The sequence below is a fragment of the Pygocentrus nattereri genome, chromosome 1 (assembly GCF_015220715.1).
Source record: "Pygocentrus nattereri isolate fPygNat1 chromosome 1, fPygNat1.pri, whole genome shotgun sequence".
Classification (NCBI taxonomy): Eukaryota; Metazoa; Chordata; class Actinopteri; order Characiformes; family Serrasalmidae; genus Pygocentrus; species Pygocentrus nattereri.
In genome coordinates, this window is record NC_051211.1 from 21,415,738 (window position 1) to 21,525,325 (window position 109,588).

At 38.4% G+C, this 109,588-nt stretch overlaps 7 protein-coding genes across 23 annotated transcripts; 6 read left to right on the plus strand and 1 right to left on the minus strand.

The window, feature by feature from the left end:
* Nucleotides 1-206: 206 nt before the first annotated feature.
* Nucleotides 207-14,899, plus strand: LOC108444386 (fMet-Leu-Phe receptor-like). The gene is made up of 3 exons (XM_017725561.2): nt 207-279; nt 13,386-13,938; nt 14,103-14,899. Exons 2-3 carry the CDS (start codon nt 13,387-13,389, stop codon nt 14,607-14,609), a joined length of 1,059 nt encoding a protein of 352 aa, XP_017581050.1. The 5' UTR covers nt 207-279; nt 13,386; the 3' UTR covers nt 14,610-14,899.
* A 3,860-nt stretch (nt 14,900-18,759) lies between these two features.
* On the plus strand, nt 18,760-25,099 carry LOC108444406 (fMet-Leu-Phe receptor-like). 2 transcript variants are annotated; one of them, XM_017725588.2, is made up of 4 exons: nt 18,760-18,960; nt 22,204-22,287; nt 22,849-23,429; nt 23,533-25,099. In XM_017725588.2, exons 3-4 carry the CDS (start codon nt 22,878-22,880, stop codon nt 24,037-24,039), a joined length of 1,059 nt encoding a protein of 352 aa, XP_017581077.1. In that variant the 5' UTR covers nt 18,760-18,960; nt 22,204-22,287; nt 22,849-22,877; the 3' UTR covers nt 24,040-25,099. The 2 variants fall into 2 exon arrangements, with proteins under 2 accessions (XP_017581077.1, XP_017581076.1); XM_017725587.2 differs by lacking the exon at nt 22,204-22,287.
* A 5,971-nt stretch (nt 25,100-31,070) lies between these two features.
* Nucleotides 31,071-36,811, minus strand: lim2.4 (lens intrinsic membrane protein 2.4). The gene is made up of 4 exons (XM_017725571.2): nt 36,637-36,811; nt 35,660-35,809; nt 34,944-35,078; nt 31,071-31,419 (listed from the first exon to the last, which is right to left on the minus strand). The coding sequence occupies exons 1-4, from the start codon at nt 36,809-36,811 to the stop codon at nt 31,358-31,360; spliced, it is 522 nt and encodes a 173-aa protein (XP_017581060.1). The 3' UTR covers nt 31,071-31,357.
* Nucleotides 36,812-42,605: 5,794 nt separating this feature from the next.
* On the plus strand, nt 42,606-53,312 carry LOC108444396 (protein NLRC3-like). 4 transcript variants are annotated; one of them, XM_017725572.2, is made up of 13 exons: nt 42,606-42,760; nt 43,338-43,465; nt 43,566-43,646; nt 43,727-43,819; nt 43,993-44,097; nt 44,762-44,860; nt 45,337-45,435; nt 45,938-46,229; nt 47,666-47,882; nt 48,039-49,812; nt 50,449-50,622; nt 52,251-52,415; nt 52,930-53,312. In XM_017725572.2, exons 2-13 carry the CDS (start codon nt 43,359-43,361, stop codon nt 53,039-53,041), a joined length of 3,318 nt encoding a protein of 1,105 aa, XP_017581061.2. In that variant the 5' UTR covers nt 42,606-42,760; nt 43,338-43,358; the 3' UTR covers nt 53,042-53,312. The 4 variants fall into 4 exon arrangements, with proteins under 4 accessions (XP_017581061.2, XP_017581064.2, XP_017581062.2 ...); XM_017725573.2 differs by lacking the exon at nt 42,606-42,760 and adding an exon at nt 42,767-43,165; XM_017725575.2 differs by lacking the exon at nt 43,566-43,646.
* A 5,986-nt stretch (nt 53,313-59,298) lies between these two features.
* On the plus strand, nt 59,299-63,775 carry LOC108444397 (nuclear factor 7, ovary-like). Of its 4 annotated transcripts, XR_005129698.1 has the most exons (5): nt 59,299-59,835; nt 61,398-61,499; nt 62,196-62,297; nt 62,414-62,795; nt 63,647-63,775. XR_005129698.1 is itself a non-coding variant. In XM_017725576.2 (4 exons), exons 1-4 carry the CDS (start codon nt 59,717-59,719, stop codon nt 62,655-62,657), a joined length of 567 nt encoding a protein of 188 aa, XP_017581065.2. In that variant the 5' UTR covers nt 59,299-59,716; the 3' UTR covers nt 62,658-62,895. The 4 variants fall into 4 exon arrangements, 1 of the variants encoding a protein (XP_017581065.2); XR_005129700.1 differs by lacking the exon at nt 63,647-63,775 and having other exon boundaries at nt 59,299-59,867; nt 62,414-62,895; XM_017725576.2 differs by lacking the exon at nt 63,647-63,775 and having other exon boundaries at nt 62,414-62,895.
* Nucleotides 63,776-71,658: 7,883 nt separating this feature from the next.
* On the plus strand, nt 71,659-86,737 carry usf2 (upstream transcription factor 2, c-fos interacting). 2 transcript variants are annotated; one of them, XM_017725577.2, is made up of 11 exons: nt 71,659-72,124; nt 73,303-73,346; nt 74,046-74,167; nt 75,427-75,546; nt 77,722-77,884; nt 78,969-79,056; nt 80,362-80,406; nt 81,715-81,773; nt 82,132-82,226; nt 83,217-83,345; nt 84,320-86,737. In XM_017725577.2, exons 1-11 carry the CDS (start codon nt 72,087-72,089, stop codon nt 84,407-84,409), a joined length of 993 nt encoding a protein of 330 aa, XP_017581066.1. In that variant the 5' UTR covers nt 71,659-72,086; the 3' UTR covers nt 84,410-86,737. The 2 variants fall into 2 exon arrangements, with proteins under 2 accessions (XP_017581066.1, XP_037396910.1); XM_037541013.1 differs by lacking the exon at nt 80,362-80,406 and having other exon boundaries at nt 71,660-72,124.
* Nucleotides 86,738-90,458: 3,721 nt separating this feature from the next.
* si:dkey-211g8.8 (uncharacterized protein LOC108004533 homolog) lies at nt 90,459-109,109 on the plus strand. Of its 9 annotated transcripts, XM_037535719.1 has the most exons (7): nt 90,459-90,650; nt 97,962-98,032; nt 99,475-99,546; nt 99,886-104,852; nt 105,140-105,200; nt 107,047-107,098; nt 107,497-109,109. In XM_037535719.1, the coding sequence occupies exon 7, from the start codon at nt 107,671-107,673 to the stop codon at nt 108,397-108,399; it is 729 nt and encodes a 242-aa protein (XP_037391616.1). In that variant the 5' UTR covers nt 90,459-90,650; nt 97,962-98,032; nt 99,475-99,546; nt 99,886-104,852; nt 105,140-105,200; nt 107,047-107,098; nt 107,497-107,670; the 3' UTR covers nt 108,400-109,109. The 9 variants fall into 9 exon arrangements, with proteins under 9 accessions (XP_037391616.1, XP_037391518.1, XP_017581067.1 ...); XM_037535621.1 differs by having other exon boundaries at nt 99,475-104,852; XM_017725578.2 differs by having other exon boundaries at nt 99,475-104,852; nt 107,068-107,098.
* The last annotated feature ends 479 nt before the right edge of the window (nt 109,110-109,588 follow it).

Sequence of the window (109,588 nt, forward strand, 5' to 3'; positions counted from 1 at the left end):
CTATTACTGTAATACACATTTTTGCATGTACAGATCATTGAAATAAAATGCAGCAACCACAGCTGATTCCAATCCCAGTTGGAGACCAGCCAGGTGCTTTCAGTGACATGGACACATAAAAACAGGGCTTTGTTTAGACTGAGTTTGGTCAATGTGGGCACAGGAGCAGATAGAGTGACAGAGGAAAGAAAAATCCTGCCTGGACAAGGGAGAGGAGTAGTTGGGCCAGGACAAGGGAGAGGGAGAGGAGTAATAATGCGTGCTGGTGTTCAACAAAGGGTAAGAACTACTGTCACTGTTGAAATTAGAGCCACTATCTATCACTGAGAGTGGCTGGTGAAAGAGTGCAACCTAACCTCAGACAGTCAACTGTGGCTTCCATTATTCAGACTTTTAAACAAACAGGTAAACAATACATTTTACAAGTATATTCCTACCAATGGGGCGGCACGGTGGCGTGGTGGGTAGCGCTGTCCCCTCACACCGAGAAGGGCATGGGTTTGATTCCCCTGCCGGGTGACCGGGTCCTCTCTGTGTGGTGTTCGCATGTTCTCTGCGTGGGTTTCCTTTACTTCTCCGGTTTCCTCCAACAGTCAGTCAGGCCAACTGGACATGCTAAATTGCCCCTGTGTCTGTCTGTCCTGTGATGGACTGGTGACCTGTCCAGGGTGTATCCTGCCTTCCGCCCGATGACCGCTGGGATAGGCTCCAGCACCCCCCCCCCCCCCCCCCCCCCCCCCCCCCCGTGACCCTGACGGAGAAGCGGCTTGGATGGATGGATGGATTCCTACTGATGCTATATCTTATAGTAACTTGTAGGCCAGCAGTCCCACCACTATACATATGTTGTATTTTTGTTCCTTTACTGTAAAGGATGCAGCATCTGCCTCCCACTGGGGGAAGGGAAAAACTCCTGAGTGAAGACCAGGAGCATGCCATTGTAGACATGGTCATTGCTGACAATGGAATAAAACCAAGAAATTCAGACCAAAATAATAGAAAATAACCAGGTATTTCATAATGTGTAAAGCATTAGCCTGACAACCATTGCCCAGACTCTGACTAAATACAGAATTTGCATGAAACAGTTCTTTTAAAAAGAACAGTGAGAGGGTTAAGGAACTCTGGCACCAATATGTCCAGGTATGGTGTCTATCCTATATACCTGTTATATCTTGTAATATAGTGAGTTTTACATTATGCCATCCTGTATGGAAACATGAGTTACAGTATGTACAGTAGGACAGACTGAAAGTGTGTTTAAACACTGTCGGACCCCACATAAACCCATTTATGTGGATAAGGCAGGATTTAACCTGGCAAAAACTCATTGGCGGGGTAGAAAGATCATTGGGAAAAAAGCCACCATTAATGTACTGGGTCAGAGAGGAGCAAATATGACCATGTGTGCTGCAGTCTCAAGTGCCAAGTGCCAGTCAAATTCACAAATGCCAGATTGGTCCCTATAACAGTGACCTCCTTCTTTTGTTTTTGGATGAACTCTACCAACAACTGGTGTCAGAAGCAGAAAGGGAACAGGTGGGAGGAAACTTGAGGACATTTGTGTTTACATGGGACAATGTAGCATTCCACCATTCTCATGTCATCACAAACTGGTTTGCAGACCATCCAAGAATGATGTCCCTTTTCCTCCTGCCCCACTTGCCTTTCCTCAACCCCACTGAGGAATTTTTTTCAGCCTGGAGGTGGAAGGTCTACGATCATCGGCCACATGACCAAATGTCACTCCTGGATGCAATGGATGCCGGCTGCAGAGACATTTCAGCTGAAGACTGCCAGGGGTGGATGAGGCATGCCAGGTGTTTCTATCCCAGGTGTATAGCAAGAGACAATAACTGTTGTGATGTGGATGAAAACATGTGGCCAAATGCTGAAGACCATTCAGATTAACAAGACTGTTCAGTTTTGTGCTTTGTTTTTTCCCCCTTGTGCAGCTGATTTTGTATATGGGTATTTTTACACATATGGGACCCAGGCTAATTATGTTTGTAATTACGGTGATTCTTTTTTGAGTTAGGCTGCAATTTCATGTCCCTAATAAAATATAACCTTTACTGAAAGACTGTCACAGACTCCTTTTTTGTCTATTCTATATTCCATACAGTACGTTGCAGTAATGTCACTCATTATGTAGACAGTATGTTGCCGGAAATGCACACATTTGAGTAAAAAGTTACAGTAAAAATGACTTATACTGACTTATAAGAAAACAACAGATGTTATAATGTCTGTTGTTTGCTGGGAGAGAGTAAAATATTACATGCAATACTGTTTCTTTCATGCCATCAACTGTTAGTTTTTTGACAGAGGTTGTGCAGTGATTGACTTTATGTTCCTCTTGAATAGAAAATCTGCGCTAGTGTTTTGAAAGAATGACTGGATACTGAACCAGGTTTGCTGTGTTTTAATAGAGTTAGTGTATATAGCGAAAATTGTGTTTGCATTGTGAAATGCTGAGTTGGTATTTTGTTAAGAATATGTGCTTTTGAACAGGATATTAACTATTTGGCTATTTTTATGAGGTAGATGTGTTGCTGTGTTTAGAGTTTTGAAAAAGTATCTTAAGTATTGGTAAATGCTTGTTAGCAGTTGTAAAATCTGTAAAAGTCTAGTTGGACCACAGTTTTAACTACTTCAGTAGAACGGCCTACATTATGGCCAATAAATATACAACTTGGTGTTGCAGTCCTGTGTAATGTGTTGATTTTCTGTGTTGCACCACGGCCTGAAGAATGACATTTTATTCCAACATATATACAGTAAGTTCTATTGAGGAATACCAGTAAATACCACTTGACTTCACTTAGTGCACCTTGACATGAACAAAGATTTGTGAAAACAATTAGTCAAAATAAGAAATCCTTCTGCACTGTACATCTGTGTCACCCCTGCCCACGATTTTAGAAAAATCTGCTGCTGCACTTGCTGCAGTGATTGCAAAACTGGAGCCTCCGCCACAGAACTCAGTGTCCTTAAATAGATAAGGATACACCACCCTCACCACTGTGTTTACATAAGACTCTTCTATGCCTATGTTCATGAGGAGTTAAATAAATATTTACCTATCATCTGGTCCATTTCTGCAATTCTGTAATTTATCAGAAGTTGGCAGCAGCACAAAATAATTTGCTGACTGCTCCTACAACATCACTACAAATTGTTATTTTCTTTGAATTTTTATGAGTCCTTTATACCAAGATGTCTAGCCATGCACTCGTTATATATGATATCATTCACGGCATTTAATGTAATCTGAAGTTAAACTGAAGCTCATTAGACTTAGCAGACCAGCACGCAATTTGCATAGCACAGTCACTTATTGCAGTGTGGTTGACTGCAGTGCATGCTCACATGGGTTTGATGGGTTTTAAGAAAGATAGACTGTGGCTAACAGATGAATGGATGGGAGAGGTGTACAGCTGAATGGGTACTAGTATGTGGGGAGGAGTTAAGCAGTAATCTGTTTTCCTAAAACTTTTTTCATGCTGTTATTTTTTTCAGGAGCACAGAGCTGCACAGAGTATCACAGCTTGCCTAAGTGTGTTTTTTTGTGTGCGTATGTGTGCACACATGAGTGTGTGTCACCTCCCCTTTCCTTAATGTCACTGTTCTTTTTTCGGCTGTAGACACTTCAGTGACCAGACTGACTGAAAGAGTGGAGACATCAATGAGATGTCAACGCAGGTTTAAAAAAATCAGGTGACCAAAGAATAGACCTGAATAGATAGACATACAATACAATCAGTTACATACAATTAATTACACTTGAACTACATAGTGATGGTTTTCACTTAGATACAGACTGAGTGACAAAGTCATTTCATCATCTAAATCCAGGTAAGCATGTTATGTCTCATGAATATTGTATTCTGTTTTTTCACTGTTAAAACCTCTATTTGCTTACATGTATCACGCATGATCTTATATATGACAATGTCATAAGGTATGGCGCTATGATGTACAATGTATGTAAGATGTGTTATGCAATGTGATGTAAGAAGTCATATTGGTTTGTCTATTGTAGGGTCCTGTTTATAAGGCTATGTGACACATACATAAGCTTGTCATGAAAACCGATATAACCCAGCATAAATGCTTATTCTAATAGGTATCATCTGTCAAAGGTTGCCTCAGCTAACTTTGTAGCAAATAATGCCTATTGAAATGTGCATTTATAAACATTTATGTAGGGTCATGATAAGCTTACATAACTGTCATGTAGCCTTATGAACAGTACCCCACAGGGAAGTGTCAGCAGTTTCTTTTATGGTGTAACTTTATTCTGCATATATTTTTCTAACTATATATTGATAAGTACAGTGCTAAGAGAAATTCCTTCTGTGTAAATAACTTGTACTTAAACAAGTAACATAGAATATGTGATAAGGGTTGAAGGGAGAGACACGGAACATGGTAGTATCATGTTTAGACAAAGCTTTGCTGTTTAATAGTAAACATGTACATGTACACCTTTAAAGATTTGGTAGTGAAATGGAACAAAGATATGGACAATGGCAAAGCAATGAAAATAATGAAAACCCCTAACCTGCCTAACAGGAACTACCCTTCTAGTGTGTCTATACAAAGTGGTACTGCTGTGGGTATCAGATGTAAAGGTGCATCCAAACTGCCTGTCCACTCATCGCTCTAGGAAGAGAGATACAGAGCAAAAGCGAGTGAACACGAGAGAGAGAGAGAGAGAGAGAGAGAGAGAGAGAGAGAGAGAAACGCATTGAGGCCAAGGCAGAACTAAAATGAATGGGTATGTGCTGTGTGTTAATTTTGTGGAGTGTTAATTTTGTGTGGGTGTGTTGAGTGTATGTGTGTGTGTGGCAAGAGTGTGATGTGTTGAGTGTGTGTGGTATTTTGAGTGTGTGTGGTGTGAGCTGTGTTGAGTGTGCGTGGTTTGTTTATTGTATATGGTGTGGAGTGTGTTGAGTGTGTGTGGTGTGGGGTGTATTGAGTGTTTATTGTGTGGTGTGGGGTGTTTAGTGTGCTTTGTTTGTTTATTGTGTGTGGTGTGGACTGTGTGTGGTGTAGGATATTTAGTGTGAGTTGTGTGTTGAGTGTGTGTGGTGTGGCAGGTGGTGAGTGTGTGTTGTGGGGTGTGTTGAGTGTGTGCTATGTGTTTATTGTGTGTGGTGTGGTGTTGAGTCTGTGTGGTGTGGGTTGTTTAGCATGTGTTGAGTGTTTATTGTGTGGTATGGGGTGTTTAGTTTGTGTTGTGCGTGTGTGTTGTGGGGTGTGTTGAGTGTGTGGTGTGTATGTTGAGTGTGTGTATTGTGTTTACTGTGTGCGGTGTGGACTGTGTTGAGTCTGTGTGGTGTGGGTTGTTTAGTGTGTGTTGAGTGTGTGTGGTGTGGTGTGGGGTGTGTGTTGTGAGGTGTGTGATAGGTTGAGTGTGTGTGGTGTGTTTATTGTGTGTGGTGTGGACTGTGTTGAGTCTGTGTGGTGTGGGTTGTTTAGTGTGTGTTGTGTGTTGAGTGTGTGTGGTGTGGGGTGTGTTGAGTGTGTGGTGTGTGATAGGTTGAGTGTGTGTGGTGTGTTTGTGTGTGGTGTGGACTGTGTTATGTGTGTGATGTGTTTATTCTACAGTGTGGACTGTGTTGTGTGTTGTGGGGTGTGTTGAGTGTGTGTTGTGTGCTCATTGTGTGTGATGTGTTAAGTGGGTGTGGTGTCGTCTGTGTTGAGTGTGTGGTGTGTTTATTGGGTGTGGTGTGTTGAGTGTGTATTGTGTGTGGTTTGGGGTGTGTTGAGTGTGTGTGTGCAGGGGTCTGTTTAGTGTTGAGTGTGTATTGTGTGTGGTGTGGGGTGTGTAAATTATGTGCCACCTTAATTTAAGTGCAATGTTAATTGAAGTTCCTCCTTCAATTCTGTGACATCTTAATTTTAGTTTTACCTTAAAGAGAGTTCCACCTTAAGTTCTGTGGCATCTTAAATTTAGTCCTATATTAGTTGCAGTGCCACCTTGAAAGAAGTTCCACCTTAAATTCTGTGCCATCTTAATTTTAGTGCTACTTTAAAGAAAGTTCCACCTTAAATTCTGTGCCTCCTTAATATTGGTGCTTTATTAATTGAAGTTCCACCTTAAATTCAGTGTCAGTGTAAATTCAGTGCTACCTTAAAAGAAGTTCCACCTTAAAATGCAGTGCTACCTAAGTGCAATTCCACCTTAAAACCAGCTCCACCTTAACAAAATCATTATGTGTGCTGATACTGCTGAGCATTAGGCTGTGAGCATGTGAGACATTGTGCTCCGTGCATGAGTTTGTATGTGTGTGTGTGTGAGAGACAACACTCCGCCCATTCATTCCCTATGGGAAAAAATATCGACTTTGAACAATAATTCAACAACAAAAACCACACATCAGATCGCTTCGAACAGCACAAGCAACCTGTATAGGTACTACGATTCTGAAAGTTTTGTGGCTTTAGCTTGTAGAATTTAGTTTTTTGAGTATAGAATAATAAGAAGAAGAAGATTACGAAGAACAGTAAGTTGGCTTTTTCAAGCCAACTTAATAACAGCAATATATATATATATATATATATATATATATATATATATATATATATATATATACACACACACATACACACACACACACACACTATATTGCCAAAAGTATTCACTCACCCTTGACTACAAGTCCAGTTGTGAAATTTCTAAGCTACTAAATATTCAACTGTCAGTGGTATTATAACAAATCGGAAATGACAGAAACTCAGCCATGAACTGGTAGGCCACATAAAATGACAGAGCTGGGTCAGCGGTTTCTGAGGTGTATAGAGCGCAGAGGTCGCCAACTTCCTGCGGAGTCAATCGCTACAGAGCTACAGACCTCCATACTTCATGTGTCCTTTAGACTAGATCAAGAACTGCATAGAAAACTTCATGGAATGGGTTTCCATGGCTGAGCAGCTGCATCCAAGCCTTACATCACCAAGCGCAATGCAAAACGTCGAATGCAGTGGTGTAATGATGCGCCATCATTGAACATAAGCAGTGGAAATGTGTTCTCTGGAATGATGAATCATGCTTCTCTGTCTGGCAATCTGATGGACAAGTCTGGTTTTGGTGGTTGCCAAGAGAACGGTACTTGTCTGACTGCACTGTGCCAAGCGTAAACTTTGGTGGAGGGGGTTGTTTTTCAGGAGCTGGGCTCAGCTGCTTAGTTCCAGTGAAAGGAGCTCTTAATGCTTCAGCAGACCAAGAGATATGCTCCCAACTTTGTGGGGACAGCCCCTTTCAAAACTTCCCATCAACACACTCCTAAACCTTGTGGAAAGCCTTCCCAGAAGAGTTGAAGCTGTTAAAGCTGCAAAGGGTGGGCCAACATCATATTAATTCATATGAATTAAGAATGGGATGTCCCTCAAATTCATATGTCTGTGAAGGCAGATACTTTTGGTAATATAGTATATATACAACCCCAAATCAAATCCAATGCAATGAACAGCAAATCTAAAATTTCATAGCCCACATTTTATTCACAATACAACATAGAAAACATATCAGATGTTCAAAGAGACTGATTTTACCATTTCATGAAAAATATTCACTAATTTAGAACTTGATGGCAGCAATATATCTTAAAACTCTAAACAGTCCTGGGTATTCTTTGCTAGATTTGTTGTTTCATGATGCTGCAAATGTTTTCTATTGATGAAAGGTCTGGACTACAGGCAGGCCAGTTCAGCACCCAGATTCTTCTTCTGCAATTCTGTTGTGGTGTAATAGATGGTTTAGCATTGTCTTGCTGAAATATGCAAGCCCTTCCCTGATAGAGCTGTCTGAATGGGAGCATGTGTTGTTCTAAAACCTCTACATACTATTTAGCACTGATAGTGCCAGATGTGTAAGCTGCCCATGGCACAGGCATTAATGCAACCCCACACCATCAGAGATGCTGGCCTTTGAACTGTGTGCTGATAACAAGCTGGATGATCCCTCTCCTCTTGAATCCGCAGGACACGGTCTTCCTGGTTTCCAAAAAGAATGTCAAATTTTGGTTCATCTGACCACAGAACAGTTTTCCATTTTGCCTCAGTCAATTTTAAATGAGCTTTGGTCCAGAGAAGACGGTGACGTTTCAGGTTGAGGATTGTGAACTGTGTTGATAATCATGAAACTATTTCATTTTCATGAAATGGTAAAATGTCTCACTTCCAACATGTGACATGTGTTCTGTGTTCTATTGTGAATAAGCTGAGATTTGCAAATCATTGAAACTTTTTTGTTGTATTCTAATATATTGCATATAATACATAAACTATCAGTCATGGTATATTACATACTAAGGGGGGTAAGTCATGGGCTGGAGGTTAGGGAACCAGCTTCCTGACCGGAAGGTTGCCGGTTCGATCCCCAAAGCCAACAGCACATGACTGAGGTGTCCTTGAGCAAGGCACCTAACCCCCCAACTGCTCCCCAGGCGATGCAGATTGGGCTGCACACCGCTCTGGGCAAGTGTGCTCATTGCCCCCTATTGTGTATGTGGTGTTTCACTTCACAGATGGGTTAAACACAGAGGTGGAATTTCCCCGTTGTGGGACTAATAAGGGTCTCTTAATCTTAATACTTCTATAACTTAAGAATAGCTTAACCAGTTTACAATGTAGTCCCTGCTGGTACTAAATAATAAGCCTGGGATTTTAAGGGGTTAATCAATGATGCAAACTGCTAAATTAATAAGAGTGGTATTACTGCTTGTAAGGCTTATGATACTAAACTTCTGCTAAACGTTGGTAAAATCAGGAAAAGAAAAAGAAATCTGAGAGAAAATGCCCCACCTTCCTGTACACAACAGGAACAAATAGAAATTCCTAATCTCCCACATTTGTTCCTCTTTATTATGCTTTATCACTGATGTAGTCAGGAAAGCTGATGGTTGCCAGACAACAGACACTTTGTTTATCTTATTTTGTGGAGTAGGTAGAGGAAGCTTGGCAACCACTCTGTGTAAACACTTGCCCATCTGAATCATGACATGGCAAAACATTCTGTGGATTTTTTTCTTGTTTGTATTATTACTTATAGATAAGCTGATGTCAGTTCTATCTGCTAAATTTGAATTGATGCATGGATTAAGGCTATTAACTATAATCCATGTAAAGAAACAGTATGTAACATTTAAATACAGTTTTCAGCCAAAGTCAGGCATATATTCTGGGATACTGTATGTTCATAACTATACTGGAGACCATCTTATCAAAAGGATGCAACCTACTTTGGAAAAGAATGGACCTACTTCATTCTATGGTCATTCTGTGAGGTTACTCACATCAAGTCAAGTCTAGTCAAAGTTTATTTATATAGTGCTTTTTGCAACAGGTGTTGTTCACAAAGCAACTTTACAGAAAAATCAGGGTCCAAGCCCCAAATGAGCAAGCCATTGTGCCCAGAGTGCTCCAGAAGGCTGGTGAGCAGTGGGCACCCAATCAAGGCAGATGGAGCAGAGGATGGGTAGTTGTTCAGCTCAGCAAAAAGACAAAATCAAGTAAAGTCATTGAAAGCACAGCAGAGAGACACAAAAAGAGGGAGGAAAGGAAAAATGTTTACATTACACTTCTATTAGTATAGATTGTTCCAGTGTTATCATTACTCATTATTCTGCTTCTACATTACTTTGAACTAAATTATCTCACTATATTGGTAGACAATGATGTTTGTTTCATACAGTATGTTTTAAAACATGTAAAATGCATCAAAGTTAATTCATCTGATATTATTTTTACCTCAAAATGAAAAATTTTATATATTTCAAATCAGCTTAAGATGCAAAGATTATACTTGACAAGATGCTAGTGCAGTGCAATTTCTCAACTAATTTATAAACGCACATCCAAGGGGCCCCGTTCCCGTCTTAGGAATTCCTACCTAGAGCCCTAGAATAACTAAATCTTAAAACAGACAACCATGAAATGAGAAAAAAAAAACTTTCCTGGCCATGCACTGGACCTGAAAAATACTTTGTGTGGTGAAATGTTTTATTTTTAAGAAAAAAAGTGTTTGTTTTCACCAGGCACTGTGGTGTTTTTTTACTTGTATGCCAAATTATGCTGTCTAGTGACGCAAAAAAAAAAAACCCATATAATGATATAGGATACGATTTACATATCCTGTATCATTATATCCCTGCTTAGTGTTGACCTTCCTAGCTTGTTTTTGTCCAGCTTGATCTAAATTAATACCATGAGTGTTAATTCAACAACATGTGCAATATTTAGAATTTCCCCATTGTGGGACTAATAAAAGAACTACCTTATGTGCCATGCTGTCAACACAACACCAGCCAGCTTTGTTCCACTTCTGTGTTTTGCAGGGTAAAAGGATGAGATTTTTTTGTGTGTGTGTGCTTCTTTCCATTCTAGACATATTTAGAAAGAGACTCTGAGTAAGACACTGTGATTATGAACTTAATTTTGTGCCAAAAAATGTCATACTAATTAAAATACTAAAATCTACAAGCAAAATATTTAGAATCAAAATGTCCACAATATGCAGCAAATACAAATAAGGAGAATTAAATCAAACCTACTGCTAATTTTCTCTCATTTTGACCTAAATTCATTACTGATTTAAGTTTTTTGCTTTACATTTTGTCCATTTGCTGATGTTAACGATCCTCAGTTAAGTCTTGGAGATTAGGGGTCATGGATGGTGCCAACGGAAAGAAATAAATAAAACCAAGCTTAATCTACATAAACTTAACCTAAACAAAATAAGTTGTCTACTCGAACTGAAAACTAAACAAAACATAAATACATATGCGGCCTCACCTTATTATATAGTGTGTTTAAGAAAGGGATTCCTTTTATTTGATTTGGTTGAATGTAACATGAAAGAAAATTAAGTATCCATAAAGCATCTAAAGAGGACTTACCAAATTATTTCTGGAGTCTCTTTTATGTCTTACTTTTAGCTCTTTATAATAAAGGTGGGGGAGCTGTACTATCTTTCAGATTTGTAGATACTAGCCTAGCAGTGTCCTTAAAAGGGCAAATTAGATCATCTTTGCAGCTATTTAATAAGTGATTCTAAGTGCTGCCTCTGGTGACCTGCAGCTTCACATAGTTTTAAGTATTTCTCAACTAAAAGCACCTAAACCAGCTCATCAAATGATTATCAGTCCCTTCATTCACGGAATCAGGTGTGTTGGGTCAGAAAATTGTTGAATCTGCTTTGCTGTTGGTCAAGGGGAATAACATAGCACTTACATAAAATTGGTAAAGAGTGTAAAACACCACCAATTAAGTGATACTTTATTGATCCCACAAACGGGGAAATTCTACCTCTGCATTTAACCCATCCATAAAGTGAAACACTGTATACACACTAAGTGAATAGACACACACACTAGGGGCAGTGAGCACACTTGCCCGGTGCAGTGGGCAGCCCTATCCACAGCACCCAGGGAGCAATTAGGGGTTAGGTGTCTTGCTCAAGGACACCTCAGTCATGTGCTGTCAGCCCTAGGGATTGAAATGGCAACCTTCTGGTCACAGGGCCAGTTCCCTAACCTCCAGTCCACAACTGCCCCCATAATTTTTGCCAGCTGCGAGTTACTGCTGCTATGAGAGAGTTTATAGATGGTAATATTTAACCTCTTAAATGCCCATTGTTCACCAGCAAGCCCAAAGTTTTATTACACACTTCTGTAACTTAAGAATAACTCAGCTAGCTTGCAGTGAAGTCCCTATAATTACTGAATAATAAGCCTTAGCATGTAATAATCCTGGGATTTTAAGAATCTCTCTTTAATAGCCACTGAAACAGGCTCCTTATTTCATCATGCCAGGTCAATACAAGACATATGTCAGAAAAGGATATGACAAACATTCCATAAGCTAAAAATCAGCAAACTCAGCAAATATAAAAGCTTTTAAGAAAGTTACAAAAAAGTATTTGTTTTAAAGTTGGATTTGACTCTCATTATTTGTATTAGCAACATTTTTTGGATGTTCTTTTACTCTGTATTTTGCTTGGGAACTTAGTGTTTTATTTGAAATGTTTGGCACAAAATCTATTCCATACTGAGAGCTTCTGAGGAAGTGGACTCAGAAGCGGTTTTGTCATGTGAAAGAAAAGAAAAACACAAAGCTGATAAAGGCGGATTGGTGCTGGGTCAGCAGTGATGCGGGCTCTTTACCGGTCTGTTGTGGTAAAGAAAGAGCTGAGCCATAAGGCAAGGCTCTCGATTTACTGGTCGATCTACGTTCCCACCCTCACCTATGGTCATGAGCTTTGGGTAATGACCGAAAGAATAAGATCGCAAATACAAGAAATGAGTTTCCTCCGCAGGGTGTCTGGACTCTCCCTTAGAGATAGGGTGAGAAGTTCGGTCATCCGGGAGGGACTCGGAGTAGAGCCGCTGCTTCTCCATGTCGAGAGGAGCCAGTTGAGGTGGTTCGGGCATCTTGTTAGGATGCCTCCTGGACGACTCCCTTGGGAGGTGTCACAGGCAAGTCCACCAGGGAGGAGACCCCGGGGAAGACCCAGGACACGCTGGCGTGACTATATTGCCCAGCTGGCCTGGGAGCGCCTCGGAATCCCCCCCCAGGGAGCTAGTGGAAGTGGCTGGGGAAAGGGAGGTCTGGGCCTCATTGCTTAGGATGCTGCCCCCGCGACCCGAACCCCAGAGAAGCGGAAGATGGATGGATGGATGGATGGATGGATGGATGGATGGATGGATGGATGGATGGATGGATGGATGATAAAGACTGAGAGAATGGTTTTCTGGATGTGGCTGATGACATGATATCAGTATTTGTTAATGTTTGAGTTACAATATAAACTGAGCGACCATTTGCTTAGGAAACCCTGGGTTTAATTACATGTTGAAAATAAGTTCATACAAAATTTACAGGGAACCTCAATGTGGCATTATCTGCTGTGTTTTGTGCATTGTGCATTTTGTGATTTATTCGCTGAATTTAACATTTAACAAGTGACATGTGCGTTTCAGATCATTATTGTTTGAGAACTTTTCTTTCTCTGCAAGCTTATATCCAAAAATGTTTTGTGTTTTCATGATCTCATCACCAAATACAAGCTCACCAAGGCCACTGGAAGGAAGACAGTCTCAGACTTTCACTCTTCCTTTTCCCACCTCCTTACTGTCCTCTTAGTGCAGTCTAGCAGGTTCTTCTCTAGTCGTTCTGTACATTAATGGTCTCCCATCAATTTGATGTACTAAAACTGTTTTTCTCTTAAATGAGTATCATTTTGTTAAACACTCAACAAAGTAACATTTTTTAAGGTTCAGCAATGGTTAAAGTGTCTAAATACTTTTTGAGGCCATTGTAGTATGTAATCTACCCTAAAATAGTATCTCAATGCTTTTTTTTATGTTTTTGACCAGAATGACCCCCAACGGCACTTTCATCCTTGTCCCCCATGCCAACAACTTTGGCAATAATGGCAAAACAGCAGTGGACATTGATGCTATTATGGACAACATACTTATTGTTCTTTACACCATAACCATCCTACTGGGCACCACTGGGAACGCTGTGGTCATCTGGATGGCAGGGTTCTCTCTGAAGCCGAACGTCACCAACGTGTGGTTGGTCAACCTGGCTGTGGCTGACCTGATTTTCTGCCTGACACGTGTCACCTCTTTGATTAAGAAGCTCTTCTATGATTATTGGCCTTTCGGAATCTTCCTCTGCAAGTTCAATGGGTTCTTCAAGTATGGCAACATGTTCTGCAGTGTTTTCCTCCTAGCTGTTATCAGCATGGACCGGGCTCTTTGTGTGTGGCAGCCAGTGTTAGCTAGGCGGCGGCGGACTCTTGGTACAGCACGACTTGTCAGCTTAGGAGTTTGGATTGTGGCAGGGATCTTCAGTGCGCCATATTATGTGCACCGGCAAGTCTATCCTGGCAAGAACAACTTGAGCAAGTGCTCTGTGGAGGTAAGGCTTCCAGTATAGTCCTATAAAGTCCTTTATTTTTGCTTTTCTAAGAGTAGTTGTTAAGTATAAGGAATGATGTAGTTACAAATTATTGCATGCTTGCTGATTTAAATATAAATTCCAGTGCATTTCCCTTGACCTGCCTGTTTTGTTTAATTTCACAGGTCAAGGAGTCAACCGAAGGTGACAACACAACTAAACTGGCCTTGTACGGCATTCGCTTCACCTGCGGCTTTCTGCTGCCCTTCCTGGTCATCCTTACCTGCTATGCACTCGCTGGTTTAAGGATACGCCGAACACGTATTTCACGCAAATCACGACCCCTTCGAATTCTTGTTTCACTGGTCTGTGCCTTCTTCTTGTGCTGGGGGCCATATCACTGCCTGCTTTTGGTAAAGATGGTGAATAGCAAGAGCCAGGCAGTAAAAGTGGGTCTACCCATAGCAAAGGGTGTGGCCTACTTCAACAGCTGTGTGAATCCACTCCTTTACTTCTGTATGGGTCTGGACATTAGGCAACGCTTTAGCCAAAGCTTGTCTGGGGTTTACCGCAGAGCTCTAGCTGAGGATTGGAATGGCCAGATGTCACAGTCTCAGGAAGGGTCTGTAGATGAGAGTTCCAGTTGCATTACAAAAGTCAAAGCGACAGGAATGACTACAGCTGAAAAATAATATGGTTGAATCTAAATGTATTTTTCGTCTTTAACATTGCTTGGTCCCCATTCTAGTCGTTGCATTCACATGCCTTGCACACTTTGGTGTTTACCCTACTCTGAACACAGCTGATTCAGCTAATCGGCTAATGAACAAGCCTTTTCTGAGCTGACATTTGAGTTAGACCAGGAGAACATAACCATATGCAGAACTCTATAGGACGACAGCACAGCGTGATATTACATTCATCTGTAGGTGCAGTATATTGCTTGTCAGACACTTGTTCACGTTTGCCGCACAAATTAATATCGGACCAACCTTTTTATTTATTTAAAGGTTAAAAGGAAGATGCAGTATTAATAAACCATTCCAAAGAAATGGCCTGACTTACACTATATTATTATATTGCATGTAGTAAAATATCTCTAATAATGTTTGCAGAAACAAAGTGGTAAGTACAAATATGCTCACAGTAAACTTTTATGGTGTAAAAAAACTACAATTTTTAAAATATATTTATTTAACAAGTAAATGATTAAAAACTCAAAAAAGCCACTGTAAGAATAACATTTTCTTATTACAGTCTGAATTTAGTTTTATTTCTAGGTAATAAACAGTTACGTACTCATAGACTCTTTTTAATGCACAAACCCCATTTCCAATAAAGTTGGTTTTGTAAAATGCAATAAAACAAGAATCTACCATTTCTTAATTCTCTTGAACCTTCATTTATGAACACATAAACACACACACACACACACACACACACACACACACATACACACACATACAGTGGGTGCAAAACGGTGTCATTATTTGCATATTTAAACAAATTAACTGATATTAAGCCTCGCTAAAGAACAAGTCTCTCCATACCAGCAAGAGAGGGTTTAAGGCTGGAGAGCTTTGCTTTTTAAATTTCTAAAGCTCCTTCCCCCAGGCTAGGTCCAAAAAATTCCAGGGAAACTGCTACCTTTGACTCTCAGCTATCACAATATCAATTTTTGCCCCCTTCTGATTTTTTCCATTTTTACAAATTAGTCACACTTATTTTTTTCATATCTTTAAACAAAATTCAACAAAGACAACCTGCAAAACAAAATACAGTTTTTAAATGATCATTTTACATATTGATGAAAAATTTTTATACAACACCAGCTGGCTTTATGTGAATAAGTAATTGCCTCTTTTGTTATTCAGTGAACCGCTCAGCCAAATTTAGTTGGAGATTTGGGGTCAGTTAAAGTAGACATACCCTGGCTTGATTTCTGACAGTAGTTCACTCCTAGTTGGTAAGGTATTCTCCATACATCCCTATGGTGACTGTGGCCAAAGAAGTCAGTTTCTGTTTCAGCAGACTGCATAAATTGATTCTGAAATGCCTCTGGCATTAAGGTTTCCTTCTGATAACTCTTCACTATCATCCAATGCTTATGTCACAACACTGCACAGTGGACCAGTTCATCAGTATGTCTCTGCCAGCCAAATGATGTGCTGTTTACTGTGTCTAATGGCTGTTTTATTTATCATATTTATTTTATTGTTTCTTGTTTAATGTTTGCACACTTACGTCTGCACGTTTGCACTTTGTACTGTCAGTTTTGTTCCATGTTCCACTTGTTCCTGGAAGAACGTAATTTCGCTCCACTGTGTACGTGTACATAGATGGAATGTCAATAAAAGCCGCTTGACTTGACTTGAAATATTCCTGTACTGACCAGTCTACAAGCAGTTTTATCAGACCTTTTTCTTGGTCTTCCAAATTTGGTCTTGACATTAACCCATTAAAAACCCTGGCTTATTACATACTAAGGCTTATTTTTACATTTTACTACAGTTACTGTGTTGCAAAGTAGTTACTATATTACTATAAAGTAAAACCTTGGGCCTGCTGGTGGGCCCTGGCCATTTAATGGGTTAAACAGCACCTGTTTCGAGCAGGTAAATCTTTGCTTTTGTGTTTGAAGCTGTTAGCCTAATCTGCTTTTAATTCAACGAGACCTATTTATTGTCTCAAACTTGGACTTGGTGATATTTGTACTTGGATTGTCTCAGTGCCATCGGTCGATCATTCTCTGGTCTCCACAAAGCATGGTGATCTTAGTTGTTGCTACAGTATTAAAGCAGGCATGAAAAAAGCATTTATTAGTTTAAAATGTATGTTTGCTAGCTAACTTGTCAGGCAAAATATGTGATACTTTGAGCTTTTTGATTTGGATTTTTATAGTAAAATACTGAAAAGTGTTATCACTACTACAGCCTAAAGTTTCTTATTCCTGCACCTCATGAGCCTCTGCTCCACAATTTTATGTATTTCAACTATACTTTCACCCATAACACAAATCATAAAGTGCTTGATTATCAGTTAATTAATCAATTAAGATCAGCACAAAAATGTTGTTTCTATTGTTTAATCTACAATCTAAGGGCATCTAAGGACTTCTTTTTTCTTTCTTTTTTTGTGACTGAGCTGTTTATGTAGATCCAGCCTACATTACTTTAATCACCATCTTGTTGCCCCAATGTAGCACCATTTTGAAGCATGTGACAAGCTCACAGCACATGCCAGCTAGTTCTCAATGTGTATTCTGACCAGTCACTCACTTTTATAACTAGATCTGTCAACTAAATTGATTCAAATGAGTTCAAGACTCGTTTTGGACTTTTAACTAACATTAACACGCCACTGAAACTTACCAAATGTTTTTACAGTGACTGTTTAAATCGTAACAATTTTAGCTAATGTTGAGCATTTCTCAAAAACACTAGCTGGTATATGACTTGCAAAGACAGATTTGTTTGTTATATACATAGAAAATTGTAATATTTTTTATAAACCCCAAGCTTATTATATACTGCATCTTATTATTCAGCACCAAATCAAATTCTTAGGTTATATAAGTATGTAATAAAACCTTGGGCCTGCCGATGAGCCCTGGACTTTTAAGCGGTTGAAAAAATGCATATGGACTAAAACATTTTTTAGTGCCTATGGGCTAAAACAGTTTTTACATGTTGAAATGTGGGTGGGTGTTTGTTTGGGACAGCGACTTCCCAATAGAAAGGTTTGTTTTAGAAAGTATTTATTTAGCTTATAACTATCTCAATGAATGCCTTTGGTTTAAATAGATCATATTGTTATTCTTGTAAATATCTAAGGTCTAAATGCTTTTAAAGAAATAATAATATTTTCTTTTTAGTTTGAACTATAGTTCAATAATTCAACATAGTTTGATAGAATGGTCTATGTATCAGCTTGGTGATGCAGTCTTGTGTAATGTGCTACTTTTGTGTGTTGCACTATGGGGCTTGAAGAACGGCATTTCATTCCAAAGTATACAAGTTCTATTGAGGAATGCCAGTAAATACCACTTCACTGCACTTGGTGCACTTTGGCATGAACAAAGATGTGTCAACACAATAAGCTACAATAAGAGACCCTTCAGCACTGTACATCTGTGTCACCATGCCCATGATTTTAGAAGAATCTCCTGCTGCACTTGCTGTAGTGATTGCATAACTGGAACCTCATACACAGAACCTATTAAATAGGAGGTCAGGATACACAACCCTCACCACTGTGTTGACTTATGAGCCTTCTATGCTTATGTTCTTATTGACACTACATGATATATACTCAATAAACATTTACCTACTATCTTGGCCATTTCTGCAATTCTTTAATTTACCAGAAGTGGGCAGCAGCACAAAATAATTTGCTGACTGTTAATGCAATGTTGCTAATGCAGCATTCCTATGACATTACTAGTAAGAAGCACATTCATGTGTTTTAAGAGTGGCTAGGTTTTTCAGTTAGAACATTTTCATGTCATATATACCAAGAGTGTCTAGCCATACATTCATTGCATATGATATAATTCATGGCATGCAATGTAATCTGAAGTTAAAGTTCATCTGACAGAAAGATGAATGGATGAAAGAGGTGTACAGCTGAATGGGTACTAATATGTGGTCAGATATTAGCTAGAAGGGAGGAATGAAGCAGAAATCGTTTTCCTAAAACTTTTTTTCACTCTACTGTTTTTGGAGCAAAGAGCTGCACAGCTTGCCAAAGTGTATGTTTGTGTATATGTATGTGTGCACATCAGTGTGTGACACCTCCCCTTTCCTTACTCTCTGTGTTCTTTTTGCAGTGAAGACACTTCAGTCACCAGACTGATTGAGAGAGAGAGAGTGCAACAGTTAGAATAGAAGGCAGCCTTAAAAAAAGTCATATAGCTGAAGAAAGTGATAGTTATAAATGTGATACAATACAATACAATAACATACGATTACACTTGAAGTATACAGTGATTGTTTTCGCTTAGATACAGACTGAATGGAAGGATACTTCATCCTCTAAATCCAGGTAAGCATCTTTGGTCAATATTCTCAAGGATATAATCTGAATTTTCACTGTTAGTTAAAATCTCACATAAATGTATCACCCATGATCTTACATATCATGATGTCTTAAGACTGGGTGCTATAATGTATGACATATGTGAAATGTTTTATGAAATGTGATGTAAGATGCCATTCAGGTTTGCATGTGTTTATTTTATAGTGTGAATTTATGTGATTTTATTTTCTGACTAAATACTGATTTCTTCCTATGTATATCCACCTTATTTTTCACATGACCACTGTTTTGAGATTTTGACCGAAGTATCTGTTTAGGAATGGAATGGCCATTTGTTACCTTTTCATAGTGAAGTCAAAAAAGTGTCTCAATTGTTTTTCATCTGGGTTTTTCAGCTTATTAAACATTTCTGGGGTTTCTGGGACAAATCGTGGTTTGTGGCTGTAAGTATGTCAGAGTGAAGAAGAAATCCCACTTGATGATGAACTCTCGGTTAAATAACACTGTTTGCTTTTAACAGACTCACATTAACTGTTTTATCCAAACGATAAATATTGTTGATATTTTTATTTATTCCCACTTTTCTATCATGCTAGAATGTTAGAAACATTCCATGTATTGTTTATTTATGCTTTACCAGATGTTCTGTCCATATGTCGTTCAAGGCATCATGTGGCACAATGATGTGCATAGTATTTGGCTGATGTAACACAGTAGCTCCGCCCTCTTTTTGGCATTTCATAGCTGCAGTAAAGGTGATGAGACAAGCTCTGAGCTCAGTCAGATTTACAGCTTGCCTAGGATGGCAGGGGGGGTTGTTTTTTTATTATGTAAACAAATACTATGAATACTTGAAAGAAGCTACAATATTATTAAATGATGCATCACATACTAATAATATGACTAATATAATTATGACTAATGACTAATACAATTTATGTATCATTAATTATTTATATTTCTTTTCATCAATTTCATAAACTGATGAGTTAGTAATAGTGGTGTCACCGCATGTTAGACTTAGCAGCATTATGGTGTAGGAATGCTTTTCCTCAGCAGGGACCAGGCATTTTGCTAAAATTGAAGGTTGCATGGATGGTGCAAAATACAGGGACATATTGCACAGTCCAGATTTTGATCCAATTGATTGGAAAAAAAATGCCACCCACAAGCTTTGTCCGATCAACCCTAACAACCTGAAGCAAATCAGCCGGGAGAAATGGGTGAAAACTCCCAAACAGTGTGTAAAGTTGTGTAAAGAAACCTACCACAACAGACTTTAAGCTGTGAACGCACAAGGTTTTTCTACCTTTGTTTCAGTCTGAAGGGATTGAATACTTATGCAAGCAGCATTTTTCAGTTTTAAATGTTTTAATATTTGCTGACAAAATAATGAAATTTGGCTTTGAACATTTACTTTATTTGGTTTGCTATAAATCTGTGGTGTGGAACAATCTTTTATAGTATTTTAGAATCCAGTTGAATCTGGTGACTTTAAAATGAGTTATTATTTGTGATTGTAGTGATTCTTTTCAGTAATTTCAATGCCGGTTCATTGCACAATCATGGTTGCAATGAACTATTCCATATTGTTTCGTAATGACATCACTGCATATAGACACACAAGTATGAAAAAGCAGTTAAGCAGTATTCTACACCGTGGAGATGAGGTCCTTCATTTTGTGTGTGTTTAGATTAAAACCCAAATAAAGTTATGCAAGTACAGCAGGGAAATGCAAAACCATTTCCATTCACTTCAATTCCAAAACTTTTTTTTTCAGTCAGAACAGAGTACTGCATAGCCTCAGCCTAATGTTAGATTGTTCCAGTGTTGCGATTACTTTACTTCTATGTTACTTTTTTTAACTATATCGGCATATAATTTTGCTTGTATCAAGCACTATGTCTTAAAATAAAGTTAACAGGTATAGAAATAAATGTAATAATCTTATAATGTTCTTAACACAATCTCAACATTAGAAATATTACATATATCAACTAGACTTCAGATGATTTCAGATGTCAAAATGTAATTTCCTGCACTGTGGATGGCTGTGCCACTCAGGAGCCCAGGGCCTCAACTAATTTAAAAATATATATCCAAGGGGCCCCGTTCCTGTATTTTGGCTAGGGCCCCAGAATCACTATACCCAGCTCTTCCAATGTTAAACTTCCTTGGAACTGAACCCCCATGAAACTTTATGTATAATTTATTTTTTTTTGGTCTGAAGAAAAAAATGTTTGTGTTAATAATGTTTTCACCAGGCATTGTGGTGTTGTTGAGCCATCTGGGCTTTGGCCAAAACATCCAAGCAAAATGAATATTGGCATTTCTTTTCAACCTTTCCTTCTTTCTTTTTTTACTGTGTCAAACATTCATGATGCCAAAAACCCACAATAAATATCATGTTATAAATCATTACACCTCTACATAGTTTTGACCCTTCCAGTGTTTATTCGTGTCCAACTTGACTTAATAACACCATCAGTGTTAATTCAACAGCATGCACAGTGTGTGCCATGCTGTTAAAACAGCGCCAGTCTGCTTTTTCCACTTCTGTGTTTTGTAGGGTGAAAGGGTGAAACTTTTTTGTCCTTCTTTCTTTCCCAGCCATATTTAGAAAGAGACTCTGAGTAAGAGACTGGAAGCTTCTGAGGAAGTAAGCTCATTTGTGTCATGTGAAAGGAAAGAAAAACACGAAGTTGATCAAGGCAGAAATAATAGTTTGCTGCATGTAGCTAATGTTCCAACCTCAGTATATGTTAATGTTTGGGTTCACAGAGCTACCAGTTTATGAGGTATACCTATAGTTATAAATTATACCTACAGTTATAAGAGATTTTATTGGGTGCACCTATCATATTCAGTCATATGCAAATGTTTGAATACCCCAGTTTTGTTGATTTTCCAAGTGGAAATAAGTTAATGCATCCTTTACCAGGATCAAACATAACTATGTCATTTTCATGCCTAGATTTCTGTCACTGAGTTTAGCAAATTGAAAAAAAATATGCTATAACCTTTGCACAGGCCACAAATTCAACAAAGAGTAATTGTGTGTTAAAATATTGTCACTTAGAAAATCAACAAAATATTATGTGACCAGGAGTGTCCAAACTTTTACATATGACTGCAGCTGCATATTTTTGGCCGGGGTTTTTAACATTGTGTACACTTAATGTCTACTGTGATATTGGTGTACAGTTAGAGACTAAAGTTAATCTTTTCCCATGTTTCTCAATTTCTAGCCCTTCATCAGTGCTCACTTTCTGGTCAGAAGAAACACGTTTATCAGGTACACTATATTCAATGCCTGAGAGTTTAGATACAAGGTAGGTGTACCCAATAAACTGGCAACTAAACATATCTTTTCAAAACATTTGCTGACTGACTCAACAGGGACTGCTTTTGAGGAACTGAGCACACAATTGTGGTTTTGCCTATAAAAGGACAAATCTTTCTTTTTTGTTGAAAGTTTCTTGAGTTTATGAGGTTATGAGGTAATGAGTTTCAGCTCATTACCATTTCAGTAGATTGTTCTATGAGTTGGTATCCAAGGTTTGTTTGCTTTCTGAGTTCTTGAACCTGTCAATGAACACAAGCTCACCAACACCACTTTAAGAAAACCAGTTCCAGACTTTTAGACATTTCTACTGTGACAGAATGTTTAGTGGAGTCTGGTTGGAATTCTTCTTCAGGATTTCTCTGTACAAAGAGAAACCAAAGTGTTTTTCTCCTAAATGAGTATCATTTTGTTTAAAATTTCATTAAGTAACTAAATAACTTCATTGTGGTTTAGCAATGGTTAAATGGTTGAAATGTGAAAATGCTTTTTGAGGCCATTGTATTATGTAATCTACCCTTAAATAACGTAATATATAATATCTCAACAGGTTTTTTGAGCATTCTGTCTTTGAGCAGAATGACCTCCAACGGCACTCTCATCGTTGTCCCCCATGCCAACATTGTCGGAAAAAATGACAAAACAACAATAGACATTGATGCTATTATGGATAATGTCACTATTGTCCTTTACACCATAACTGTCCTACTGGGCACCACTGGGAATGCTGTGGTCATCTGGATGGCAGGGTTCTCTCTGAAGCCGAACGTCACCAACGTGTGGTTGGTCAACCTGGCTGTGGCTGACCTGATTTTCTGCCTGACACGTGTCACTTCTTTGATTAAGAAGCTCTTCTATGATTATTGGCCTTTCGGAATCTTCCTCTGCAAGTTCAATGGGTTCTTCAAGTATGGCAACATGTTCTGCAGTGTTTTCCTCCTAGCTGTTATCAGCATTGACCGGGCTCTTTGTGTGTGGCGGCCGGTGTTCACTAGGCGGCGGCGGACTCTACTTGCCGCTCGACTCATCAGCTTAGGAGTTTGGATTGTGGCAGTGATCTTCAGTGCGCCATATTATGTGTACCGGCAAGTCTATCTTGGCAAGAACAACTTGAGCAAGTGCTCCTTGGAGGTAAGGCTTAAAAGATTTATAGTTCCAAATGACCACATTTGGTAGTTTCAATATAAATTCCAATATGTTCCCCTTGACCGATGCATTTTTCTTGATTTCACAGGTCAAGGAGTCAACTGAAGGCGACAACACAACTAAACTGGCCTTGTACAGCATTCGCTTCACCTGCGGCTTTCTGCTGCCCTTCCTGGTCATCCTTACCTGCTATGCACTCGCTGGTTTAGGGATACGCCGAACACACATTTCACGCAAATCACGACCCCTTCGAATTCTTGTTTCACTGGTCTGTGCCTTCTTCTTGTGCTGGGGGCCATATCACTGCCTCCTTTTGGCAAAGATGGTGAATAGCAAGAGCCAGGCAGTAAAAGTGGGTCTACCCATAGCAAAGGGTGTGGCCTACTTCAACAGCTGTGTGAATCCACTCCTATACTTCTGTATGGGTCTGGACATTAGGCAACGCTTTAGCCAAAGCTTGTCTGGGGTTTACCGCAGAGCTCTAGCTGAGGAGTGGGATGGGCAGACATTACAGTCTCAGGAGCGTTCCGTAGATGAGAGTTCCAGTCACAATACACAAGTCAAAGTGACAGGAATGACTACAGCTGAAAAATAATAAGATTGAATTTGAATGTATCAGACCTCTCTGACAGTGGTTGTTTCCCAGTCTGGTGGTGACGTACACGTACCTGGCATTCTTTGGTGTTTTCCCTGCTCTAACGCACCTGATTCAGCTTCCCTTAGCTGATGTGTGTCACATAGAGCATAAATGCATTACCATATGGAGGACAGAGGCATTGCTTTACAAGATGACAGTAGTAACACTTTACAGTAAGTGTTTACTAAACCAATATTAAGCAGTGCATTTGTTAGCCTGACCAACACATGAGGTACAATGTTAACATTGGTTAGCTGATATAGCTACAAATAAGTAAGCTAACTGCATAAGCATTAGGTGCTGACTAACATTAACTATTATACTTATTAACATTAAAAACACTTGAAATATTATGTGAATAATGGTTAGGATGGGTTATATTTCATTCTTTCATTGACTCAGCTTATGGACTGTTTTACTGATGCTCACAACTCTCACTTGGGGGCTTTAGCATTTTATTTTAGACCAAAGGAATCATAAAAGAGAAGGATAGAAACATTCAAACATTAGTTCTTTTGCTGTTATGAGATGTTGGATGGCTTAAGAATCTCCACTGCCAGTACTATGTGTTCCTTAGTACTTAATATACTTGGTGTAATGTGAACACTAGTCATATCTTAATGCAATTGATATTTGTTTAATTAATATTAGCTAACAATCATTTTCATGTTATCATCATCATGTGTTTACTGTTACCAAACATTAGTTAATGTGTCCAGTCTTAATGAGAAGAATATTGCTTTTCAGTCAGTTGTTCACCTACGTCATGCAAATTAATTTGGACAGGCCTTTTATATGTACATAAAGGTGAAAAGGAAGATGCCAGGTCCATAAAATCTTTGCAAAATAATGGAATGACTTATGCTATATTGCTCTGAACCATGCTTTACATGTGACTGCCCTCAATATTTTACCCATTGTTATTATCTACCATAAAAGGTTTTAGCAATCCTTTATTTTACAGTCCCTTAGTAGGTATATGGTACATTCTTCAGTAAAGAAAGGAGTGGTAAATATATACATGTTTATGTAAAGTTTATATGGTGTAAAATAACTGCACAAAATACAAATATACATTTTTAAAGTAAATAGTGAAAAAAACAGTAAAACCACTGTAAGAATAACTGACTTTACAGTCCATATGAATTAACAGGTGCATGCTATGTAAGATTCTTTTCAAAGTGTGTACGTATAATCTTTTTATGTCATATCCGGTGGTAGATGACATGTTCTATTTATTTTCTTGGTAAAAATAAGTTAACACTTACCTACCTGTACCTATGCCTGTGCCCACTTTTTACCCAAAATTGGATTGCACTCTGAGGTTTGTACCGTGTAATTACTCAGCTTGATTGCTTTGGAACTTAACATAATTTTACCCCAAATAAGGATCTAGTACTTTTTCCTGGGTTTTATTGATAGCTTAAAATATATAGGCCTGTAAAAGAAAGTATTACCAAGATACACCTTTAATATCAGGCTGTCGAATGGCTCTTGGTAACCACAGTTCTTAGTTCCTTAATTCTTCCTTTTTAGCACTATCTTTGAATTAGCTTTGATGATACGTTCTGAGGGGCGCACGGTGGCGTGGTGGGTAGCGCTGTCACCTCATAGCAAGGAGGGCCTGGGTTCGATTCTGCAGCCGGGTGATCGGGGTCCTCTCTGTGTGGAGTCTGCATGTTCTCCCCGTGTCTGCGTGGATTTCCTCCAGGTTCTCCGGTTTCCTCCCACAGTCCAAAGACATGCAGTCAGGCCAGTTGGACGTGCGTGCGTGCGTGCGCGCGTGCGTGTGTGTGTGTGTGTGTGTGTGTGCGTGCGTGCGTGAGTGAGTGACCGTCTGTCTGCCCTCCGATGGGCTGGCGACCTGTCCAGGGTGTATCCTGCCTTCCGCCCGAAGACTGCTGGGATAGGCTCCAGCACCCCCCTGCGACCCTGACAGAGAAGCGGCTTAGAAAATGGATGGACGGATACATTCTGAAGTGCCAACCATCCACCAACAAAAACTGCCAAATCGCTTAACAAACAACATTCTCTTAATCTTGTTATGTATTGTAAAGTTAGAAAGTGAAATCTCCTTTCTCGTACAGGCTTTCTCTTATATACAATAAGATACTTATATACAATATCCCTGCTTATATACAATAATCATTTGCCCAGAGACAGCTGAATACATCTCTGAGAACAGTGACTAGGCATGCAGTACTGACTCAAAGAAGAAATGACCTAGAAGTGCAATGGTTATAAGACTATAATTATGTGTGGTTCTCATGATTTGTACTTTGTTGCAAAAGGAGGACAAGTACTCTTTTAAAAAAAGATGCTAAAAGTGTTTTTTGCATGGTGCCATACAAAAAAACAGTTAAGTTCTCTAAAGAACAAAGTTTGAAAATGAGATTTGTGAGCGTGAAATATATTTTAAAGTTAGACGGGACTTTCACATTATGTAACGGTTCTTCCTAGAAACTTTACCTTATTTAGAAGTTCTCAGCCTTCTACTGAAAGTTTCTTCGGGGAACCAAAAGAAGGGTTTTTCTGTGGTATCGTACAAGTAGCTCTTTCTGGCATCTTTATTTCTAAGAGTTGAGACATGTCTGCTCACCCAGGAACATTCTTTAGTTTTTAGTACAGATTAAACTTTCTGACTAAATAACTCATACAGCTTTAACTATTAACTTCAATCATTTACTCTATGCACCTTTAATGCAGCATATATAATAAACCAAAAATAAGCATTTGTGTCCTTTGTTCATTTTTAGTATAATTAAACTCTTGCGAATCTCCTCCTCCAAAGATATTCAAAGAACACTACACCAACATGGATAGGAACAAATAAGCAGAACTTCCTTTTATTTAGTTTTCTCCTTTTGAGATTTTTTGTGCGATACTGTCCTGCATATTCTGTCCTAATGTAATCTTTTAATAATCTCATTGCTTGAGGTCAAAATCTCAAGGCTCATAGGATAACCTTTACATCTTCCTGTGTTGCTTGAACAAAGCCAAAGGCCAGAGTTCAAACATGTGGAAGCCCTTTATCCATGCTTACTCATGCGCTTCCCTTATTACAGCCTTTAAAAGACTGGAGAAAATTTCAGCTCACAGTGTAATTTTGTTCTTGCCTGAAACTAATGTTGTTACTTCTGAGACTCAATAGCTTTCAGTACTCTTTTAAGGTAAATAGAATTGAAAGTCCAGTAGAAACATCATTCATAAAAGCATACTTCAGTCTGATCTCTATCAATCACATCTGCAGGTTGATTATCACAAGTAATAATTTTAATATGTTTCCCTGCACAGAAAAGAGCAGAAAATGCACTTGAAACACACTGATAGAAGCCACAGTAGCTGAACTCAGTCAAAGGTATTTGTACATTAAGATGTGTTTTCAAGAAGGAAGAAATTGTGGTGATAGGTTGTCAGGATAGTGATGTAGGCAGAGTTTGCATAGGCCTCTGTAGGATCATTCATGCATACCAAAATCCCCAATGGAAAGTGAAAGTATCCGTCCTATCAGATATTCACAAACAGTTTTAAATCAGAACAGCAGGTTAAAGGTCACATAGAATTTGAAATGTAGTGGATTGAAATATTAATTTCAGTTAATATAACACTTTCTGCCTCAATAATGGGAGCACATACAATAGATAAGTGCCCTAGTTCTGCAATTTAAAGGGGAATTCCACCCATTTTTTAAAAATGTACTGCATAAATCATTAAGATATAAACAAAGTTAGAGTGTTTTGGTGTGACATGCACTATTCCAGACAAAGTTAAGTAGTTAGAATTGTTCAACAATGGTGGTGAGAGAAATCAGACGTCTAAAGCATTTAATGGATCTAAAAGCTTCTTCACACAAAGTTATAACATAAAATGCTTATGAATACACTGCCTAATGTTTCACCTGTCTCAACAATTGACTAATGTAGCAATTCTGAAAAATAGGCGCAATTCCCCTTTAAGTTGACTTCACTTTTTTGCAGCGTTGCAACAGTCCTTGCAGACCTCCAACACTATGTGGTCAAAACTGACCCAGAAACAGCACTCTTGAATGGAGATGCTGTGTGGAGCTCCAGGTTTCACTCACAAGGTTGTGAGTGAAAGGCTGGATGGGGGTTGATATACTGTAGTATAGTTACTGTAATAAACTACAAGTAAACTGTCTAACTACCAACGCAGCTGCTTGAACACTGAACTAGGTGGCCGTCAAGCAACAATGCATAACTCCTACCCCATCATACCATCATCTCACTGTATGAGATATTAGAATCAACAGTGATACTGCAATATTTTCTTGGTTATATTCGAAGATACTGAACAACCACTGAAACACAACCTGGGCAGCTTAATTCTGTAGGCCTGTTGCTCAACATTCATTTCTTGTTTTCCTTTACGCAATACCCACTGTGAGCAGCTTATGCAAGGATAAACTGCACCAGTAGATGCACAAGGAAACTAGTAATTGTCTTCATTCAGACTTTGTGGGAAGGAGGTACCATATTTTATGCCCATATGTTCAGAGAATTAATCAATTGCCTTTCCAAGCTATTAGTTAGTCAAGTAGGACCTAAAAAGGAGAGTCCAGTCCCATGATTCAGAGATTTTCTTGTTTACATTCTTGCACAGGTCGCATTTTATGTTGTATTTTCTTATTTTCTAAAATCAGCATAAGTAATTGTGCCTTAAAAAGTGCAGAAGTGTGTTTTTGTAGAGGATATTTTAACTTATTTTCACTTAGAACATCAACAAAACATGTAATTTGACCAAGGGTGTGCAAACCCTTTTCATGTAAATGTATATAATCTTTTTTGGTACTATATAGAGCCATATAGAATTGTTTTTAGCCAAGAGTATATGAAGCCAGTCTATACTTCCTGAGTGTCCAGCTGGTACAACTATAGAAGAGAAATATATGGACACATATTTCCTCATATTAAAAAATTGTGTAATATATGTCATGTTCTAAAATATAGATGCTAAATATAGTTCATGTTGCCATTTTTGAATATCTTAATATATGCCAGTATATGCACATATATGTCAATATAATTAAATATATGCACACATATAGATGAAATACATGTAATGGTATATGCCAGTTTTTTTATATTTACATATATGTGAAACACATATGGAAAAAACTGATAACTCTTTACTGTATGTTAACTAAATAAGGCTACATGACAGTTATATAAGCCTTTCATGATAACAAAGATAAACCAAAAAAATTCAACGGGCATCAATTGTATTAAAGGCTTTTCTGTCAACTTAGACATCAAGTTGACAAAACACCTCTGCCAAGTGACACTTCCTGGAGTGAAACGACAGATGACTTTGTGACATTGTGTCCATTTCACAACTCACCTCCTGCTTCTCACGCTATTCTTAAAATACTATACTGGACATTTTAACAATTTTTGTTATAGCACCACTGCCAAGACAGAAATAAAAGATGTGACTCCATGAAGCAGGTATTTTGCCAGAATGATAAAAAAATCAAGAGCAAGAAGCAATTGCACAAACTGCTTATTGTGCTTAAGAGGCAAATAAAATAAAATTACCATTAGGATTCATAACATCTTATGAACAGCAAAATGAAACTTCCTTTACTTGAGGGTCAGAGAAAGTATACATAACTCTATCAGTATAGTGTTACAGCATTGCCACTGGGCCTCATAAAGATCTTATAAGCACAAATTTAATTTCTTACTTGTTCAAAAGAACAAATACATTGCTTTGTCATAATAGAGTATCAATATCAAAGTGTTCACAATATAAATACAACACAGTAGATTTTCATTTCAGTATTACTACAAAGTGTCAAAGCATCAAAGTAACCTCCTTTGTTTATTACTATTATGTGTTTGACATATCAAAAGTACTCTGAGCTACAAGGTCAGCCGTCATAACATGCTGTCATTTCACCGCAGAAAGTGTTATGATGGCCTAATGTTACCAGAAGCCTGTGTCACTTGACATTGGTGTTGTGTCCACTTGTCACTGAAGTTGGCAATAGCAACTTTTATGACAATTGCAGCTTATTGGAATCAGCCTTTATAAATATTTATGTAGTTTTATGTCAGTGGTCATGTAGATTTATGAAATTGTTACCAAAATATATTACAGTTGACACATTGTCACATATTGAAACATATAGGGAAGTATATTTCCTTTGTATATTTAGAGCACTAAGTCCCTGTGCAGTAAGGTTTCAGTATTGTCATCTGTTTGGACTCAAATGGTAATAACTCTTTATTACACTGTTTGAAATCCACCTTGGTTCATTTTCAAGCTGCTTCAAAAACAGCATACTTCCAAAACAGTGCACAAACTGTTGCACCTTGAGTAGATTAAAACACTGTATAAATATAAAGGTTACAAAGGTTACACTTCTTGCCTACGCATTGCAGGCCAATCTATATTTGACCAACTGGCTGCTTTGACTCAATATGAGGTAGGTCATATGTATACACAGTATTATCTGAAATGGCTGTCTGAAAGTTTCCACAAGAGCACTGTTAGAATCTTTGTGTGTAGGCTTGCATGTGAATCTAGTTCACACTCACTTGATTAAGAATAAAAATAGACAGAAAACCACCCTAGTGGGTCAGTAATTTTAGTTCTTGTGCTTTATCTCTGACTGTAGATGGGCTGTCACTAACAGAAATGCTTAAAAAGGCTGTGGATCTTGTTTATATGTGTATGTGTAGTTTTTTGCAAACTAAAGCCTATTTAGCTGCATGGTGAATGAGGCTGATGGATATCCATGCTACTAAAGCAGAAGTGAGATATTTCAAAGAAACTGGAATCAATAAGAGTCTCACATAAATAGAATGAAGAACCTGACCTTGCACAACACCACATCTGATTAAAAGAGCCCACCTAGCCCTTCAAACCCCACCATAAATAAAGCTGACCTGTTTGCCAGCCATGCAACACTAATATTTGCAGTCTCTGAGTTCTTTATTTTTAAAAAATTCTACATTCCAGTGGTATCAGTACACTCAGTTGCTGAGAAGCAGGTTTAATATTAAGCAATGTAAACAAAAGTAACCAGAAGGAAACTGTATCAATCTGCGCAAAAGCATGCAAGAATGTTGACACCTGTAAAATACAAAATGTGTTTTGTCAGTATGAATATGCAACTATTGAAATCTCTTTGTGTCCATGAACTGCAATGTCTCAAACAATTAAGTCAGGAGGAGCAAAGCTGTTCTGTTTTGATTCTGAGTTTCTGGGTGCAAAATGTCCTCTGTTTGCAAAGAAGAAGATTTGCTTCTGCTCAGCGAGGTCCAACCACTCTCCTCGACTCGTACATTCGGTGGGCGCACATATAGAATATCCCTGGAAAAGACAACACACAGCACTTTTTGATTTCTTGAATAATAGGAATGTAGGGAGTCCTATAATTGAGAAAATATAAATGTTTCAGAAAAATAAGTGGAGAAAAGGGAGAAGCTTTTGAGGGCCCAGGCACTAAGGAGGGTCAGGAGACCTAGTTGTGCTCAGAAACCTTGACTGTGAAAACCACTGCTGAAAAAGAAAACATTATTAATGTTGATCAAGACATATTTGAACTCTGTTGTATCAAGCATCTCAGCAGCAATCCATACTGGCAATTTGGCAATGGTCCCTTTAACTCATTTAGATCTGTCACCACGAAAGTAACAGCACATGCATGTCCATGTTGGCCAGAGTGACACATGTCAGCATTTAGAACTGGCACTTTCATGTGTGCTACTGTGCTTTTTATCATATTGTGAAATCTATTGTGAAATAAAAGATGCACAAGCCTTCCTTTACTATTGGATACACTGTGTTTTTCCCTGAGTCAGTGCCCAAGCTCATTCAAGTGTAAGTGAAATAGCTATGTGTTTGTGTTTGAGTACAAATACAATCAGAAGACAAAATGATGTGTGACTTATATTTCTATTCATGTATTTTGTTTGTCTTGTTTGACATCTTTTAGATTCCTTTTAAATTGACGTTGAAAGACTTACACTTATCATGAGTTCAATTTTTAAATAAAAAAACCCATGTTTTCATTTCAGTACCAAAAATAGGGATTTAGTCTATAGACAGAGCTTTATTTTAGCCACACGCCTGTATTTCTGAACAAGGAGTGAGAATGCATCCCTATCCCTCATGGCCACATGGTAAGCAATTATATTCCACTCTTTTGAAGTAAATTCTTCCCAAAGTCAGGGTGTAACATTACGAACTGTCACTACTGAAACACATATTTCCTCTAATGAAGGAATTTGGCTTTAATGAAAAATACTGTGATTTTTCTGTTTGTGTTTTAGTTGTTCAAAGCTGTGTTTCATAGTCATGTACTGGCTAGCACTTTTAAGTTATGCTCAAAATTAGCTAAAATTGTCACTACTTAAACAGTCACTACCAACACAATTGGTAAAGTTTTTGGAAGCATTACTATTGTATTGATAGTGAGAAATTATGAACCTAATTCCAAAGAAGCTGGGACGGTACATAAAATGTAAATATAAATAGAAAGCAACAATTTTTAACTCGATTGAAAAGTTTTTTGCCATAAGCAGTGTGCCACCAGGCTAGTGCACAAAATACACTCTTCTGGTGTTTTCCACATAGTACTGGTGTATAATGCAAACATTTAAAGCAGGTGTTACCAGTAAGAATGCATTTAAAGCCAAGAAAAAAGGAGCAGGCTACTTTGCATGTGTTCAAGCAACACTAAATCATATATCAGTAAACTATATGTACAACTCTATACAATGATCATAATATTAAATTTTATTATTATTACTATATTTTACTTCAAGAGCACTGTTAGGCTTTTTGTTGGGTTTGTTGGACACAAAATCTCAATCTGTATATTCGCGTTTTGGTTAAAGTAGAGGACTGGGGCTGTTTTAATAATAATTTTTCAGGGGCCCAGCCATACTGTGGGCCAGTCTTGCCCAAATGTATAGATGTAAGGAGTTTTTAAAACAACTAGAGTATCCAAAATTAAACTTAAATTTTCTTATCACTGCAAGAGACCTTGGTTCCTTTTTTACTATCTGTAACCATTAGTGAAAAAGGAAGTTATATAAGCATCACAGTGAAAAAAGTCATTTCAAATGTGTACACTATTTCTACATTTATTATGTCTACAACCTTGTTTCTAAAAAAGTTTGGACACCTTTTGTGCAAATTGTGAATAAATACAACGCAATCATGTGCAAACCAAATTTGCAAATTTAAACCCTGTATTATATTATTGTACAAAGACAACATAACAAAACTTGAAACTAGTTGAAACTAGAATTTTTTTAAAAAAAGATATAAACACTTAGAATTAGATGTAACATGTTTCAAAAAAGTTGGGATGGGGGGACATGCTTACCACCGTTACTCTGTGTTTGTGAACTCAAAAGACAAACTGCTGTAAATTTGAAAGTGAAATATTTTCCCATTTTGTTTGATATAGGATTTCAGCTTCTCAATAGTTCAAAGTCTCCTTTGTCAAATGTTTTCAGTGGGTGACAGGTCTGGACTGCAGGCAGGACAATTTAGCTCTCAGTGAACTATGGAGCAATGCTGTTGTAACACATGCAGAATGTGGTGTGGCTGAAATAAGCAAAGCCTTCCCTGAAAAGGATGTTGTCTGGATGGCAACACATGTTACTCCTGTATATATCATTCAGCATTAATGGTGCCTTCACAGATGTGTAAGTCACCCATGTCATGTGCACTAATGAACCCTTATACCATCACAGATGCTGGCTTTGAAAGTGTGTGCTGACAAGCCAGATGGCCCCTCTCCTCTTTAGCCCAGAGGGTGCCGCCTCTATGATTTCCAAAAAGAAGTTCAAATTTTGATTAATTGGACTACAGGACAATTTTCCACTTTGCCTCAGTCCATCTTATGAGCTCAAGTCCCAAAGAAGGCAGCAGCGTTTCTGAATCCTGTTTATCATGTTGCTAATTGATATATTTAGATGTGAGTTGTTCCACCTGGCATTTTTTAGCATTACAGAATTTTATCAGTCTTTTGTTGCCACAACTTCTTTGAAACATGTGGCTGGCATCAATTTAAAAATGGACGCATATTTAAAAAAAAAAAAAAAAATTTCCAGGTTTCAACATTTGATGTGTTGTGTTTGTACTATTTTCAATTAAATATTGTAATACAAAACTGTACTCCATCCATCCATCCATCCATTTTCTAAGCCGCTTCTCCGTCAGGGTCGCGGGGGCGGGGGGGGGGGGGGGGGGGGGGGGGGGGGCGTGGTTGCTGGAGCCTATCCCAGCAGTCTTCGGGCGGAAGGCAAAACATATTTTATTTATAAGGAAATGAGGCACACATTTGAATGCTTGAAATTCAAGCCACCAGTTTGTTCAGTGTACACAGGCCTTCTTGTTATATTCTGTTATGAGAATCAGTGAAATCAGACCCAATATGAAATATAACCTATGTTGTTTTGGTTTTAAAAGCATTTTCTTGCTCCTTTAATTCCAGAGAAATTCCTCAAGCTTCTTCAAGCTTACATCATACAGCAGTCTTTCCAAGCCCCTGTGTTGTAACACCATTCTCAGAGAGTAAATATGTAACACACATTCAATGCAAAACCCTTAAAAATCTGGTTCAGTGCTTAAAAGCTAGTGACCACCAGTAGTGTGACGTCACTTATATGTATACAGTAGCAGTAGAGTGCGGTGTAGTGGGTAAAACTGCTGCCCACCTAGGCAAAATATACCATACTATACCAATAAGAGTCCTTAAGCACTTCTCTTAACGCTACTGTTGCTTATTGCTGTAACATGATGAAATGCAAATGTATTATTTTAGGTCTGATTGTTCTATTTTCCTGTGGTATGAAGGGATTGGGATATTTTTTATTTACCTGCAAAGAAGGTCATTAGCATGGCCACCCAGCCCAGTATGTAGGACCAGGAGAAGCGCCAGTCACCAAAGCGCTTGCCCAAGAAGCTCAGGGTCACTCCAGTGTAGATGGCCATGGCTACTAGCACGAAGAAAGCTGGGGTGCATGCAAGAAACAAAAAAAGACAAAAAAAGAGGAAATGAGAAGTCAATAAAAAGTGCACACTGATAAAACACAGAAGGATACTCACAAAATCATTGCGATATGCTGGTTTCTGTGAGCCAAAGAGTTAATTTTCAGATTACAAGCAGAAAAGTTATTTGTGTATGTAATGAAACGCAGAGTTCAAGGACCTGTTTCTATTTTTGAGTAGCATATGCATGCCTGCGTGCTTATGCACGAGGTCATTGCTCTATCGCAGTTGCTACAAGATACAAATTTGAAATGTTGCAGCTTGTGTGTGTGTTAATACGTGATTGTTTTTGTACATTTTCAGGACAAATCTGTTCTGGCTTTGTGTAAAACCAAGAGCACCATAACAATAGGCTTTGATGTTTCTGGAAGACACATAATGTGTTTAAACAAATACGTTTTATGCTCATTTCCTTGTTGTTAGGAGACATATATGCATTCACATTTCAACACTGAGTGTTAGTCAGAGACAGATCAGTCAGTATTTATGTATTTATATATCAATGTTTTATATTTACATCAATAATTGTGCATGTGCCACTTACTAGAGATGAAGAACATGATGCCTGCAGCAAAAGAGCGGTTGAACCTCTCAAAGGCAGAGAACTGTGCAAAGGACAGAATGCCTGCCATGATACCTCCAAAGCATGCCATGCCTGAGAGGATCATGAATGCTCGTGTGGCATTCCAGTATGCTGGACATGGACAAAACAGTCATCATGATTATTCAGGACCTCAATTAAAATACTTATCCAGATTAGATTGTTGATTGTAGAGCAGTGTCACACCATGTTGATAAAAATAGTGAAAAAATCTCTTTAAATCCGTCTAAGGCCCTCTCAGCATGTCCCCACTATCCTCTGGTAAAACATATTGTTGCTGTCTGATAATGCTGACTGCCCATTACATTGTTTAAAATATCATGTTGAAGGGATCACTAGAAATGTGTCAAAATTGCTTGGGATTAAGTCTTGTGACCTTAACATACAATGAATTTAAGACCTTTTTTTACATTAAATATTTACTATTAACATTTTCTGCTAATTGTAGTGGATAAGTTATTCTTATTTGCTGAGTTTAACACCTTGAAAAGAAAAAAAAAACAAAATATAAAATGTGCCAAAACTTTTGAACAATCCACATTTTATGTTATAGCTTTTCCAATATATTAAAATCAGTAATTGTGTATTCAGATGTGCCCAAGTATGAGAGGATATTAAAAATATTCACTTAATAAAGCATCAAAATGTGCCATTCAATCAGGGATGCCCAAACTTTTGCATACCACTGTATATAAAGCCAAGAGTTTGAGGCGTTAAAGATCACCTTTACCAAATAAACATGGAACATATGTATGTGTGCAATCCTAGAGCATATGTACTGAAAGACACTTCACAAAAGAAAACATTCTACCTCCATCTGGAGGCACAACTGAGTCACTGCTGTTGCCAGAAAGAGCTTCATTTTTTAATGAAAAAAAAAAATAGAGCATGCAACAATTGAGTTGTTTCAAGCTTCTCACCAATGCTTGCAGTCTGCATGTAGCATTTGTTGGCCATGCAGTATCTCCAGAGGCCCTGATGTGCATAACTGCCCGACAGCCTGTACTGCATCCAGTAGTCCGTCGCCGTGGACACCACCAGCAGGACATTGGCCACAAAGGCACAGAATAGACCGCCACCCATAAAGCTGTACATCCTGACAGAAACTGCAAATAGCCAGCAGAGAGAGATACACACTGAATGAATGGAAAAATTGTTAGTAAGTTAGTAAAGATGCCCTTAATAAGGCCTTCACTCTTAGAAGTCTAGTTATTCCCTTGCTTTCCCATTTCCAATTACATGATATAGTTACTTGCACAATTATATGATCAATGACGTAGTAACTAATTACATGAATTACTTTGAATTACATTAGATGTGCATTCTGTGTAGACAGGCTCAACAAATGATAAGCATTTAGTTGCCACAAAACAAGCCTAAATGCCCAGCAAAAACTTTTCATCAAATTCAAATCATGACAAAAAATATCTCCTCTTATAATTACAAACACAAATGTGCCATTGATTGAAAGTGTAGAATTCATGCTTTCGACAGAGTTGTGCCACGTGTTCCAATGAGCTATCAGTGAGAATTAACATCAAATGAAACCTTGCTTTTGATATTGTTGTATGCAGTACAGTAAGATAAGCACTTACGTCACTCTGAAAAATGATGCACTCAAAAAAGTACTTGTATAAAATTAATTTGACTAAGCCACACATTTCCCTTCAATCAAACAGAGTAGTGTGAATATACAGACTTTGTTACCTCAACATAAAATTCAGTTGTTGATGGAGCAAAATTGAAACATTTCGGTGCAATTAGTTTGGGTTTCATTGAAATGGAATTCTCAGCATAAAGAGATGTCATTTATTATTATGTACTTTCACTCATTTTTGTCCATTTTACATAAAAAGCTACTTAAAGACAACAATAATGTACTTAATGTTATTTTGATGTCATTTTGACATTTTCCGTTTGTAAGTATGCTTTGAATTTAGGTAGGAGCTTAGACACTGAAAATGCTGTGACACTATTTTGAGTGGTCCTTTTTAGATGAAACAAACACTGAATGGACTCTCAGTAAAATGTGAAAAACATGTGACGTTAGGGTTTAGGTTTTCGGTTGAGGTTAAAGTTAGGGTTAGGATTAGGGCCAGGGTTAGTATTTGTATAGTGTAGTTTTGGGTAAGGTTGGTTTTGAATAATGTAAGTAACATATTAACAGTACATCTACTTGATGTAAGTAATATATCAACAGTATATCCACAAGATATTTACTTCAATGTATCCAGATGCTTCACTACTGGTATTTCACTGATATGTTGTTAATGTGTTACTCTGGTAGTCTATTAAGTCTATTAATCATCTAAAAGGGACCACTCAAAGTAAAGTGTTACCAAAAACGCCGTGGCAAAACTACTTATTTCAAAAGAGATCTGTGAGTTTTAAAAGCTTAAAGAATCTTCATATAATGAAGGTAAAGGCTCTTCATCAATTTGAACGGTTACATTATTAACTTATTTCAACTTTCAAACTTTTTTCATACTGACAGATCTCATTTCCAAAAACAATCTCTCAAGAACCAGCCGCTGAAAGGTTCTTTTAGGAACCAAAAGAGTTTTTTTTAATGGCATGGCGCAAATGAAATTTCATTTGCTTTTTGCCAAATGAAACAACAAATAACATTAATTCTGTTTACTTCAACCAGTCAGCTGAAAATATGCATCCACATCACACTCCAAAGATCAGAACCCACTACCTTCTAATATTTTATTTCTTACCGTGTCTTCTCTGAAGTAAATCCCTCTTTATTTATGCTTTAGGAGGAAAGAGGGAGTGAGAGAGTGAGATAAAGAGAGGCGTTCAGAGGCAGAGGAGAAATGGTCAGAGAGACTCCCTCGGCACAGTTCCAAAAAAGTTGCCCTCTGTTTCACGTTTCTGTCGATGGAGGCAAAATCTTTTAAACGCTATCCCTGCCCTTTAAACAAATGCACTTGAACGGACTAGTGTAGGGGCCCTGGGGTCTCTACTGTTTCAGTGTGTGGCGGTGGGTGAATATGGCACTGCAGGTTCATCTTTTGTTTGTCAAAGTGTGTCGTGCTCCATAGCTGTGCTTATTCAAAGGATTGCAGTGATGGAACGGTCAATGTAAAATGCTGAAGCACATGCTTTCATTGAATGAGGCCCAAACTTTAAAATGCCTCTTTTCTCTCTCACTCACTCTCTCTCTCTCTCTCTCTCTCTCTCTCTCTCACACACACACACACACACACACACACACACTGATATCTATCTGTCATGACTATAGTGACCCCAAAGTTCCAGGGACATTTATGTCCTTGAATAGCTTAGTTTTTTTGTGGCTAAAAAGACCCAATAATACACAAAAATACTGTACTAACTTTGTATTAAAATATACAATAATACACAATAATTAATGTGCCAGAGAATACTGAGAATATGGGAAAGCAAGTAAGACAGTGTTTTTTTTTTATTCAGATTAAAAGCACACTTATTCAAGATAGCAAATCGGTTTTTGGTCTTGTACATTTGTATTTTCAATGTTACTTAGTCATGTACAACACTTTCGGCACCCTTGGTCAAATTACATGTTTTTACAAAAGCGTAAAATGTGGCATGTGTAAAAGTTGTGGCACATTTTATATTTTATGTGCTTTTTTCCCCAATATGTTAGACATTGTGCAGTAACATTTGCAGGAAAATGACATATTAAAATGTGTCCCCTGTACAGTGTGTGTTAATTCATTATCTTCTAGAAAATCATCAAAATGTCATTTAACCGGTTCAAACTTTTGTACATAACTGTGTTTTTCCTCATAACTGTGTACCTCTACCAATAAAATGTGATAAAAAATGTAATGTGTTGTATAATAAACTATACGTATATGCACGCACACACACACACACACACACACACACACACTGGTCAGTTTTCTTGTGTCTGCTATTGAAACATGTTCAGATGACTATCAGGTGGATTTGGTCTACTTACCAGGGGCTTTTGCACAAATCTATAGAGTCTATTTTAGCGTGTAGAGTGTACACTTGTACACTGCCACTAAAGCAAAAGAGGGAGATACCAAATGCTGAGAAATACTGAAAATTCATGTAAACACTCAAAAGAAACTTTTCACTCTAATTGTTACGTTGATAATATCATGTGTAATGGAATATTTTGAACTAAATTAGACAGATATGCCAAATATAAGCTTTTTACCTGTAGTTTCAGACTTTTAACCCCCACTGTATGTGTGTATGTGTGTGTGTGTGTGTGTGTGTGTGTGTGTGTGTGTGTGTGTGTGTGTGTGTGTGTGTATGTAATGAAGCAGTGATTAACATCATTTTAGTCATTCAAGGCCAATTAAATATCTATTACGTCATAAAATATTTTATTGTTTCAACCTCACTGAAGGGGAAGTATTTGGCTCCATCTAGTGGTAAAGGTTTGCTGTTTCACTTCCAAATGAACGTCTTAACCTGCAAAGCTGTGGCTCAAAAAGAAAACTTAAACTCTGGGAACAAGTAAACCTCGTCTATTTACCAGTAAGGGAACTAGCAGATTAGATACGCTGCCTTTATTTGACAGTTAACTTCTCTGAGTGAGTGAATGGCTGTAGTCTGTGTGTTAGGTTTGAAGTCAACGAGAATCTACAGTCATTACATGATCAAAATTGATGGGAGAGGAAGGTGATGATACCATTAGTTAATAGTATTTTCATCTGCTCTCTGGGACACTGTAACATGCTCAAACATCTGAAAGTGTTATTACATTTTGAAGAGTGACTAGAGAAGAACAAGAATGTTGTCTTTTTCACGTTGTGTTATGATGAGTTGTGCTTAATATGAACAGGCACATGAACTAACAAGGTAAAAGTTTGATTTCAGCTTGACCCTATTTGCAGTTATGGCAGGTTTATCTTCTGTTTTCAGATCTTTTTGTCACAGAAAAGTGCTTCAACATCATCATAATCATCATCTTGAACCGCTTAGTCCAGATAGGCTCATGGCAGAAAAGTACTTTAAACAAAAAAATAATAATAATTGCTAAAGTAATAAAAGAGCTGCTGGGACAGAATTACAGTAGCAATATTCAATTCAATAAGAAGTTATAATGCATTAAACACTGTTCCATACCCTGACACAATTTGGTAAAGAGTTAGAACAAATCAGTTTAGAGTTTTCCACGGACGTTTCTCAGCTTTGTTTTTCTCCTTTTAATATAAGTAGTTCAATATGGGTTTATTTGCCTTTCATGAGGACTAGTGCAGTGACCAAATGATCAACTTTATAACGGTGTTTCCAAAGAAGTTGGGATGCCAAGCAAAATGTAAATAAACACAGGATGTGGTAAATGTTTTCAGTGGTGACAAGTCTAGACTGTGGGCAGGCCAGTTTAGCTCCTGTCCTCTTTTTACTACAGAATCAGGGTAATGACATTGTAATATGTGCAGAATGTGGTTTGTTATCATTTTGCTGAAATAAGCAAAGCCTTCTCTGAAAAAGACATCATCTGAATGGCAGCATACTTTGCTCCAAAACCTGTATATCGTTGCTGTTGGAAGAAAACCTTGTATCTCTATGTTTGTCGTTTTTCAGTTTTTGACATAATTTGAAAATGCCTGTAGCCCCTTACACTGTCTGTAAATTTCATGATGACTGCACTAAAAGAAACGGCCCAAAATGACTTGGAAAAAACTCTGGTTCCACTGACTTACATTAAAAGTGCAGTGGGTTTTTTCCTTCTCCTGTAAAGTTACCGTTTTCGAGAAACAGCAACATATCATTCTGCATTAATGTTGCCCTCACAGATGCACAAGTGACGTATGTGATGTACATCCATATGATCACAAATGCTGGCTTTTGAACTGTGCACTGATAACAAGCCGGATGGTCCTTCTCCTCTTTATGCCTGAGGATGCAGCCTGTATGATTTCCACAAAGTAGTTTAGAATTTGATTCGTTGCACCACTGACACTCTTCCCTTTTGTTAAATTAAATTTTTTAAATTAGCAATTTCAACATTTGATATGTTGTTTTTGCACTACTTCTAATTAAATATAGGGTTTAATTGATTTGCACATCATTGCATTTTTTTAAGCGCTGCATTTTCACTGCCTCACAAAAGTTTGGGGACACTTAGCGTTTCAAAATGACTTTAATGCAAGTGCACATATTTTTATGTCTTTATGTTTTATGTTAATGTAACATATTAAAGCTTAATATGGTTTATTTTGAGGAAGGCAGAGAAGGCAAAATGAAGGCAAAATGTACCGAAAGTATTACTGAACAGGCAAGTGTGCCAAACCTTTAATGCTTTATTTGTTCATTTTTCTGCTGTCTGCACAAAAACCCTGTAACTCCATTTTTCAGTTTTTCAGTTTTTCACATGATTTGAAAAATTTAATGATAAATACACCAAAAGAAAAGGCCCAAAGAACTATTTGGATGTGTGGTTCCACTGACTTACATTAAAAGTAACGTTTGTTTTGTCCTCCTCTAGTAAAGTTTTGGAGATACAAGGTTTTGTTCGCGATTTGTTTGTTTGTTTGTTTGTTTGTTTTGGACGCTTTCTCTGAGTTACTTTCCTCAAAAAAATACTGGAAAAAGTATTCCACAAAACTTCCCAGTGATGAAAGCTCCTAAAGAGAGGATGGACGGTTTCACCGCATTAGTGACAGAAAGAGCAAGGTGACGTCACAGCGGGGTTAAATGAGTTGTTATATTATAAAACGACACAGACTCTTAAGGGAGACGTGCAGTTTTAAAGTAGATGGTCCTTTCTAAGCGCTCAAGCCTCCAGTCGTTGTCAAATGTACTGTTCTGAAAACGAACATTAAAGGGCAGAAATCCTTCGATTGTTCGTCGTTTTTGTGATAAAAGACGTTAACGGGCACAATGTTTACATGCGCGGAGTTCAGGTGTCGCTCTGTCTTGTAAAGGAAGTGACGCAAGTGAAAGTGAAAGCACACAAGAGGGTGGCGGTAGATTTCGCGGAGCTGTTGTCTGTTTTGTCCTGCCAAAGGTTGTTAAAACTGAGATTCAGGCTCCGAGAAGAGAAGCCCATGAGCTAACCTTTACACGGTAAAGCGAGCTGTGTGGTCTGGGTCGTGTTATCAGCGAGTCCGAGCGGCGGCTCTGCCCGTTGAGTCCGAGCGCCGTTGTGTGGCGCAGTAACTATTTCCTATGTTCTGTAGTGCAGCGTCAGTTTCTGTACGGACTAAGCCGAAAAAGGACCGGCAGCGCTGTCAGCTCGTCGTGTTTTGGGCTTGTGTTAGCTTGAGGACATTCTTCATGAAGAGACTTGTTGTGTACGAATGAAGTGTTTGTGTTTACGGTTTGTCTGCGTGCTTTGTCCACTCCGATCGACAGAGGGCGCTGGCGCGCGTTCAGAGATGCATCCCAGTCCTGCAAATGGATTTAAATCAGACGGAGCTGTTATTTCTGGCCAAAATGGATAAAATAACTTAAGAAATAGAGTTTAAAAAGGTGCAGTGGGGAGCAGGAATTGGTTTGGGGTTTTTTTTTTGTTGCTTTGAATCACATTTTAATAACAGTTGAAAGCTAGCTATGAAGCCAGAGAATGCACTGATAAGTTTCTTTTTCATTCATGTCTTAAGATCTGAGGAATTCCTCTTTATGGCGTAGCTTTCTTCCTTAGGTTTTCACCTCGTCCAGACAGATGCAGAAGTCCGAGTCAGACCCATTTACCTCTCATCCAGTGAGTGATGGGGACCCAACAGTGAAACCAGCCCAGACTGATCAAGGAAGGCAGATGTGTGACAAAGGGTCAGATGTTGCCAAATCTTCTAATGCATGCTTATTTTTGAATGCTGTGTCACATCTGATGTACTGGAACACAAATTAATGAATGAACTGAACCTCACAGGGTCCGGCCAGGCTCATCCAGACTTAGGCAGAGCGATGATTCAGTCAATCAGCCCAAAAGCCTACAGTCTGGAAAAAAGAGGTATTGTTCCGTACCTTGTTTTTCCGAGTTAAAATGAGATGGAGGCATTCATAGTTGTTTTAATTTTTCTTTGCTTTCAGGGTTTGGATGGAGGAGAGTGACTCATCCTCACAGAAGAGTGACAGCTCAGTGATTCAGCCAGTCCATTTGAGTCATGGGCCTGCAGGCAAAAGGTTTGCTTCAGCTTGAAATATGTAACAAAAGAGAAGCCGTTTTTTTAGAATGATAGTCTTCCTGGAAGCACATTTATTAAAATTAATTGGGAACATTGGATTTTTTATTTTTAAAGTATGCTGAACATTCATGCAAATGTAGGTAACATTGATTTCTGTTGTTGTTGTTTCAGGAATCAGGCAGACTCATCAACACCAGATCATCTTTCAGTGAAGAGTGAAAGCTCAATGATTCAGCCAGTAGTTTTCAGTCAAGGAGAACAGTCTCAACAGTCAAGGTTGTGTAATAAGTTTTCACATATTTCTGAAGTACACTGTTAATATAATTTTAAAGCGAGTCCAGCTCCGTAGCGAATAACATAGTGAAGAAAATGTTTCTTTGAAATTTTGCGTTAATGAGTGAATCAGGACCCAAAATGTATTTTAGCATGATTTGGATGTCAAATTTCACTGTTCATTAACTAAATAACTAATTAGATCTGTAGACTTTTAGACAGATAGCTTAGTTACCCACCCTATAAGATGAAATCAGGGAATGCTCTTATTGGTATAAAACTATTTAGAATATCAGTTTTGGAAAAATTTTGTTGCACAAAAATAGTAGACTGTGGTGTTCATCAACGTACATCTGTTTGCCCAAATGCTTTAGACAGACCCCAGACTTATTCCATCTTAATCATAGAAAGAGTAACCCATCCATCCATCCATCCATTTTCTAAGCCGCTTCTCCGTCAGGGTCGCGGGGGGATGCTGGAGCCTATCCCAGCAGTCTTCGGGCGGAAGGCAGGATACACCCTGGACAGCTCGCTAGTCCATCGCAGGAGTAACCCAAAAACTTAAAATACATATCAGAAGAACTGAATTACTGCTGTACTCTGTGTGCTAGGTTCATGAAAAGGTAGATGATAATGCTGAAACATGGGCCATATATGTATTTTTCAGGGTTCAGATGGACTCATCAGTACCAGATCATCTTTCAATGAAGAGCGAAGGCTCAATGATTCAACCAATAGTTTTCCGTCAAGGAGAGCAGTCGAAAGAGTTAAGATCTTCTTTTAAATTTTTGGTACTTTTGGTAATCTCTTTGTTTTTATTATTGTCAATTTAACTCATTTAGGTGAATTCAATTTTTTTAAATTTTGCATTGTTGTGTGGATTCAAACAATGAATGTTTTTTTGGCAAGATTGGAAAGTTCACTTTCAAATTAGTTTGCTCACTTTAAAGTTTATTTGCTTTTATATAATTAATAAATGTCTAATTGGAGCAACCACTTACTGGACAAACAGTTCATTAATTCCCCACTCATATTTAAAATAAAAGTGTCTTAACAGGATACATACATATTGATCCAATTTTATAATGTTAGTCTTAAAAAATAGAAGTACATAAAATCTGAACATCTAAAAGTACTTATTCCAAAAATATTGAATTGCTTCTGAACTATTCATTTTGTACGTGAGTTCATGAGAATGTAGATTATAATGTTGAAACAAATGGCCTTGTTTCTATTTTTCAGGGTTCAGATGGACTCATCAGTACCAGATCATCTTTCAATGAAGAGCGAAGGCTCAATGATTCAACCAATAGTTTTCCGTCAAGGAGAGCAGTCGAAACAGTTATGGTCCTTTTTTTGCATTTTTTTACATTTGTAAACGTACAGTTGCTGTTGTCCTTGTTTATTGTCATATGAAGTCATATAGTTATTACTTGAATTGTTTCAATTTTGTATTTTTGGGTGGATCAAATCAAGGAATGTACTTTAGTATGATTGGAATGTAACATCATTTTATTTAATGAATAATTGGATCAGTAGAATTCCTGACATAAAGCTCATTTGGCTACCCTATAATATGAAAGTAAGATTGTCTTATTGGTATCTATGGTACACAAAAATAATAGACTTAAAGCAGAGTTCATTGATATGTTTACATCTGTTTGCCTACATGCAGTAGGCAGACACTGAGGCTCAGTCAGTGTTGTATGTATGAAGAGTAGCTCAAAATGTTTTAAATCCTTAGTCCAGAAACACTGTATTACTGCTGTACTCTGTATTATGTGCTAAGATCTTGAAATGTAGATGATAAGGTTGAAACAAGGGCCTTGTTTCTGTGTTTCAGGGTTCATATGGACTCATTAACACCAGACCATCTTTCAATGAAGAGCGAAGGCTCAATGATTCAGCCAATAGTTTTCAGTCAAGGAGAACAGTCTAAAGATACAGTGTACCAACCAGAGCACAATAGACCTTGCTCTAGTGCTGCTGGAATTACGGAGCCTGGTCACATGGAGCTAAGTCTCTGCCAAAAACATAACAGAGATCTGGCTATGTTGTGCATAAGTGATAAGAATCCTATTTGCAAGGAGTGTGCAGTGAAGGATCACAGAGATCATGAAAAACAGTACTTAAAGGTAAATGTTATACAAGTTCTTATATTACTTCTTGATTCTAATAAAAGTTAATTTAGCATTAGTAGGGCTGGGCAATAAAACAATAACGATAATTATCACAGTATAACAACTTATTCGATAGAAATATAAGAAATGGTCAGTATTATAGACCATTCTTACTCTAAATGAGTGAAATGAGTCACCAAATATACTTTAGCAACGTCTGATATATATGTTTTATATTCCCTGTTTGAGTGGAGCGATTGGTTATCTGTTCTCCTGTGGCCAAGTGTGACAAGTAGCGCAACTAGACAGTAACTGTACTGTCTTAGAGTGAACTCACCTCTTTACTTACATCCTAACGAGCTTTAGCAGCGTTAAATCATGTCTGCTCCACACAACTACAGCGCTGTGTTACAATATTTTCATATTTTAGTATTAGTGCATTCCCAAGCAACACAAGTGAAAGAATGAAGTGGGTTCATGCAAGTTACAGCCGTGATTTTAACGAAAGTAAACCGAAGATGCTGTATGTGAGGCATTGGAGAGTGGGAGAACGCTAGTTTTCCAGGCTAGCTGTTTTTCTGGCTAACTTGAAGCAGCACTGTCACTTGCACAGCATGGTGAATTGATGATACTGTAGATCAAACGAGACAAAAACGGTAATTTTAGTTTAAATGTACCTAAAAGGAGGACTCTGTTTGTCTAGTGTGAGAGATTTGGCAAGTGTTTGTGATGTTCCAACCATAAAGGATAGTTTAAAACAACCACTCAGGAGCTCAGGAGCAAAAATCAGCCTTCAAACTTGAAATGAATTAAAAATTTGACATTTGTTGCAATATGTATCAATATCAATATCACCTTTTGAACGGGTGGGGAGGAAAGACGCTGGGGGCAGGGGTGAAGGCAGAGAGCAGATTTATTCTTTTAAACCCAACTTAAATGGCTTTTAGGCCTGTCACATTAACGTCTCGCGGACTCGTTCAGTTTGGCTCCCTTTCGCGCCTTTGCCAGGTTCTCCTTCTCTCTCGAAGCTCTGCCGCCTACTGAAGGGAGAGATGACTATAAGTAGGCTGGCAGAAACAAGGCACAGGTGAGCATCGTCAGCTACTTAACCCGCTGGTTCAACCGGACCGGCCTCTCCGTCCCGCATTCAATGCTCGGCCATGCCCCCTTCTCCACAATCAACTAATATAACTGAATATCATAATATAACTGAATTTTTTTTTTACCGTGATAACATTTTTGGTCATATTGTCCAGCTCTTAGTATTAGTAATGCATGTAATTTCATAGCTAATAGTTCCAGTGGATAGATTCCGTTTATCTTACAAAATAGTGCAATAGATGAAAATAAATGTACTAATTTAATTCTGTAAATAGGCAAGTTGTGAAAACATATCTAATAAAACCTAGATAATTTAATGGTTAAGTATAATGCTTCTCTACTTGTTTCAGATTCCAGCTGTACCAGACACTTTAACCACTCTGCAGAACATGCTGGGCAGCATGAGTACCTCTGAGTTTCGAGAGTTCAAAAGAAATTTATCTCATGAATACCCAGAATGTTTTGAGACACTGGACGTTAATTCTAGTGCTCAACGTGTTGCTGAAAGGATGATTAGGAGCTTCTCTGAAGATCAGGTTTTGAAAGTCAGCATTCAGTTGGCATCAGGTATGTGCTTTTCGATTGTTACAACACACCCAAAGTATTTTATTAGAATGTTAATAATAATAAGTGTTTATTTACACATATTAATTTTCAGGTTGTGAGTATTCCAGTGGATTATATAATTTCTCTTGATGTTCAAAGCTTTTTATATTTTCACAGTCAAAAAAATACTCAAGTGTCAAGAAAAGATCAAGGAAAAGCTAAGAATGAAATTTGGACACATTCGTGAAGGACTTGCACTACAGAAGACACATGTTGTGTTACATGACATCTACACAGAACTCTATATCACTGAGGGTGGTAGTGATGCAGTCCAAAGTGAACATGAAGTGAGACTAATTGAGAAAGCTGCTAAGAATTTCAGCAAACAGGAAACTCCAGTTAAGTTAACAGACCTTTTTAAATCACCATCTGAATCGGAAGACTACATTAGAATGGTTTTAACCAAAGGAATTGCTGGTATTGGAAAAACAGTGTCTGTTCAAAAGTTCATCCTTGACTGGGCAGAAAATAAAGCAAATCAAGACATTGACCTCATACTCCCTCTCTTCTTCCGTGATCTGAACCTTGAGAAGAAAGACTGCAGTCTGATGGAGCTTCTGCGGGGATATTTTTTTGAGCTCAAAGACATTGAAACTATTGAGAACGGCATTAAAGTTTTGCTTGTTTTGGACGGACTGGATGAATGTCGGCTCTCCTTAGACTTTGAAAGCACTAGGAACTGTTTTGATATAATGGAGCCAGCATCAGTGGAGGTGCTTCTGACAAACCTAATAAGGGGAAATCTACTACCCCGTGCACTTCTCTGGATTACTTCTCGTCCTGCTGCAACCAATCAGATTCCCTCTTATTGTGTACAACGAGTGACCGAAGTCAGAGGGTTCAATGACCTACAGAAAGAAGAGTACTTTCACAAGAAATGCACCAACTCTGATTTGGCCAACACAATGATAAAGCATGTGAAATCGTCTCGGACCTTACACATGATGTGCCACATACCAATTTTCTGCTGGATTACAGCAACAGTCCTGGACATAATGCTAAAATACACAGAGTTTGGTGAAATTCCAGAAAATCAGACTCAGCTGTACACACATTACCTACTCATTCAGACTGGCTTGAAAAATAGAAGGTATCAGAAAGCCATACATGAAGATTTGCGCAAGTTGTCAGAAAGTGACAGAAAGATGATCTTGAATTTGGCAAAGTTAGCTTTCCAAGAGCTGGAGAAAGGTAATTTGATATTCTATGAAGATGACCTGAAGGAATGTGGCATCGGCATAAATGATGCATCAGATTTTTCCTCTATGTGTACACAGCTCTTCAGAGAAGAGTTTGGACTGTACAGAGAACGAGTCTTCTGTTTCCTACACCTGAGTGTCCAGGAGCATTTGGCTGCTGTTCATGTTCTGTGCACATATCTGAATGAGGGCATTAATGTTCTTGAGTCAGACGGCCATACAAGCACAACACTGCAGGCAACACTGACCAGTGTTCTTAAGACTGCAGTAGAGAAGACCTTGGAAAATGAGAATGGACACTTTGACCAGTTTCTGCGCTTCCTTTTGGGCCTTTCTGTTGAGTCCAATCAGAAGCTCCTCCGGGGTCTTCTACATCATCATCATCAGGAACACCTCGAGAAGAGTGATGAGATTGTCAGCTTCATCAAGAGGAAAATCAGTGAGGAAACCATAACAGAGACAGCAGCCATTAACCTTTTTCACTGCTTGAATGAAATAAATCAAAATGACTTGGTGAAGGATATCCAAAAGCATTCGGAGAAAGAACTGAAGCCGGAGGAGTGTTCAGCTCTGGCCTTTGTGTTGCTGATGTCAGAGGATGTGATGGAAGTGTTTGATCTTAAACAATACAAAACAGAGCCATCAAATCGCCAAAGACTTCTGCCTGTCATCAGAGCGTCAAGAAAGGCCATGTAAGTAGTGCTTTTTTGATATTTGGAGTGAAGAAAAAGCCAGTGTAAGTAGTCCTTTTTAATATGTAGAAGTTATTAGCAACATGGCAGTTATATCTAACATAAATAAAAAAACGAGCAGCTATTGTAAATAACCAAATAACAAAACATAATTTGTAAAGATATCATTCATTAACGTCACTATTTTTTAGCATATTTTAACACAACTTCCCAGCTTAAGAATTGAACCATCCATAATTTGACCCTGAAAGCCCAGCTGGTTGTGTGCTACTGTTATGATCTAGCAACTGTAGCCTTTTGCTCAAATACAGTTTTTAAATGGCAAGTTCCATTGATTGCTCTCTTGAAAGTTATTTCTAGCTACTGCCATAGTGAATTTGTTCATCACTACAAGAGATAAAGTCACTACATCGTCACTGATATGGAAATATCAGTACTATAAGTAACATTACCTTTGCCAGACTACACATAACAGTGCTTGCAAGAGAACCATACATGTACAGACTGTGAGAAAATTAACAAACGGCATAACACAATGCACTCTCATTGCTTGTCTTACATATAAAAAATTTTGAATGTTATATTAAAATGCAAATACTCTTTTCCTGCTTTCTGTGTTTTCTCTTGTTGCTGCAGACTTTCCGGCTGTGAACTCTCAGAAAAAGCATGTGAAACTGTGGCCTCAGCGCTTCGCATAGGAAATTCTCCTGTAAGAGAGCTGGATCTGAGTAACTGCAACATAGGAGATTCAGGAGTGAGACACATCTGCAGTGGGCTGAAGAGCCCACACTGCCGACTTGAGATATTGAGGTAAATGCTACCACCTCACCCCATTCATGGTTTCAAACTAGAGTGGGTATAAGTGGTGAAAAAGGCTTCAGTGTCTGTGATCCAGATACAGAAATATGCAGCCCTATGTGCATTTCAGATGCTTTATTGAACTCTAGGAATAACTACATGGTGTGACTATAGTTTGTTTCCATGCATCTCAATTTAGGAGGGATTATCTATATTAGTCCTCAGTGGAGACTTTGTTATTATTTAAAGCAGCTGTGGCATCGATCATATTCTGATGCACTGTGACGTAATGCTTTGTGATATGAGATTTGAATGTGCAAAGGTTTGTCTGCAAATATAACATTGTGAATGCAGACAGGTGTCTTCACGTGACTTGATGAAATAAATGAAGCAACATTCTCAGAATACTTAAGATACAACAGTGCTTGTTCATCAGCAATCAAACATTTGTAGTGCTCTTTTACATTACATTACATTACATTACAATTTAGCAGACGCTTTTATCCAAAGCGACTTACAAATAATGTGGTACATAGAACAAACTTAGTCAGGCCTTAAAGGAGGCCAAGGGGTAAAAGCGGGGTAGAGAAGGGAAGGAGGGCAAGAAGGAGATGAGGTTGGTAGTGGCTAGATTTGCAAGAGGCGATTAGAGCAAGTGCTCCCTGAAGAGCTCTGTCTTCAGGAGTTTCTTAAAAATAGCGAGGGACGCCCCTGCTCTGACAGCGGAAGGTAGCTTTTTCCACCATTGGGGAAGCAAGTATGAGAACAGTCTCGATTGCTTTGTGTGAATGTTTGGCAAAGCTAAGCGACGTTCATTGGAGGATCACAGCGGCCGGGCGGTAAAGCCTTTAGGAGCGAGTGCAGGTAGGAAGGAGCCTGCTCTGTTAACACCTTGTAGGCAATTGTAAGAGTTTTAAATTTGATACGAGCAGCAACCAGTAACCAGTGGAGCTCAATGAGCAGTGGGGTGACATGCGCCCGTTTTGGTTGGTTAAAGACCAGACGCGCTGCAGGGTTCTGAACCATCTTCAGTGGTTTTACAACACAGGCCGGGAGGCCCGTCAGTATGGCATTGCAGTAGTCGAGGCATGAGATGACCACTGCTTGTACCAAGAGTTGGGTGGCTTGTTGTGTTAGAAACGGCCGTATCTGTCTGATGTTGTACAGCGCAAAGCGGCAGGACCGAGCCACCGAGGCAACATGGTGCGTAAAGGAGAGTTGGTCATCTACCATAACCCCCAGGTTCCTAGCAACCTTTGTCGGGGAGAGTGAGAGTGAGTCGATGGTTATGGTGAAGTTGTGTTGAATGGATTGTTTAGCTGGCATAACCAGAAGTTCAGACTTGGACAGGTTTAGTTGAAGGTGGTGTTCCTTCATCCATGCGGATATGTCCGAGAGGCACTGCGATATCCGCACAGAGATCGACGGGTCATCAGGCGGGAATGACAGATAGAGCTGGGTGTCGTCAGCATAGCAATGGTACGAGAAGCCATGTGAGCGGATAACCCGGCCTAGAGAGGTGGTGTAAATAGAAAAGCAATGATGTGTAACTAACCTGGTCAAATTGTCACTTTTACCCAGTTCATGGATTCCTAGCATGATTTCATTGTCTCATTTACTATGGCCTCCTCCTTAAACAGGCTTGCAGACTGCAAAATCACAGCCGAGTCATGTGAAAGTTTGGCCTCCACACTCCAGTCTAACCTTCTAGAGTTAGACCTCTCATTCAACAAGCTGACAGATTCAGGAGTGAAGGTGCTTGAGCCTTGGCTGAGAAGTGAGCAATGTAAAGTGCAAAGAATGGGGTAAGTTGTTAGAAGCTGACAAAAACTATGCGTGAAATTATCAATGACGGTCATTGTCATGCCATTTTGAATATGGTGTATGAGTATCCAAATTTGTATGATGAACAGTTGGTGCCGAAATATGGAACTGTGAGCTATTTTACTGTATTCCATACTGTCAGAAAAAAACTGTGCCTTTCAAACACTGTCACCTTGGTGATGCCCTCAGGGGTATATCTGCAGTACCTTTAGTTAGGGAACACAGTTGTACCATATTCATTGTAGTTATGTGTTTTAAGTTGCACTGACTCAAATCACCGTCTTTCCTCCAGGCTTTTTAACTTTTTTTAGATTACATTCACGTTGTACCATGGGTAACTAAAAGTTAACTGGTTTGACTGGACAGGTTTTTTTTGTTTGTTTTTTTCTGACAAAACTATGATCATTAGCAAATTAAAAAAATATGATAAACAGTTGAAACAAACATTAAACATTTAAATAACCTACTTGTTGCATGGTATTTTTCTCCTCACAGGTTGAGGCAGTGTCACCTAACAAAGGATTACTGCAGGAGCCTAAATGAAGTGCTGAGTTCATGCCAGACAAAGCAAATGGATCTGGATCTGGGCGGAAATGACCAGAATTAGAAATGAGCCTTTTTCCACCCATGATTTCTGCTTGTTTTTGCCTTCTCTGCATATTTTAAAATTGCATGTTTAGAACAGTAGAGAGTAAATGGATACATTCATCCCCATAAATTAGCAGTCTACAAGTTATCTTTTTCAAGTTACCTTCTATTGACTCACAAACTTTGAAAAGAGACTCTCAGAAAAAAAAATGTGGCTTGTGCAAATATTATGACATATTTTATATTTTATATATTAAAATTAAAATATCAAGTCACAGGTATCAAGCAAATATTTCCTAACCATTTGTGTAACATTTGTGTCAGACGATCTTATTCAGAGAGATGTACAATGTGATCATTTTACACACTTAGTCTTGCCCAAGGACTCTCTCTTATTAGTATAGTGTAGAGTCCTTGCCCAGGTGGGGGATTGAACCTACAGCAGGGCTGTACAGCTACAGTATACCAAACAGCACTAGCTAGTACTTGTGGGAAGACTTCTGGTTTGACTCTGGCTAGACGGCTGTGGCACTGCACACACACTTTGATTCAGGGTCAGTGCTGCGTACCAACAACTACAGCATCACCCTAGCAAGGGAGATATATATATATATATATATATATATATATATATATATATATATATATATATATATATATATAAGAAAGCAGTTTCTGCGCTTCCTTGTCCAGTCAAAAGCTCTTCTAAGGTCTTCTACATCGCCCTCAGAAACAGAAACACTTCCAGAAGAGTAGTGAAATTGCCCGCCAAAGACTTCTGCCTATCATCAGACCATCAAAGAAGGTCATGTAAGTAGTGCTTTTCTGATATGTGGAGCATTAACTCTTAAATGTACATGTACATACCTCTGGTTGTTAGCGACGTTGCCGTTACATCTAACAGAAATAGAGCCACAAATGGTCATGTGAATCTGTGGAAACATTTTATTGCCAATAACAAAAACAATAAAAAAATATCTATTTTGACAGTCTTTTCACCAATTACCTGGAAAAATGGACAAGATTTGGGTGGATGGGTGAGAACAAGGGTTAAAAAAAATATTGAGATGTAAAGTGGTGCTTCCCTGTGGCCCATCTCACGTGTAAAGATTTTGCTGTAGCGCTGACCGATATGTGCACCAGAATGTAAACTGAAATAAGCAGTATAAAGTATAAAGCTGTATAAGCAGCTTTAGTTAAGATGTTACTTTTAAAATTATTTACAAAATTAATTTACAAAGAATAAGGCAGAAAGAAAAGAAAAACAAGTATATTGGACTGTGAGTGGAAAATGAGCAATGAAAAACAGTTACACTGGTTGCCTTTTTCATTGATTTTAAGATTTGTTTATTACTTATTAAAGCTCTTGAAATTCATCATACATTTCAGAATGACAAAAAATGTTCTAGGTGGGGTCTTAAGATCACCAAGTGCTACTCTCAGAATTAAGTATAAAAAGACTGGTGAAGCAGCCTTCTGTTAACATGCACTAAAGATCTCTTTACCTATCAGTATTAGCCAGGAACTGTTACTAATTTAAAGCAGAAAATATAGCCTCATTATTATCGTTGCTATTATTCAGTACTTATCCTGGATATATCCTGAAAATTAGCTAACCAACTAACTCTTTCACTAAATCTATATAATCTACAAATCTACAAAATCTGCAAAAAAGCAATATACTAATACACCACAAGCAAGAAATGACTTATATAGACCTGAACTATTTTGAACAATTTATTGTATTTAGTGAAGCAATACATCAATTTAAGCCCATGCTAAAGACATTTGTGACATTTGTCATTTTGAGACCCATTCTTGTCGACTTGTTTTGTTTCCAATATGGAAATGAAGACTTTGATTCCAAAATGCTGTGTATCAGTTTGTGACAGTTTTGGATAACAGCTGACATATAATGGAAGCCACATTTTTATTTTCTCTAACAAAGGTTGCATTAATCATAGTATGCAACAGGACATTTTTCTACTTGGCGCACTTTTCCACTTTGCATGAGTCAATTTTAAATGACCTTGGGCCCAAAGAAGGCGGCAGCATTTCTGGATTCTGTTCTTCTTTGAGTGGTAGAGTTTTAGACAGTGTTCCTGAGTCCATGCAGTGGCTTCCACTACAGAATTGTGTCTGTTTTTAATGCAGTGCTGCCTGAGGGCCCCAAGATCATGGCCAGGGAACATTGGTTTTCATGCTAAGCACATTTGTGTGATAAGAGGAGACAGATATTTGTCGCTTCTGAATGTTGTTCCTAATATGGAAATTAAGGCTTTCATTGCAAAATGCTATGTATCAATTTGTGACAGTTTTGGATTTTTTTTTTTAACAGCTGTCATTTAATGGAAACTATTTTTATTTCTTTAATATGTAATATGCTGTATTTATCCTAATAAAGCAACGACTTCTTATATGTATACTCCCAACAATGTATATCATGAATAAAAGAAAAATTTCAAAAGTGACCTCATGATCATGATCAAGCGCTTATAGAACTACTACGCTTAGGTCTTTGTGCTTTACATAGCTTGTGAACTGCTAAAATATTTTGCAACACTTTTAATAAAGTAATTTACCAAAGCATACTTATCTGTCATGACAAAGCCTATTTAGACCCTTTCAAATATCCTATACATGATCTGTTACATATTCTTTATTAAAGAATCATCCTACAGTTCTTATTTGTATTTGAAGTGACCACAAATCAGGTTTTTAATGAGTTTTTACATTCTAAAGAATGTAAGAACTTTTTCCTATTCGTTCATTTCTTTCTTTCTTTATTTATTTATTATAAAAGTAAAAAGTCCACTGAAAAATTAAAACCACTTCGAAAGTCTAGAGATGCTGATCACCCAAACTACAGTGTTAGTCCTGGTGCATCTGTTTATATGCGATAGATTATGTTAATGTCTCAGTAGACAGCAGTCTCTAGTGGTAGAGCGCGCTAATGCAATATGAGCTATTCTATACAATACCTAATTAAAACCTTCACAAATATAAACAACATTAAATGAGTAGCAACTGCTGCTGTATTTGCTTTATAAAAACCTCTGCAGTGAATTATTAGTAGAACAGTAGGAAATTTTAGTATAACAGTTAAGCACTTGATTAAGGTGATTGCGGAGCTTCTGAATGTTTCCTAAAGCCACTGCTGTTAGCCCTGTGTTTTAAACCAAGGGCCAAATAACAGTTAGAATATTTATCGAGGCATTAAAGTGTGCATTAATGGACACTTCTTGTGGTTCACTGTAAAGCTGGTTTTATCTTTGTATCCTGAAGGTGTTTTTTAAATGAATTTATTTATCGGTTTATTTTAGAAAAGACAGACCACTTTCACTGTATTACCAGATAACATGAAAGACATGAAAAGTTTGCAGTCCTCCTTATAACTCAAAGTAAATGAAAAGTAGTCTGAGTCAACACTCTGCAAATAAAGCTATAATGGTTTATTTAAATCAGTATACTTTTACAGGTAAGGTATGCTCAATACTACTAGGACAAGCATTGGCAAGTCCATTTTACAGGTGAATTCAAAGTCCTTTTCCTACATTTAAATGGTGTGAGTTTCTAACCATAATTTAGAGCGAATAACACAAGCAGATGTGTTTACACAGTGTTCATGGAGCTGTTGGTGTTTTGTTGTCTGACGCTGTCTTTTGATTGCATGAACAATAAAGTATGCATGGATGTGGGTGTGGTCTAGAAGTTCATGCTTTTTCTTTCGATTGAAAAACGTGTTTCAGTTCTGTGGCATTAACACAAAAGAGTGGTACGTTAAATGTGGCCCAAACTGCAAGGCAAAGGGTGTGCATCACTCTCTGTGCTCTCGCTCATGAATATGTAAATAAGTCTTTACTCATGAAATGTTACTGGTGCCAAAAAGACGAATATGGAAAACAAAGCTAACTTTACCCCGGGAATACAGGTTATGCTCAGCAGTAGTGATTGCAAAATAAAGCTTTCTGGAGCAGTGAAGACTTCATTACTCTAAACTTTTGCTTTCCTACCATATTTATATGCATTAAAATATATACATTTTCTTAATTGTGCAAATACGATGAGAAAGCAACATTCAAAAGATACCAACAATAGAAGAAAACAAACAAACAAAAAATAGCTTTTTCAAAAGATCTACATAATTTCAATGTTTTATTGTTGGAACCCGTCATTGTTTTCAGGTATTGCTTAGCTTCATTAACAAAATGTAACATTAACAATTAAAATTGATATTATATATAATACAGGCACCTTGGTGGGGGCGGGCGAGTCATTTGAATAACTCAGGAACCTTCTGTTTGTTGTCATATCAGGGAAACCATATCAGGGGAAAGTTTGAAAACAAAGCTTTTTGAAAAACAACAGTAAGCACTTAAGGCTTTACAGTCAGTGGTGTTTGATGTACTGCAACAGTTACCACATAGTCTACTGTTGCAACACTTTACAGTGCAAAAACGAAAGTACCAAGTTGGCTGTTCTTTTGTTTCTGTTGAAGGAAGGCAGCTCACAGATACTTATGCCTATTTTAATGATTATGAACGATTTTATTAGTAGCAACGAATGTGTGAAGTAATAATGTACTTTGACTGTAATAATGGTAATTCTAAACTTTAAGTCATGTATTTTCTGTAGTTCACTGCTCATACAGCAGGGCCAAAGTCCAGCACAATTTGTTGACCTCTTGCTCAAACATTAACTAAAGCCTGATAATTAACTGCTGAGTTAAATGGCGTGTTTGAGCGGGAAAATGACCAAACAGCACAGGACAACGCAGTTTGTATCTGTCTAAGGCTTTTCATACCCTCACCTGTTTTACTGTATATGATTGTGCTGTGCATGTTCATCATTGTTGGTGTTTCTTCATATTGTTAACTTTTATGCTTCCGCAATTACACAGCTTTATTAGCACCACATGGTCAAAAAACCTTGAGGACAAAATGCGAAGATAGCTAGGACATGGGGGTAAGATACAAAAACGGGGTCAGATACAGTTTGGCAAATAAAAGTATTATAGTCCACTGGTTAGTACACTAAAGGATTTTAATTTCAGGTGCATTTTTGTGTGAACATGCTCCGACTGATGGTTTTGTACATCGTGAGACTGACGGCTGAATGGTGACTTTTTTTTTCTTTTACACTTGTCTTTCAGTCTTAGTATTCTTTGTGCCCAAAAGTAGGACATTCATTGCTAAAATAAATTCAGAGTTGAATATTTTCTTTGCTCTGTGGGGCAAAAACCACCGCCCTGCACATGCAGTTTAGTTATTCCCTGCTTTGACACACCCAAACCAGCTCACTTGACCTACTTGATTCAATTCAAGATGGTTACACTTAAGAACTCAGAACCATCAGCCAACTGTGTTTGCATACTGTGGAATTAGACCTCCGCATTTCACCAATCCATGCAGTGAAACACGCACAGACATGCACACTAGTGAACACACACTAGGGGGCAGTCAGCATACCTGCCTGAAGCAGTAGGCAGCCCTATCCACAGTGCCTTGGGAGCAATTGGGGGCTAGGTGCCTTGCTCAAACTGGCAACCTTCTGATCTCAGGGCAGGTTCCCTAACCTCCAGCCCACGACTGCCCACACATCTGCCTGTTGACATTTTATTTCAAATTTGACCATTTTAAATCTGCTCTAGCCTGAACTAATTTTGGGCCTAATGGTCCAAATCCATCCCTCATACAGCAATACATATAATTAGTAAACATGTTTTTAAATGTGTTGCATAATACAGAATTGCGTTATCATTAAGTCTACTTTATGAATAGAAAAGAACAAGGATAAAAGAATAACCTCCTGACTAATCACACCCACAGACTTATTCACATTTAATCTAGCCCTAGTCTTTTTTCCATTCTTTCATTTGCAGGATGTGGGATTTATATTTTATATATAAAATTAAGACATTGCTTGGGATTGTGCCCTGCGATGGACTGGCGACCGGTCCAGGGTGTATCCTGCCTTCCGCCTGAAGACTGCTGGGATAGGCTCCAGCACCATGCATTCTTTAGTTTGGTTACAGTGTGTGAGGTAACCCAGCAAGCCTTCTTTCAGGTTGTAAAGATTGAGTCTTAGCCATGATGCATTACTAAATACTTATGTGTACTGAAAGTGCTTTTAGAAAAAGCTGTAGCACATTTTATCTATTTAGATGCCAAACTACAGAGCTGGCTCACAAAACCTAGCTTATTCTGTGTTAGGGTTAGGGTTAGGGGTTAGGGTTAGGGTTAGGGGTTAGGGTTAGAATACTTGTGTATTCTAACAAGTGTGAAAATCCTTCCGTAACAGAATTATGTTGAGGTAATTTACACAAAATGCCCACAGGTCTTTACATTTTAGTGGGAATAGTTTTTTACTTAAGAGTGATTACTCCTGACTACCAACCTCCCAAAACATAGCTTTCTCATTGCCGTTATCACGCCTGTGTTTGTGTGTGTGTTAGGAAGGGTTTGTTAAATGAACATTTCAAAGGTTTATACTTCCCTATATATTGTGGATTGTATTAATATTAATTCAAGGGTAAAGGATAAACGTTAATCTTATTCAAGGATGAAGACGGTTTCATCATACATGATGCATCATGGTTTTTTGCCTGCAGATGAGGCCCCATATTTTTTTTGCCCCTGCCCTTCAAACAGCCCTGGTTTGCCACTGATCCTGAATGATGCATAAAACTTCTTAAATGACAGTCTTTCATTCACAGGACACGGATGGAGAGACCAGACTCGCCTTTACCCAGCCAGGTATCTATGAACAGAGACAGTTCAAAGATACAACCACTTCGCCTCAGTCAAACAGGAGGTATGGTCAACAACACTGCTTACTCTACAAATGTAAGATTTCCACATGAAACACGACACAATTTCTTACTTTTAAAGCCTCAAAAGGAAATCAATGCTGCTTTTTTTACAGCCATGAACAAGAAGCTTTAAATCTTAGAAGACACTCCTTAGCACTTCAACAACAGATGCTTTTGAAGTAGCAAATAATGCTACAATGCATACAGCTAGTCGGTTGTGTAGTGCACTGATGCAAATACATTAAACAATGTACCAAATATTTTTGGCATGAACTCGTTCAGAAGGAAAAAATGTTTTTACTATTGCTGCTCAGTATATTGCAAAGGCTATATTTCCAGTTTCTTTAGCCTGAATAGGTTTATGATCAGCTTCTGTGTAGGAGCAAGACCAGAAGAGGCTGGGGGTATGCCAATGAGTCCTCAATAAAAAGGGTTAAATGGAGCTAAATGGCTAAACTTGCTAATTAAATGCTTTTCTAGTCCTTTTATAAAGTAGATATTACATGAAATATATTACATGAAAAATCTAAGACAACCTGGCAGTATCTTTCTACAGTTATTTTCTACAGAAAAGTTTTAGCAGGGGAGCAGTAGAACACTTGCATTACTGTTACTGAGCCCTGATTGATTGGCAAGCTGATCAGCTCATTGGCTGAATAAAGCACTTTTCATTTACTCACATCATGAATGTGCATAGGGCACTGTTAGTCAGTCCTAGAACTGGAGTTGAAAAGGTTTAAAGTATGACAGGAGTGTTGAAACCTGTGACAGCATCCTTCCAGTGGGATATTATCACCCACTGGCTTGTGTTGTCTTGAAGAGGGGTGGACCATATTAGATACAGGATACTGTTGAGTTTGAAAAACCAGCCGTAACTTGTTAACTCAAGTTAGTGTGAAGTGGTAGATACTGGCACACTTCCTTGAATTATACACTTCTGAACCTTAACATCCTTTACTTTGTCTTCTCCCTATTGTCACACCTACATACGTTCACTGCCCAATGCTCCAAAATCACTTTGAATAAAATTCCAAAATACATTAACTTACATTGAAGGTAAAGAAGGTTTTTGTCCTCTCTGGTAAAGTTACCTTATTGAATATACTTGTTTTTCTTTGGACACTGACAATATGTAAAGTTAAATCAAGTGGTCTTTGTCATTCCTCACTGTAACTTGTATACATTGGAATGAAATGTCATTCTTCAGACTGTGAAAAGCACTGAAAAACAAGTGCAGAATATACAGTAAATACATCAGACAATCAACATGCACACAAAATAAATACACAGAACAACAAATACACAGAACTTGTCTGGACAACAAAACAACCTCCTCCATGGATATGTGAACGTGGTTGTTGCTGATAACACTCAGCACTGTAGTATTATCAGTAAGCCTGATGATGTCATTTGAGCTGGCGCAGTCATGAGTCAGCAATGTGAAACACGTATAACATGCATTCATCCTTCTTTAAACTTCCAGGTGCAGTTTACATTTTCTGTAAGGCATTTTAAATTATTAATGCAGTAGCCAGACCTATATTTTAATGTCTTTATTTCACAGCACTCAGACGGAGGGACCAGACTCACCTTCACTCAGCCATGCATCTATGAGGAGTGACAGCTCAATGATACAACCTCTTCGTTTCAGTCAGACAGACAAAAGGTATGGCCTAGAGCATTGCTTATGTTACAAATGTAAGATTTCCACAAAAACAAGACATCTTTTTAGTCTCAAATGGGGCAAGATGGTTTAAAATCGCACAGGACACATTTTAGCATATCAACAGCAGATGAATGTCACAATACCAAGAAATATTTCTGGGCAACTTCTGTTGAAGCTGTGTTGCTGCTCAATATACTGCAAAGACCATGTTTGCAGTTATTTTAAATTCAAACTCAGTGGATTATGATCAGTTTCTGTGTAGAGGCAGGGCTGCCTAGTTCAATGCCATGCGCATAGTAGGCAGTAATGGCCCTATAGTAGCTGTTTTGAGTTGAGAATGAGTAAAACTTTGAAGGTTGAAGCTTTCTTTGCTCCCAATCACATTGCACTAATTTTCCAGATGAAGCGATTTTTAGGACTCAAAACCTTAATTTAAATTAAGTTCTGTAAAATGAGATGGTCAGCAATGTAATTAAATGTGATTCAATAAGAGAGCAAGGAGAGAGAGAAAAAAGGGTGAAGAGAGGTGTTTGTGCACTCGAATATCATAGTTTGTTTTGAGCCTTAAAATCCTATATATATATATATTATATGTTAAATTTTTTAGTGTTAATTAAATCTGGATCCTACTACTAAACAATAGTAGGATGCACATTTTAATTACTTTAATTTACTTTAAATTAATTTATTTTGCAGGACTCAGATGGACAGACCAGACTTACCTTCACCCAGCCAAGTATCTATGAAGAGCAACAGCTCAATGATTCAGCCACTCCAAATCAGTGAAACAGGCACAAGGTATGGACATTTGCGTAATCCTCACACCTAGCATAATTATATTTTGCATGCAAGAACAGAACGCTGACTGTGCCTTCATGTTTCCTTGTGTCTCTCAATATGGTGATGGCCTCCAGCTTGCTGTCTCCAGATATTTTTAGATGTTCAGTGTGCTCTGAAGTACTGCGGGACCCTGTCTCTAATACCTGTGGGCACAATTACTGCAAGGACTGCATCACAGAATACTGGGCTCAGTCTGAACATGGGGGTGAAAGATGCCCAAAGTGTAGAAAGACATCAATATTACAGCATGTGGCTCACACAAACAAGGCCCTTGCTGAAGTGATAGCAGAGATTAGGTTTACAGAAACTGCAGCATGAGAAGCCAGAGACATAAATAAGGGAGTATGTCAGTACCATGGAAGAGTTCTGGATATGTTCTGTAGGACTCATCAGATTCGTATCTGCAAGAGCTGTGCTATACAGGAGCACAGAGACCATAAAAAGCACTACACAAAGGTAAGTACAGCGGAGGATGCTTGATTGAAGACATGTACACGTTTAAGTACACGTCACGTCATGAATCTGTTTTTCTTGGGTTGTTTCTCAAGAACAAATTGCTTGCTTTACAGCATGCTTTACAGTAGTCTGCGAGTGACCCTGTCACTGGTCATTATATATGTGCCTTGAATATCAGGATTATATCTGGATAAGGCCAAGCCACATAAAAATGCAAGTGTAAACACACTCGACGCATTTAAAACAGATATAATCTGAAACAGATCCGATCACTTAAACCACTTCAGAATGTGGTCTTCAGAACGTGGGTTCATTTGAGCCACACGTTTTAGCAGCGTAAACGCATTCGTCTCTCCAGGAAACATTTGACAACCAAAACTTCACCCTGTGCAGTACATCACTGGGTATGTAATCTGTGTCTGCAAGGAGGATAATCATGGAGGACACACACGGTTGGGGTGAAGCACTTAATAGCAATATGGACAGACACTACTGTGCATAACGAATTGCAAAGAGACTGAACAGATAAACATTTGGTAATTGTTTGCCGCATAACCAGAGACACATTTGACTTCCAAATGTAAACGCATGTGGCTAAAACCTCATCAGGATACAATCCAGATACTAGTCACATGAAGTGATGAGGTGTAAACAGTGTCAGTAGGTCCACAAAGGCATCACTGATTCTGCAAAAAGCTTCTGAATCATTCCTATCTCACATAATATTGTTGTATGTCTATAAAGATGTAGTTAGAAAAAACGTTCTACACCAATACAGTGGAGGAAGATCTTTTTAAACTAACATTTCTGAGCCTCGCATACTTGTATAAAACAAATCTTTGTTTCAACAGGTTACACCAAACACTTTGTCTACTCTGCAAAATATGTTGAGTAGCATGAGATTCATCTGTTTAACCTGCTTATTTTTTTTTTTTTTTTGTACAAAGATAAATGCAATAAAATTGACGTTTTTTGAAAAGAAAAAACTCCTATGATGGTGCATTACAGCATTTGGCAGCCACTCTTATTTCAAACAGCTTTCAATGTAATCATGTTACAGAGGTAAGCTGATGTAGCATTAGGAGTTTTTCTCAGGGCTGCTTGTTGGTACAGCATGATGTGTTTGTCTGGGCAGAGAATCAAACCCCAGCCTGCGGGTTGGTGGGCAGAGACCAGAGTACTAAGAACCAGAAGTTTGTTTTTGATTGGGCAGAAGGTCAGTCCAATCAAGACCTCCACCTCATTCTTCCGCTTTCTTTTTGTGATCTGAACCTTGAGAGGGAACATGTCTACAGCCTGATGGGCCTTCTCCATCACTATTTTCCAGAACTTAAAGAGAGAGAAAATCTTGAGAGTGAGAACATTGAACATAATTCTGGATGGCCTGGATGAGTGCAGACTGTCTCTGGAATTCCAGAACAGCCAAAAATGGTCTGATGTAACAAAGCCAACCACACTGAGTGTGCTTCTTGTAAATCTAATTCAGGGCAACCTACTCCCCTCTGCTTATCTCTGGATCACTTCCCATCCAGCAGCAGCTAACCAGATTCCCAAAGGATTTGTTCAATGGGTTACTGAAGTTAGAGGATTTCAGGAGAAACAGAAGGAGGAGTATTTCAAGAAGAAATTCAAAGAAAAACATATTGCAGACAAAATCATTGAACATGTCAGGTCTTCAAGGAGCCTTCACATTATGTTTCATATTCCAGTCTTCTGCTGGATTTTGGCAACTGTTCTTGAAACCTTTCTAAAGTCACCAGGTAGTAGTGAAATTCCTAAAGACCAAACACAGTTGTACACACAGTTTCTCCAGATTCAGACAAGCATGAAGAACATAAAATACCAAGGAGTGAAAATTGAAGATCCACGGAAATTTCCAGAAACAGACAAAGAGATGATCTTGAAGCTTGGACGTCTGGCTTTTGAAGAAATACAAAAGGAAAATCTGATATTCTATGAAGAGGAATTGAAAAAATATGGTATTGACATTGGTGAGGGTTCACAGTTCTACACTTTGTGCACTGACATCTTCAAAGAAGAGGCCGGCTTCTATAGTAAAAAGCTCTTCTGCTTTGTGCATCTGAGTGTTCAGGAGTTTCTTGCTGTCCTTTATGTGTTGTGTTCAAACATAAGTGAGGGTGGGAATGTTCTTAGTCCAGAACCCAGACAAAAAGAAAAAGTGAAATTATCAGATTTTCTGAAGAGTTCAGTGACCAAAGCCATGCAATGTAAGAACAGAGAACTTGACCTGTTCCTCCACAATCAAAGACTCCTGAAAGGTCTTCTGGCTCAAAAAGCAGGTAGCCCTCAAAGTATTAAGGAGACTGTCAAATTTGTTGAAGAAAAATCAAGACACAAAACACAACAGAGAGGACCATCAATCTGTTCCATTGCTTGAATGAGCTTAATGACAACTCTCTGGTGAAGGAAATGAAGATGATTTTGCAAAAAAAAAAAAAAACTCTGAAAAAAAAGTTCTGAAGCCAGACCAATGTTCAGCTCTGGCATTTGTGCTACTGATTTCAGAGGACCTCATGGAACAATTTGATCTCAGGGCATTTATCACACAACAGGTAGTCCGCCAAAGACTTTTACCTGTTGTGAAGACAGCAAAGAAAGCCATGTGAGTACTGCAGTTGAATATGCAAAAAATCATGCATTTTTACAAATGATAAAGATATAATAAAGAGAAAGTAATAAAGAGATAATCTTCCGTGGTCTTTTTTGGTTTACTTTAATAGCCTTTCAGGGTGTAAGATTACACCTGAGTCTTGTGAAACTATGGCTTCTGCACTCAAGATAGCAAACTCACCGGTTAGGGAGCTGGAGCTGAGCTACAACGGCATTAGAGATAAAGGAGTTGAACAGCTCCTTGCTGGACTAGCAAGTCCACATAGTTGGTTAGAGAAACTGAAGTAAGCAAACCTGGCATTTCTATTCATTAGCAATATATGAATGAACAGACTTGTGTTATGCAACACAAGTGTTGTGTTATGCAAGGTGCTTTCGTCTCTATTAGAAACAGAAGGTTCCCACATTACATATTTGGACTTATTATAAAGATTCAGGAGTGAAGTTACTTCAGTCTGGCCTACAAAGTCTACGCTGCAACCTACAAAAATGGAGATATGTTTAATACAAAGATATAAATAAGTTTACTTGTGTATGTTTGTCTTTTAGCTATTGAGTAAGCAGTTTTTTATGCTTCTTCCTTCTCGTGTGATATTTGCAACCAGAGACTTCCTGCTCAGTTCCACAGTGAAAGGGTTCATTGTACTCACAATTTCAGTATAATCAGAAAGTGAGCAATTCGAGCTAATTAGCATTTCTGTTTAACACAAGAATTAAGGCAGAAATGCAAAACTTGTTGTGCTATTCGGGTTATTCCATGTTAACTCACGTGAGCCCTGTCTGGTAACATAATAGATTTTCATGTAAAAATTAAATTTAAACAGCCACAAAAAAAATCAAAACTACACTCTGTTTTTTAAAAAATGTAGAATTTAGGTCAGAATGAATTTGAACGTTTTCATTACAGAATGCTTTACACTGTGATTCTTAGTGAAATACCTTATTTTTAAGAAACTACTAGAGCATGAAAAAGTTAGTTTTCTTTATTGAGAAATAAAATGAACAAAGTATAATTAGTGCCTTTTTAGAAACTACAGGATCAAAAAAAGCCTGCACTATGTAAGATTTGGGGGTTTAGAGACCTCTCTGGTGGAAAAATGTAATCGCACACAACAGGTGGAGGAACATTTTGTAATGTTGGTTTTGGTTTTGGACCCCTTCCCCAAGCGGATGAATCTGATGATTGTGAGCGTGTTGAATGAGTATGCAAAGAGAAATCAGCCAAAACTTGGTGAAGGACATGTTGTCTGAGGATGTAAGTGAATGTTCTATATGATTATCTACAATTACCTACAGCAGAGGTGCTCAGTCACTGCTCATGTGTCTCTAATATTCAGTTGCTCCTGAAGGCCTTCATTATCTAGATCAGGTGTGTTAGATGAGACTTGAGCTAAACTTCAGCTAAAGGGTGGTAGATGTTCAGAACCAGGATTGAGCACCTCTGCTCTGTAGTGAATCAGTAAATTTTGCATTTGTGTCCTAAACATTGAGCTGGATTTTCTTTTTGGGCCTGTGCTTGTGATGTTTATAGGTAAAAATGTATAACGTGGTCTGAAAAACTCCTGCAAAATCCGACCCAGTGCCTCTGAGTTTTAAATGATTGTTTCAGGTTTTACAGGGTGACACACATTTCTGATTCTTTCAGTTTAAATAAATTGTATCACACAGAACAGCTTCGACTAAATTGAAGTTTTTGGAAGTCCTCGAGCAGGTATGCCAGGTAAATTGACGTGGAATGGCCCGTGTTGTTTTCCTGTTTAGCTATGTGCACAAATGAATGAAGTGTTAACATTTCACATTGTTTAGACAGATTTAGTTTAGATCTCTATACATGATCTGTTAACAATTAAAGAAATGTCGTAATGCCGTATGTTAATGCACAAGAAATGTTAATGCCGTATAACAATAGAGTGTTGTGAGTGCCTTGTTCTGAAAGCTGGGGCAACATAAGTCTCTCTGAGGACAACAGACAAGTGTCTTGGGTTGAAGAGAAGCAGGAATATCCAGAGCATCCTGGACAATTTAATCATGTTTCTCAAATTCCCTGCAAAGAAGGCCTTTCTGAGGAACGCTTTTACTGGGAGGTCAGTTGGACTGGCAATGGGAATTACATTGGTGTGACACACAGCAAAGACTCTTGATGAAGGATGGAACACTGTTTGAACTAAATGATAAATCGTGGGGGCTCAAGTGCAAAGACAATGAGTATATCATCTGTCACAATAAAAGCAAAACTTCCATACCATCCCTCTCGCAAGTCTCTCTTTCTACAGTGTAACATCTGGCAACCTGACTCTCCTGCATACAACACATCAGACATTCACTGAGCCGCTTTATGCAGGGTTTGGATTTAAGTCCCGGCACTCTACAGTGTTTTTGTGTGAAATGGACAAGAAATAAACTGGTAGGTGCAGATGGGTCTCAATGTACTTTACTATTTGGGATACCTTTTGTTACATCACATATTACAGTTTTAATTTTATTTAAAAAAATTTTTTTAATTAGTTTCTTAGTTTTTAATAAAGAATTAGTTTTTAATTTGAATTATAATGAAAATATATGTAAGCTTTGTTAAAACTACATACAATTGAAAAAAAAAAATATATATATATATATATATTTAAATAAGGGAATTTCAAAGATATATTTAACAAAAACATCTAACCTATGTATTTGATAAATACATTTGGAAAAATACATTTAAAAATGCATAAAAGTACATTTTTTGGACATTTTCATACATTTTTACAAATATATTTCATAAATACATTTGGTACATAAAGTGAGGCTGTTGAAGATGATGAAGAGTGGCAGGACATGGGTCTGGTCAGAGAGTGGATGCCTCCAGTTTGGCTTGTAATGTTGTCAGACTTGTTTTCAAATTATGCCACAGTTGTCTTCTGTAGTAAAGACAAGATGTTAGGGAATGAAGACATTCTGATTTCCCTTAGAAAACAAATTCACTTTAAAGTTGTATCACAGTGTTGACCTTTGAGATTAAGTGAGTCTCAGCCAGCTTCACAACATTAATGAGAACATTACAATTTATTTACATTTAAATATAAAGTTCAGTTTTAGTAGTTTTGCAGAACGGGCAGAAACACTACGTTTTTAACACTGTGTTGAATAAAGCTTTCTAAACTACTTTTGGATATTTGTTGTAAATAAAGGGACATTTCATTATATGTTAAAAGTCCAGATTTTTAAAAGTAATATATTGTGTTTTTTTTTTAGTATTTTAAAATAAAAGCTTGGTATTTTAGTATTTTTTTGTTTTTTTAATTTTAGATCAAAGCGAAATTAAAACCCACCATGTTGTTCTACACATCAAGCTAACACGCTTAGCATTAGTACACTGTTGTATATGTACATGCACATATTGTATACATGTTTTTTTATGTTTGTGATACTTTTTTTAAAGAATTTTATCACTCATGAATATGCCGACTACTGTGTAAGTTAGATCATACGTAATAAGAGCTTATTAATGCTCCTGACCCTAATTTATAAAGTATTCTCTATTGGAAACACACATTAGAATTAAGCTCTTGAGTTTTTCTCAAAGTAGAGCTCCACCATTTTCCAAAAAGTCAGCTTTATTCCGTCATTGAGATGTAAACAGTAATTCAGAGTGGTTTGCCTTGAAGTGGTGTGCAGCAGAGAAATTGACTTGGTTATGTTGTAACAGTAAAGGTAATAAGATCCAGGTGTTGTGATTTCAACAACACAAATACAGCTTTTTAATTTATTATCCAAACCCACCAGTTGGCCTACACATGTCTTCTGGGTTTTCATATGTTGATAAGGTAGAATAGTGGTAAATCTGGAAGATTTATTACAGTGTCTTGCATGTACCTCTCCACCATAAATGGCTTTTTAAAAGTCCCATTGTAGAAGTGTCTCAGGCATCAAGCAGCATGTTCTTAACGGTTTGTGTAAGCTTGTAGAAGCATATAACACTTCAAACATCTAGCTCCTTTTACCACCGCTGTGAACTCAGTAAGTACATCTAGAATTGAGCATTTCATATCAGAAAACTCTGAATGTTTACATTATAAAGATTGTTACACAGACCCTCATAAACCTTGTTAATACCACAATTACAGGAAAACCTAAAGGTACACAGTAATACGTCTGGAGAGAAGCAGTCCGGAGAGAAACAATTTGGGGCAGGTGAGGATGATAACACTTTGGATGGGAAATGGAAGAAAATGGTGACCCGTGGGTGATCTCTGTGCTAAGACGTATTTAAGAAGCTGTTAAGTGATACTTCTTTAATCCCACAAATGGGGAAATTCCACCTCCGCATTTAACCCATCCGTGAAGTGACACTAGTGAATACACACACACTAGGGGGCAGTTCCCTAACCTCCAGCCCGTGACTGCCCCAGACTCACTGTTCTGTAAGTGTGTCACCGTTGACGCTCTCCATCATCACATATAAGATCAAGACCCTCACAGTTCCTGTCTACCAGAATGTCTCTGAGGCGAAAAGGTGGAAGGGCTCAGCTTGGCACACTGCTTCCATCTCTCGACCCTTTAACCTCCTTCTTGACCTTACGGTCTCTCTGTGGTAATTATTCTGACCTTCTTCTGCTTCCACTTGCCTGCTAGCATCACATGTGGGCTGTATTCTTTGCCTTGTACCCTGTTGTACAAGGTTAAATAGTCAGTAATTCTCCCTAATCTCTTGAGCAAGGTCACTAAAGAGAAAAGTTCAAGAACGATGGAGTTATAATACTCTTAAGCAATGTGATCGACTGTTTAGAGGTTTTTAGAGGCGGTCACAAAGACATCCATCTCTAGGCCTTCAAGGTGGAAGCCAGCTCCTCTTGCTTTTTGGATTTCATGGTTTCCCTGCGTCTTTCAGTCTTTTATTTAAAGACCACCTTTTCTTACATGGAAAAATGCTACATCATAAAGTAACGTAGACTCAAATTCATTTACAAAGGACTAGGGCCTGTGAAATATAACCATTTCATTTACTGTCCAAAATGGCCTGTGAGCCTGCGAGATATTTAAGCAGCCCAGAGAGACGAGCACGGATAAAGCGATATCTACCACTTAAAAACATAAATATTAAAACAGGTTCAGATATTTAGTTTATATTGGGCAACCAAATAATACTTAAACCTTTTGTATAAAGCACTATAAAGTGTTATAGATTTGAACACTATACGCCGTGTGTTCCACTGTTCTCTGTTGTCTCAGGCACGCGATTCTGAAAAAGTATGTTTTTAGACACTTTGCCTTACAAAACCCTGCCATAAAATAATGCACAGGGCTTCAAGCTGCTTATTCATACCCATCCAAGTTTCTCTAGAAAGAAACATTTCACACTAAACTTCTCTGAATGACTGTTTACATCTCAACAACTGACGTACAGAGAATTTATAGGTAACGTTAATTCCCCTTTAAACGCAGGTTATGGTGCGCCTCCCTGTTAATGCTCAACACGTTAGCCTACATATACCTCCCTGCACCCCGTGCTCGGCTGGCTGCCTCGGTCCGAATCGACTCGAAGCTATTCGCCGTTACCGAGTTCGCGTTTAAACTCCTCTGTATCTGCCTTTCTTAACCGGCTGCGCGCATGTGCCCCTCTCTGAATCAGCGAAGGCCATTTCCACTTTTCCATCAAAACCCATAGGCCACGTAGCTGATGTTTTTTGTGACACTGGCGACAAACGACGCTTAAATCCTCAGTTTATTACGAGTCGACTCTTCGATTAAACTCGCACAACACCCAACAACAGGACCCTCAACGCACCGCTGTAAGTCAACCAGTCATGTCCGTGTCATGTGGTCTGACCGAAAACCCGGATTGGATCTTTCTGGTCACCTGAGGAAAGAACTAGCTCATCATTGTTCGTAATCCCCTCAGCTATGTGTAGGTGCGCTCTGAAATCCTGCATTATTTCTGTCCTCCAGATGACACTGAACCTACTGAGCACATTTCGCACTACATTACACTTAATTTGGACTCAGTAACCCAAACCACCCTTTTCATATCTCACACAGTCCGTGTTTAGCTATAAACGACCAGCAAAACGATCACACCGAAGGGGGAAAAAGACACATTCGCCAGTCATGAATCTATTCCAGCACATTTTAATGCAGCTGCACTGTGAACCGTGACACTGCACCACAAACACGATAAGGGTATAAAGCTAATCCACTCCGTGTCTTATTAGCGGCTGTGTGAATAGGCTGCTTGTTTCAGGCTTGCGGATGGATACATCCAACGAAAAACACGGCGTCGAAATAAACCAAGAAACGAAGGCTGGAAAGTCAACGAGCGCTTCGACGGCTGACCCCCAGCGCTGCAGTAGATACCCATACAGCGTACACGAGTAACGACGGCGTTAAAAGGCGTCAGAAAACCGCGTTTAGGAGCTCGACAGCAGTCCTGGTCGGGAGGAGTAGTTCGGCAGCAGCGCCGCGCTCGCCTATAGAGCAGGAAAGCAGAGCGCGGAGGAGAGGAGAGAGGAGCGCGCCACCTCCGACTCTTCAGCGGTCTCCATTTTAACTGCTCGCCCAGCCTGCGCCTCACGTGTCCTGGACTGTCTCTCTCACATGACCCGCGTGTTTGTCCCCGTGATCAGCACTTCCATCTCCGTATTTCAGTGTCGCTGAATATCACGTTTTAAATCGCTTACCTTCATGGATATGCTCGAACAGAGCCTGGACGCGCCGACGAGGTGAGAGCTGCTCTCTCTCCCCCGTTAATGGCTCCCGGGCCTGGACACCATCTTCTGTAGCCGAGCACTCAGCGGCGGTTCACACACACAACTACAACTTTATTCTCCACACTGTTAGAAAGTTTGAGGCACACCGCGGTTACCGTGATTAACTGTTGTAGTTGTGGGCTCGGTCAAGCGTGCGCGGTTTTCCGTGAAAGACCGTGTTTTAGCTCGCCTGGTTAGCAGAAACGCTCTTTACTGCTAGCTAAGCTACATTTTCCGGTCGGTATTGTTCGTGTTTTGTGCTTTCCCTTTAGCGTTTGTTTCTGTTTATATATCTGCGGGACAGGTCAGGACCAGTCGTGAGCGTAGTTTAAGCACCACTTGAAGTCTTTTTTTCCACTGATGCTCAAGGTCAAACCTGGACTTTGCCGTTAAATAAGCGAAGTTGGCGAACGTTAACCGCCAGTTTAGGAGGGAGCGGGATGAAGTCCCTTCGCGAGCCCGGGTGCTAAGCTGGCTAGCGTTTTATTGTTTTTAGCTCTCAGTCTTGGGGCTGGTTCTCCGTGAAGCTATTTTGGCTGCAGTTTCACGTTTATGTAGCTAGTGGCTTAAAATGTGACTGTTGTTCGTGCTGCCCGGTTCCTAGTTCGTCGTTTGGCTCTACGCGGGTCGATACTTTGTGTCCGGGGGGCGTTCACTGCTCAACAAAGCTCGGGCTGAGAAAACACCTCCCTAACCACATCAGTTATTCGCCATCAGAGCAAGCTGTGTGAAACACCATAGATACACTAATATCCCCGTTTTATGCTGAGCTTAGTGTAGAGCTTAGTGAACCTGCGAGGACTGTGGAAACTAATGTTTTGTAGTTGTAGTAACTCTTCGGGCCGAAACACTGACTAGCAGTCGGACACGTTTAGATGTTAAACTGTTTCTGGGACATGCTGTGTGTTCATTTTCACTCCTCTCTGCTTGCTCCTGTTTGTGTTTTTGGTCTGAGGCCTGTTTAATAAGACAGGAATAGATCATCATCAGCATGGGTTTTTATGCTGTATCACATTATCCTGGCATGTAACACCATAATCCTGAAATCTGATTGTGTAAAGACGGAGTATGCTGTCATATTCCTCGGCTCTGATGGCAGTTTTCCTTTGCTGACATTGGTGTAATATTTCTTTTTGCTTCTTCTGTTTCAGTCACGAGAAACAGGAAACTGAGGAGGTCGTTCAGCTTCAGGAAGGTAGGCTTTAGTTTGACAAGCCCTGATGTCTCAGTACAGGGATAATGCAGTTGGCGACATTTTACTAGTGTATATATACGAGGAAATGAAGGCTTTCTGAACGTGAAGAGTATTGATGTATGGAAAAGCCACTCAGATGTAGGCACGGCAACATTGACCTGAGACACACAATAAACAGACACGCAAATGGATAGATGGATAGACAGATGTGCTCATAAATGGGTGCAACAGCAGCTGAAGATCCTGTAACATAATCTACACTATAAAGATACTTTGTTGTACATTTCTGCATATGCAGCGCACAACAAGACAAAGTGTAGATGATGTCAGCTGGAACATTCCCATTCAGTGTTGTGTGGGATACAAGGCGTGGTAGTTATAGTGAAGCAACATTTATAGTAGTTATAGTGAAGTTAACATTTGCTAAATATCAGTTGGTATGTGAATTATTTGTATGGAAAAACTGTCCTAATGTTCATTCTGATAGACTGGGGATGTGTGTAGAGTATGAACTATTACTTGCTGAAATACCAATCCTGTCTCATGCACAGTTCACTTGCATCTTTTCTATGGTTATATTTAGGTAATGCTTAACAAACTAGCTTTGTGTGTTCTTCTGGATATGACACTGTGTGTGTGTGTGTGTGTGTGTGTGTGTGTGTGTGTGTGCGCGCACATGCACGCACTCTTGTCCCTCAGGAGAGGGAGTGGGCGCGGAGGAGCCGACGGCGGTTACCATAGCGAGTGCACAGCAAGCTGCAGTATTCGCTGCTGACCACAATGTCCAGTACCAGTTCCGCACAGAAAACAGCGGAGGCCAGGTCAGCCCAGCTTTTAACTTTAGGAGGAGGGGCAAGGTTTGCAGGGGTCAGGAAGGGGTCATCCTAAATCATTGTCTCTGGAAACCTTTAAAAGCCTTTGATGTATTTCAGGGGACCTAAAGGCCCTTTCAGGACACTCTGGGAGTAGGTTCTGTTTATAGTACTTGTACCATATTTGTGGCAAATACTGTCTTTGATTTGCTCGGTTCCTGTGTTCTGTGCTTCTGTTGCTGCATGTGGAACCGAATTGTTTGACTGTGAGCAGTTTGTCCATAATTCGGTTCAACAACATTGTGCTCTTAAGCTAGGGGTGATCCTTAGACTGCTTTTTCCCCTTTTTTGTTGGCTGACAGAACATATGCTCATTTTATCATCAATTTACTGGATGTACATTTATTTCTTTTGATCTAGCTTGGTATATTATTGACAAGTTGCATATCTGCAGGAAGTGCTTGTTTAAAGCGTTTGCAGAAGTACCGTGAAACGAACCCTCGGTAATCTAAAATACGCTTTTGCCGCTTTCAGGTGAGATTCTGACTTTGCAGTGGATAGGCAATGGCCTGTATTGTAGCAGTATGCAGAGAAATATCATACTTTGGTCTTTAAGCTTTGAGTCCTACAATAACCTTTTGGGTCTCATATGATCCTTTTACAATCCGTACGTATATTTAGTGATTGTGAATTTCAGAGGACGAAAGAAATCCACTGTCCAGTTTAGCATGTGTTCCACAACCAAAAATTGATTTGCTGGAAGATGAGTTACGTTCACAGCACGCAATGCCTTAAAAAGTAGTCCTTGCCATGTGATGTTCAGGGAGCAACAGAAATATTTGACTTTACAAAATCAATTTGGTTCGTCTCCACATTTGTTTTTATCTGTTAAGAAGAATCTCCGCCCCACTGAACAATTATTTTACTAAGTATTTTTACCACTTTTACCACTTATGGCTGGTCACATATATAGGCCAGAAAAGATCATCATTCACTGTTACATGATTTCGAGTTAGGACAAATTAAATAAGAATTTCCATAAAAATACATCTTTGAGGGAAAACAGGTTTTATTTAGATTGTCTGGCAATTTGTGTAGCTTCCTTTAAGGTTCTGTGTTTAGGGATGTACAGTATTTCATTAACACTGCAGCAGTCTTACCATTCTACAGCAAGTAGTAGGTTGTTGATAATTTCTGTTCAAATGTTTGCATATTGACTTTCTTCTTTTTGTTCATTGGGTTTTTTTGTTTTTTTTTTAAATCTGCAGGTGACATATCGTGTCGTCCAGGTGACAGAAGACCAGTTGGAGGCAGCTGGAGATGGAGGAGCTGCGGTCAGTGTGGTGTCCACAACCACCTTTGCTGGTGCTCAGCAGGCTGTCGCACAGGTAAGTGTCTTTATAGGTATATTTGTTAAGTATATAAATATATCTGCATTTTTAAATAAAAAAAAAGTTATACAGAGTTTCGCCAAGAGAATAAGATTTATACTGCAGTAAACTCCTAGTTTCTGATTCAGTGGCTATGTTTGCATGCAAGGATTTCTGCCAATCCGATTGACTACATTCTGATTACGGATTCAGACTGAGGTGTTTATATGCACATGAGTTTCTAGTTGGCGCGATTGTGTTTTTAATTGCTTTAAAATGATGTCAGACTCAGAAAAACATACTTCACATGTACTTATTAATGTACTTACACTTTCCGATTGGAATATAATTGGATTCAGGTATTTACATGGCTATTATTCTTCTATTAAATGGATTATTTACAGGATTACCCACCTCGTTCATTCGGATAGAAATTGTATTCCGAATGGCCTCAGTTGGACTAGACTATTCCGATTGAGGTGTTTACATGGACCTTTTCTATTCCGATTGAGCTGTTAGTCGAATTATTAACGGATTATTAGGTTGCATGTAAACGTGGCTAATGTTACATTGAAATTCTCCAAGAGGCCCTCAGCATTAATTATTAAGCTAGCACAAAAGCTCACAGTGATTCTCAGCCTGGTGGTCGCAACTGATGAGCAAAAAAGATACACTGGTCTATTCTGATGTATCTTTGAGAAGGACTTTTGCATAAAATTCCCACACTGGAGATATCCTGCTGCCGTTATAAGCTAGAGAGAATGGATGAGCTGAAAGCAAGAGGACTCCAACTATAGTGAATGTACTGATGCAGGTTGTTGCATCAGCTGTGGAGCAGCTTTGCCGTCCAGCGTCACCACTTTATAAATGTAATGGGATTATTAGTTCGCTGCACTACAGAGCATGCACATTCAGAGTGTTGGCCACCTGAAACAGATCTTTCAGTACCTCACACGAGAACAAAGTAGCATTTTTTGGTTTATAAAGTAACTTGTCATCTCATTCAGAGTGACTGCGTGGCTAAAAACCTGTTTGCACACGTTACCAGAGTGTCTAAAACCCCATACTGTTCTAATGAAACCTTTATGATGTTTATGCTGAGCAGTGGCATAGTCTTCCCTCCATTTCATAGTCATCATTTGTGATCATGTTAGTACCTAACTGAACTGGAACATACAAGAAGCCACAGCAGAGTGTCTCAAACATGTTTCGGTTTGTGTTTTTTTTTTTTTTTTTTTTTTTTTTTAAGACGAATGTCCCTGGGTAGTAAAGGATTATGTAATATGTGGCAGACGTGGAATACAACTACAAAAATCGAGTACTTGAAAGTAGGATACCTTTAGACAATATGCATAATCAGCTTACAGTTACTTTGTTGTGGATTGCTGTTTTTACTTGTTACATTTTTAATTAGGCGGTATCAATAAGTTAGTCTATTAGTTCTTAATTTATGTGCTCGTAAAAGGGCATAATAGCAGTGACTGATAACAGTAGTGACTTGTGGTTCAAACATACAAGATTGATCACTGTCAGGTTAATAAATCATTTGAAACGACTTCACTTTTAGCACAGGCCACAAGGAAGAAATATAAGCTAAAAAATTACCATCAAAAAACAAATTACATTTGATTTTATTTATTTATTTGTGATCTAAAAGCTTGCTGATTCCATATTTAGTCATGTAATTTGCCGAACTGTTATCTGGTAATCTGGATTCCACTGTACAGTATATCCAGTAGCCTTTTCTCTCTGAGCATAGTGCTTAGATGCTTCATGCTTGTCTGGCAGATCGGATAGCCATTTGATCCTCCATGTCAAAAATGCAGCTAGGACACATCAGAGAGAAATTGCAGTCCTACCGCTCAAACCACCTTAGCAACTACGTCAGGAAGTTGTTAGAGAGACATTAGAGGTACAGCTGAGCCCAGTTTAAATGGTTCTCTTTCGTCAAGCTGTGTATGTAATGTTTACACTTGTAAGCGTAAAACTGCTCTTGGTTTTTCAGTTACCTGCACAGAACAGAATGAGTGGCACAGTATGGTCGAGGGATTTTGTACGGATTCTTGTCCGAAAGCCAGATGTATATGAAGTCAGGTTAAAAACAAAATGTAGAAGAACTTTATCTGGACGTCATCTGCATTTGGAACATATAAAATTCGAAGTGTAAATACTGTCTGTCTTCCCCTTTTTTAGGCTGTTATCCAGAACCCTTTTAGTAATGGAGGCAGTCCTGCAGGAGAGACAGTGGGTGGAGAGACACGCTTTGCTTATTTTCCTGCAGCTACTGTCAGTGATGGTACGGCAACTGCTGTTTCAGTTCAGGCAGCCACCGATTCTGCTCTCACGCCGGCCGGAGGTCAGTCACACATTTGCTCATACATCAGTGCTCTTTTTGATTTATTAAAAAATAAAAAGAATCATTTTGCCTCCTGACATGGTCATGTGTCAGTTTTTACTTTTGCGATCTTCCCCAGAATATCTTGACCAGTTAGAAAAATTGTGAAGTGGCAGGGTTTTCTGTTTGACACTCAACACAAAAAAAAAAAGTCTTGTCAGTGCCCACTCCGTGATCTTAATTCGTACCCCCAGTCAAATTACATGTTTTGTTGATTTTCTGAGTGGAAAAAAAAACACATTTTCTACAGAAATTTTTTTAAAATATAGCGTTTTAATGCTAAATTTAATGTACTTTCTGTTTATTTGCTAGTGTGACGTATTGGGGGGGATGAAATAAAAGTAAAAATAACCTTTGTGCATGCCACATTTTGTTTAGTTTTTCCCCAATATGTTAAGTTAAGCAGTTTGTTTTTGTAATTGTAATTTTGTGTAGAATCCCAAATATTTGCATATGACTGTACATAACCTGTCATTTTGTTTTTACTCACATAAGCAAGGAAATCTGCATGATGTTTTCCAAGATTTGTCTTTATAGATTGTGCAGTGGATGTCTTGTTGTAATTACAATTTCACCACCAGTAATTTTGATTCATATTTTTTATTTTTCTGACTGAAATATTTGCAAAACTCCACATTGACTCTTAGTAATTAAATCACAAATCAATCTTAATTGTAAGCTGAGAGTATTGCTGTTGCCCTAATTTTTATTGAAGGTAGTTGCCGTTACTAACAGTGTAATTCACTGTTCCTTATTTATTCATCTAAAAGGGGTGAGCACAGTGACATGTTGTTCTTCCAAAAGCAATTTGAAAAACTCTGTGGCTATGTGGGAGTTTTTGAAATGCCTTTTGGTTGAATGGTTCCTTTTAGAGAATATGTTTTGCATGTTTTTTCAACATTGCACTAAAAAGCTGTTCTTGGATAAAATAGCAGACACATTAATGAGCCACTCATGTTTGAAAAGTCAGTGAACTCACTGTAATATGCAGTTTCTAATTGCAGCAGATTGATCTTCAGATATTTCTCTTTCTGTTGGCTTCTAGGTCAGTTTTACGTGATGATGAGTCCTCCAGATGTTTTACAAACTGGCACACCACGGACTATTGCCCCCCGCACGCACACTTATTCCACGTGAGTACAGGCCATATATTAAAGTACACTCTCTCTCCCACAGGCTGGATGACTCAGTCCACCCTTTGCATCTCCCTGCTGATATACAACCCCAATTCCAATGAAGTTGGGACGTTGTGTAAAACAGAAATAAAAACAGAATACGATGATTTGCAAATCCTTTTCAACTTATATTCAGTTGAATACACTACAAAGACAAGATATTTAATGACACAACGTCCATGATTTCCAAAAATAATTTGAAATGTGGACTCGTTAGACCACAGGACACTTGTCCACTTTGCGTCAGTCCATCTCAGATGATCTCAGGCCCAGAGAAGTCGGCGTTTCTGGTTGTTGTTGATATATGGCTTTCGCTTTGCATGGAGTTTTAACTTGCACTTGTAGATGGAGCGACAAACTGTGTTCACTGACAGTGGTTTTCTGAAGTGTTCCTGAGCCCATGTGGGAATATCCATTACAGAATGATGCCGGTTTTTAATGCAGCGCCGCTTGAGGGATTGAAGGTCACAGGCATTCAGTGTTGGTTTTCTGCCTTGCCACTTACTTGCAGAGATTTCTCCAGATTCTCTGAATCTTTTGATGATATTATGGATTGTAGATGATGAAATCCCTAAATTCCTTGCAACTGCACATTGAGAAACATTGTTTTTAAACTGTTGGACTATTTGCTCACGCAGTTGTTCACAAAGTGGTGAACCTCGCCCCATCCTTACTTGTGAACGACTGAGCCTTTCAGGGATGCTCCCTTTATACCCAATCATGACACTCACCTGTTTCCAATTAACCTGTTCACCTGTGGAATGTTCCAAATAGGTGTTTTTTAAGCATTCCTCAACTTTCCCAGTCTTTTTTTGCCCCTCTCCCAACTTCTTTGGAACGTGTTTCAGGCATCAAATTCAAAATGAGTGAATATTTGCAAAAAACAATAAAGTTTATCCGTTTGAACATTAAATATCTTGTCTTTGTAGTGTATTCAGTTGAACATAGGTTGAAAAGGATTTGCAAATCATCGTATTCTGTTTTTCTTTGTTTTACACAACGTCCCAACTTCATTGGAATTGAGGTTGTAAATAAATAGTTTAATCAATTTGCTCATCTCCAGAGTGATTGGATTTCTTAGATCTGCATAAAATGTGTAAGTGTGTGCTTTTTGAAATGTATTATAACATTTAGAATAATGAAAATGAAACTAATTTAGATTTATAGCATTTTTATTTATTTTTTTTACATTTTGCCTACTTGAATTGAGTGCTAGGAAACAGAAAAAAACAAAAATGTATCCCACTTACCTACCGTCCCCAGAGACTTTGGCGAAAACGAGATGCTTCAACATGGCAGTTCAAACTGGTGAGGAATACCTTCTGCACCCCTCCTACCTCATTCCCGATCCCCCACCCGCCCTCCAAAAAAAACAAAACAAAACAAATAAACAATAGCTGGTACCCCCTACCTTCTCTAGCCTCTATGCTAGCCTGCTAGCCTCCAGTCAGATGCTAGCTGCTAGAGGCCCTTCAACTGTAGCCTGTGTTTTATGTTGGTGTGTGTATGTCTGGGTGTGTGTGTGTGTTTTGTAATGCATTTATTAAAAAAAAAATGAAATGTAAAAAGTGAACGTTAATCTGGATTTGACCTGTATGCTGAAATGGGAATTGTACAGGGTGGGCCATTTATATGGATACAACCAAATAAAAGGGGAGTGGTTGTTGGCGGCCGTTTAGAAGTCGGCCGTTTTGGATCCAACTTTAGTTTTTTCAATGGGAAGAGGGTCGTGTGACACATCACACTTATTGAGAATTTCACAAGAAAAACAGTGGTGTTATTGTAACTTTATTCTTTCATGAGTTATTTGCAAGTTTCTGACCACTTATAAAATGTGTTCAGAGTGCTGCCCATTGTGTTGGATTGTCAATGCAACCCTCTTCTCCCGCTCTTCACACACTGATAGCAACACCGCAGAAGAAATGCTAGCACAGGCTTCCAGTATCCATAGTTTCAAGTGCTGCACATCTCGTATCTTCACAGCATAGACAACTGGCTTCGGATGACCCCAAAGATAAAAATCTAAGGGGGTCAGATCGGGAGACCTTGGGGGTCATTCAACTGGCCCATGACAACCAATCCACTTTCCAGGAAACTGTTTGTCCAGGAATGCTTGGACCTGACACCCATAATGTGGTGGCGCACCATCTTGCTGGAAAAACTCAGGGCACGTGCCAGCTTCCAAAGTGGATTGGTCGTCGTGGGCCAGTTGAATGCTTCCCATTGTTTCTCTTGTGAAATTCTCAATAAGTTTGGTGTGTCACATGACGCTCTTCCCATTGAAAAAACTAAAGTTGGATCCAAAATGACCGCCATGGTCACCACCCATCTTGAAAAGTTTTCCCCCTCCCATATACTAATGTGCCACAAACAGGAAGTTAATATCATCAACCATTCCCATTTTATTTGGGTGTATCCATATAAATGGCCCCACCCTGGCCCACCCATTGCCTGCATATTTTGCAGAAAGAGTGTTTTACTGAGTTTGAAATTGTACTAAAATAATTTTTATTTGATGGGAAAATTTAGCATACAAGTTTTTGTGTTTATGGTAATTCAGTGGTATAGCTAAACATCACCTGCTTTTCATTTTCCCATCTCTCTTTATTAAAACAGGAAGGTAGATGGCCCAAGAGCACCGCGTGATGAAAGGAGGAGAGCGCAACACAATGAAGGTAAAATGAAATGAAAGTACATTAAAGTGTCCCGGCTAACTTTGTGCACATTTATGCTTTTAATGGAAATACAGACAATTGACATTTTCAAGTGAGTAGTCTGCAAAATTTTGGTGTCTCTGAACAAAAAAGGTATAATGCTATCCTAAAGACTACAGTTAGTTATGTCTGTAGTTTCTGCAGATAAGGACTATGCAGTGTTGCCACTTGAAAGCAGTATTATGTACCTAAAATGACACACAATGCATCTCCACTCAGTCCCTCCAGTCACACACATTTAGGATCTAGATTCAGTTTGATTGATTCATTATGAATTTTCTATATAGAGTTTAGAACAGGACTTTCTTTTTTTATGCAGTGGAAAGAAGGAGAAGAGACAAGATCAATAACTGGATAGTCACACTGTCCAAGATCATCCCAGACTGCAACATGGACAACACCAAAACGGGTGCGGTATGTACACATAAATGCCTGTTCTGCAGAAGAAAGGGAAACGACAAACTCTACCTTTTCACAATTGCCTTTTGTTAGAACACTTTGTACCCCATTGTCACAACTGCAGTTGTGCTCAGCAGTAAGACAGAGTTGGAGGCCCCTCTTTGCAGCTATAATGACTTCCACTCCTCAGGGAAACTTTCTCCAAGATTTTGGAGTGTGTCTGTGGGAATTCTCATCCATTAATCCTGAAGAGCATTTGTGAGGTTAGACGCAGATGTTTGACTTTAAGGCCTGGCTCACAATCTTTGGTCTAGTTTATCCCAAAGGTGTTTGATGGAGTTGAGGTCAGGGCTCTGTGCAGGCCAGGCAAGTTCTTCCACACTAAACTCATCCAGCCATGCCTTTATGGACCTTGCTTTTCCCACGAACGTGCAAGCATACAGTTGTTCTAAATGTCTTGTTATGCTGCAGTGTTAAGATTTCCCTTCACTGGAACAAGAGGTCCTAGGCCAACCTCTGAAAAACAACCCCATAACATTATCTCCACCAAAATGTTTACAGCTGGTGCAATTCAGTCACAGTTGATCATGGAATATCTAGGAGGGAAGAACTCTGATGAACTGATGTGCAAAAGTGGCATCCTATTACAGAACCACACTCGGATTAATGTGTTGTTCTGTAAGTGAGCTTTTTAGAAGGACCCATTCTGTCGTAAATGTTTATAAAGACAGACTGCATGGCTGGGTGCTTGATTTTATACACCTGTGGCAATGAGACTGAATAAAACACCTGAATTCAATGATTAAGAGGACTGTCCCAGCACTTTTGTTGATATAGTGTACTTCATCTGAATCTGGGTTACAGAGAGTTCTAACACAAAGAACAATGTGGAAGGGTACAGGCCTGTGAGTTAGTTGTTTCTCTGCCTTCTGTCCATTATAATTATTCTAGATCACAAACCTTGGTGGTCTGTGTTATAAAATCTTCAACCTTTCTCTGCAACAGAGTAAAGGGGGCATCCTGTCTAAAGCATGTGACTACATTAGAGAACTCAGGCAGACTAACCAGAGGCTGCAGGAGAGTTTCAAGGAGGTGGAGAGAATACAGGTGGACAACGAGCTCCTTAGACAACAGGTACCTCTCTCCCTCTTTAATTTGAGGCAACACAGAGAAAGCCTTAGCTGAATTACAGCACAGCTATATGCTGTATTGGGTGGTGGGGTCTTGGACATCTATTGACCTAAAGAGTTTAGTTTCAACACCCATAGCTCTAATATTCAGATGTTCCTGACCTCACCAGGCCAGGGGATCACCAGTATTGGACTTGGGCACCCCTGCCTAAGCTGAATTATTGCAGTAAAATAGCAATAATAAATGTATCAATAATGCAACAAAAAAAAGCTAAAAAATGCCTTAATCCTTGTAATACTGCTGTATGCATAAGTTTAGGTGCCCCTGGTTGAATAATATTGTTTTGTTGATTTTCTAAATGAAATGTTCGCTCATCCTCTACAGAGAACACACTTCTGCACATTGTAATACATTTAATGCAAAAAAAATCTATTTGCTAAGATTGATACATGGGAAGAGAATAAAATGCCAATTGTGGCCTGTGATGGCAAACTTTAAATTTTATTGTATTTTATTTTTTCCGATATGTTAGAGCTAGCAAATAAATTTAAATTGTGCACTGAAAGGGGCAGAAAGGTCATATTTATGGATATTCTCAACAGAGGATGTATTAGCTTATTTTCTTTTAGAAAATCAGCAAACCATGTAATGTGACCCCGGGGTGTTCAACCCTTTTCCATATGACTGTATGGTAATTCAGGCCAAACAATAAAAATTAACTGAAGGATGCATAGCTATTCATACATAGTTCAGCCTTTTTAAAGAAAAGATTCCACAAAATTATGGTGTAGAAAAATAATCAAGCAAGCCATGAAGACTATACATTTTTGTTTTTTTTTTTTTTTTTTTTTTTTTTTTTTTTTTTAAACAAGTAATTGTTTATTTCTATAATTAAGTATATGCCTTAGCTGCATTAAAGTATATCACTGGCAGTAACTGTGATAATGAAGTACAACTTGCGTGTCACTGTGCTGCAGATCGAAGACCTGAAGAATGACAATGCACTGCTCAGAGCTCAACTACAGCAACACGGCCTTGAAATCAGTGGAGATACGACTTCGCAGTGACGAATGGACGCACATGCACAATGGAACAGTGTGATGAAAGAACCCCTCAGTGAAACACATGCTCACGCCCCATCACGGACTCGAGATGTTTGAAAACCTGGTAGAATAAGAGTGCTTAACGTACATTATTGAAGAGAGACTATTGGACAATAGTTTAAAAAATAATCACTGTTTAAAGAAGGAAAAAAAAACAACTCTTTCTTTATCTTCTCTTCCTCCTAAAAGACTTTGACTTCCCTGGACTCAGCAACGCACGGAGTCTCTTCCCTCAACCTGAAGTAAACATGCTTGCAAAGGACTTGTAATTTGGTTTTCAAATTATGAACCATTCAAATACTCTCAACCATGCCTCGTGATCTTTTGTTAGAAGCTATGTGTTTTTTTTTTTTTGTTTTTTTTTTGGTTTTGTTTTTCTTCCTCATGACATTTCCTTGTAATTGTAACTACTGTTTCCAGCATGATGAGGATTTATTTTTTCTTTGGGTCTGAATTATTTATTAGCTTACAGAGAAATGAACATGCATACCAGGGATGTAAAACATTAGTTGTGAAGCTTGAATTTCATCAGAAATGCTTTAAAATGAATTGGAGCACATTTTTTTAAGCCCATTTGAAAATACTAACAATCTGTCAGACTGTATATGAGAGATCACGCTTGTGGTGCCAGTGAAATGCTACGTCAGGGCAAATAAGTTTGCAGAATGACTGGTTATAATGTAACCGAAATACATCTTTAGTTCTCTGCTTGCGTAGGATATAGATGGCGCAAACAGAACATAGAAAGCTGCAGGTGTGAAGATGACTGGGGCCTACGTAATATAGGATCAGCATATAATGAAGGAATTATATAAATAAATAAATGAATAGCTCAGGGTTGAGGTAGGCAGGGAAGTAATGTATTGCCCCATGTTTTTGATACATACAACTTACATGCTGCAGTTAAAACATGGCAAATCTCAATAATGTATATTTTCATTAAATCATCATTTGCCTGTCTTTTTTTTTCTGAAAACCAGAAAACATCCCCCACCCCCCCAGCCCTTTGGAGACTTGTTTCAGTTCATGTATATAGGAGGTGAATCCGACCTGTGCTTCATCTTTGATTCATACTTTGACATCTGTCTCTAACATTTCTCACAAATTCTTACCAAGTGTAGAATGTTTTTTTTTCTTTAGGTACGAGTGTGTTCTGTTGTTAACTGCCACTTTTTACAGATAAGTCTTCCTTCGTGTGTCTGTACACCAAGTCGCTAAAACATGCAGAGTCCGGGCTTTGGAGTGGAAAGGGACGTGATGTGAAAAGACTTGTGAATTCAGTCTGGGCCAGTGAAATTTCACACACCTCCAGGCTGGTTGTGCTACTTACAGAAGAACGGGAATGATGGCTACAAGTCGGCAAATACCCAAGACTGCATAGAAATGCTTCCTAAGAACCTCCTGCCTGTACCTGCCTTAAAAATGACTGCGAAATGACTTTGGCATGGTAAAATCATAGAAATGAATAATTTTAGTGGAAACTTTAGGTTATTCTGAGACTTAAGTAAATAATCTTTCATTTACCTGAAATCTCGTATTTCAAACAGTATTTGGGTCTTGTTTTGTGTTCAGTGAACGGATACTTTATTTTGGTCTCTGTTGTAAGATCTCATTGATTTCTTGCCCTGTAATTCACATCTTTTCCCTCCTACTCATGTATAGATTGTCAGGCGAACGTTGACTTTAACTCCCCCAACCGGCCACTCAAAGGTGTCTGATATTAAATTTAGAGATGTGAGATGTTCTTTTCAGGCCCTCTCAGATGAAGGAATTCACCTCAAAGCAAGCTTCATCACTTAATCCATATAAACAACTCACAAAATAAAATGGAACAATGTGACATAAAACAAAATTACTGGCCTTTATGGTTTTATTCTTTAAGAGCAGTTAATGATGGTGCAATTCCTTGTTAGACAGTCTTCATTATAGTAAGCCAGTGGCTTTGACCACGCTGAATTTGACCTCTTTGATAGAAGAGATGAATCAACTTGGAAGTCCAAGAACAGTGATTTGAAGCTTTGCAATTAGAGGACAGAATGTTTTCCAAAACCAGCCTATGTGTTCTGTTTTGTGCTGTTTAACATACCCGCAAATGGTTTCATTATTTCAGAACTACTGAAGAATTAAACAAGCTTTTACGTCTAAGCAACTACTTAAATTTCTTGCGGACAGCAGGTCCAAGACTGGAATTTGCAAAATTGTTTTAACACCCGAGAAACTACATCAAATTCATTCGTCCCAGAACTGAGAGCCAGGATCACATCATCTTCTTAATAAACTTACTTGAAATGACTTGGTTTTCCTGCTGGATTAGTTTGAAACTCTACAGTAATGTTCTCTGTGGAAAGGTTTGTTCACCTTTAGTGTCACGCAGAGAAGATGAAAAGTGGAGGTGTTTTGTAATACTAGTGCAATCTCCCAATACACTTTTACCATTCAGATAAGGAGATGTCTGCATGGCACTGGCATGGTTTCTACCAGTTATACAATAAAAAGCTATATTTATACTGTTGCAGGCTCTGCCAGAGTTTTGTTTTTTTCTCAAGTGGTGGTCAACAAGAAATATAAACACAGCATTTGTGAATTATTAAGAATAAATGCGCACAATGGGGCAGTCATGGGTTGGAGGTTGGGGAGCCAGCCTTGTGGCCGGAAGGTAACCAGTCTAATTCCCTGAGCTAACAGGATGTGACTGAAGTGCCCTTGAGCAAGGCACCTAACCCCCAGTTGCTCCCTGGGCACTGTGGATAGGGCTGCCCACTGCTCTGGGCAAGTGTGCTCGCTGCCCCCTAGTGTGTGTATGTGGTGTGTCACTGCAGCGATGGGTTAAATGCAGAGGTGAAATAAGGGTCAATGAACTAACTTAACAAGTAGATGACAACTGAATGCTTACTGCTGGTTTTGTACAAAAAGAAAAGTATGTGAAAAGCTAACGAAAAAACAAAAAGCAGTTGCTTGTAAAGCCACTTTGACCCGTATTTAAATGAAAACACTATAAGAATATGGATTTCAATGTTTTGTTAGTTTTTTTGTTTTTTTATGGGTTGTTTACGCATTCATCCTAAATTCCGAAAAACACAAGTTTTTGGATAAGTATTTGGATTTGTTCACTTTTTTAAACTAATATACGGTGGTGTTTTTGAGCAGACTGGTTAAAATATCTACATTTATTCATTTGTGTAAACCTACAGAAATACATGATATATGGTATACACTCACTGGCCACTTTATTAGGTACATCTTGCTAGTAAAAGGTTGGACCCCCTTTTGCCTTCAGCACTGCCTTAATTCTTCGTGGCAGACCTTCAACTTCTTTTCAAGATATTGGTTGGTTATTTGAGTTACTGTTGCCTTTCTATCATCTGGAACCAGTCTGCCCATTCTCCTCTGACCTCTCACATCAACAAGGCATTTTCGTCCACACAACTGACCGCTCACTGGATGTTTCCTCTTTTTCGGACCGTTCTCTGTAAACCCTAGAGATGGTTGTGTGTGAAAATCCCAGTAGATCAGGAGTTTCTGAAACACTCAGACCAGCCTGTCTGGCACCAACAACCACGCCACGTTCAAAGTCCCTTAAATCCCCTTTCTTCCCCATTCTAATGCTCGGTCTGCACTTCAGCAAGTGGTCTTGACCACCTCTACAGGCCTAAATGCATTGAGCTGCGGCCATGTGATTGGCTGATTAGCTATTTGTGTTAACAAGCAACTGAACAGGTACATTATATTATACCTAATAAAATGGCCGGTGAGTGTAGTTCTCTGTAGCTCTAATCCGGGTGGATAAAGTTGCAGTTTCTACATTTCATAAATTTTTATGTATTGATATTCAAAATATCAGCGCTGGCACACAGGTGCACTGCAGCTTTGTTTCTTAAACAGTGACAGTTTCATTGGATTCATTCATTCATTTATGTATTTCCATTATTTTTGACCTTCTCTTTGTTTGAGTCATGTCAACTTACCTCTCTTGTCTTTTGCATAAGTGGTACAGGTGCATTAGAAAAGGCCTGATTTTTCTCAGTAACAGTAGTTAAAGTCGCATTTCTGGGAGTTTTGCTGTAGCAGCATAGCCACGTTTACAATGTGGACACAGAAAAGTGAAGATAAATGGTTTATGTGCCAGCAAGTCAGCTCACATGACATGCAAGTGATTCGACTGGCTCCACTAAACTGCACTCTTAAAAATGATGGTTCTTCAAAGGTTCTTTAATAAAGAAAGTGGTTCTATACAGAACCATGAACACTCAAAGAACCCTTTGCATGATAAATGGCACCTTTTGTGAATTGTTCTATATAGCATCAAAAAGTGTCACAATAATAGCAGAACCTTTTTTGATGCTGTGTAGAACCTTTTCAAAAAGGTTCTATACCAAACCATCTTCAGCACTCTGCAGTCTTTTATGATGCAAAGAACCATTTAATCATGCAAAGGGTTCTTTGGGTGTTCATGGTTCTGTATAGAACTATTTCTTTACTCAAGAACCCTTGAGTAATTTAAATAGATGTAAATTCAGTTGACATGGCAGTTTCTAAGAACTGTCACTTCTTTTCCTGCTAAGGCTTTAATACATAATCATGAATTCTGATTAGGTGCATTGCAAGAAGAGGTTCTAAACACACTAATGAAGAAAAATAGTGAGATAAATAATGAAAAATAAACAAGAAATTGCATTTTATAAATACATTTCAAATACATTGCAGTTCAGGCAATATTGTTATCTGAATCCATTTTAATGTGTGTGTGTGTATATATCACATTTGACCGACAGCTGATTTGGTCAGACTCTGAAGATGAGAGTACATTAAATTCCCAAACTGTCAGCTGGTCTGTGAGGAGCTGGAGAACGAACTGCCGGCTGAGCAGCGAGTCAGTGGAGCTTGTTACTCTGATGTAGCAACAGGCTGCTAGTTAAATTGCTAACATTAAATCATATTAAATGCCGCGTTCATGGCCAAAATTATTTATTTCTTACTTTATTTATTTAACTGTTGTACAAAAGCAATAGAACGTTAACGCTCGAGGCCTGCGACCAAAACACAGCCATGATGTTATTTCGCGATAACACTCTTGTGTTCTATTGCTTACATAATGTTTCCAAAAGTATTCACTCACCCCTCCAAATCATTGAATTCAGGTGTTCCAATCACTTCCATGGCCACAGGTGTATAAAACCAAGCCCCTAGGCCTGCAGACTGCTTCTACAGACATTAGTGAAAGAATGAGTCGCTCTCAGGAGCTCAGTGAATTCCAGCGTGGTACCGTGATCGGACGCCAGCTGTGCATCAAGTCCAGTCGTGAAATTTCCTCGATACTAAATATTCCACAGTCAACTGTCAGTGGTATTATAACAAAGTGGAAGCGACTGGGAACGACAGCAACTCAGCCACGAAGTGGTCGGCCACGTAAAATGACAGAGCGACAAGTGTAAAGTTTGGTGGAGGGGGGATTATGGTGTGGGGTTGCTTTTCATGAGTTGGGCTCTTAGTGAAAGGAACTCTTAATGCTTCAGCACTGTTCCAACATGACTGCGCACCAGTGCACAAAGCAGGTCCAATTAAAGACACGGATGAGTGAATTTGGTGTGGAAGAACTTGACTGGCCTGCACAGAGTCCTGACCTCAACCCGATAGAACACCTTTGGGATGAATTAGAGTGGACCTTCTTGTCCAACATCAGTGTCTGACCTCACAAATGCGCTTCTGGAAGAACGGTCAAAAATTCCCATAAACACACTCCTAACCCTTGAGGAAAGCCTTCCCAGAAGAGTTTAAGCTGTTATAGCTGCAAAGGGTGGGCCGACATGATATTAAACCCTATGGATTAAGAATGGGATGTCACTCAAGTTCATAGGCGTGTGAAGTCAGTTGAGTGAACACTTTTGGAAATGTAATGCATAATAAATAGTTCCAGAGCCAATTTGCATGACCACGCCCCCTACGCGGTGCTTGGCGCACAGCTCCATAAGTCACATGAATGTTGAGAATAAGGAGAGGAGGGTCCTGCTCCCAGCACAGAAATCCCAGCAGCAGCAGCAGCAGCAGTTCTCCGTCTTTCACTCAGCCGATCTACAACCAACTTTTAGTCGTATGTTGTTTTTGAGTTCTGCATAGTTTTCGTGAAGATATCTGAATCAAGCATTTTTCCTCGGTTTTCCTCGGTTTTCCTCATCGCCAGATTCTACAGCAGCAAACTGATCTGGACGTAAGATCTGTATTTATGATACTCTTTATCGTCGCCTCATAAAATCTAGCGTTTGACTGGCTGACTGGAACTTTTGATAGATGTTAAGTCTGAACTGAGCTAACATGAACTATGCGGTGTGCGGTGTGGGCGGAGTTTCCTGAGCGGGTAGTTTCGTTTCCTCGTAAGTGAATCTTCAGTTCATTCCCAGTGATAAAGTGTGTGAATGATTTATTATTTGTAACTTGGACGGTCAGCTCACACTTAATGCTCCTGTGAAATGAACAGCCTTTCAACTTATAAGCTCGTCGATTTCTGTGCTCTCCGGTGACCGCTGAGAGTTCAGGGAGCGTCTACAAACGGCAGCATAGCCGAAGAGCGTAAACGATGTCAAGTACAAACGAATATCAAGCATACTGGCTGTGTACGAAACTGAGAGCAGCTGTCTCTCAGTTTCGGGTACCTTTTATCACAACTCTGCCTTCAGAGGCGCTATAAAAGGTACCCGCCAGAGCCGGTTTATGAGGAGCCTGGCCACTTCCTATGCCCCCCGTTTTATCCAAAAAGAAACCAGTGTTAAAATGTTTCATGCTGTTCTGTGTTCAGGAAATGATTGTATTCCTTTACACAAAACGTTTATAAAGAATGTGTTAAAAAAGCATTTATAAACTATGATTTTACTCTAAGGCTCCATATCATCCCATTCAGTTTGGACTCACTCAGGAGCGCCCTATAGAGTTTGAGAAAACCGGAAGACATTGCAGAGCGGGGAGTTCTCCTCTTTACTAGTTCTCTGGTACCTGCAGCCAAAGTCCTTATAGGGAAAAGTGTTCACTTATAGGCAGTTATATCCTGAGGCAGTTATATCCTGAGGCAGTTATATCCTGAGGCAGTTATATCCTGCCAGGCTCCTCTCTTTGGATGATGAGAGACCAAAATACTCGAACCTGAAGTTTTCGTATTAGAAACACATTTGAAATCACTGATAAAATCTGACAAAAATAGTAAATACATAGTATAAACAGTCTGTAGTCTTTGGCTCAAATAACCCACAAAAAAACAAGTTTTATCTGGTTGTTCTGGATACTGTGCTTGCACAGATCAACACAGCGAGTGGGGCTTAACCAGCAAGCTGATCGGCCCTTTTCCTTGAGCCATGTTGAGTGTTATGAGCATCATTATTCAGCCAGTGACCAGTGTCCTCCTTTATATCATCTTTACTGAACCACGTTTAGGATGCATTTCAAAGGCAGCGATACATTACGTTGAGGCCAAGATATGACAGCTCACCGTTAGCTGTTAACATTAGATGTTAGATGGGAACTTTTCCCCTGGAGGACAATATTTTAAGAAGGCTAGCTTGCTGAACTTTTCATAACTAAATATCTGGCCTTCTAGATCCAGGCAGAAGCTGCCCAGAACTCCAGCCCAAGTTCTCAGAGTTTTCCCGTCTCCCTCAATCCGTCTTTGCTCTTACTGCCACCACATGTTGAAGGCATGGTCTGAACTCACAAACCAGTATAAGTTAAGGGATACTATATTAATCCCACAAACAGGGAAATTCCACCTCTGCATTTAACACCACATACACACTAGTGAATACACAGTGAGCACACTTGCCCGGAGCGGTGCACGTTACTATCTCATGTTAAATAGTCATAAAACTTTTTAACTGGCTCTAAATAACCTCGCAACAAAACTGGCTCTGTAACACTTGGAGTCCAAGTACAAACAATAACGAATTGTTATGAGCCATTATGAACATTTTAGTGGACAAAACACAAATAATGACCAGCCAGAGTTTTTAGAATTATTGTTGATAAAGGGTCTCAAAAGACTTTTGTCTTTGGTATGACTTTTGCATACTCAAAGTACAAAATCACTCCACAGTGATCCCTTGTTTCCATGTGTTTAAGTCTTAGGGCCTTTAGGCGTAGTGTACAAAAATGTCCATATTCCCATTAAAATCAGTTTTATCCTTGGGAGCTGCGTCTTGGTTTCTGAACGTGTCATTTTCTTTTTTATTTGGTTACATGACATTAACAACACAAATAATGCAAAAAGTAACATTAAATAATCAGAAAACATTACTGTATTGTAATCCTTTGGATTATATTGCATACAAAATATATAATAAATATGTCTTGCAGCATGACTCTGTGATAACACATCCTTTTTAGCCTTAGTCCCAACACTGACCTCTTTAAAAACAATGATTTGTTATGAAATGTTTACTTCTGCATACAAAGTAACATAATATATTGATTCCATTACTTGAGCCAAAACATTATGACCATTATAAAGCCAATAACAATGATTATCTCAACAAAGATGCATGTCAAAGTTGGGGATATATTAGATGGGAACAGTCAGTGCTCGTAGTCAACGTGGGTGTGGGAGAAATGGGCAGGCGTGACAACCTCAGTGGCTGAAAAGGGACAAATCGTTATGTCCAGACGACTGGATCAGAGCATCGTTGAAACAGTAAGGCAGACCACTCTGCTGAGAAAAATCCTAGAGACTATTAAAAGTTTCTGGTGATCTCGGGGGGTGGTACATAATCGTCAGTAATGGTATTTAGTGTTTTCCTGATGGAAAGGGTTCTAAAGGTTGTGTGAATGTGTAAAATCATCAGGCTTTAATCCGAATGGTTCTAAGGGTCTTTATTCAGCAGAGCGATCAGGGTGCCCATGCTGTCCTGTGCCTACAATGGGCACGCATGCATCGAAGCTGGACCTTAGAGCAATGTCAGGCCTAGATTCTGCTAGAAAACCCTGAGTCTGGGCATTCAAGTGGACGTCACCTTGACACATGCAACACAAGAGTTCAAGATGTTGCCCAGGCCTCCACATTCCCCAGATCTCAATCCGGTCGAGCATCTGTGGGATGTGCTGGAACATGTCTGATCAGTGCAGCTCCACATCGTAATATAGAAAACTTAAAGGATTTGCTGCTTAAGTCTTGAGGCCAGATATCACAGAGCACCTTCAGAGAGCTTGTAGAGTTCATGCCTCAGGTGGTCGCAAGGACCAACAAAATAGGCATAATGTTTTGGTTCATTGATGTATAATATACAGTGTCTGGTATAGTAGACATTAAGAGAATAAAAAAGATAATATAATAAGAGACTATGGAGCCCCTATGATGACGTGGTGACTTGGCCAAAAATGAATACCCTGAAGTCATGAATGAAATGAATACATTCTTGTGGCCACAAATTAATATTTTGAGGTTACATGTTAAGTCTGCCATGGGCACAAATGAATATGCTGAGGCCACAAGTCTCCCATGGGCACAAATTAATATATTGAGACCACAGGTTAAGTCTCCCATGGACACAAATTAATATATTGAGGCCACAGTGGGCACAAATTAATATATTGAGGCCACAAGTTAAGTCTCGCATGGGCATGAATTAATATATTGAGGCCACAAGTTAAGTCTCCCATGGGCACAAATGAATATATTGAGGCCACAAGTTGAATCTCCCATGGGCACAATTTAATATATTGAGGCCACAAGTTAAGTCTCACATGGGCATGAATTAATATATTGAGGCCACAAGTTAAGTCTCCCATGGGCACAAATTAATATAATGAGGCCACAAGTTAAGTCTCCTATGGGCATGAATTATTATATTGAGGCCATGAGTTATTTCTCACAGCCACAAATTTAATATATCGAGGCCACAAGTTAAGTCTCCTATGGGCACGAAATAATATAGTGAGGCCACAAGTTAAGTCTCCTGTGGGCACAAATTAACATATTTTGGTCATGAGTTATTTCTCAAGGTCACAATTAATATATTAATGTATATTAACATATTAATTAATAATACATATTGATTATATCAATGTGTACTTTATATATATATATATATATTCTGAAGCTTCACTCGTGGCCTCAATATATTAATTTATCATCACATGTTCATGACTCTCCAAGAGGAAAGTTCAAGGTGGTTATTAAAAACAAAGCACTGCTGTCTAAAAGTGTTCAGAAACGTTTTTGGTCACTTTACATACAATAAATACAGGAAATGTTTAAGTTCTTTGTTTGGGTCTGTTACACTGTTGATAATAATGAAGTTCTTTTTTCAAAATCTTGCAGATTTCATGTGCATAAAAAACATCCAATATAATAGACAGTCAAATAAAATACGTATTCCACATAATCCACGTAAAAGTGAATGAGGTGATGCTTTAACAGAGCTGGAATACCTGAGGAAAAAACGCTCAGTACACAATGTCCAGTAACCACTTATAGGTCAATGCTGCTGTCACTTTTTGCTGACTGTAATGTTGTACATACTAAAATGTATTAATTTCATGAACTTAGCATTAAATCATGATTCACTTCTATCTTTAACTAGTTTCAGTTCTGTTTCTTCATTACTGACTATTTCTGCAGAAAGAGAAACTTAAGCCATGATATGGATCTGCAGAGCTTTGGCGAGGCTTTGTCTGGTGTAAATGTTTACAAGCAATACAGGAGACAAAGAAAGAGAGGAGAGAGAGAAAGAGAGAGAGAGAGAAAGAGAGAAAGAAAGAGAGAGAGGAGAGTGAACGAGAGAGAGAGAGAGAGAGAGAGAGAGAGAGGAGAGTGAACGAGAGAAAGAGAGGAGAGTGAGCAAGAGAGAGAGCGAGAGAGAGAGAGGGAGGAGAGTGAGCGAGTGAGAGAGAGAGAGAGAGAGAGAGAGAGAGAGAGACTATCACATGATCAAACTTGTATATAAGGTGACACACAGAAAATCACTTCCTTTCTCCAACGAATAGTCGGTGAGTGTCTAGTGTTTTATCTACTTATTAAATGAATAACTATATAGTATATTATCTGTGGTAGAGGAGCAAGTTATTTATGTGCACAAGACAGTCAGTTCAGAATGTAGTTTTGAGATTAATGCCACATTAAGCGGGAGTTACTTTAAGAAACAGAATTCCTTTACTGACACGCATGGATGAGCAGGTCTTGAGGTTAGAGCAATGAGTAGTTATGAATGTTCTATAGGAAAATGTCTTCAAGTTGTCATGATGCAAGAAAACTAAACTTTTGTAAAGTTTTTGTTCTTATTACCATTATTATTATTATTATTATTATTATTATTATTGTTGTTGTTGTTGTTGTTGTTAGCCGTAGTAGTAGTAATGGCACTATTAAAAATATTCATAATGTGTACTGAGGTTTACTCTTTTAGATCATCTGAGCATGATTAAATTTTAGATGGTTGTGCAACACCGAGGTGTGATTCAAGAAAGACACACATTCTTGAAAGTAAACTTAAGTGTGTGTGATGTATTTTAATACGCCTGTGATGGTTTTTAGATCGTTAAATTTGGTTGTAGTCATTCATTGTTACATTGTACAAATTCATGAATCAGTTCATACATGAAGATCCGTTTGGGCTCCGCCCTAGGTCTTCTCGAAACTTCTGCTTCAGCTCTAACGCCCCCTTCAGTGTCTGTATGAAAATAGTCCATATCAGAATCACGTCCCCTTTACAAAGTCTAACATGAGTTATTCGAAATTCAAAGCCATGTTTTCTTATTTCTGCACTCAAACATAAATGAACTTAGTTCAGTTATGTCACACATTTCTATTCAGTCCAGTAGAGTGGAGTGAATATACACAGACTTTGTGACCTCAACATAAAGTTCAACTGTTGATAGAACAAAACGGAGACATGAATGGAATGGAATGCTCTATGGAGCAGAATAAAAGGTGTTTATTTAAAGAAATGCACTTTTGTTTCTTTTTGTACGTTTTATGTCAACTAATAAAAACAACTTTGTTAATGTATTTAATCTTCACAGAATTTTTTTTATTATGCTGTTGATAATAAATATGCTCTTTTTTCAACATCTTGCAGATTTCATATGCCTACAAAACGTCAAGTGTACTAGACTGTAAAAGCCATTGAAATGACCCAAAAATCAATTTTATGGGGTCTATCATACTAATCAAAGCATAAGTAAACTTGATCTCAAAATCTGTGTGTGGACAAATACCTGTTTTTTCTACCTTTATCAAGAGGGACATTCTCAGAGCACATATGTACAAAAACATTCCTGAAATAAAAGCAGGATATTTTAGACACACTGGCCCTTACTCATGAAGCTTCTCATAGTAGGAGTGCTGTGTTTCTTCAGTGCTTGTTCTGTCTTGGAGGAGGCTGTCATGGTTGTTTTTGTTTATGACGATATTTAAAAGAAAACCTTCTAATAAATGACCAACCAATAGAAAGATTGTGTTCTTTAGAACGTGGTGGTGTCCCTGCTTCTACAGAGCTGGAATACCCGGGGAAAAGATTCCCAGTGCACGGTGTCGATTAACCACATATAGGTCAATGCAGCGATCGCTCCTTGTTGGCTGTAATGCTGTACAAAATAAAATGTGCTAATTACATGAACGCAGCATTTAAATCAGGATTCAGTTACATCTTTCACCAGTTTCACTTCTGTTCCCGCACTCCTGATTATCCATTTCTGCAGATCCAGAGTTTTGGCAAGGCTTTATCTGGTGTAAATGTTTACAAACAAGACAGTATCATTAATGATATTAGTATATTATACTTTTCTATACACAACAGTTTTAACCTTGACATACTTTCACTTTGTAGGTTCTTCAACCCTGTTGGTTCTTTTTTTTTTTGAGTGTACTTCTGGCTTGACTGTTTTCATTTCTGTACCCATGTTATCAGAAGTGTTGCTGAAGTCACTTTTTTCATTCTTTCACCTAACACCCTCAAAGGGAATTCTTCCCAATGTTTCCTAACACAGCAAAAGCAACTCAGGCTTTCCTGATGTTGAAAGTCCTCAGAAGCACCAGTTGCAAGTCACCCACTGAATCTTCACCTCAGCTCTTTCATACTGCAGTAATAACAGGCTCAGGCCCACAAAATGACCCACCCCAAACTCTGACTGTGTTTTCTCTGCTGTCTTGATACGATCACTTATTTTATTTATGAAGTTCACCATTACGTCCAGGTGAGGATTAATATGGACCATTAAGTTGCAAACTAATGTTGCAAACTTATAATGCTCCTCAAAAGTACTGTCCAGTCTGTGACATGTACTACATGACTCCATGACTGCATCCTCCTGAAATGACCATGTCACTTTGTGGACAGGGAAGCAGGCAGTGGGGGTGCTGAGGGGGGTGTAGCACCCACAGATTAAAGGTTAATTGCAGCTGCTAATAATATTCTAAAAATAATAATTAAAGCATAGTGCAGACCCACATCTCCTTGCTTTATGGTGGAGTTTGTATATTTATTTTGTGTTTTATTTATATATTTTCAAAACACAAAGTTTCTCCTACTTTTAATTACTGCAGGCCGAATCACTCTCCTTGCCAACGGTTGACTGCTTTGAGGACGTGTTGGTAGAACACAAGCAAGCAAAAGTGTAAGTGGCGTTGTAGGCTGTGTGTCTCATTGCACACTAGTATTATTTTTTAAGCTCAAAAGCTTCAACTAATGCAGCAATGCTCCCACATTCTGAATACATTATCCTTTTCAACAATTAGATCCCCTGCTTGGTCTGTGGTGGACAGAGTTGGGTGGTATCTACTTGGGATACTGATTTTTACTGTCCTGAGTATTTTCAGATCATATTTTTACTTCCACACAGATATATTAGAGAGTAAAGGAATCTACTTTTTACTCAGGTTTAGCCATTCATATTTAGCAATTAACTTTTTGCGTTTAATTTTTTTTTTTCTTGGTGACAACATCTGCACTAGTCACGTCTCTGACTTTGGAACTTGAGCAGTTTATTTTGGACCAAAAGAATCACAAGAAAAAAAGAATAGGGCTGTAATACTAGAGATGCTAGAAATGACTATGTTTTGGTACTTTTGTACTTCTATACACTTAAGAAAGATGGTTCTTCAAGGGTTCTTTTGTAAAGAAAACGCTTCTATATAGCAAAAAGGGTTCTGTTACTTTTACAATCTCAAGCTTGTAATAGGTTGAAAAAAAGAACCATCTGCAGCACATTGTCCATCAGTCTGAATCCCTTTAATCATGCAAAGGGTTCTTTAAGTGAACCGTCTTTTTTAAGTGTGAACTCAAGTTGTTTTTTGGGGAGATAATTTAGAGTCATTATTTCACCTAGCTCTCAATACTATATTATACTATATTATACTACTAGTACCATACTTATTCTGTGCTATTGTGGATTCAGTCTACTCTGGCCACCTTTGCCCGATCCTGTCCTGCACCACATATCAACAGTTGCTGCTAAGATCATTTTCATAAAGTTAATCTAGAATGAGAGAGAGAGAGCAAGGTGAGCAGTGTATACATCAGTGGTAACAGTTAAACATGTATATTGTCATCTCTCATCATTATAGCATGTTGTGACATGTTCTGGTTTAAATGATCCAAAAAGTAATGAATAAATAATTTTATTCATTGATTATGGGATGTAGCACATCATGAAAATAGCTTTGTCCACACACTGGAATTTTCTGTCATGCGTCATCTGTGTTTCTTTGGTGTACTGGAAATTCATGTTGGTAACATATGGCATACTGCTGCCTACTTTTGGACACAATCAGTATATGAGCAGTATGTACTTGGCTTCCTATAACCCACTCTGGCATCGAACAGCTTTTGTATTTACTTGTATTGTTTGTTCACTCTTTGTATTCTGTATTGTCATGAAAACAAATACAGAGGATTGTCCCAATAAATCCTGGACTGACAGTAATTTTCATCTTCCTTCTCCTGGACTGACATGCTTTTCAGACTTGATGAGCTTTTGCTAAGTGAGCCTAAAGTGTTTTTCAGCCACTTTACCTCCAGATGTATCCTCTTCTTATTGGTGACTCTACTGTTTGGTAGGATACCCAACTTAAGGGATGCCTGGAAATCGAAGATTGAGGAAGATAATCGTGACATGTGATACACCGAAAGGTAGAAGAAAAAACAACAGACAATAGTCTTCAGCATTACTGCAACATATTCTCAACATTAATGCAATATGGGCTAAGTGTTGGTGATTGGAATAATTTTCCAGTTGTTTCCACTAAACAGCAATAATCTTATCTGTATGATGTAATTTCAAGAAATCTTTATCACAAGGGTTACAACATGCACCCTCAAAGTAAACCTCTGTTAGAATTCCTTCAAACAATAAAGATAAACCTCATATAATCTCATTTAATGTGTGTACCTTGATAGCATCAAGTATTTGTTATCATTGATATTTTGTCAATCCTTAAAATGACAAATCTTAAAAATATCTTTTTTTAGTAGGTCAGATGCAAGCAAGAATGGAAAAGACGTGCCATCATACAGCACATCAAGGGCAACATCTAAGTATCTTGTCTACACAAGAGAAAATGGATGCCCAAAGCTCCAAAATGACGGGTTTGTTCTCACAGTTTCAATAACCTTTCTCCAATTACAGCAATGTTTTGCTTTCATTGCCAAGGAATGGCAGAAGACCTTTTCTACTTATCTTCTCTGTGTTCTCGGGTTGCATCAGAGAATATTTCGAGTCATAGATCATTTCATTCTAGTTTTGAGTCTCAGGACATGCCAAATCATGAAGAAAGCAGCGATTTTTGTTGAATTCCCCTTTTCTATGGGTGTATCCATATGCTTTGTGGTGGGACCGACAACTTTTCTAACATTTCAGGACAGCCATTTGAGGTTCTAAGACTTTATAGTATTCCGATGTCTAGAAATCACAAGCAAGCCAACCAGTGCAAGAGTCCTAACAAGACGTCCATATATGCTGCTACATGACATGGCCAAAAGTTTGTGGGCACCCTTTCTCCATATCTCCTTATATGAACATTGAGAGCAGAATGGGCCATACTAAAGAGCCACAACAACCTCTAGAAGCAACATCATCACAACAACTGTTGGACAGGAGTTTCATGGATTGACATTCCATGGCTGAACAGCCACACACAAGTCTATGATCACCCTGCGCAATGGCAAGTGCCCACTGGTATGGTATTTACAATGCCAACAAACTGGAATGCCAACTGTGAGCCAGGCATTATCGTCCAACTTCAGTGTAGGACTTCACTAATGCTCTGGAAGTTCCAGACTGCCTCTAGAAGAACATCAGCGTAACAACTGTCGTACAGGAGTTTCGTGGCTTGACATTCAATTGCTGAGCAGCCACACACAAGTCTGTCATCACCCTGCGCAATGTCAAATGTCCGCTGGAGTGGTGTATACAACGGCAACCCACTGAAACGCCAACTGTGAACCTGGTATTATCACCCAACTTCAGGGCAGAACCTCACTAATGCTCTGGAAGTTCCAGTCTGCCACTAAAAGCAACATCAGGGCAACAACCATTGGACAGGAGCTTCATGAATTGACATTCCATGGCTGAGCAGCCACACACAAGTCTGTCATCACCCTGCGCAATGGCAAATGTCCGCTGGGGTGGTGTATACAACGGCAACCCACTGAAACGCCAACTGTGAGCCTGGTATTATCACTTCAGTGCAGAACCCCACTAATGTTCTGAAAGTTCCAGACTGCCTAGAAGCAACATCAATAAAACAACTGTTGGACAGGAGTTTCATGGATTGAGATTCCATGGGTGAGCAGCCTCACACAAGTCTATGATCACCCTGCACAATGGCAAATGTCTGCCGGAATGGTGTATACATTGCCACCAAACAAACATCAACTGTGAGCCAGGCATTATCTGCCAACTTTAGTGCAGAACCTCACTAATGCTCTGGAAGTTTCATGCTGCCTCTAGAAGCAACATCAGCACAACAACTGTTGGACAGGAGTTTCATGGAGTTGAGATTCCATGGTTGACCAACCTTACACAAGTCTATCATCACCTTGTGCAATGGCAAATGCCTGCCGGAATGGTGTATATACAAACTGGAATGCCAACTGTGAGCCAAGCATTATCGGCCAACGTCTGTGCAGAACCTCACTAACGGACCAGAAGTTCCAGACTGCCTCTAGATGCAACATCAGCACAGCAACTGTTAAGACAGCAGCTTCAAGGATTGAGATTCCTTGGCCGAGCAGCCTCACACAAGCCTATGATCTCACTGTGCAATGGCAAATGTCCACTGTAAAGGTGTATACAATGCCAACAAACTGGAACGCCAACTATGAGCCAGGCAGAATGCCACCAATGCTCATGTCGCTGTTTGGAAATTCTAGTGTAAGGCCTTACCAGAAAGGTGGAGGCTATTATAGTAGCAAAAGGGAACCAGCTCCATGTTAATGCCAATGCGTTTGGAATGAAATGTTTAACATATACATGTGGATGTGATGCTTGGGTGTCCACCTACTTTTGGCCCTGTAGTGCATATTGCCTGATCTAGCCTCCTGTTCTTATCCCTTTGGAAAGTTAAGAACTATCAACTGTTGGGCCTAATTCATTGAACAGCAACTATAAAAGTAATAAAAAAAGATTGTGAAATGATGCTCATTATCCAAACAATCTCAACTTACAGTTGGATCGAGGAATCAAAAGAGGAGTGCCGCAAAGTCATCTCGGCGCAGGAAAAAAAATGCATCAGAGTGAGTTCCTCGCCTGTTCCTCAATGTGCACCAACTAATCTGTTCTTCAAAAACTCAAGGACTCTCTAAAATTACCTTCTGGATGTTTCTGCTACTCTGCTCATCTCTTTTCCACAATTGATTTATCCAAGCCAAAGCTTGTTAAAGTTGAAGAAGCAGAAGGTCATCATGGCACCTTTACATAAGGACACCATTTTGGGCATTAGAGATGAAATGTGGTATGGAATGGATGATTACCTCCGTCAGTGAAGATAATGGCTGGTGCAGATAGTCTCTCCCATGTTGATCAGGAAGAATCAGGCCTTAAATTCCACTGATGGTGTAGAAAGAATGGGATAAGCATGCAAGAAGCTGATTAGAAGAATAGTCCATCAATAAAACCACCTTGGTACATCTGAAACTTGTTGGCAGTGAAACTTGAAGATATAGTAAGATGTAACTTTATGGATTACATAAAAGTGATATGGCTGGCCTTTCTGGAATTATTAAGGCACTATGAAGACTTCTACTCATTACTGAACCTTGCCGTCAGGATCAGGTTAAAGGTGTTCTGGTTTCATCCCTAGAAGTCCTTGTAGGAAAAAAAGGATCATTTGACATGTATCAACCAAATGATACAAATAGAGCCTGTATAAATACCTGTGTTTGTGGAGGACTGGTGTAAAATGTACATGTAAGTATTTCCATTTCACAGGTATGAAAGTGGTAGGTATTCTAAGAGGTGTTGTATCTGTCTCAGAATCCAGCTTGTGAAACAGGAAAGGAAGAAGCTTTAAGGAGCAACTCAGTGGTTTGCTATGGCTGTAAAGGTGTTTCTGCCTGTGTTGATGGAAACGTACCATGTCTTTGTGGACTATTGAGACATAGGAGTAAGGACAGGTGAAGAGTTGAAGATTTTGGACTGTCTTTATTTTGTGATAAATCTCAGCCCAAGCAGAGTGATCTTCAAGGGTGCAACAGGTCATATGTGTTGAAGACGGATGAAGAGCAAGGCAATTCCTAAGATTAGGACATGAAGGAAGGATTATTACATTTAGGAAACAAAACAGCACATGTTCCTGTAAACAAAAATCCAAATTCTTGGATGATTTTGAGTTCCAACACATTTCCGATAGTGAGATGAAAGAACTCAGGAGATTGTATCAGCATGACCCTCTCCAGGAATAAAAGATTACTAGAACATTTTGGGATTGCTTTTTTGGTGCCAGGTTAAGGATTCTTCAGTCATGGATGAATAAAGGCCCTACCTTTGAGGGCCATATTTCTCGAGGCCTTACCTCAAGAAATGGTGTGCCAAACCAAGAGCAGTTAAATATCTGGATGCAGCTTAACTGGATCTATACATCAGACAAAGAAATACATTCCAACAAAGAGAGTCTTAAACTTGCATAAATGCCATAATGTTTTGTTGTGGATTGGCTTAGTACCCATCTCAGTATTTGTGGATCAGAGGAAGCCTAAGGAATTTGTTCTGTCTATGGACTTGCTACCTCTATAGTGTAGCATCCCTTAAGATAAAGAGTTAAAGAAGGATCGAGACCAAGACAAAGGAGGAAGTATGAGTATGAGCAGACCTTAAAGGTTCCAGCAAGAAGAAACTTGAGAAATTGGAAAAAGCTTGAGAAATCTTAAAGATAAAAAACTTTTCTTTGTAGAAAAAGTGATGACACCTCCTACAACCAAAGATATCTGCCTCGTTCTCTTGTAGGACTTTCGAGAACTTAGCTGCGCTTTGTTTCTTCAAATGTTTTCTACATAATGCATTTGAAAAATATTCTGAACTTGGTTCTTTGACCATGTTCATCATGTGGAATTTGGACAGCCTTCATTTGCATTTTCGTCACATTTTCTTGACCTGCTTCCTTTTCTGATTTCTGAATATGCTGGGTTGATTGCACATTTTCAGCCCAGTATATTTCAACAAGGATATTTCTTACCTTGTGGAATTTAGATAGTAGCTTCCAATTTCCATGTCCTGCTTCCTTTTCTGATCTTTGAATCAGCAGTTCACAGAATCTGAAGTAACTCATTAATATCTGGCTGGTGAATGAACACACTGGACTGACATTTTCTTAAAAATTCACCAGTACCAGTGGTGAAAAGGAGCTCCTGGTTCTTGCAGATGCCCCTGCAATCTCTGCATCATCTTCTTGTGGTCGAAGATTGAAAGTAAGTTCCACTCGCTACTTTCGCTAATATGTTTCCATACTGGAATCATCTAATTGCACAGAAGTATTCGTTAATGAAAGAAGGTAATGTCTTTTCATCTTTTTTCAGCACAGCTTAAAGCGTAGCAAAACATTCTTATCAGCAATAGTTAGAGAAACAATTTCTTTGAATTTTGAATTGTGTAGTACTATTAGTAGTAATGTTGAGCAGTACATAAAATAAAGCTACTGCCAGTAACTGCAATGAAATTAACGTTTCCTTAAAAAGGTTAAAAGTTTGGTATATTTATCATGTTGAGATAAATTAAGAGAGAAAGCATTTATTAGCCTAAACAAGTAGATTAGAAAATTGTAATGCCATCTATGCAAAGACTAATGCAGTTTTAACAATCATTGCCCTCCAATGGGACTCAAATTTACAGGAAAGTCCGGCTCCTATACAGAATGTGTATCCAAGAGATGACACCCTTTGTGGACCTTGCTTCAAGACTGGTCTTTCTGATGAGGAGCCCCGAAGGCCAAGTTGCACACGAGGTTGGTACAGTTACCTGTTTTATTAGACATATTAGATCAATTCATCTATTTTCATAGGGCCAGACGTGATCTCAGTATGAGAATACTCATCTGGGGACAACCTGTTAAACTTGATATCCTCTGTAAACAAGGCTACACCCCCTCTAAAAACCTACCCCCAATGCCCTAAATAAAATTTTTGCTTTGTACTTTTCAGTGTCAGTGTTCCTGTTTTCTAACGGATTTTGCTTCTCTGGTGTCAGAGTGAATAGGTTAATTACATTACATTCATTACCGTTTCTCTTTAGCAGCACATGGACGGAACCGCCACAAGAGGTTCAAGTCTTCCTCTGCTCAGGCACTTTCAGAGTGAGTTTACATCCTTTTTTTGTACTCATATGGACAGATGTATTGACATGATAATGACATTAGAAAACACAATAGTTTCTTATTAATTTAATAATAAATTAATTAACCTGAAGGAATGGCACAAATAAAAAATGTGTACTCTGATCACTTTTGTTCTGGAAATGCAATGAGAAGAGATCAGTACTGAAAAGTTAATTCTCACCTGATGTACCTGATATACATAAGAGGGAGAGAACCAGGTAAAAATCCTAACCTTAATTCCAAAAAAGTTACGACAGAATGTAAAATCTAATAAAACAGAATGCAGTGATTTAGTCAATTCTGTTTGGCCTGTATTAAATTGAACATGATACAGAACATGATATTTGATGTTTCAACAACTTGCTATTGCAAACATCGATGCTGTTGGAATACAAGCCAAAGTGGCTCAGGATTGTTATAATGAAAAAAAGTCCTTTTCTTCTTTGGCCCAGAGAACAAAAAATATGCACTGATTACTCATTTAAAAATTATTTTTAAAATCAAATTGTTTCACATAAAGTAATTTACTGTATTAGCTGTAAGAGCTAACGGGCTAATATTGATAACATTTTTGCAGGCCTAATAGAATTGTGCCATGGGCCTGACTTTTGGCCTTGTGATTGACACATGGGATTTAAGACAAGTTCCAGCCCAGAGAAGTCTTAACAGTGCAGTGATTTCACTATGTTCCTAGTCTTTATATATTTATATATAGAGATTAGGAACATAGTGAATATGTCTTTAAACTATATATGTAATAATGTATAATATATTTACACATCTAGCCTTTTATGTATTTAAAGTAAAAAAAAATAAACATATATAAAACAAATATTTTGTCTCTGTTCAGTGTTTGTCTCTGTTTTCTGTTTTTATTTGCATTTCACATACCGTCCTAATTTTTGTGAAACTGCTGGTATGGGAAAATATATATATATATATATATATATATATATATATATATATATATATATATATATATATATATATATATATATATATTTATTGTATACATATATATATATATATATATATATATATATGTGTGTATTTTTATATAAAATGTTTCACATCCATACTGAAATACATTCCAAACACTACATGTATTTCAGAATATATTGCCATATTGTCCCAATATCATTTAAAATCCATTTATTTTAAAGTGAATGGGGAAACATTACACATAGAAATAAACCATACCAAAACCACATGTAAATGTATTTATCAAGCACATTTGAAAATGTATGAAAATAGTCAGAATACTGCCTAATGCACTTTACTCTTGGGAATACTTTGTGAAATGGATTTGTATTCCAGTATTTCATTCTTAAATATTAGCAAAATAACCTTTAACATGGCAAAAGCAATTACTGTAGGTATTAACACACTGTGAAAATGCATTCATGATTGGATATCTTGTTTATTTGAAATACATGTTTTTGTGTGTGTCTTACTGCATACGTACATGGTTAATGCAAAGTTCAGTGGAGAACACAGTCAGTACCATTCATTCAGCTCGTGTATATTTATTTATATTTTGTTAAAACATGCATTTGGAAAAAATATAATAACAAATACAAATGAATGTATAATTTTTAGTATGGATAACATTTCATGTATTTCAAACCTGTATATAATGACAGGCCTCTCAACTGACAAATGAGGCACACTGAACCGATCGCTTATATTACTAATATTCATTAAAAAAAAAAAAGATTTATTTGTCATTGATTTTCTTTTAAATGCAGAGCATTACCTAGGCTGATTAGAATAATATGCTGTTATCAGCAACAATAAAGTTGCTTAAACTGATGAAATGTTTCAGCTTTGCCAATTCTGCTGACAGTGCCGATGAAGATCCTGTTTCGTCAGACAAGGTTAGAAAAAAGCAATCACTGCACACTCCTTAAAGAAAACTGAGCCCCTACGGTTTCTTTGTGTGATGAAAGAACCACCTATGGCTTCCCAAAGAACCATGTTTGACCAAGACATGTCTTATTTATAGAAACAGTTCTCTAAAGAACCATCCTTTGAAACGTTTTACAGGAACCAAAAGTGGCTCTTCCATGAGATCACGCAAAGAACCCTTGTTAGTGCCTTTATTTTTAAGAGGAAATAATAAATTTAACTAGACATAGTCCATGTAACAGAAACATCTAGTATCCATTTAAATACATAAATGACTTACAGTTTCTTGTGGTTTATAGCAACACTTACACATTCATCTTTTTCTCATGTTTTTATTTATTTATTTATTTTTTCCCCATTTACACAGACCAGTCCAGAGAAAAATGAAGGCAAGCAGCCATTGTATTTGTCACTCAACGCCTGTCAGCTGATTGAGGAGAAGTTCTGGCCTCCTAAGCTGGAAGATACTTTCACTCTTTCAGTGAAATCAAACAGACTCATTCATGTCTCTGATGCCAAACACAGCAGCAATACAACAAACATGTTCACACTGCCAGATGGAAATAAAGTGTGTATTTCATGGGACAAAGATCAAGCCATACAAGAAATCATGAGATTTGCTAACCTTGGACATGAGAGCACACAAGATGACATTATGGAAGTAATTACAGAAGCTGAGACTCTGAACATCTTTAAAAATGGTGGCTTTCAGCAGTATGCCAGAACTGTTTATTCCCTCGTGCACAGAAAACAAGAACAACAGCAAGAAGACTGTTTTTTACAGATTGGGAAATATGTGCTCAGATTGCAGATTAAGGACTTGTATGTCATTCCGCAGTATGAGTACACTGACGGGCATCTTCAGACCATGAGGTTTAATGATAGGAACCTGTCTTATGCAAAAATAAGCCCAACAAATAAGTTTAACAAGAAATACACTGAAACGCTGTACAACTACATCATTGGGAACCACAAAAAAGTCGACTGCTTCGTACAGAGCCCAGAGGACGCTATAGCCATTGGAGCCGTTCTGTTCTCAGAGGTCATCAGGAACCCTGAGATGTTTCTCCACAACTTTGTGCTGATACACTTACTAAAATCTTGGGATGACTTCCATCATAATCACCCCATGGTCACAGGTGGATCCTGGAAACATCAGGGCAACAATGAAAACCTGCCGAAAAAGGTCATCGAAAAAACACAAAACAATTATAAAGCATTCATGCAGAAGTTTTTCAGTGGGAACAGTGTAGGTGCGATTGCTGGCTGAGTGATGTCCGTCTGGGTTTAAACAGCTTTACCACTGTATTGAATTATTTCTGACTGCAGTCGTTCTAGTTTAAGGTGTGAAAGAGTTTAAAAAGCTGTTTATTTGTGCCTGCTCAAGGAGGATGAGCTGCCCCAGTGAGTCTGGTTCCTCTCAAGGTTTCTTCCTGCTGGTCAGGAAGTTTTTCCTTGCCACTGTTGCCTTAGGCTTGCTCACTGAGGGCCAAAGGCCAGGCCTAGATTATGCAGCATCAAACCATTTTCTTATTACCCAGTACAGTGTACGTCTCAGAAGAGTATGACTGTAATTTTCATTGCTTTTGGATTGTTAGACAATTTCGAGGGTTAGGATTTCACTACCCAAACACGTGATTTTGGTCTTCAATCTCAGTTTTATAATAACGGGATTAGTTGTAAATCTGCATTTGTCCTTTATTCATTTCATAATTTTGTAATTTCATTTATTTATTTATTTATTTATTTATTTATTTATTTATGTATTTATTTGCTTGCTTGTCTTTCTTTACTTGTATGTCTTTGAGAGATCCATGAACTCTTTTCAGTCTGCCTAATATGTACAACTGTAAAATTCGACTTGTAAATACTTATTTGTCATTTACATATTTATATATTTTTATGTTGTATAAAGAGTTTGCAAACCATTTATACCAGTTATGTATTTCTTAGTCAAATTAAAGTGTTGAAAGAAAAAGATTGTGTGGTTTCATTGCCTTTGTATTAGGCTAGTTAAATCATATCTTTATTTATTTAGATTTTTATTCCCTTTGAAAGATTAATAATGGGGGTTAAATAATAGCAACAAACTAGACTAACTTAACTCCAAATGCTTTATTTGTATGTTGTTCTAACATGGATGAAGATTTTGGTGGAGCTATAGAATCAATTGGAAGACATAAAAAGAAGAATAATCAGAGGTTGCTGACAACCATTTTCTGTTGCAGAGAAGAGAAGAGAAGTTTGAGAACCCAAATTTTGACCAATAGAGGATCACAGTTATTTTTTAGTACAAGAAAAGGCAATGGAGGGTGAATCCTCCTTATTAAAGAAGCAAAAACATGAAAAAGCAAAACAAAATCAGGACAGGCAATGGCAGAAAATTGAATGGCCACTGAAGGTTCTATCACACACTTGGAAAGGGAGGAATGAGGGAAGGGTATACAGTTTGTTACTAT

What these genes read in the sequence shown, in the direction of transcription:
- LOC108444397 (XM_017725576.2), top strand. Translation starts at nt 59,717, where the DNA reads ATGACAGTCTTTCATTCACAGGACACGGATGGAGAGACCAGACTCGCC. An exon ending in TTCAGTCAGACAGACAAAAG is followed by an intron (nt 61,500 to 62,195) that starts GTATGGCCTAGA and finishes TTTATTTTGCAG; the next exon opens with GACTCAGATGGACAGACCAG. An exon ending in ATCAGTGAAACAGGCACAAG is followed by an intron (nt 62,298 to 62,413) that starts GTATGGACATTT and finishes GATGGCCTCCAG; the next exon opens with CTTGCTGTCTCCAGATATTT.
- usf2 (XM_017725577.2), top strand. Translation starts at nt 72,087, where the DNA reads ATGGATATGCTCGAACAGAGCCTGGACGCGCCGACGAG. An exon ending in TGCTCTCACGCCGGCCGGAG is followed by an intron (nt 77,885 to 78,968) that starts GTCAGTCACACA and finishes GTTGGCTTCTAG; the next exon opens with GTCAGTTTTACGTGATGATG. An exon ending in ACAACACCAAAACGGGTGCG is followed by an intron (nt 82,227 to 83,216) that starts GTATGTACACAT and finishes TCTCTGCAACAG; the next exon opens with AGTAAAGGGGGCATCCTGTC.
- LOC108444406 (XM_017725588.2), top strand. Translation starts at nt 22,878, where the DNA reads ATGACCTCCAACGGCACTCTCATCGTTGTCCCCCATGCCAACATTGTC. An exon ending in TGAGCAAGTGCTCCTTGGAG is followed by an intron (nt 23,430 to 23,532) that starts GTAAGGCTTAAA and finishes TTGATTTCACAG; the next exon opens with GTCAAGGAGTCAACTGAAGG.
- LOC108444396 (XM_017725572.2), top strand. Translation starts at nt 43,359, where the DNA reads ATGCAGAAGTCCGAGTCAGACCCATTTACCTCTCATCCAGTGAGTGAT. An exon ending in CATGGGCCTGCAGGCAAAAG is followed by an intron (nt 43,820 to 43,992) that starts GTTTGCTTCAGC and finishes TTGTTGTTTCAG; the next exon opens with GAATCAGGCAGACTCATCAA. An exon ending in CAAGGAGAGCAGTCGAAAGA is followed by an intron (nt 44,861 to 45,336) that starts GTTAAGATCTTC and finishes TCTATTTTTCAG; the next exon opens with GGTTCAGATGGACTCATCAG.
- si:dkey-211g8.8 (XM_037535621.1), top strand. Translation starts at nt 107,671, where the DNA reads ATGTTCACACTGCCAGATGGAAATAAAGTGTGTATTTCATGGGACAAA.
- LOC108444386 (XM_017725561.2), top strand. Translation starts at nt 13,387, where the DNA reads ATGACCCCCAACGGCACTTTCATCCTTGTCCCCCATGCCAACAACTTT. An exon ending in TGAGCAAGTGCTCTGTGGAG is followed by an intron (nt 13,939 to 14,102) that starts GTAAGGCTTCCA and finishes TTAATTTCACAG; the next exon opens with GTCAAGGAGTCAACCGAAGG.
- lim2.4 (XM_017725571.2), bottom strand. Translation starts at nt 36,811, where the DNA reads ATGTACAGCTTTATGGGTGGCGGTCTATTCTGTGCCTTTGTGGCCAAT. An exon ending in CATCATGTTCTTCATCTCTA is followed by an intron (nt 35,079 to 35,659) that starts GTAAGTGGCACA and finishes CATGCACCCCAG; the next exon opens with CTTTCTTCGTGCTAGTAGCC. An exon ending in GCTAATGACCTTCTTTGCAG is followed by an intron (nt 31,420 to 34,943) that starts GTAAATAAAAAA and finishes TGTCTTTTCCAG; the next exon opens with GGATATTCTATATGTGCGCC.